Source organism: Mustela nigripes, chromosome 1 (assembly GCF_022355385.1).
Source record: "Mustela nigripes isolate SB6536 chromosome 1, MUSNIG.SB6536, whole genome shotgun sequence".
In the NCBI taxonomy this organism is placed as follows: domain Eukaryota; kingdom Metazoa; phylum Chordata; class Mammalia; order Carnivora; family Mustelidae; genus Mustela; species Mustela nigripes.
The window spans coordinates 174094648-174238826 of record NC_081557.1 but is presented as its reverse complement, the minus strand read 5'-3'; the positions used below and the strand labels follow the sequence as shown (position 1 = coordinate 174238826).

Genomic DNA, 144179 nt, shown 5'->3' with positions numbered 1-144179 from the left:
CCACCCAGGTGCCTTGGGGCATTTTTTGGTTTGTTTTGTTTTTTTAATAACAAGTGAGGTTGTCCATATATTCATGGGTGCCTTTGTTTGGGAGAGTACAGCAGAGATTTTCTCACTCATATATATGTATCTTGGTGATAATAACGATAGCTGGTTTTTGCTGAGCACATACTGTGTTTTAGGTACTATGCTAAGTAGTTCATAGACATATCTGATTTTTTGTTTCTTTTCAAATTTTTATTTAAGTTCTAGTTAGTTAACATATAGTGTAATTTTGGTTTCAGGAGAATTGAGTGACTCATCACTTATATATAACACCCAGGGCTTATCCTAACAAGTGCTCTCCTTAATACCCATCGCCCATATAGCCCTTCCCTCACCCACCTCCATCAACCCTTAGTTTGTTCTCTATGATTTAGTCTCTTATGGTTTGTTTCTCTCTTTCTCTCTTTTTCCCTGTTCCAATATATTCATCTGCTTTGTTTCTTAAATTCCACCTATAAATGAACTCATATGGTATTTGTCTTTCTCTGACTGCCTTATTTCACTTCGCAAAATACATTCTAGTTGCATACATGTTGTTGCAAATGGCAAGATTTCATACTTTTTGATGGCCGAGTAATATTCCATTGTATATCTACACCACATCTTCTTTATCAATTCATCAGTCAATGGGCACTCTGTCTCTTTCCATAGTTTGGTTATTGTTAATAATGATGCTATAAACATTGGGGTCATGTACCTCTTTGAAGCCTTTGAAGCTCATTTTTGTATCCTTTATGTAAATACTAGTAATGCAATTGTAGGTTATAAGGTAGTTCTATTTTTAATAGATACTATCTTATTTAATTTTAACAACAAGCCTACTAGTTACCTATTTATTTTTTTAAGTAAGCTTTAGACCCAACATAGGGCTTTATTTCATGACTCCAAAATCAAGAGTCACATGCTCCACTGAATGAGCCAGCCAGGTGCCCTTCAAAATATATTTTTTTAAGATTTTATTTATTTATTTGACAGAGAGAGCACAGCAGGGGGAGTGGCAGGCAGGAAAACAGAAGCAGGCTCCCCACATAGCAAGGGAAACCAGATGTGGGACTCGATCCCAGGACTCTGGGATCATGACCTAAGTAATGAAAGCAGTGGCTTAACCCACTGAGCCACCTAGGCGCCCCTCAAAATATTTCTTAAATGCAATCAATCAAATATTCCTGATTTGGGGGAGCGCCTGGGTGGCTCAGTGGGTTAAGCCTCTGCCTTCAGCTCAGGTCATGATCTCAGGGTCCTGGGATCAAGCCCTGCATGGAGCTCCCTGCTCAGCGGGAAGCCTAGCTTCCTCCTCTCCCTCTGCCTGCCTTTCTGCCTTCTTGTGATCTTTCTCTCTCTGACAAATAAACAAATAAAATCCTAAAAAAACTATATTCCTGATTTGGTATACAAGGTACATCAGCGTACCTATATACCAGATGTCTAGCAGCTCCCATTGTACAGCTCTGCTTAGCATATCTTATAGCACTGGGACATTTTGGAACTTTTTAGCTTTCAAAACTGAAGTTAAAGAAGACATGAACTTAAGGTACCCTTATTACTAATCTTTGAGATAATGCAGAGGGAAAAACTTAACCATTAATCTTTTGATGATTAGTACTTGTCTTTTAATTTTCAAAAAAATAATTATTTAATTAACTGGTTAATTAAATATTTAAAATTAATTATTTAATTAATTGGTTAATACCCAGTTAATTAAACTGGGTAGCTCAGTAGGTTGGGCATCTGCCCTTGGCTCGGGTCATGATCCTAGGGTCCTAAGGTCCTAGGCTCCAGTCCCTGGTTGGGCTTCCTGCTCAGTGAGGAGTCTACTTCTCCCTCTGCCCCTCCCTCCTATGCTCTCTCTCACTCTCTCTCTCAAAGAAATAAAACCTTTAAACAAAAATTAATTTTGTGTATAGCCGGGAAGAAAACAAAAAAATCCTGTGCTTTAATGGAGCTAACATTCTTACCAGGGAGATGGAACGGGAGAAAGATGTTGCAAATAGAAATTATTTCAGGTTAAAGGGGCTGTGAAGAAGAAAAGGAGGGCAAAGTCACAGAAAATGCCGGAAGACTAATGGATGGGAATAGTGCTATTTTTAATACAACAGTCTGGGAAGTCCCCTCTGACATGCTGACATTTGCACAGGACTTAAATGAAGTGATGGAACAAGACTTGCAGTTATTTTGGGAAAGAGCATTTCAGGCAGAGAGAGAGAAAAGCAGGTGCAAAGGACCTTGGGCAGGAGGAAAATAGCGAATGTAGCGAGAATGGAGTGAAAAGAGGTAGAAGATGAGTTCAGAGGGAAGTGGGGTGGGGCTGGGTGCAAAGGGCCGGATTGGCCCCTTTTGATTATTTTGATTGACATTGACTATCACTGGAGGTTTAGAGCCCAGGAGTTATGCATTCTGAGCCATAATCTTACTGCTCTATAAGGAATAGACTGTAGGCAACAGGAATGGAGCTAGGCAGGCCAGCTCAGAGGCGGTTGTACTTGTCCAGCTATGCAAGTATGGTAGTTTAGACTCGAATGGTATCAGCATAGGTGACAAAAAAGGTCAGATTTGGGTTGTTTATAGAGGTAAGGCTGCCAAAGTCTGAGAATGATTTGCATGTGAAATGTGGAGACAAGATAGCAGTTAAAGTGGCCTAAATACACAGGGCCTTGTCTTATTGCATTTACTCATGTGTTAATTCTTTTATAGATTTATTTATCCAGTATATCTGCAGGCCACCAGTATGTCTGACAGAATGCCAATAAATATGCTGGATGCTAGAAAGGCAAGGCAAGAAAACGTTTCCATCTAGCATATTATTTTATTTTATTTTATTTTATTTTATTTTATTTTTTAAAAGATTTTATTTATTTATTTGACAGAGAGAGAGGTGGCAAGAGAGGGAATGTAAGCACAAGGAGTGGGAGAGGGAGGAAGCAGGCTTCCCCCTGAACAGGCAGCCCGATGTAGGGCTTGATCCCAGGACCCTGGGATCATGACCTGAGCTGAAGGCATATGCTTAACTATTGAGCCACCCAGGCACCCCTTTACTGTTATTTCATATCAAAAGTAGTACAGTTATTTTAAAAATTTTAGAAATACAGAGAGAAAGAAGTAGGAAAAACAGCTTACTCATTGTCCCACTACCCAATCATCGCTGTGGATAGACGGTAGATTTCCTTCCAGTTACTTTTTTTTTTTTAAGAATTTATTTACTGGGGCTCCTGGGTGGCTCAGTGGGTTAAACCCTTTGCCTTCAGCTCAGGTCATGATCTCAGGGTCCTGGAATCGAGCCCTACGTCAGGCTCTCTGCTTGGCGGGGAGCCTGCTTCCCCCCACCCTCAACGTGCCTCTCTGCCTCCTTGTGATCTCTGTCAAATAAATAAATAATTAAATAAATAAATCTCTTTTAAAAAAGGAAATTGATTATTTTTTTTGGCAGAGAGAGAGCACAAGCAGCGGGAGTAGCAGAGAGAGAGGAGAAGCAGGGCTCCCTGCTGAGCAGAGAGCCTGATGTGGGGCTTGATTCCAGGACCCTGAGATCATGACCTGAGCCTAAGGCAGAGGCTTAACTCACTGAGCCACCCAGGCATTCCTCCAGTTGCTTTTTTAATGCTTAGATTACTTTAATTTAAAAAAAAAAAAAAAAAAAAAAAAAAAAAAACCTTCTTTGTACTACTATAAATAGATTTTTATATCCTGTCTTGTTCATTTGACATTTTTTCCAACCAATTTTCACAAAAATACTTAAAAAAAAATATTTCAATTTATTTGACAGAGGTAGACACAGCAAGAGAGAGAACACAAGCAGGGGGAGTGGGAAACAGAGAAGCAGGCTTCCCGCTGAGCAGGACCCTGGGAGCATGACCTGAGCGGAAGACATATACTGAGCAAGTGAGCCACCTTGGCCCCCCCAAAATACTTTTTTTAATGAAAATAATGTTCTGTGGAACTTATTTGGGTATCAATATTGTTTATATTTGACCATTGTTAACCATCAGGATATAACTAGGTTAATTTAGCAAGTTAAGTGATTGCTTTCGTCCTCCCTTAGCGCCCACATTCACTGAGCACACTTTCCCAAAGAGTGGACGTGTGTTTGCAGAAGTCTCCATGCTAGATTTTCCTGAACTATTCACCCATTACTTTGAGTTTCTTCAATTCTATCTTGGTGCGGCATTTGTTCCCATAGAGGCTTTCCAATTTCTTAGTTTTTCACTTTTAGTATGTTGGTAAGTCATCATACATGAATATGAACTGTAATCTTCATCTCCTTTATTAAAAAGGCAAAACCTAATTGCTTTTAAAAAAAATCTTATAAAATAGATGAGGAAAAGGAGATACAAACACTGTAGTCCAAGGAACAACGGTAACGCCTGGAATATACCATTCTGTATCTTTTTTAAATGTATATGTATAGTGTAAACACCCCTTGCATTCCATCTGCACTTATCTGTATTGTCATTAGCAGTGAGGAAAAACCAATTTTTCATCTTGGGAAAAAAATAAACGTTGCTTCCTTGGACTGAAGTTTCATATCCTTATGGCGTTTTTCTCAAAGGGATTTCAGCAGCCTTATCTATTCTGTTCAGGGAACAGAAAACACAAAGTGAGGGAAGGTTGATCCTGGATATAAAAGAAAATGGAAAAAGTAAGTCAAGGTCGAAGAAGAACAGGTTGAGAGGCCCTGATCCTCAGCTGCTGTTGCTTCTCATCTTGCAGCTGGCCTCACGCCGAACCCAAGTGCTTGCCCTTGACTTCCCTCCTCCACCCTGCCCTTGAGGAGACACGCATTAAGGTATAAGCTTAAACTTCCGCTCTCCTGTGCTAACCCTACGATGCACATGACCATGACATAGCAGCTGGTACCAAGTGATTTCTTAGGAGTTCCAGGGTTTGGCACTGCCTTACAAGACTTCCTTGTTTGGTAACATTGGTGCTTCAGTAAAAGATAGAAGAAATCCCTTGTCATAGGGATACGCAATTGAAACAGTTTAATGATGTTTAATGTTCCACAGAATAATGAATATATATATATGGCCTGTATGCTTGATATTTATTTATTCTATTTTATAAAATAGATATCCTATTTTTAACACAAGTCCCACTTGTGCTGATAAAACATGAACTTTAGGGCGCCTGGGTGGCTCAGTTGTTAAGTGTCTGCCCTGAGTCTTGGGATCAAGCTCTGCTATGGCCCCCCGCCCGGCAAGAAGCCTGCTTTTCCCTCTCCTACCCACCCTGCTTGTGTTCCCTCTCCAGCTACCTCCATCTCTCTGTGTGTGTCAAATAAATAAATAAAATCTTAAAAAACAAAAACAGGGGCACCTGGATAGTTCAGTGGGTTAGGCCTCTGCCTTTGGCTCGGGTCGTGATCCCTGAGCCCTCGTCTGGCTCCCTGCTAAGCAGGGAGCCTGCTTCTCTTCCCCCCCACCCCACCCCTGCCTCTGCCTGCCTCTCTGCCTACTTATGATATCTGTCTGTCAAATAAATAAATAAAATATTTAAAAACAAAAACAAAAACATCCATGAACTTTAACGGCAGATAAACTTGAAATTTCCTGACTTTGCCACTTACTAGTTGTAAGAACTTCACCAAGGATTTTTTTTTTTGTTAAGATTTTATTTATTTATTTGACAGACAGAGATCACAAGCAGGCAGAGAAGCAGGCAGAGAGAGAGGAAGAAGCAGTCTCCCTGACGAGCAGAGAGTCTAATGCAGGGCTCTATCCCACGACCCTGGGATCATGACCTGAGCTGAAGGCAGAAGCTTTAACCCACTGAGTCAACCTTCACCAAGGATTTTAATTCTCCAAGCTTCAATTTTCTTAGACAAAATGAGCTGATAATATCTAACTAAAAAGTTAAGTCTTGGGGTGCCTGGGTGGCTCAGTAGGTTAAGCCTCTGCCTTCAGCTTAGGTCATGATCCCAGGGTCCTGGGATAGAGCCCTGCATCAGACTCTCTGCTCGTCAGGGAGACTGCTTTGCCCTCTCTCTCTGCCTGCCTCTCTGCCTACTTGTGATCTCTGTCTGTCAAATAAATAAAATCTTAAAAAAAAGAAAAGTTATGTCTTAAATGCAAAAATATATTCAACAAGAGGAATATATGGCCAGACAGATAGTTTCTTAAACCTGTATTTCTTATCATAGCCAGAATGGTGTCTCATGTGTTTGCCGTAACTGAAGAAACCTTGCCACCTTAGGTATCTGAGAATTTTCGCAAGGGAGAGAGAAAGCTCCTTGGTCTTTTAATGCTGCAAAATGGTGTCCAACACTGCCAATTACTTATCCCACGTTAAGGAGTCTACTTGGGTGGATGTCAAAGAAAAGAAAAGGATTAAGAATTTGAAAGAGTGGCCAGTAGGACAACCAGGAATTTTCCAGCCTGCTGCCATAGGGCCTGCCCTACTGAATCGACAGCAAAGTTAATGGAACATCTCATTAGCCATCAACTTCAGAGAATCTTGATATGAATCTGAATTAAATAGAGAATTTAGAAAGAAAAGAGAAGAGTAATAATTGCTCTGCCAGGTCCTAGAAAGAATTTAGGACTCAAAAGGAGAGTCACGCATATAGCATTGAATGAATATGAAGACCTAAGTGTTGCTCAGCATTTCTTTTTATAATGAGTTAGCAAAGATGGGTTTTCGTTAATGATGGGTTTACAGTAAGAATAATATTTCTGAAACAAGGTAATCTGAAAGCTTTCTCTTTATTTCCTATTTTACATCTTCTCACTGAAAGAGTAGTTTCGTTCTCACACCACCAGCAAAATTCAGGGCACTGGATGGCTCGTCTTTTCTGTAGATAGGAAAGAGAAAAAATGAAGTGTTTTTATAAAGAAGAACAGCCCCCTGCCTAAAAAAATCTATTTCTGAAATTCTTTCAGAATCTCCTTATTAAATACTAATCAGGGCACCTGGGTGGCTCAGTCACTGAGTGTCTGCCTTCGGCTCAGGTCATGATCCCGGGGGCCTGGAGCCCCACATCAGGCTCCCTGCTCAGCTGGAGGCCTGCTTCTCCCTCTTCCACTCCCCCTCTCTCACTGTGTCTCTCTCTGTCAAATGATTAAATAAAAATCTTAAAAAAAAAAAGAAATACTTATCATAGTGCCTGTACATGTTAATTATTCAATATATGTTGACTATTTCTAATATCATTATAATACACATATTACATATTATTATTACTTTATCTCTACAATTTTGTAGTCCTGAAAGGGATAATATTTTAAGATGTTTTAGACATTATTCTTCTCAAAACCCTCCAGTGGCTTCTCATTTCCCTCAGAATAAAAAGAAATGTTTTTTGCTGTGATTGCCAAGGTTCTATAACACCTGCAGCCCGATGCTGGGTCTCATCTCCTGCTCCTCTCCCCCTTATTCATTCCACACTAGCCAGGCTGGCCTGCTCATCAGACCTTAATATCAGAGGTACACTCCCACCTCAGGGCCTTTGCATTTGCTCTTCCTGAGCTTGAAAGCTGATTTCTCCCTATCTCACACTTTTTATGTCTCTGCTCAGATGTCATTTTTTCGGTGAGACCAATCTTGAGTGCCCTATTTAAAATTGCAATGTCTAGGGGTGCCTGCGTGGCTCAGTGGGTTAAGCCGCTGCCTTTAGCTCAGGTCATGATCCCAGGGTCCTGGGATCGAGTCCCGCATCGGGCTCTCTGCTCAGCAGGGAGCCTGCTTCCCTCTCTCTCTCTCTGCCTGCCTCTCTGTCTACGTGTGATCTCTGTCAAATAAACAAATAAATTCTTTAAAAATAAATAAATAAATAAAATTGCAATGTCTGCATATATACCAGCCACTTGAATTCCCTATCTCCTTTCCTGGCTTTACTCTTCATAGTGAGTATCATAATCCAACATAGCACGCGCGCGCGCGTGTGTGTGTGTGTGTGTACATTTATATGTAAATCAATTTATGATCTATTTCTTGCTATTTCCCTCCACTAGAATATAAGCTCAATAAGGGCAGATATGTTATTTTATTGCTGATGCTTTAGCCCATAATAGCTGTACAATAAATATTTGTTAAATGAATAAATGAATCATATATGTCATGGAAGATCTAAGAAAATATTTTAACAAACGTACAGTCGTGAACGGAAGCATGAGAATCAGATGGACCGTACTCAAGGAGGTGAAGGACATGGAATGGACAGCCCTTCTTTTTTATTTTTTAAGATTTTATTTTTAAGTAATCTCTATACTCAGTGTGGGGCTCAAACCCACAACCCTGAGATCAAGAGTTGCTTGCTCCACTGACTGAGCCTGCCACAAGTCCTGAGAATGGGCAGTCTTGGAATCAGAAGATAAACTTGTCTACGTGATCATTTTGCAGAAGGTTAACCCTCTTTAGTGGGCCAGAAACAAGGCAGCATTAATCCAGGCAACTGAGGAAAACCCAACCCTCATTTCAGAAATTCCACTGCTATATGAAAACCTTGTTTTGTGGCCATTTCTCAATTATATTAATAGATCTCTCCTTTTCCTCTAAGGGTACTAAAACCAAAGGAAAGAAAAAAAAGAGTACTTCAAGGGCCTAGAAGGGAATGACTGACTAAATATAGCCACATTGTACTGTAAAAAATAAAGACTGCCAGAAGAAGTCTGCCAAAATAAAAGCCTGTCAAGAAAGCACACATTACGTTCCTGGTTTCAACTTTGAGATAGGAAAGTTTAAGAAACGAAGGTTAACAATTGCCTATTTTACATATAATAATCAGGGATTTTCAATGATCTGGTATTTGGCTCATCCTTTCAAAGCGTAACCTGGATATTTAAAGGCAGGGACTACGTGACTCCAGGCAAAAATATATTGTATCACACTGGAAGCTCTGTACGCCTTCCCAGCTGCCGCGAGAACATTTATCATGTAGTGACAGCATTCTCACTTCTGAGAGCACGAACAGCCTCCAACCAGTACCATGGCCTCTGCTACAGTTTCTGGGTCTTCGAGAAATCAATTTTCAATAACCTTTTCAGAGCAGAACCACATAAGGAAGGTCTTGAGTGCCCTCCTCCCTTTTCACACCATGCCAAAGAGAAGTATATAATCAGAAGAGATGACATTTCAGTGATAGGCAGTTTGGGGCCAGAGGTGTGGTGAAACCCAACACTTGTTCAGGCCTGGACGCAGTCTCACAAGTGTGGGATTAAACATCAGCTTTGGATGCCAACTAAAGCACAGTCATCAAAAACGTGTTCTGGGAACTTTTGATTATAGCTCTCCCTTGGCATGGGGGAGTTGGACAGGAAGCAGTGATGGAGGGAAATTCTATTATAGAGGATGGTGGTCTTTATTTCAGAGAGGCTTTGGGGAAGGAAAATTAAATATAAACAAAAAGGGGGTATGAAGGAGAAGCAGACACTAGGTTCACTCAGAAGGGAATACAATGTGGGCTTAAGCAAGCAGAAGCCAAATGATATGTGAAAATTTGGTGTATGAGGTAATAATACACTTCCATGTGGTTAGCGTCAGATAATCATGAAAACAGTGGTCCTCAAAGTGTTCCTGGACAAGCAGCATCAGTGTCACCTGGGAACTGGTTTCAGATGCAAATTCTCAGACCTTTCCCAGACCTACTGGATCAGAAACTTGGCTGGTACAGAGTTTTGTTTTTTTTAAAGATTTTATTCATTTATTTGACAGAAAGACATCACAAGTAGGCAGAGAGGCAGGCAGAGAGAGAGGAGGAAACAGGCTCCCCGCCGAGCAGAGAGCCCGATATGGGTCTCGATCCCAGGACCCTAGGATCATGACCTGGGCTGAAGGCAGAGGCTTAACCCATTGAGCCACCCAGGCACCCTGCTGGTTGAGAGTTTAACAAGCCCTCCAGGTGATGCCAATGGCACCCTGAAGTTTGAGCACCACGGAATCTCATGCCCTCGTGCACTCATTCTCCAACACTTAATGGGCGTCAGGAACCTGCTGGCCAGTCATAACTGCCAGTGTCCTGCACAGAACCGGTTCTTCATCTATTATGGTGGACTCGTGGAGGACAGGAAGGGAGGGAAGGGGGAGCATCATCACATAAATGGAAGAAGCAGAACTACTCAACTTCCATCACTCTCTCTTACTTTTTTTATTGTTTTATTATACTCAAATTTACAGAACAAAAACTAATCTCTAGGGACGCCGGGGTGGCTCAGTTGGTTAGGTGGCTGCCTTTGGCTCAGGTCATGATCCCAGGGTCCTGGGATCAAGTTCCCTGTTGGGCTCCTTGCTCAGCTGGGAGACCTCTTCTCTCCCTCTGCTGCCGCTCCCCCTGCTTGTGCTCTCTCTCTGTCAAATAAATAAAATAAAATCTTAAAAAAATACAAAAACAAAAACCTAATCTCTAACACCCTTCACACTGTAGGAAATAAATGTACATAACATTTTACTGAGTCGAAGTAATCTTAATTTTATTTTATTTTCTGTATATTTATGCTTTAGCTTTATTAAATTGTTCGAGGCTTTAAAAAAAAAAAAGATTTTATTTATTTATTTGTTGGAGAGAGAGAGAGAGCACAAGCAGATGGAGTGGGAGGCAGAGCAGGCGGAGGCAGAGCAGGCAGAGGGAGAAGCAGGCTCCTAGCCGAGCAAGCACCCCCATGCAAGTCTTATCCCAGGGCGCTGGGATCATAACCTGAGCGGAAGGCAGATGCTTAACCAACTGAGCCACCCAGGTGTCCCAAATTATTTGAGGCTGTTGTTTTCTTTTCTTTCTTTCTTTTTTTTTCCCCACTTGGTTTATGTGCCCAATTCCATGTATCAGTTTAACCCATATGCTTACTATATTTATGCCTTGCAATCTTTCTTTGAGCACAAAGCCTTTACAGTGGCTTACAAATATTAAACAATTAACTCTGACATGTATGACAAGTAGTGGCAATAGCATTTGAACTTCCCATAGAAGACAGCAGTTAGTGTACCGAGGGTTAAATTCAGCTCAAATAACAAAGAAACAAAGACTCAGCCCCAGTTCTGTGAAGACAACAATCACATGAAGTAATTTAAGGAAATTAACAAGGACCACAGTAAGAAGCACCTCAGAGCTTAACTGATTGGGAATATGCAGTAAATAAGTGATCAGAATGGGAAAGCTCCCTGGAGAAAACTTAAGTTTTGGATCGGCTCTGAGAGGAAGTGATGGATACAGATTGGCAGAGACTGGGAAAGCTATTCCAGGTTTAAAGAATGGCCTTTCCAGGGGCCCACAGAGAGGAGCTAGCAAGTCATGTGCTGGGTGCTATCTGCCAATTAACTTGGCTCAAGAAGAAGGTCATGTTAGGGAATAACAAAAGATGAGGTTGGGGAGTTGACAGTGAGCCCAGAATGCTAAGCTAAGAGATATGGTAACCAGTAAACAGGGAATCTTGATAGATTCACAAATGAGGCAGTGATGTGATAAAAGCAATTTTGAAAAAAGTTGACATCTAAAATGAGCATCGATATAGAAGTAAAATCCATGAGTTATACTGTTGGCAATATAAGCCATTTAAAGCAAGAATTACTGTGCATAAGATAATATAATAATAATTTGCACTGTTAGCCTTTCTCCTGTTGTTTGTATACTTAATGTGCTTTCACAGCTCCCTGTCCTATTTCCTCCAGCATCACCGCGTAAAATAGTTCTATTGTAAATGTGTGCCAGAAAGAATAGCCTTGGACTGATACCCTGAACTCGATCATGCAAAAGTAGTTCAAGTTTTCCCGAACCAATCTCAACACTGTATTTCTGAAATACATTTCTGAAGCCGCTCCACCTGCCCTGAGCTGCAAAACCTTCAATGGTCAGCCTCAGCCAAGCCAGGGCAGCCCTTGCTCCCCAGAAACTTTGTGTACGCTGTCGGCTTCATTGAACGCAATTGCATCTCTACTCAACATTTCACGGCCTTTAACTGGAGTAGAAACAAGGCTGAAAATAGCTCTTAAAAATCTTAATCTTTTAGATATGCCAAGTGTATTCAAGAAAAGGGAAAATGTGATGTTACACTGTCTGGTTCTAGCACGAACTTCTTTTTTTTTAAATTTTAATATTCTACATATATAAGAAGCTATCTGTAATTGAGCTGTAATTTTTCACTCGGGGGTCCACATAACTCCAGAATACTCTGGTGAATTTCAATCAAATGCAGAGCGGATGGATAAGAAGTCGGTGTGGGAATTTTGCCAAGGCTTGATAGCCTCAGGAGGGATGATTTCCAGGTAAAACTTTTTCAAACCCATTAAGGAGCTAGGCAGAGCAAAGTACTGAAAAGTGGAACCCATAGATTCAGTTCCAAATGTTTAAATAGCAGCACTAACTTTTTGGCCAAAATTATATTAAGTATTGAGAAATGAGGTCTGGGGTTTGGGAGAGCAAGTTATTGCAATGGTGAGAAAAAAAGGTTAATACTTCCTACCTGATGTAAACCGAAGAAAATCACCAGGCAGATTCTTTGATAGCAGATGCTTATCATTCTTACACTTCCTTCTCTGTTCTCATTGTTCCAGTACCCCTAGTATTCCTAAGGGCCTATCAGCCTTGGTGGGGTTGAGAAATATTTGCATTTGCCTTAAATAACAAACCTTCCAAACTGAGGAAGGAGAGAGGGAGAGAAAGGAGTGAAGCAAAGAAAAGGAAGAGAGGAACGGCAGTGTAATAATTTAATTGTATGAAGAAGTCTTTTTAAAAAAAATTTTATTTATTTATTTGACAGAGAGAGAGATCACAAGTAGGCAGAGGGGCAGGCAGAGAGAAGGGGATGTGGGCTCCCCACTGAGCAGAGAACCCGTCTCAGGGCTCGATCCCAGGACCCTGGGATCATGACCTGAGCTGAAGGCAGAGGCTTAATCCACTGAGCCACCCAGGTGCCCCTATGAAGAAGTCTTACTTGGGAAATAGGAATAAACTCTTCCCAGGCTTCATTTTCTAAATTCTTTTCAGAGTGTGAACATTGAGCTACACTTGTGTGTAATTCAGCATTTAAAGATTCAATTGTGGGGGCGCCTGGGTGGCTTAGTGGGTTAAAGCCTCTGCCTTTGGCTCAGGTCATGGTCCCAGGGTCTGGGATGGAGCCCCGCAATGGGCTCTGTGCTCAGCAGGGAGCCTGCTTCCTCCCCTCTCTCTCTCTCTCTCTCTCTGCCTGCCTCTCTGCCTGCTTGTGATCTCTGTCTAATAAATTAAATTCAAATAAATTAAATTATTTGAATAAATATAAAATAAATTAATTCAAATAAATTAAAAATACATAAATAAATAAAGGTTCACTTGGGGTACCTTGTCAGCTCAGTGGGTTGTGACTCTTGACCTCAGGGTTGTGAGTTCGAGCCCCACAACTGGGTGTAGACATAACTTTAAAAAAAAGATTCACTTGTCATAGGACACGAACTTCTCATACAACACTGTCCACCGGGAAGAATAGGGACTGCTTCTAGTAATGGGAAAGTTGGCTCTGTTGAACTTAAAAAATTAATTTTTCTAATGAGGCATATTATTCCTCGGGGATTCTTTTTCCCCTGGATAAATTTTACAAGTAGCGGTGTTTTCCTAGTGTTGGCTTTAGCACCTAACTCCAGCATCTGGGACAATTCCATTAGTCCTGTGACTTTGAATAAGTGATTCAATAACTCAGGGCTTCTGCTTCTCATCTGTAACAAGGAATATTTACCTGATGATGCTTGGAATGATTATTCCAAATGCAGCCCTCCTTTCTCAGACCTACCTATCCCTGCTTCAGAAAGAATCTAACTTTTAGAACCATTAATAAACGTTTAACCTGTTGAAACTATTCTACATTCAAAGGATTTTTAGTTCTTATATTACAGAAATTAAAGAAGTTTCTAAATTAATTACTTATATAGATTTGACTGTGAATTTTTCTTTTTTTTTAAGATTATATTTATTTATTTGAGAGACAGAGAGAAAAATTAGTGGGGAGAGAGCACCCCTCCTTTATTGATTCTTAATGGAAACTGTGTTTTGGGGTGCCTGGGTGGCTCAGTAGGTTAAGCATCGGCCTTCTGCTCCAGGCATGATCCTAGGGTCCTGAGATCAAGCCTAGCTGGCTCTCCCTGCTCAGTGAGGAGTCTGCTTCCCTTTCCCCTTTGCCCCTCCTCCTGCTTATGCTCCCGCTTCCTACCTCCTTCAAATAAACAAATAACATATTAAAAAAAAAAAAAGAACCTGTTTTATAAGGGAAAATAAAATAAAATAACAAAAATGAGGAATTTATACAAAGAACTAGAAAAGAAACTGAAGGCTGAAAACATAAGAATGAGAAAAGAAGAATGAATAGAAAAAATTAGGTCAAAGAAATGTGCAAAATTTGTCAAAAAAAGGGAAGATTATTTATGTTTGCTTATAGGTCAGTCAATAAGCATTTTTTTGTTGTTCTTTTCACTGTGCACGTCAAAATGATATTTATTACATTGAGACCTGAAAATTCTTTAAAAATTAAGAAATAGGGGCATCTGGGTAACTCAAGCAGTTGTGTCTGACCCCCTAATTTCAATTTAGGTCATGATTTCAGGGTCATGAGAAGGAGCCTTGCACAAGTTTCTGTACTGGGTGTGGAGCCTGCTTAAGATTCTCTCTCGGGGTGCCCGGGTGGCTCAGTGGGTTAAATCTCTGTTTTTGGCTCAGGTCATGATCTCAGGGTCCTAGGATCGGGCCTGCTGTGGGCTCTCTGCTCAGTGGGGAGCCTGCTTCCCCCCCACCCCTCTCTGCCTGCCTCTCTGCCTCCTTGTGATCTCTCTCTGTCAAATAAATAAATTTTCTTTTTAAAGATTTTATCCATTCAGTTGACAGAGAGAGAAACAGCAAGAGAGGAAAAACAAGCAGGGAGAGTGGGTAAGGGAGAAGCAGGCTTCTGGCTGAGCAGGGAGCCCAGTGTAGGGCTGGATCCCAGGATCCTGGGATCATGAACCGAGCCAAAGGCAGTCGCCCAAGGACTGAGCCACCCAGGTGCCCCATAAATAAAAACCTTTAAAAAAAAAAAGATTCTCTCTCTCTCCCTCTCCCATCGCCCCTCCCCCACCTAAAAAAATTCAAAAGTAAATTTCACAAGTACCATGGCATAGAAAGCTCACTTTTCTTGGGTGTCTAGGTGGCTCGGTTTGTTAAGCATCCGTCTTTAGCTCAGGTCATGATCCCAGACTCCAGGGATGGAGGCCAGAGTCAGGCTCCCTACCCTGCAGGGGGGTCTGTTTCTCCTTCTGCCCCTCCCCCCACTTGTCCTCTCAATCTCTTGTGCTCTCTCTCAGATAAATAAAATCTTAAAAAAAAAAAAAAGCTTATTTTTCTCATAGTCCTTCTTAAAAGATTATTCTATCATTTATGTAAACAATATTTAATATCTATTAACTTATTGGTAATTGCAATATAAAGTATATATCTTTAATATAGATAAAATGTCCTTGAAAAGAAAAGAATAGGGATTCAATTTTGATTCTTATAGTAATGACCAAGTGTAAAGCCCTTGCTAGATGCCAGAGTGCTCCATGCTAAGGCACAAAAAGGTAAAATAACTTAACAAAATTAATTAGCTAGTAAGTGGTAGGATAAGGTTTTGATTCCAGAGTCATAAAAATTATAAAATACTCCCTATATATCCTACCAAGGTTGCTGTCTATGATGGGCAATACTCAGTAGAACCCAGGTCTACAGTTAATATGCTTCCATATGATTTCATAGATGTTGGCCTCACAAATTAAACCAATGGAGAAAGATGTCTAAATTAGTTAAAATCTGATTTAAAGAATAAATGAAAAGAATTACATTCTCGGGGTGCCTGGGTGGCTCAGTAGGTTAAGGCCTCTGCCTTTGGCTCAGGTCATGTTCCCAGGGTCCTGGGATGGAGCCCTGCATTGGGCTTTCTGCTCAGCAGGGAGCCTGCTTCCTCCTCTCTCTCTGCCTGCTTCTCTGCTACTTGTGATCTTTGTCTGTCAAATAAATAAATAAATAAATAATCTAAAAGGAAAAAAAAGATTACATTCTCTATTTTGGCATATATTTCTTGGCAGTACTTCAAGATGGACTGGGTGCAAGAAAATGTCACTAATAGGAATAATTTGAAGTTCATATTATATGTAAATGAGTATTTCTTCAGCAATAAAAAATAGTTTATTCTTTTATAATTAAAATGAACTTAATCTATAATCTTTTATCTTTTTTAAGGGTGGATAACACAATGATTTATTTAATATATACATTGTGAAATGAAAGCCGCAAACAAGTTTTTGTGGTTTTTTTTTAAGATTTTATTTATTTATTTGAGAGAGAAAGAGCAGAGAGCATAAGCAGGGGGAAGGGAGCAAAGAGAGTGGGAGAAGTAGACCTCCCACTGAGCAGGGAGCCTGATACAGGATTGGATCCCAGGATGCCAAGAGATCATGACCCAGCCGAAGGCAGATGCTTCTGACTGAGCCACCCAGGCACCCCAACCATACTCAAGTTAGTTATTTTTAATTTTTCTTCCCTTTTTTGTGGTGAGAACACTGAAGATTTACTTTTATGTCACATTTCAAGTACACAATATAGTATTTTTTTTTTAAGATTTATTTTAGAGAGAAAGAAAATGCATGAGTGGGATAAAGGGGGAGGGGCAGAGGAAGAGGGAATCTCAAGCAGACTCTGCACTGAGTATATAGTGTAAGGATCTGATTTCATTCTTTTGTATGTATCTTTACAGTTTTCCCAACATCATTTGTTGAAATGATTATACTTTACCTATTGTGTATTATTGGTGCCCTTGTAAAAAATTAGTTGACTATGTGCATGGGTTTATTTCTGGACTGTCCATTCTGTTCCATTGGTCTGTGTGTTTGTTATTATGCCAGTAACATGCTTTTTAAATTTTTTTTAATACTATAGCTTTGTAATATAATTTGAAAAATCAGGGAGTATAATGCCTCTAGCATTGTTTTTTGTTTTTTGTTTTTTCTTTTTTTCCTAACTATGTTTTTTCTTAGGATTGTTCTGGCTTTGTGTTCCCATACAAATTTTAGACTTTTTTTTTTTCAATTTCTGTGAAAAATGCCACTGGAATTTTGATAGGGACTGCAATGAATTTATAGATTGTAGTAAGGACTTTTTTTTTTTTTTTAAGATTTTATTTATTTATTTGACAGGCAGAGATTACAAGTAGGCAGAGAGGCAGGCAGAGAGAGAGAGAGAGAGGAGGAAGCAGGCTCCCTGCCGATCAGAGAGCCTGATGCAAGGCTCGATCCCAGGACCCTGGGATCATGACCTGAGCCGAAGGCAGGGGCTTTAACCCACTGAGCCACCCAGGTGCCCCTAGTAAGGACATTTTAACAATTTTAATTCTTCCAATTCATAAACATAAGGCATCTTTCCACTTATTTGTGTCTTCTTGGTTTTCTTTCATCAATGTGTTACAGTTTTCAGTATATAAGTCTTTTAGCTCCTTAGTTAAATTTCTTCTGAAATATTTAATTTACTTTTTTTATAGTAAATTCTACTGCCAGTGGGGGACTTGAGCTCACAAACTTGAGATCAAGATTTGCATGCTCTACTGACTGAGCCAGCCAGGAACCCCATGTTTTATTCTTTTTGATGCTACTGTACATGGAAGTATGAATAGTTCATTGTTACTGAACGGAAACGCAATTGACTTTTGTGTGTTGATTTTTTATCCTTCAACTTTACTGAATTCATTTAAGGGTTTTAACAGTTTTCGGAGGAGTGTGGAGTGCTTTTTATACATAAGAGCATGGCACCTTCAAACAGATAATTTTTAAGATTTATTTATGTATTCGACAGAGAGGGAGGACAAGCAGGGGGAGCAGCAGGAAGAGGGAGAGGGAGAAGCAGACTCCCCACTAAGCAGATAGTCTGATGTGGGAAACGTGGGGTTTGATCCTAGGACCCTGGGACCCTGAACATGAGCTGAAGACAGATACTTGACTGAGCCACCCAGGTGCCCTGATAATTTTATTTCTTTCTTTTCTATTTGGATGCATTTTAGTTCTTTTTGTTGCCTGATTGCTTTCACTAGGACTCCCAGTATATATAGAAGTGGTAAGGATGGATACCTTTTTCTTGTTCCTCATCTTAAAGGAAAAGCTTTTAGCTTTTCACTGAGTATATTGTTAGCAATGGGCTTGTCATACAAAGTGTTTATTATGTCGATATATATTCCTTCTGTACCTAATTTGTTAAGAGTGTTATCATGAAAGATGTTGAATTGTCAAATACTTCTGCATTTCTTGAGATGACTAACATATTTTTTTTTAAGATTTTTAATTTTATTTATTTGACAGAGAGAGAGAGAGAGATCACAAGTAGGCAGAGAGGCAGGCAGAGGGGGAGGGGGAAGCAGGCTCCCTGCTGAGCAGAGAGCCTGATTTGGGGCTTGATTCCAGGACCCTGAGATCATGACCTGAGCAGAAAGCAGAGGCTTTAACCCACTGAGCCACTGAAACGCCCCAAACATATTCTTTTTTGATGGTTCCTATGTACCAGGCACTTATCGAGGCACTGGTGAGACCTGGTTTGAAATCCCAGTTCTGTGGCATCTGGAGGGCTCAGTTGGTTATTGGCTCAGGGCATGATCTTGGGGTCCTGGGATGGATCCCTGAGTCCGGTTTCCTGTTCAGTGGAGAGTCTGCTTCTCTCTCTTTATCTCCTCCTCCTGCCCCTCACCCACACCCATTCATATACTCTCGCTCTCTCAAATAAATAAGATCTTAAAAAAAAAATAAAAAAGAAATTCCAGTTTTGCCATTTACTAGCTGTGCGGTCTTAGACAAGTTTCTTAATCTCTCTGATCCTCAGTTTCTTCATCTATAAAATGTATCTATCTCATAGGATTGTTATAAGAAAGTATGACTTAGGGGCACCTAAGTGACTCAGTCAGTTGAGTGACTGCTTTTGGCTCAGGTCATGATCCTAGAGTACTGGGATTGAGTCTCACTTTGGGCTCCCTGCTCAGTGGGGAGTCTACTTCTTCCTTTGACTCTCCACCCTCTCATGCTATCTCTCATTCTCTCTCCCTAATAAATAAATAAAATCTTAAAAAAAAAAGAAAGTATGACTTGAGAAATTTATAGTGCTTGCTATAGTGTCTGGCACAGTAAACACCTGTATTACTTTTTAGTGTTAATTAATACAGAGAAGTACAAATTAAATGTGAAAATCTACACCTCAGCCCATTCTGCAGATATATCTAGTTAATATTTTGGTTTATATTTGTCCATTATTTTTTGTATGCATATACAAATTTTATATCTGTATGTATGTATACACTTGTTTTATAGAAGTCAAATCATTCTACTCTTCAACTTGTTTTTTCACCTAACTACATTTGTTTTACAGTCAGAAAGAAATGGTACCCACTATGTATTACATAGGATTAAATACACTATGGGGAGTGCCTGGCTGGCTCAGTCAATGGAACATGCAGCTCTTGATCTCAGGGTTGTGAGTTCAAGCCCCATATTGGTTGTAGAGATTGCTTAAAAGTAAAATCTTTAAAAATACACACTTGGGGCGCCTGGGTGGCTCAGTTGGTTAAGTGACTGTCTTCAGCTCAGGTCATGATCTTAGGGTCTTGGGCTTGAGGTCTGTGTCCGGATTCCTGTTCAGTGGAAACCTACTTCTCCCTCTCCATCTGCTCTACCCCCACCCCCTGCTCACATTCTCTTTCTCTCTCAAATAAAATAAACAAGATCTTTAAAGAATAAAATAAAATACATTATAGGTTAGGTCCATCCTCCCACACACTCAAAACCAAATATGGATAGGGAGATGAAATTCAGGCCACCTGGAAAATCAAAGTAGATAGTTTTTGGTTAGAGAGGATAAATATGTAATAGAGAATATGGTCCATTGTTAAACTGAAAAATCTATTTATTCATTGACACTGAGGTCAGCTTTTCTCCTTTAAAAATAATCTAAGAGAATTTGAAATATGTTATATTATATCATATAATGGGTTAAAGCCTCTGCCTTCGGCTCGGGTCGTGATCCCAGGGTCCTGGGATCAAGCCCTGCATCGGGCTCTCTGTTCGGCAGGGAGCCTGCTTCCTCCTCTCTCTCTGCCTGCCTCTCTGCCTACTTGTGATCTCTCTCTGTCAAATAAATAAATAAAAATCTTTAAAAAATAAAACAAAAAGTAAGCTCTATGCCCAATGTGGAACTTGAACTCTGAACCCTGAGAGCAAGAGGCACATGCTCCACTGACTGAGCCAGCCAGGGGCCCCAGGAGGCAGTGTTTCTTATCAGCCCACCAAAACACTAAACCCACAATTGGAAAGAAACAGCACATATAAGTATTTATTATGCTGGCATGGAAAGAGAGCAACAGTTCAGGTGGTGCTCAGAAGCATGACAGATGTATTCAGAACATGAAAAATGTATACTGCCTTAAAAATGTTTAATGTTTTCCTACCTTCCAGATTCTCCTATTTCATTCTGAAGATGGCAGATAAGGTTCTATAAAGTGGAAGGCGAGGGACATGCCCTGATTACTTCAGTGTGAGACACATATGTCAATCCCTCAGCTCTTCAGACAACCTTGTGATGAAAGCAATCCTCTTGGAGTACCACCACACAACTTCGGCTTGCTCCTGAGAGACCTACCACCTGAGAGAGAAGATGATCCGGTGTCCAGTGGCAAACCAACTGGATGGGATTTGATTATGAGACTCCGTAGAGACTTTTTTAGTTTTCTTTTCTTTTTTTTTTTTTTAAGATTTTATTTATTTATTTATTTGACAGAGAGAGATCTCAAGCAGGCAGAGAGGCAGGCAGAGAGAGAGGAGGAAGCAGGCTCCCTGCTGAGCAGAGAGCTGGATGTGGGGCTGGATCCCAGGACTCTGAGATCATGACCTGAGCGGAAGGCAGCGGCTCAGCCCACTGAGCCACCCAGGCGCCCCTCCCTAGAGACTTTTGACCTCTCTGAGGTCCTGCCCACACATTTGCCTTTGGCTCTGGTCTAGTCAGTCATGGTCGTGGTAGCAAGGTAGTTTCTTGTCATGCAGGCCAAAAACCATATCTTTACAGGAGAGGGGAAAAAAAGTGCTTTCAGAATGATTTAGCAGGCTCACAGGACATGTAGCTGATGCAGCTGGTTAAGCCTACAACCCCCGGCTTTAGGTCAGGTCATGATCTAGGGTCCTGAGATGGAGTCCACCTCAGGCTGTCCACTCAGCAGGGAGTCTGCTTGAGATTCTCTCCATCTACCCCTGCCCCTCTCCCCATTCCTGTTCTCTCTCAAATAAATAAACAAATCTTAAAAAAAAAAAGAACAGTATTTAGCAGGCTTTTAGGAATTCATGGACACCCTCCATTGTATTCCAACTCGTATCTATCATGAACACTTCTAGGAATTTTTTAAAAGATTTATTTATTTATTTTAGAGAGAGATTGAGAGCATGAGTGGGAGGGGCAGAGGGAGAAGGAGGGAGCACGGATCCTGATGAAGGCCCTCGCCCAGGACTCTGAGATGGTGACCTGAGCTGAATTCAAGAGTTGATTGCTCAATCGAGTGTGCCACCCTGGTGCCTCAACACTTCTAGGAGTTTAGCCTAAATACACACATAAAATAATAATAAATCAGAAAACCAAATGTCAAGCAAAAATGAGTTGACTAATAGGTTATAGCAGGGGGCTAACCTGGCTGGCTCATGTCAGTAGAATAGTGACTTTTTTTTTTTTTTTTTTTTTTTTTTGGTGACTCTTGATCTCAGGCCTGTAAGTTTGAGTCCCATGTTGTGTGTAGAGATTATTTAAAAATAAAATAAAATAAATATTAAGCTATAGTAGGTAACATAATGGTGTACCGCGTAGCTATTCAAAATAATGATACTATTATTGAAAGATTCACAACTGACCAACTACCATATACCATATACTACCATACACTACCATGTGCTAGATGGTACATACTACTACTATCCATATATTCAGATTAAAAACCTGCCTTGGATGGGCATCTGGCTGGCTTAGTCGGAAGAACATGTAACTCTTGATCTTGGGGTTGTAAGTTTGAGCCTCTTTTTGGGTATAGACATTACTTAAAATTAAAACTCTTAGAAAAAAAAATAAAAATTAAAAAAAAAATCAGGCAAGGGGCTCCTGCGTGGCTCAGTGGGTTAAGCCTCTGCCTTCGGCTCAGGTCATGATCTCAGGGTCCTGGGATCGAGCCCCGCATCGGGCTCTCTGTTCGGCAGGGAGCCTGCTTCCTCCTCTCTCTATGCCTGCCTCTCTGCCTAATTGTGATCTCTCTTTCTCTGTCAAATAAAACAAAAAAACAAAAAATATTAAAAAAAATTCAGTCAAGATAGTATCTATTAACAGAAAAATCTTTACAGTATATTCTTCAGTAAACATCTGAAGTTCTGAAACAGTGTAATAACATGTATAAAATTTTGGTCACGACTGGGTTCAGTCGGTTATGTGTCTGCCTTTGGCTCAGGTCATTGTCTCAGGGTCTTGTTATGGAGCCCCACATTGGGCTCCCCACTCAGCTTCTCCTTTTCCCCACCACCTCTCCCCTGTCCCCCACTTGTGCTCTCTCTCTCTCAAATAAGTAAATAAAAACTTAAAAAAAAACCTGATGTCTTCTTTTTTCTTTTTGTTCTCATATATATTTCTGTTTTTTTTCCTTAGTGAATTTGTGTTATTTGTGTAACTCAAAAATAGGGGAAGGGGCGCCTGGATGGCTCAGTGGGTTAAGCTGCTGCCTTCGGCTCGGGTCATGATTTCAGGGTCCTGGGATTGAGTCCCGCATTGGGTTCTCTGCTTAGCAGGGAATCTGCTTCCCTCTCTCTCTCTCTCTCTGCCTGCCTCTCTGTCTACCTGTGATCTCTGTCTGTTAAATAAACAAATAAATTCTTTAAAAAAAAAAATAGGGAAAGAATTTTTTTTCTTAAAAAATTTTTCTTTAAATTTCTTTAAGTAGGCCTAACACAGGGCTCAAACCCATGACCCTGAGATTAAGACCCAAGCCAAGACCAAAAGTCAGATGCCCAAGTGAGACATTCAGATGTCCCTCCATTTTTAATTAGGCTCCATACTCAACCGGGAGGCTTTAACCCACAACTTCAACGTAAGGCCTGGCTGGCTTTTAGTAGAGCATTTGACTGTTGATCTCAAGGTTGTGAGTTTGAACCCCACGTAGGGTATAGAGATTACTTAAATAAATTTTAGCTTTAAAAATATAAAAATTTAAAATTATTGGAGTTTCTGGCTGCCTTTATGGCTTTTTTTTTTTCTTTTTAAATCTAGTGACAGGGCAAATAGAGTTGGTTTCCTTAGTAATAGCTGCTAAAGCTCCCAAACATTCTTTTCTTTTTTCCATTACTTTCTTTTAAAACTGTTTGGATTTCCTGAGTAATAGATATGCATACTAATTACAGTCTGATTTTATTCTAGGGAGCTTGAAAATCATGACTGTGAAAATGGCCTGATTCAAAGTTAAAACCAACAATTTTAATAGTTTAAATCAACAATTTTAATTGGGTCACCACTTACTCCTAAAGTTTTCAGACCATTTTCAACACTGTAACTTAAGTTCAAGGGCCAATATCTTATTGCACAGTTGTCAACAAGGGTTCTCAAATAAATGTGAGGATTGTATTTGAAGGATTCTTCAACTTCTATTCATATTTTTAAAATTGAATAAAATTCATGTTTATTAAAATATGCAAACAAGGGTGCCTGGGTGGCTCAGTTGGTTAATAAGGCTAACTCTTGGTTTCCGCTGGGGTCATGATCTCAGGGTCCCAGAATGGGACCCCCAGAGTCAGGGCTTCATGCTCAGCACAGAGTCTGTTGGCCCTCTCCCTCTGCTGTGCCCAACCCCTTTCTTCCCTCACTGATCACAGGCACTGTCTCTCAAATAAATAAAATCTTAAAAAAAAAAAAGCAAACAGGACACAAAGACATAAAATTAGAAAGTCTGTCTTCAATTCTTCACCAAACGGATCAGTTATCAATTTCCTGCGTATTATTTAAACTGTGTTTAGGGGCGCCTGTGTGGCTCAGTCGGTTAAGCAGCCACCTTTGCCTTGGGTCATGATCCCAGAGCCCTGGGACTGAGGCCTGTGTTGGGCTCCATGCTCAGCAGAGAGCCGGCTTCTCCCTCTCTCTCTGCCTGTCTCTCTGCCTACTTGTGTTATCTCTCTGTCAAAGAAATAAAAACCTTAAAAACAAAATGTGTTTAATATATGTAACAGCACACATATGATACATGCTTCTGTAATGTGGACACATTAATGTATTTACCCAGATGGGCTCATAATTTATGAGTGACTTGTAACATCTTTCATCCACTTCAATCTTAACCTTCGCAGAGCACTCAATTGCATAAATGTATGCCAACCTAAATAACTAGTTTCTTTCTGATGATTTAGAATTTTTCCTGGAATGAGCAAACCAATGACACAAAAGAACATCTAAACATTTGATTCTATTTATGTAAAATACAGTATCAGGTGAAACTAATCTAGGCCTCCTCCCTTTCCAGAAGGAGTAAGAGCGACTAGAAGAGGGCCCCTAGGGTGCTTATGTTTCTGTTTATCTATGAGTTCCTTTTGTAAAATTTCATTGCTCTTTACTAAACTTCAAAGTACAGTTTGTTTTTTTAAAGAAATTTTCACCACTCCATTTAAAAATTTTTTTTATTTTAAAGATTATTGGCTTTTTTTAGAGAGAGACAGACGGAGGGACAGAGCATGAAAGTGAGAGCAAAGGGAGGGAAAGAGGGAGAGGGATAAGCAGACTCCTTGCTGAGTGGGGAGCCTGACATGGGGCTCAATTCCAGGACCCTGAGAACATGACCAGAGTTGAAGGCAGTCCCTTTTTTTTTTTTTTTTAATAAATTTATTTATTTATTTTCAGAAAAACAGTATTCATTATTTTTTCACCACACCCAGTGCTCCATGCTATCCGTGCCCTCCATAATACCCATCACCCGATACCCCCACCTTCTACCCCCCCCTGCCACTTCAAACCCCTCAGATTGTTTTTCGGAGTCCATAGTCTCTCATGGTTCACCTCCCTTTCCAATTTCTCCCAACTCCATTCTCCTTGAAGGCAGTCCCTTAATTGAATCACCTAGGCGCCCCCAAAGTTCAGTTTTCTATTCATGCTATACTATTTAAGAAGTTGACAAGGTAGTTGTTCGTGCAATTGCTATTTATAGGACATAAACACTGGTGCTTTATGCAACATAAAGTGATTAATTAGGTTACTTCTACTGAATTTTAGCTGTGATTTTGCATATTTAAATGACTAAATATAGAACTGTTGCAAATATATGACTAAGACATATAACCTTACACTCCCAGAGTATTTCTCCGGCAGCACAGCTACGGAGAGAAACCCAAGTCCTTCCTTGTATTTGGCCTCTTCCTAGTATCTGATTATAGTTTCTGTTTGTCCAAAAATTTGTTGGACATATTCATGAAGAACCCCACCACCAAATACATACTAAAAAGTTTACAATTACCATCCTCACCCCAGCAGCCCACCTCCTGAAAATTCAACTCTCATCCTAACCTTTTTTTTTTTTTTAATTAACTGCTGTGTTTGGTTACCTAGCCTAAAATATCATAAATCGCTTTTGCTCTTCCATTTCCACCAACATTTGTATCTGATCAGTCACCAGGGATTGTCAGCTCTTCCTCTGACCCTGGCCTTGCATTCACGGCATCTTTTTTAGTTTCACTGAACTCTGTTTCTTCATGACTGAAGTATTCTAGTCGTTTTTAACCTTGATTCACTGATATCTGTGTCTTCTTTTTTCCTTCCAATAGCTGACATATTGATGCTTTTATTATTTTTTTTCAAAGATTTTATTTATTTATTTGACAGACAGAGATCACAAGTAGTCAGAGAGGCAGGCAGAGAGAGAGGAGGAAGCAGGCTCCCTGCTGAGGAGAGAGCCCGATGTGGGGCTTAATCCCAGGATCCTGGGATCATGACCTGAGCCGAAGGCAGAGGCTTAACCCACTGAGCCACCCAGGCAACCCCCGACGCTTTTTTAAAAATTATTTTTTTTTTGTTTTGTTTTGTTTTTTAGATTGATACTTTCTGTTATCTTTCCCTTATTTAAAATCTACAGTTGCTACAGGGCAATCTGACACTCAAAAAATTTCTACAGATGGATCCTTATCAACCTATCCTATTCTTTATGTTCTCCCATTTTCTTTTTACCAATTTTCTTCAGCTGCTGAGATTTTTTTGCTGTGTCGCAAACACACCAGGCAAGTTCCTCCTTTAGTATTTTTATACTTGCTGTCTTCTTAACTCTACTGATATAAAAGAATTAGTAGGTTATATGTTAACAAAGGTCCGCTAACGACATTTGCCCTTTTTAAAAATAAACCCCAAACCTGTAGTCCTAGTGTAAGTATAATTGGTTGATGCAAGAATGCACTTGATTTAAGCTTGGTGATCAGAGTCTGTCTCCTCAGGAAAATGGGAATTTTAAACTGAGAGTCCATGAGCCTGAGGAACACAGTTGCTGAATCAACAGGAAACTGAAGTAGCCTCTCTAAAAAGTCCTGTCAAGAAACCCATAGCTGCCTGGGCTCCTGGACTTCATGAGGCTTATTATTCATACACTTCCTCAGATTTCACAAGTCTCTCACATATTTACAATAATTTTTTCCTTTGCTTAATCTAGTGGATTTAGTTTCTATTTCTTGCAACAACCAAGAATGGTAAATAAAAGGGGCAAGGGCGCCTGACTGGCTCAGTTAGTAGATACAGCATGCAACTCTTGATCTTGGGGTCATGAGCTCAAGTATCGTATTGGGCATAGAGTCTCCTTAAAAAGAAAAAAAAGTAAATAATACAACTTCTCACTTGGTCTTGAATACTCATTCTTTTCTCTGTTACTTTTTCCTGTCTTGCGTACTTCCATAAACATGTTGCTGGATCCCATACGGACCTATCCTTACCCGGACAGGTGAAGAACTGAACTGGCCCGAACTGGGCAAGTTATAGCACAGCACAAAAGCTCTGTCGTTTTGAGTCCTATGCATGCCTGAGAAGTAGCATGAGAACTGATGAGCTAAGTATGCAGGACCAGGGATACCTATAAATGAATGATTTGGAACTAACTCAGATAGTGGCCTTCTCAGATAATATGACTGGAGACAAATGGGTGCCCCCTCTCATCTGGTATTGCATAAGTACCTAGAATGCTGATTCAACTCTAAGAAAAAGAAAGAGAACCCTAAATTGGCTGAGGTTAAAAATCTTGTGGGATGTAGGGGCACCTGTGTGGCTCAGTCATTAAGCGGCTGCCTTAGGCCCGGGTTGTGATCCCGGGGTTCTGGGATCAAGCCCAGCATCAGGTTCTGTGCTCAGCAGGAAGCCTGTTTCTCCCTCTCATACTCCCCCTGCTTGTGTTCCCTCTCTCATTGTGTCTCTCTGTCAAATAAATAAATAAAAATCTTAAAAAAAAAAAAAGAATTTTGTGGGATGTGAGGCTTGAAATAGAGATTAAGAAAATAAAGTTGTATGGGGTGCCTGGGTGGCTCAGTGGGTTAAAGCCTCTGCCTTCAGCTCAGGTCATGGTGCCAGGGTCCTGGGATGGAGCCCTGCATCGGGCTCTCTGCTCAGCAGGGAGCCTGCTTTCCTTCCTCTAGCTCTGCCTGCCTCTCTGCCTACTTGTGATCTCTGTCTGTCAAATAAATAAATAAAATCTTTAAAAAAATAAAAATTAAATAAAATTAAAATTAAAAAAAAGAAAATAAAGTTGTATTTCTTGCACACCTTGGTTTGTGGATTATACTGTAACACAAATAATGGATTTTGTGTATACTTAAGTACTGTAAGATATTTATTATTATTACTTTGGGTTATACATTATTATTTGACCATATCCATTGGCAAAATCTAATTTATCAACCATATAATGAATTTGCTAGTTAACCCATAGAATATCAATTTTAATATATCCATCCAATTTTTGTATATATCACTTAATTTGAAATGAGGATTAAGCAGGTGTGTGTCTGAATGGTTATTTTGTAAGTAATTCCATGAAAAGTTCTTCAAAAATAGGGGGGAAAAATCCCTTAAATCCTGACATTTTTAAAGCTGTATGCCTAAATGGGACGTAAACTCACAATCCTGAGATCTAGAGTCACATGTTCTATGAGGTGCCCCTGACAATTTTTCTTTTAAAGATTTGAGAGAGATAGAGACAGAGCAGAAGTGGGAGTGGCGAGGGAAACTCGAGCAGACTCTTGACACCAACGCGGGGCTTGATTTCATGACCCTGGGATCCAGACCTGAGCCAAAATCAAGACTCAGGGCGCCTGTGTGGCTCAGTTGGTTGGGCGACTGCCTTTGGCTCAGGTCATGATCCTGGAGTCCTGGATCCAGTCCCCAGTTGGGCTCCCTGCTCAGCAGGGAGTCTGCTTCTCTGTCTGACCCTCCCCCTTCAAATAAATAAAATCTTTTAAAAAAAACAAAACAAAAACTTAAGAGTCAGTTGCTTAACTGAGTCACCCAAGTGCCCCTCTCCCCACCCCTTGACATTATTTATTTATTTAAAAGATTTTATTTATTTACTTGAGAGAGAGAGAGAAAGACGGAGCACACAAGCAAGGACGAGGGGCATAAGGAGAGGGAGAAGTAGGTACCCAGGAACCCCTGACAATTTTTATTGAGTTACCTCACTAGAGACTTAAGGAAATATAAATTTAGATCTATTCCAAACAAAAGATAACAAAGCTTATAAAATGCACTCAAGAAATAAAACAGCTTTTGCTTTCCTGGTATCAGCTATGTATTTTTGTAAAGCTATAAAAGTTTTGATATGGGGTGCCTCGCTGGCTCAATCATTAAGAGTCTGCCTTTGGCTCCCTGCTTTGGGCTCCCTGCTCCTCGGAAGCCTGCTTCTCCCTCTCCCACCGCCTGCCCCCACACCCCTACCCCCGGCCTTTAGTACCTCTCTCGCTCTTTCTCTGTCAAATAAATAAATAAAATCTTAAAAAAAAATAAAATAAAAGTTTTGATATTCTCAGTTGAGGGGGACCTGGATGGCTCAGTCAGTTAAGCATCTGCCTTTGGCTCAGGTCATGATCCCAAGGTCCCAGGATGGATCTGAGCCCTGCACTGGGCTCCCTGCTCAGTGTGGAGCCTACTTCTCCCTCTCCCTCTGCTGCTTCCCCTGCTTGTGCTCTCTTGTGTGCTAAAAAAAAAAAAAAAAAAAAAAAAAAATATATATATATATATATATATATTCTCAGTTGATTCTTTCAGTAACAGTGAGTCAGTGTTAGTTGTTACTGTAAATACCATTATACCATTGTTGATTTCGGTTGCACTGTGGTTCCTCTAAGTCAGTGCTATCCAACTGACTATGTGAGCCACACAAGTAATTTCAATTTTTCTATTAGCCACATTAAAGGTAAAATAAAAAAACGCAAGTGAAATTAATTTTAATACTATATTTTAACCCAATAAATAAAAAATATTATTTCAACATGCTATTCAGTATGAAAGCATTATCATTATTTTTCAGTAAGCTCTATGCCTGGGGCATCTGGCTGGCTCAGTGGTAGCACATGAGACTCTTGAGTCTCATGAGTTCAAGCCCCATGTTATATATAGAGCTTTTTTTTTTTTTTAAGATTTTATTTATTTTTTTTGTCGGAAAGAGAAAGGGCGAAAGCACACAAGGAGGCAGAGAGGTAGGCGGAGGTGGAGAGAGAGGCAGGCTCCCTGCTGAGCAAAGAGCCTGACGGACGCTGGATCCCAGGACCCTGGGATCATGACCTGAGCGGAAGGCAGCGGCTTAATCCACTGAGCCACCCAGGTGTCCCCGAGAACTTTTTTTTTTTTAAAGTAAACTCTACGCCCAATGTGGGGCTTCAGCTCATGACACCAAGATCAAGAGTCACATGTTCTACAGACAAAGCCAGCTAGGAGCTCCCAAAACACAACTGAAAAAAAAAAAAAATTTATTTTAGAGACAGTGTATGCATGCACACATGGGGGGGGGGCAGGGGCTGAGGGAGAGAGGAGAGAGAATCTCAAGCAGGCTGTCTGCTGAGTATGGAGCCCAACGCAGGGTTTGATCTCATGACCCCGATCATGACCTGAGCTGAAATCAAGAGCCAGATGCTCAACCAACTGAGCCACCAAGGTCCCCAAGACACTTTTAAGACCAAGCCCTGGTTAGGCAAGATAAAGCAATTCTAAAACCTTTCAGTAGTTAGAATATAGTTATGATTATAGCTTTAAGCATCGTTACAGAAGTTTTTCCTATAATGGTTGCAAAATCACAGGGTGACAGACAACATTTAGAAATCCCTGTTTTAATTCCTGTCCTCAAAGTACTTCTTTCAATGACAACCTAGTCTGTAAATACAAATCACGTCTCCAGGTTTGAATGATCTCAGACCTGGACTACTGTGGTAATCTACATGAATGTTAGCTTTTTGTTTTGTCATGCATGGTGTGCGGACTGTATGAATGACAAGCTTGATTGTGATATCTTTAAATAAGTCAATAGACACATGGGGAATAAGTAAAAATGATAATGTGGACTCTTTCCTAGTGTAACTCCTTCCTATTTTTTATCCTAATTGCTCGTTATATTTTAAACTTCCCAACGTATTTAAAAAATAAAATGTGTGATTTATTTTTTAAAGAAAGGTATTACTTTAATTCAGGTTGTATTTGGCTGCAAACAAACTCACTTGTGTTAATTCAAGATTGATTCCTATTAATATGTCAATCTTCTGGGCATCAGAGAATAAGAAATGAAGACAGGACTCATAGGCCCCAGACTGGGAAATAATTTTCTATTAAAAGCAAATTAAAAGATATGGCTCTGTAAAAATATAAATATTTACATAACGACTGTATTATAAACCAAGTTGAAAGGCAAGTGTTTGAATGGAAGAAAATATTCACAAGGATATGTTAACTTAAAAAGTTTGGCAGAGGGTGCCTGGGTGGCTCAGTGGGTTAAGCCACTGCCTTCGGCTCAGGTCATGATCTCAAGGTCCTGGGATCAAGTCCCGTATAGGGCTCTCTGCTCAGCAGGGAGCCTGCTTCCCTCTCTCTCTACCTGCCTCTCTGCCTACTTGTGATCTCTGTCAAATAAATAAAATCTTAAAAAAAAAAAAAAGTTTGGCGGTAAGTTATTAAGAAAAAATTATCCATCCTATAAAATCTATGAGAAGCAATTTGCTAAGTATATATATATATATATAATATATATTTATATTTAACATGCATGTGAAAATTATTCAGTCTCAGAGTGATCAGGGAAATGAATATGAAGGCAGCAATGAGATACATTTTTACCTCTCAGAACAGCAAAAAAGAAAGACTTAAAAAAAAAAAGACAGATTAGAACCTGTATTCTTCTCTTAAGTAAATTCTACACCCAACATGGGACTCCAGCTCCCGACCCTGAAGTCACGAGCTGCATGCCCTACTGATTGAATCAGCCTGGCATCCCACATTCTGTATTAATGAGTCTAGGGGCACCTGGCTGGCTCAGGCAGCTGAGTGTCTGCCTTAAGCTCAGGTCATGATCCCAGAGTCCTGGGATTAAGTCCCACATCAGGTAACTTTTTTTTTTTTTTTTTTAAATTTTAATTTTAAGTAGGCTCCATGCCCAATGTGGGGCTTGAACTCATGACTATGAAATTAAGAGTCATATGCTCTATGAACTGAGCCAGCCAGGTGCCTTAAAAAAGATACCTGCCCCAGCAATTCCTATTCCAGAAATCTATCCTACAGATACACTCACACACATTAACAAAGGAGGACATGATATTCACTGCAGCATTGCTCTTAGTAGTAAAAAAGAGGAGACAACTACAAGTTCACAGAAATCATGGTATGTAAACTACAGTCTATCACTACCATAAGATACAAAACATTGGCTGGAATGAATAAAATAAGGAATAAAGGAAGGCAGGCAGGAGGGCCAGGAAGAGAGGAGGTATAGTAGTTAAATGTGTGGTCTTTAGAGTAAGAGAAACTGAGCTTAAATCTCAGACTAGCTATGTATTACAACCTTTGATAAATGCTTTAGTTTCAACAACTAGTAACAACAGACAATGGCCAACAAGCTAGCGGTACTGATTTAATGCAAGGTGATTAAATAAAATTAAGTTTTGCAGTTAATAAAGCAAAAGAAGTTAAATGCACAAAGACAGGGACCTAAGCAGGCACTTAAAAAATGAAATGTGAATAGGAGAATCATCAAGTATAGAAAGAAAAGTATTCCTCATGCAAGGGAATCATAACATCCGCCCTTGGGGAACACCTGAAACATACATTCAGTTCAACTCAACTAAGAAGTATCTATTAAGCAATTAATATGTGCTATGTGTTAGATAAAAAGGAAATTAACTTACCCAAAAGAACAAAGGTTCACAAAAACCTTGGAAGGTCATTCAAAACTGTGACTTCCATTTCAAGAACTATCCCAGGTCATCTGGGGCTCCTTGTCAAATCATTTACATTGTATCCTAATTACCTTGGCTTGTCTGTCTTCCCCAACTGTATACTCCTCAAGGGCAGAGTACCCTACCTTTTCGTTTTCTCTCTAAAGTCTACAGTGTCAGTGTCTAATATGTAGTAGGGGCTACATAAATATTCCTTTAATTAAATGAATTAAAGAATAAACAAAAATAAACAAACAAATGGAGTGTCTCCTTCTTCACCTTTTCTGTTTGTCCTAAGGACTTACCTAACGAAGTATGTAACTTTACTTATTTTTGTTACTGTCTCTATCTACTGTTCGACTATAATGCCCATGCATGAAAATTTATCTGATTTGCTTCACTAGTATCTCCCAAGTGCTAAAACTGGCCAAAGATAGTTGCTGAATGACACACTTATATTGTTTTAAAAACTGCCATGGGGAAAATTTCTGAAATTTTGACAACCTTTCCAAAGTCATCTAAAGAGAGTCCTCACTGATCTCAACTTAATCCTTGAAACAGACATCTAACTTCTGATTATTCTGAAACATCTGAAGCATATTTGGTCATAATCCTCATAGTAAGCTTTAGCAACTATTTACAGATTTTTCTTTTCCTCCATTAGACTGTGTCGTTAGATTTCCTTCATGAAGAAAAAAAGGAGTCAGTGGCAACTTGCTAGAATCTTTACTTGTAATAAGCTATTGTCACCCTTACTTTTGAGGCAGTCAATCTTCTCAAATCCTTGGCCCATAGAAATAGTTTCCTGACTTTTTGTCTTCCACAATGCATAGAAAGGGCACCAAAATTAGGCCTACTTCTGGACAAAGCTGATGGAACTACAAACGGTTTATAGTCCAAGGAAATACACACATTGACTGTCTAGAGTATGTTTTTGATATTTTTTTTTTTAAGATTTTATTTATTTATTTGACAGACAGAGATCACAAGTAGGCAGAGAGGCAGGCAGAGAGAGAGAGGGAGGAAGCAGGCTCCCTGCTGAGCAGAGAGCCCCATGCGGGGCTCAATCCCAGCACCCTGAGACCATGACCTGAGCCTAAGGCAGAGGCTTTAACCCACTGAGCCACCCAGGTGCCCCTGTTTTTGATATTCTGATAAGGGATTAAGGTGCCAGTCATGAAAGACCCTGTAGGTTCAGTTCTAAGAAGGCCTTAAATATGCTAGGTCTGAGATTTTTCTGAATAAAATGATAGAGAGTTCCATTACGCTTAAGGCTGATTCTTAGAAGATTTCTTCCTCGCCGTGTTCACAGTATCTGGTATTTTGGTTAGAGAAAATCAAATGTTTAACTTCATTTATGAGAAACAAACTCTATACTTTTAAAGGTTAACATTTTAATTGGAAACAGTTGATATGGCCCATTCAGTGGAAGCTCAGATAAGGAAAGTACAATAAACAGAATGAAATATCACACATAAGTTTCTGTATAAATCAACATGAAAAAATATTTGAAAAGGAAAAAGCAAATTACAAAATAAGAAGTACAGTGCATCCACTGCCAAATATTTTTTTCTAAACTATGTAGTAATATTTTTGCAAATATTATTGTTTTTGTAATATAAAAACAAAATTAATATTAATGTTCAAAACATATTTACTGAATCACTTTGAGGTTGATTTGTATAAATAATTTCAGCAAATAAAATGTTTAATGAAAAACTGTGGTATACAATGTACTTGTCCAAAGAAAAAGTCTTGTAAGTTAAAGAACAAAGGTGTTTCTTCTAATTAACATAGGATTCAGAAAAACACTATTTATTACTACCAAAATAAAATGGATTTACTACGAAAAGTTCAAGTATCCAATGAAATCTCAAGAGGTGATCCAAAACTGTTTCTCAGTCATATTCAGAAAATCTAATATGTTTACTTGCTTGTTGAGTCTTCACAAGTCTAATCTTTTCAGCTTTGGTGATTAACTGTGGAGAAAGAAATTAGAAATTATAAGGTATTGGATACACAAAACAAAAAGATAATTATGAGTAAAAAAAGTTTCACAACTATCAGTTTGAATAAAATTGTTTTAAAAGAGAGAAAGGTAGACAAATGAGATAAATTAAGCTTAGCCCAAATCAATTACAGAGAGAACTGTTTAGGATTGTGGTTTATTAAGTATGATAGGCTTTAAATCTTAGAATTACTAAAACATTCCGACTTCCCTTCCACATCACTGAGAATTAAAGCCTCTGCCTTAGGCTCAGGTTATGGTCTCAGGGTACTGGGTTTGAGCCCTCCATCAGGCTCTCTGCTCGGCATGAAGCCTGCTTCCTCCTCTCTCTGCCTGCCTCTCTGCCAACTTGTGATCTCTGTCAAATAAATAAATAAATTCTTAAAAACAAACAAACAAAAAAACCCCAAACAAAACAAAACAAACAAACAAACAAAAACCCCCCCAAAACCCAGCCACTCCATGCTGGCAAATTTTAAGCTTTTAGGCCTGGAGGAAAAGAAGGCTCAGAGAAGCCTGTCTAAAGTTTGGTCAGAAAGAGAGTCTTTGGGGCACCTGGCTGGCTGGCTCTGTGGGTTAAAGCCTCTGCCTTTGGCTCAGGTTATGATCCCAGGGTCCTGGGATGGAGCTCCACATCTGGTTGCCTGCTCAGCAGGGAGCCTGCTCCCCACCCGCCCTGCCTCTCTGCCTACTTGTGAACTCTGTCAAATAAATAAAAATATTTTTTAAAAAGTACTTATTATTATACCCTTACATAATACTTTAATATTTTATTTTCATTTTTAAAATTTTTAAAGAATGTTTTATTATTTATTTATTTGAGAGAGTGCGCACGCACACATGCGCATGAGAGCATGAGAGAGGGGAGGTTCAGAGGGAGAAGCAGACTCCCTGCTGAGCAGGGAGCCCATGCGGGACTTGCGCAGGGACTCCAGGATCATGACCTGAGCTAAAGGCAGTCCCTTAACCAACTGAGTCACTGAGGCACCCAACAAAAGATTTTACTTTTAAGCAATTTCTCCAACCTTAAAAAAAAAATACAGATTCTAGTTAAGTACTCACTAGAGTTTCATTCAAGTGTTTGGTGACTGCGGCCACTGGCAGAGAGTCACTTTAATTTATTTAATTTTTTAGCTGATTAAACTAAGAGCCTATTCATCTGAGAAGTGAGTCAAAATATAAGTTATTTATAACTCTGCTCACAGATATAGTGAATTCTGTCTTTACCTGCTGAATATCTAACCACCAATAATTTGTACAGAAAAGAGCTTGGTGATAAAAACATTTCAAATATGCTTTACAAGATAAAGACAAATGAAAAAGATTCACTCTGTCTCCGGTAGCTGTTATCTAATTTTACTAATGTGCTCAGAGTGATAGGAAAGGCTACAAAGGCTTGGTTTAGCAAGAATGAGTGAGATCCTATCTGGCACATATTTCCTTCATCTTAGTGATCTTTTGTGAGAACCCACATTTGATTTTTACATGAAAAATACCATATGTAAAAACTAACTTCTTCCTTCACCTACTCCTGTTTTTGTCTTTTAATTTTGTATAAACTGATTGGGGCTTAGGAAACTGTCCCCAGTCTCCCCTGCATCATAAGCTGAAAATTAAGAAGCAAAATTTATTACCATTGCTGTTCTTTAATTCTATTTTGGACCAAGTAATGTAACATTACTGTATGCACAGTAATGTAAAGCTGTCATATGAGAAAAGTACTAATGTCATACTTTTGGTTGGCTGCTAAATTTTTTTCTAAATATTTAACTTCCTTTAATAAGGTGCTTACTCCCAGTATTCTTCCTTCTCTTCAAGGCTTCTGCAGTTTCTGCTGCCTGTGCATGGAAAGCTATGCCTTTGAAGTCTCCTGCTTGCTTGTTCTACTTTCCTAAGGTTTGTGTTCATGTCACTTTCAAGAACTTCCCAGACAACCTCACCTGATGGAAAGCTATCTCATGATACCCTTCGATTATTCTACACAGCACCTGTCATCATCTGACCTAAACTGGTCATATGCAAAGTTCATGAAACCAGGCATTTTGCTACTGTTGGCTCTATCTCCAGTTCCTAGAATAGTGGGCAAAAAAAATGAGCAATCAAAAAATATTAATTAAATGAATTATCAAAAAAGTCAACTGACATACTAATTGCTTCCTCTGAAAAGTCCTGTACAATACACACTTTGTGTAGTACCTTATTTTCAAGTTGTGATAGAAGCCAACTAGCTACTTTCATAGTTTCAACTAGGATCCTGTACTATTTATGAAACAAATCATGCTAAGAAAAAGCTTGGTGGTACAACAGATAAATGAGATCAGAAAACAACTTTCCAAATGAGTAACGGAGCTACACATTATGTTCCAACACAATTTATAAAACTCCCTAGTCAGTGCTTATTTCCTTGCCTTGAATTAAGTTTATGAAGGTCAGATCTCTCAAGGAAACCAAATGACTAATTACTACTTTTAAAAACATATACAACTTAAATGAAACTTCACACCAATTAGAAGGATAACTATTATTTAACAAAGTGATTTTATTTTAGTTGTGAGCTCTGGATCAATGATTTGAACATTTAAATAATTTCAAGCAGGCTTTGAAATTAACACCTCATAGACCTGAAAGAGTCTCTGGGGCTGGGTGTGGGGGGTGTGAGAGAGACAAGGCCTTCCCATCTCTCAGTAAATTCAGTCTGTATTCATGCAAACAGAATTAACAAAGACCATTAGGAAACCTCCCCCCTAATAATCTTATATTCCAGTGAATCCTAGGCAATGCAACGCTGATGAAAAAGGACTAGATTTTTATATACTAAAACAAACAGAATTAGAATCCCAAATCAACAAACCTAAAATACAGGAAGGATGATGGTAAGTGCTAATGATTCATAGAAGAATGTGAAACTTTTCATATTTTTATCTCATCATAGGCATTTTAAAATTTTGGTAATAGTTATTAGTTTTTATGTGTCCTAATTTGTCCTAAGTACTTACAGATGTACTAATCTTTACACATATAATAATTTCTTTATTTATTTGTTTTAAAAAATATTTTATTTCTTTATTTGTCAGAGAAAGAGCGAGAGAGCGAGAGTGTGTGCACACACGCATTCACAAGCAGGCAGAGGCAGAGAGAGAAGCAGGCTCCCCACTGAGCGAGAAGCCTTATGTAGGACTTGTAGCCTTATGATCCCAGGACCCTGGGATCATGACCTGAGCTGAAGGCAGCACCTTCACGGACTGAGCCACCCAGGCATTCGCTAATAATTTGTTTTAAAAGAATAAACCTTACAGCTCACAAGCAACAGTAGTATGAAAAATAACTGTCATTTAAAGCAAAATTACTGATAGTTTTGCTTCAAATTATTTAATGTATTTAAATTTGCTTCACTTCTTGAGTATTCTAGAGAAAAATGAATAAAGCTTATCATTGCTATAGCAAACCTTAGGCATAAAGTTTCCCAATATTATCTGTGGAGGATCATAACTTTAAAAACTACACTCTTGGGCCTCCTGTGCGGCTCAGTGGGTTAAAGCCTCTGCCTTCAGCTCAGGTCATGATCCGGGTCTTGGTATGGAGCCCCACATCAGGATCTCTGCTCAAAAGGAGCCTGCTTCCCCCTTCCCTCTCTCTGACTAGCTGTGATCTCTGTCTGTAAAATATATATATATATGAAATCTTTAATAACCCCCCCCCGCCAAAACCAAACACTCTCAAATACATCGTGTTTTACCATTAAGACAATCTTTAAATGGCAACCACTGTTAGAATAAAGAAAGGAAAACAAGAAGAATCTAAATTATGTACCCTTATGGGTAAAATAACTCTAATTTATGTATTTCAAAGTCCAGAAAAACAAGTATTCTCTCACAATCTAAAATGCAGTAAATATCATATAAATCATTATTGTGTCTAGCAAAACCAAAGTTATTTTAAGGCTACACTTTCAGAGAACATTCAACTGAATGTTGAAGTTAGGTTACCGAAAAATGACAATGACAACAAAAACCAAAAAATGAATTACCTTCTCAGTGCCTCTTTTCTTTTCACGAGGCTGATTAAGTTTTGCCTGCCTATCTACCAAAATCTTCTGCCAATACCTTTGCTCATGGTCACCTTAAAAACAAACAAACACAATTATCACTTATACATATGAAGAAACATATTCAAGTCATTAATCACATTTCAGTAAAAAAAAACTGTAGTTGTCGGATTATATTTAATACCACTTTATGCAAATTAGAATATGAAAATTAAACCAATTTTCCTAGGAAACTAAGAAAATAGAATACAATCACCCTTCAATAAGAATTACTTAAAAAGAAGAATCTATGAGTTTTTACCAGAAAGGATCTCGAGGTTCCAGCAGTGTTTCTTTTTAATTTCTGTATATGCGTTTATTACAGCTTGAGCATCCTCAGGAGTTTTAAATCTAGCATGGCACTCTGTATCCCCTTCTAGCAAATCAACATAAACAACTTCTGAGATTGCTGCCAATGTATCCTGCATTAAAATTTAGAAAGACTTTAAATAAATAATAAAAATGTTTCACAATAATCCTAAAATTATTCCCATGGTTGTGCCAGAATGTATGTAGTTTATAAGTCAGCCATATACAATTTAAAATGAGTAACTATCCTACATTAAACATTTCTTCTAAAATACATACAAATATTTTCTTTTAATGATTTTTTATTTTTAACGAATCTCTACTCCTCATATGGGGCTTGGACTCAAATTCCTAAGATCAACAGTCGTACACTCCACTGAATGAGCCAGCCAGGCACCGTAAAACACATGGATACTCTTAAAAAACTGATCTGAACAAAAGTGGGAACTCTAATCATAACTTTCTTTTAATTAACCACAATCCTAAAATATTAACTAGAATGGGAACACTTCATAAGGACAACATATTTCTAGAGCAGAGTATCAAGTAATTTCTGCCAATCCCCAAACAAAAAAAAAGGTTGCAAGTCTTGGTGTAGTTACAATAATGAATAGAATCAAAAACCAAAAAATCCACAATGGATTGGTGGACAAGGTGTTTACACTCATCTGTACAAAATCACTCATGACCTAAAATGTATGAAATAAACATTCAACTTTTTCGAATTCACGAAAAAAAACTTCCCTGGGAACCCACAAAAATCCTAGGTTCCGGAGCAGATCTATGGTAATATAGCTCAAAAGTTCATACTTTCTGATGAAATACCAAACAGGTCTCCTCTGAACTAGTAGTCAGGCAGCAAGGAATAGTTCTATCTATAATGCCTGCTGTGAGGGCAAATTAACAAGATTCCTGCATTTCTAATCATTTTTTCCCCAGCATGTTCTGAGGTGTAAACAATGCAATTATGCAGGAATGTTACATAAGTCTTCATTCATCAACTTCCATTCAGAAAGCTAACGAAATTACTGGAGGTTCTCAGCTTAAATAAAAGTGTTTTACCCATCTGGATTCCTTTCCTATTGACTCAAATTTCAAGCCACAAGGAATTTAGATTACTTTCATATATTGGTTTTTAAAGTCTGAATTACAGAAAAACTGGAGTAATATGTGAAAATATTATTTGATCATAAAATTAGAAAAGTTAGTTAATAATAAAGAATAAGCAGTAAAAACCTACAAAGCCAGGAACTAAGTCTTAACTCATCCCTACTATTAGCATACTGCCCATCAAAATAGGCACATAATAAATGATTGCTAATTTAATGAAAAAATAAGATAACCGGAGAGAAATATACTTGCCAATTCTTCCCATTTCTCTATATACTCTAGTACTCAATTTAAACAGAACACAAGACAAATAACTGGTATCAAGTTGATGAAATCTGAATGTGTTAAATGGTAATAATAAGTTTTGTAACTGATTTATCAGATAGATTACTATAATTCAAAAGGTATTTATGATATACACATTATAACTTTGGCTAATCTCTGGACTAAAAACCCTTCTTTAAAAGACAAATTAGACTGGTAATCACAAGGGCAAGTCAGACAGCAGTAACCACCATGTAACTCAGTTTTTGTTCCAGGAAAATAAAAGCAACTGCTAACCTGTTTTTATGATTTTGATGATAATAAATGAAGAATGTTTGATATACTTACTATTTAGATAATAGAAAGGTTTTTGATGAATATAAAGTCTATGACAATTATTCCAAATAGCAAACTGCCTAATTTTACTTTTAAATCTTTTGCAACTTAACTAGCCACAGCATCATTTACATCCTCAATTTTTAAGCCTTCTGACCTGAAATTCTATATTACTACCATACTCTGAAATTCAAGTTGGTAATACCAACTTGGGATTTGCCAAATACCTCATCAATATTGTAAACAGAAACTAAATTTATGTGTTAGTGATAAGGATGTTACAGGATAGAAACAGGATTCCAGATAAAGAGTGTTCTACAAGATAATTACAGTGAGCAACCTCATTTATGCAAGTTAAAAACTGTGACTAGTAAGAGTCTATGTAAAATGAAAACATACTACATGATGATGCATGTCAGTGTAACAATTTCAAATATATCTGCTATGCAAAAGGACATTTTACACAGAATTTGTCAATAAGAAAAAAATATTGTGTTGGTACAGAAAGGCTTTCAAAAATAAAATACAAGCTTTGCGCAGTGGCAGTATCACAGCCAATGAGGTTTATCCAAGGCGCGATTATTGCTCATTCAAAAATAAAATACAGAAGTAAAAAAAGATTGCAGAGCAGTAGATATAATAATTTGTAAATTACATAAAACATTGCATACGTATGCAAAATTTTTGTAGCTTTTCAATATATTTTAACTCTCCTGTAACTGTTTCACATTTTTAAAACAGCCCAGACTGAAAGTAGTAACAACATTAGAAAAAATAAAATTAACAAACGTTCTTTTCTCCAGAAAAATTCTGCATTTCTCCCCGGAAAAAATTTCAATTCCCAAGAAGACTAATAGACAAAAAGAGTTTATGTTAAGTTAAAAATAAGCATGTTTAACTCTTTTATATGAAAATATTTCTGACTTTTTTTAGATCACAAAATCTTTCAGAACCTACTGAAAGCTAAGAGCTCCAATGAAAACAAACTACAAACTCTCTAGTTTGCTTCAAAAATCAAATAATAGCAGGTGATTAAAAGTTAAAATAATTTCAGATGAACTGTAATGTTGAACAAATCTTTAAAAGGTTTGGCAGGAAGTATTTTCTAAAACCCCTTTTCTCTGAAAACAAACAATGTCCCCTAAAGAAATAATATTATGACAGCATCTTACTATTTTTATTCTTAAAAGAATATTAAGAACTTAAAAGTTATAATGTCTACAGTAAGGATTGCTCATTCAGCTATACAATAATCAACCATTAAGGGCACCAAGAAAAATAAGCACAAAGTGCAGTTCTATAGAAGGATGTTTCAACTTTACTCATTGCAAATCTAATCCACTGAAGAATTTCAATTTCAGACTTCAGATTTTGCTTCAAGTCAAACACAAGAGTTACTGTGGAATCAAATCCTCCAAGTATTATTCCACATAGGAATATATTTTATTTTGATTTGCTTTGTTTTCTATAATGCAAAACATTTTCACAGGGGTACATTTTAAAGAGGAAAGAACAACAACTACCCTTGACACACAAAAGCATTACCCTGACTTGTTTCCTGCCAGGTAGAGGCTCAGTGCTAACGATCTTCACAATCACGCCACTCACAAACTGTGGTCCTGCTGCATTAACCTTTTCCTGAGGACAACCCTCTTCACTGTTTGCTGTTGATTTGAAAAGGAAAGACCAGAAATAAGCCTCTTACACTTAATTTAATACTTAGTATGCCCACTTGAAAACAACAATGATTTCTTAGTCGGATTTAAATAATTTAAATTTACTTAATTTAAATTTAACTGTAAAGTAATTAGGGTAATTGCCATACTGCTTATTGCAGACTACCGTGAAATAAAATACCAAAACTTTTATCACTCTAATTGCAAAGTGCTTTTAGAGGAACACTTGTAAAACCTTAAACAAACAAAAAACCCCGCCCCCTTTCCCTTACCTGAATAAAGTACTTTACTTAATAAAGAAATAAAAAGAGAACACATAAAATAATCTATAAACATTATGATTAAAATGTGAAAATTTGTATTTTCAACTTATAAGAATTCAAACTATAAGATATCTTAATATATTAGGATAAAATTGCAGATGAGAAATTACAATTATTGCTGTTACAAACTAGCCCAATTCATAAACTAGTTACTCATTACTAAATCTGATTAAGAATGCAAATTTAAATCATTAAGAAAGATTTTTAGTCATCTCTACACCCAATGTAGGTCTCAAACACATGATCCTGAGATCAAGAGTGGCATGATCTTGTGGGCCAGCCAGGGGCCCCCAAAAAACAGATTTTATAACAACCACTTCAAATATTCTTATGAAAAGCTTAAACAGCACATTTGGACACGACAAATCAGTAATTGTTCTAATAATTACCATTGCATTTTTAGTTTTAAAAAATTAAGATTTAGCCTATAATAAATCAGAATTAGTATGTTAGTATATAAATACAATATAATGCTACAAAAACTATCATAGTGCTTGTTTACTTTTTTCATTTTTTATCTCAGATGTAGTAGGTACTCCGTTTGTTTCCATTTTTGACTCCAACTTTATCTGGGATATTGTTTTTTTTAAGGAAGCCATGCTGGCCTTTTGCAGTGCTAAATACTCTTTTTTCAAATCCATCCATTCGCTCCTGTAATGAAAAGAATGTACTTTTGAAGTAGTGAACAGAGATGAGCAAATAAAATATCTAAATATATATTCACAGTGTCTTGTAACCACTCCTAACTTTTCCTTCTTTAAAACACATAACATTCAAATTACTTCTTGAGTTCCAAGTGATCCAGGAAATATGAAAAGGGGAGTTTCCCCTGATCCAACATTCAGATTAAATGTTTTAAATTTGGCAATTTTAATTCTTGACTATGCTTCAAATGTTTTTATTTATGAAAATAAAAGCTTTGAATTAATTAAACAGCAACAATTTGTCATCTCTGAGGGAATAATGGCTGATTATAATTTAAAGATTACTTGTTAAACTGGTTTCAATTTGAGAGATAACAATCCTTAGTATTTACTTGAACCAAAAGGAATTTCTAAGAAGAAAAAAACACCCCATGGAAGCATTTTATTTATTTACATACATTTAACATGTAGATGTTTCTTCAAACAGCTAGAGCTCCTCCAGATAGAAACACAATGCCTCTCCAAGGCTCCACAGGAGCACTCATTGTTACTCTAATCTATGCCATCAAACAAGCAGATAGGGGATTTTTTTTTTTTTTTTTTTTAAAGAGGAGGATATCTGGTGGTAATGGTCTTAGCAGTTATTATTGACATCTGTATACTTCAAAAAAAAAAAAAAAAAGTATCCAGACCCACCCAGGATCATACATTCCCTGAGAGCTGATACATTAGAATAACAAAAACCTCTTGTAATGATTCTCGGAGATAAAAAGGCAAAAGGAATTCAGCAGTTAAGAATAGTATAAATACAAGTGCCTGAAGTCCTTGCCTTTTAACCTTCAAGAGGATAGTTGCGGCCAGAGTACAAGCCTGGAAAACTAGGAAACACTTTCCTCTCAAAGGTATAGTACTTTACATTTTTTTTTTTCTCTTGGCTTTCATTCCTTCATTGAATTGGACTCCCTTTAACTTTAACATGGAAATACTTTCTTTTATTTTTAAAATAGTAAGTGCTTCCATGTTTTAGTAGAAGTGAACCCAAATTATGCCTCCGAATGTAATACGGCAAACTGGTTAATTTATAGAGTCCAAGGGGATTCCCCTCTGCTTTAACATGGGGGTACGTGCTGTGTAAAACAAAAAGTAAGTGCTTCCATGTTTCAGTGGAGGTGTCTCCAAACGGACATGATTTTAAAACTTTATTTTACAGGTTCAGGATTCACATTTTTTTCAAGACCGGGCTCCCCACCACTTAAACGTGGATGTACTTGCTTTGAAACTAAAAAAGTAAGTGCTTCCATGTTTTAGTGATGGTAAGTCTTACTTTTGCATTTTTTGTATTTAGGGAAAACTTCATGGACTTGCCTATCTGTGGGTACATTTAAACTGTTTAAGTCTGTTAAGGAATGCCCTCTACTTTAACATGGAGGCACTTGCTGTGACATGGTAAAAATAAGTGCTTCCATGTTTTAGTGTGGTGGTTCCTTTTTAATCCTCAATTGCGTTGAATCTATAATCTGCAGATCTTGGCTACATGCCATGACTGTTGCTAATATGCAACTCTGTTAAATACAAATTGGAATTGCACTTTAGCAATGGTGATGGAGAGCGTCAATTTTCAACAGAACTGTAATCTCCTTACTTTGAAAGGACTCTTAATGGTATAACCTCTTCTCCCATTTTGTGCCTCTCTTTATGTTTCTTCTTATGCTTCCTTTTTGCTTTTAAAAGGGATCCATCTTTCACATCTCCGGTATCCTTCTCCTCTTCAGTAGAGACTTCCAAGTCTTAAAATATAAAAAAAACATAGACATAAGTAAGTTTAAGAAAACAACTTTTCCTTTTGGTCATTTACACCTTATGGCTTCTGGTACCTTTGTTCTCTTTGCAAGTTTCTGTATCTTTTTTAATGTTGTCTTTCTGATTTGTTTTCTTTACTTTTGGTTTGGGAGTTGGGTATTCTGCTTCAGAGTTACTTCTCTTCCTCTTCCCTGTTCTGACTACAGGTAAGCCGGAAACTTCCTGTCTTTCCCGTTTTTTCTTTTTTTTTGAGGGCGGCTTTTGAGGTTCAGTTGTCTCTACTTCTGATCCCTCAGACGTTGTCCTAGATCTTTTCATTTTACTGTCACTCTCCTTAGCTGTGTCCATATTTGACTCTTTGGTCTGCATATTGTCTTCCTTCTTCATTCGGCCTTTCTTCTTCTTCTTCTTTTTCTTTTCTTCTGTAATAATATTATCATTACTTAATTACTTAATAATATCATTACATTGACCTAAATATTAATGTTAAGTTTAATTACCTGATACACTAAGCCCAGGAATAGGCTTATTTTTTACTGTCTTAGGAAATATACCCGGTTTTCTTGGTGCTTCTTCTGGTGGGTTGTTAAGAAACTGAAAAAAATCAATACATTAAAGCCTTTTAATTTTGTTACTATTTAAAACAATTGCTAATTTTTTTGCCTTTCTTTTTTAGGTTCTGGACCTACCTCAATAGCTTTTGCTGCTTGTTCTTTTGTTTCAAATTCCACAAAGGCAAATCCCTTTGGATCTCCAGTAGATTTATAATGTGGTATGCTTATATAAACAACATTGCCACATTTCCCAAATACTCTTTCAATCCAGCTGTGATTAACATTTTTGGGAAGTAATTCCTGTAGTAAATTAGAAGCAATATTACATACAAATACTGTTCTCGAGGTCAATAAATTTTTTCACTCCTAATATAAAAATGTTTTTGTCATTTGTGATCTCTAGCTTTGAGCTTTTCTTACCACATACACTGTCCGTTCATCCTCGTCCTTTGGTCTTTCACCCAGTGGCTTTTTTCTCCTTATTCTGGTGCCTTCTAAGTCCAGCTTTGAAATTGAGTATATGAGGTTAATAAACTAATTTATTGGTAAAATAAGTTTAACAATTTTTAACTTACCTCTACAATAGATGAACAATTCTTACCTCTACAACAGATGAACTTTTTAGTGCTCTGGCTATTAACTTTCCATCTGTGGTCAATTTTTTCATTTTGTTGAAAGACACGAGGAGTGATATGTCAACATCTAACAAGTGAATTGTAAATATAAATAAATACTAAACTGGGGGTAAAATGTATTTATGTAGTCAAAACTGCCTTTATAATTAAGAATTTATATTTATATATATTTGTATTATAAGTTTTTTTGAATTGCTCTCCATAAAATGCCTTGTATGAATTAAACTTAGGGATGAATTAAACACCGAGTAACTTCTTAGCCCAGTGTTGGGCTCAAAACTTGACCTAGCAGTGTCAGGTGGTATACCTGAGCTTGCCAAAAGCTCCGTCACAAAAATTTAACTGAGCTTCTTTTCACGTGGAAATGTAAAACCATGTACAAAATATGAACTATGTCAATTAAATAGTACATAGTATGGTAGTACCACATATCATTTAGGGGTAGAGTACATAAAAACTGGTTCCATTGTATATAGTGAAGGCAAGTAAACTTACAACCATCTCTGGACTTCTCTATTTGCTCTCGAAGAAATCTATCCTTGTGAAGATTTGCATCTCCAAACCAGAAGTCTACTTGCTTAGCAATATCTGCAAGCACTTGCTTAACTCGTGACCTTTTCTTTTTTTCTACTTCTTTTTTCTTTTCAGTACTTTCTTCCATTGATTTCTCTTGATTTCCACTTTCAGTTTCCATTCCTGAAAATTGAAAAGAAAAAGGCCAATATTTAAATCTCAAGTGATAATTCCGGTTGGTATTTAAATTGCCTGAGGGCTCAACTAAGTTGGCTGGCTGAGGACAAAATCTGGGGTAACACAAAATTTTCATTGGCCTAGTGGTTTTAAAATTTTTGATGAAATTTAGTCTCTTGCCTATTTGCTTTTCATTGCCCTTTGTTTTTACTTTTAAAATTTTTAACCTCCTACATAAATCCTAGCTTTACTTTTCAATGCACTTTATCTCTGCAAACTCAAAAAAGGTGTCGTATTTTTTTTTTTTAAGATTTTATTTGACAGAGAAATCACTAGTACACTGAGAGGCAGGCAGAGAAAGAGAAGGAAGCAGGCTCCCTGCTGAGCAGAGAGCCCGACTCGGGACTTGATCCCAGGACCCTGAGATCATGACCTGAGCCGAAGGCAGCGGCTTAACCCACTGAGCCACCCAGGCGCCCGGTGTCGTATTTTTAAATACAGTATCCAGGGGCCCCTGGGTGGCTCAGTCCCTAAGCCCATGAGCAGTGGGAGGGGCGGAGGGAGAAGCTTGCTCCCTACTTAGCAAAAAGCCAGATGCATCAAGACCTAAAAGCCACCTACAAGCCCCAAGGTTTTATTTAAGTAAACTCAAAGTGCGCCTTGCATTTACAACAACCCCAAGATAAGTCCCACGCTCTACTGAGGCAGCCAGGTGCCCTTAACTTCATTTCTGTTAACTAGAAGCAGAATTCAAATGGTAAGCTACAGGACTGGCTTTTTCTTTTCCATGGGACCTTCCCTTTCCAATGTTTTGTTATTTCCTGGACAGCAATTCCCAAGCCTTTCCTTCCTTGAGTAACCTTGCATGCCTCTTTGTTCCCTCAGCTCCAGCGATAATGGTGTTTGGCTTTTCCTAAAATTTGGCTTGCCAATCTTCAACTGAGAGCCTTCTGGATTTGCTGTTTTCACTTACGCCTAAATAACATGGCTTAACTCCCCCACTGGCTGACGTCTTATTCAGGTGTCACCTCAGTGAAGTCTCCTACCATAGTCATATTTGAAACTGCAAATTTCCAGACAAATTTGCCTTATTTTTTTCCCATTGCACTTATCTTTTAACATTATTAGACAATTTTATTCTTTTTCCTTCCTAGAATTTAGTATTCATGAAATCAGGCTTCTGTTCTGTTTATGATGCATTGCCATTCCAGGGCACAGAATAGTCGCTCAAAAATTTATTGAATAATTGTGTCATCTTCATTGCATTGCTAGAGCAAAAATAAGCAAATGAGCAAAGCCTTAACATAGGGCGTGGGATGGTGCGAGCCTGTCTGAGAAAAACACCTAAACATGGTTTTCCCATACTATATTTCCCAGGCTCCCGTGATATGGTATTCTTGGACACAGGAGAGTTAAGATGTACAGGGAGAGTTTTTCTCCGACTCTTTTGTTGCACCCCGGTGGGAGCCACTCTTAGGTGGTATGAAGGCCTTGGACCTATGCAACAAGAATGACACTGGAGATAGGTGGGAAACAGGGGCTAAGGCTTTTACATATCTAGGTGACCTAAAATACTTGGGCCCTTATCACACATGCTGTGATAGGTAAGGGGGGAAAGTAGATGTAGATTAATTGCGGAGTTTGGTTAAGTGCTGGGTCTGGGACTCCAGATGACATGAAGATGCCATCCCTATTATCCCTTCTGCCTTGTATCCTCCTTCTGCCTTTTTTTTTTCTTTTTAAACATTTTATTTGTCACATTCATCAAGGAGAGAGAGTGTGCACACACAAAAGCAGGGAGAATGGGCAGGCAGAAGTAGAAGCAGCCTCTCAGCTGAGCAAGGAGCCTGATAGGGAACTTGACTTCAGGACTCTGGGATCATGACCGGAGCAGAAGGCCGTCCCTGGACCCACTGAACCACCCAGGGGTTCCTGCCTTATACCTTTCTTTAACACTCAATTCATATAATATCAAAGCCTATTTGTATCTGTTCACCCTGTCAGTCAGAATCAGTTACTCCAGCAGCAACCCTGCAGAGATTAACAGAAATAGAAAATGTTTCAAAGCGACATCCAGTTAAGAGAGTACAAAGCCATTAAGGCATTTTACTTCAAAACTTCAACTAAACATGCAGTGTCACCAAAACCAACCAAAGAGTATTTTGGCACTTTTAAAACAGGCTGCAGTAGATTAACTAAGTGCCAATTTTGAAAATATGCAAGTAAAGACACATTTATTGAGATGCATATAAAATGGAGCTACTCGTCTGAATTTATCACTCAAAAAAACAATTAGGTGTCATTTAGTGCTGAATAACCACATTCCTCACCCCATATTCTCCCTTTAACCCATCCTGTCAGGCTTTCCTTTCTAACATTTCTAGGGAAACTAAAAACAGTGATCTCCACTGACTACTGGACCTCTCAGCAGCAACTGCAGTTAAACTCTCTCCGGTGAAGACATTTTCATTTGGCTTCCAGGAGAGTTCCCCTCCTTCTCAATTTCCTTTTCTGGACCATTCTACGTTGCTCTACCCTTATAAGCTCCCCACAATTGCATTCAGTCCTGGGCTCCCTTCTTAACTCCACAAATATCTTTTCTGATAGTCTCCGGCTTTAAGCTTCTCAGCTACATGCTGATGTTTCATGAACCTGTATTTCCCAGTGCTGACTTCTCCCATTAGCTCCCCCCATTCCAATACTCAATTGTCCATTTGACATCTCCACTTATTTACCTTAAGTATTTTTTTTATAAGAAAATGACAAAATTGAACTCTCAAATTTAACAAACCTATTTTTCCCTTGTTGTCCCATCTCAGAACACACCAATCACAATATTGCTGAGCCCAAAGTTCTGAAATCCTTTTCCTCATACGCCACAACAAATCCAGGAGCACTTTTGTTAGCTCTACCTTTATAAAATCTATTCTGAATAAGAATATTTTTTATTTCTTTTATTACAACCTCTTGGTCCACACTATTTTTGTGTCTTGCCTGAACTACGGCAAGAACAGTGTAACTTGTGCTTGTGTCTACTCTTCTTCCATTATCATCAAACCTCCAGAAAGTAGTCAGAATAATCATTAAATATGTAAACCAGGGCATGTCAATCCCTGGGACAAAATCCTTCAAAGATTTCTTATCATACTCAAAATCCAAGTCCTTACTCTGGTCTATTCGGCACTATTCCATCTGGCCTTACAATTCTTCCCAACAGGCTCACTCTAACTATGATATACTATTCCTTAAACATGCTAAGGCCATTCCCATTTCAAGGCCTTCATTCTCGCAGTTCTCTTTACCCTCTCGGCTACATCTGTAGGGATTACTTCTCTGTTCATTCAGGTCTCCATAAATGTCATTTTCTCAAAGAGGCCTTTCTTTCACTCAATCTAAAACATTTCTTCCCTGACAATCTTAACTCTACCCATTCCTGTCACCACTTTGTATCCTCGTATCCTACCTGTAATTATAATTTTACTGTCTAACACACTAGAATGCAAAAACCACGAAGGCAAGTACTTTAGCTTGATCCACAACCAAAACATTTGTTAAATAATGTATTTAAAAGGATCTCATACAGCAAAGTGTTATGCATTTCAAGTTTTTTTTTTTTTTTTTTGAGATTTTATATCTTCATTTGGGAGAGAGAAAGAGTGCACAAGTAGGGGGGAGGGGCAGAGAGAGAAGCAGATTCCCTGCTGAGCCCTTGGCTCCACTTGGGGTTTGTTCCCAGATGGAGGTTCACGACCTGAGCAGAAGGCTGACCATCTGAGCCACCTAGGCACCCTAGCATTTCAAGTTCTTTCGAAAGACATAGGTTTATAAATAAAATAAAATGGAAGCTACAAATTATCAATACAGCAAGATCCAGTGCTAACTTTTCCTTTTGCAAAAACTCCAAATCATAAAGGACAGATTACCAGCTTTCCAATTCCTTTCCTTGTTAGAACTGCCATCTAAGGAAATAGAGGATGGAACTGCAGAAGTGCAGAAAGTAAAAATTTTCCTGAAATCAGTTTTTTCATCATTCTCATCTCAGAGACTTTCCTTCATACCCTCAGCTAAGGATTATTTTTGTGACTTGGAAAATTAAGTTCTAAAACTCTTGTCTCGTGTACCTAACATGTTTGCAATTTGTGATTTTAAGAAATATATTCTGTAGATAATCAAATATACCTCCATACATATATAAGAGGAAGATACTGATTAACACAAAGCAACAAGATATGGCACAATTTAACTTTCCAATGCAAAGGCTGTGGGGGGTGGGGAAGTCAGGAAGTTAACTTTTGTTAGTAAAGATTCTCTAAGTCTACTTTCTCACACACTTGATAAAATGTAACATTATTACCATTTTATCATTTATCAATCTGTCACTAAGTCCTACCAATTCAACTTCTGGAATGGCTTTTATCTCCTTCCAGTATTTTCCACAACTGTCACTGTAATATGGGAATAGTTTATAAACATTTCTAGAGGTCGTTTATCCTTCTCATAAGCTATGTAACTTGTCTAAAACACAGATCTAATTTTATGATTTTAATGTTAAAACTTTCAAGATTAAAAATTCCTCAGCGCCTATTTATAACATAATATGTAAGTCTAAAAAACAGATCAAGGACATCTAACTGGCTTTTAAACAGGGGCCTTATTTATTTTCTAAAGATCTTATTTATTTATTTGACAGAGAGCTCACAAGTAGGAAGAGCAGCAGGCGGTGGGGAGAAGCAGGCTCCCGGGCTCCTCGCTGAGCAGAGAGACCAAAGCCAGCCCTATCCTAGGACCTGAGCCACCCAGGCGCCCCTAAACAGGGGCTTTAAAGAAATAATAAAAGTACTGTGTAAAAATGCCAGTTACTAGTTACTTTACATATATTGTTTTAAATCCTCACAATTACAATTAGGTGGTGTCTTCTAACTTTTTTTTTTTTTTTAAACAGAGACTTAAAGATTAAGTGAACTGGACAAAACTAGCTGAGTTAAAAACAAGCTCAGGTAAGCAAATAAACTCTGGTAAGTTTGACTCCCTCATATTTGCCTACCTTTTAGTAGAACCTTTTACAGCCTGTCATGATGCATTCTATGTTCTGACTCAGATATTCTCAACCTAAAGTCCATGGAATTTTGGGTGAGTTTCAAACATTCCTGTGAATTCTGTGAAACTGTTAAAAGATAAATTTTAAACAAAGGCATTTAAATATAAATTGATTTAAAATGAATACATGTCAGATATTTTATTTAAGTAATTAATCATGGAACTAGTTTAAGTGTTGCAAACTGGTTTGGGGAGGGGGCACTTAGCTTGCTCAGTCAGTAGAACATGAGACTCAGTCCCAGGGCAGTGAGTTCAAGACCCAAAATGGGCGTGAGGCCTAGTTAAAATAAATAATTAATAATTTAAAAAACATTCCATTAAAAAACTATCAAGAACACTGAAAGAAATTCGTTAATAGGTGTAAAACTGGCTAGAGCAATAACTGCAAAATTAATTAATTTCAAGACTACTTTCCATTATAATCATTTCCCACAACTTACACAAATGTAAAGTAACTCAAAGACAATGAAAGAGATAAGCTGAAAGAGTGAGCTAGACAAGATATCCAGTATCTCGTGTTTTGGCCGTTTCAAGGTGTTTCACAATTTCCCAACAAAATTACATGTATAATGTCTTGACATGTGTATGCACTTTCCTGGGAAGCTCATCCACAGCCTTCATCATTTTTAGAGGAAATGATGTGTCAAAAACGTTAAGTCATTGTTCTAGTCATGGCTGACCATTCAACGGTACCAGAACATCCTTGCCTGTATGCCTTTGCTTTTTTGAATGTCTTGTCTTACTTGCCTTAAAAAAACCCCTATTCAATTTTCAAGGCCCACGTGAAGTGGCATCTTACATGGAGCTTTCCACCACGTCTCCCCTAATTTGTCTCCTTATCCATTTTCCCTCAGGCACATTTTTTGGGGCGCTCAGTACACTCCACTTGACACTTAAAATTTGTTAGCTCCCTTCCGTACCTGGATTTTCGATTCTCTGATGACAAAAACTAGAATCCTGAAAAAGAAAATGACTAACTGTAGAACAAGTCCTCACATTCGCTATCTTTTGGCCGCCAAGGCTCAGATCAACGAAGGCAATTTCACCCTGGCCTGCGGCCGACCTGGGCACCCATCCTTTCCCAAAGGGGCCGCCAAAAGCCGGGCGGGCCCCCAATCTCCCATCGCCGGACAATACGCGCCCCCAACCTCTGAAAACTGGAATTACAAGGGCTGCCAAAGGACTTCTGCGCGTGCGCAGAGAGAACTAGGCCAAGCAAACTGATGGGTTTGTGGGAGGGGACGAAGTAAAAGGGACGAAAGATGATAAAATGAACTGGGTTAGAAAGGACTCAGAGGAACTGAAACCTCAGTCAACCCTTGGGACACTATCTACGGTCTACCTGAAACTTACTCGGTTCAATTCCCAAAATACGGGGCCGGTGATTCCGTCCTTCACCTTTGTCGCCTCCAGATGCTTATAGTCCTGATTTCCGCGTCATAGGGTGAGCGACACCGTTCTCCGGCACGCCTAGGAAAAGACCAGCACGGAGACTGTGCGTCCGTCGTTTACGTCACAGGCGTGAGCTGGCGCAGAGGGCGGTGCGTCGGATTACCCGGCTGACCAAATAGGCTGGCAGACAGTGAAAAGTTTTGATTGGCGGTTTAAAAACGCCGGTTCTGGTGGGCGGGCTGAGAGGTGGGTCCTGATCTGGTGTGGTCCCCGCTTGATGACGTCACGGACTTTCGCCGGGGAAATTCGAAAGTGGATTTTATGGACAGGTGAAGTCAGTTGTTTCCCCCGGGTGAGGGTGGCTAGGGAAAGGGGTTTGAGCGAGAGGCGGCGTCGCAATTTAGGGCAAAAGGTTGAAAGAATCTATTCCGCCCGAAGCGGACCGTTGCTGGTGCTATATGGAACCAGGTTTGGATAGTGGCAGTCACAGCCTGCTTGGAATCTCTGTTAAATTGTGCCCTCGTCTTTACCGCTTTCCCCAGCCTCTGCTTTGCAGTTCCAGCGTAAGTGTAAAGACCAGAGAGGGTTTTGGTTTTTGCATTTAGGACTGACAGAGGATTAAGTCTCTGTGCCTTTTGGTTACATATTATCATGGTAATTATTTCGGCAAATGAAATGTGGGCTTGTCTTATTTTGGATGAATGGCTACTTAACAGGATCTTGGATTGGAGACTCTGGAACTTTTAAATCTATGAACCGTTTAGAGATGCTAAAGGTCCTGCTTGTTCCCAAACAAAAAGACCAAAAACATCTCATAGTTAAAAGGAGGAATGGCTCATATATTATTGAGAACACCGAATTTTATATATGAATGTATAAAGCAACGTAAGGACGTTTGGGAATATATATGTTGGGGGGGATATGTGTGCGTGTTTGTGGTTATATAATTACCAGAGCATCTGAGGTCTCCATACTGCCTTAAAAACTTTGTACATTAAACTTTCACATGTTGGAGGTGGGTCAGCAACACTTGATGTGGCTAGATGAAGACGTTCAGAAATTTTTTTTATATTTGCACTTCACTTAAATACGTCATTTGTTAGCTAATGCCGTATTTCCTAGTTGATGTAAAAAAAGGGGGGGGCTGTTGACTACTTCGAATGTAGGAATTAAGCCTCTTCTAAATATTTAAAAATGAAGTTAGCCTTTTTAAAAAAGCTTGTCTTTGTTTTGTTATAATCTAATTTACCACTTACGAGGGTATTGATCTTCACAGTACCCTTTAAAATTGTAAGTCCTGAAGTATTAACTCTAATTTAGGAAAACAATGGGGAATTTATCTTGCAGTTCCTAAATAGATTATAAGTAAACTTAAATTAGTAAACACTGGATTACTCATCTGTATTTTGTGGTGATAATATTTACTCTTCAGGATTCTGAGATTGACAAATATGTATATAATATAGTCCAATTTTTGCCTGACATGCTAGGTACTCAATAAATAGTCCTGTCATATTTGTGAGTTGGAGCACCAGAATTTAGACTACTTAGTTTAAAAAATTTCTCATTCATTTTCTTCTTTTTTTTTAAAAAGAAAACTCTATGCCCTCCATGGAGCTTGAACTCATGGCCTGGAAATCAAGAGTTGCATGCTCTGGCGACTGAGCCAGCCAGGGGCCTCTAGGCTACTTAGTTTGAATTCTGAATCTGCCATTTACTTATTTTGTGTTCTTGAGCAAATTACTTACTATTATGTACCTAAGTTTCCTTTCTTGTAAAATAAATGTAAAAAATAGTATCTATACCATAAAATTGTGAGCATTTAAAGCATGTTAAGTGTCCAGCATAAAGTTACATTGAATAAGTGATAACTCTTATTAAAGAGATCTCATATCAATAACTGCCACATGCCAAGCACTGTACACCTTGTAATCTCATACAGATGTAAAATGTCCAACACATTCAGTATTGGGAGCAAGTTGCTCTAAAAGCAGTAGTGAATGATGTATTTTGCTGGACCTCTGTTATTTTCTTGGCATTCATTAGGCATTTAGCAATTCCTTTGGGCTTGAGTAGAGGGATATGGGAGTTTTATCTCTGGAAGGCAGTGCCTCTCTCTGTAGGCCTGTCCCCTGTCCTGTGAACTATGTTATGGGTCAAGTATTCATCTCTCATTTGCCTAATCCTTTATCTCTCCTATCTCAGCAACCAGTGTAATCTTTGTAAAACACAAGTCATTATGTAATCTTATTCTTAAAACTGTACCCTTTGCACTTTTATAGAATAAAGTTTATACAGCTCAGCATAGCAGAAGTTCCTCTGACTCCGATTATTGCTCATTTTTTTCAGTCTTCTCTCTCACTGTTCACTGTCTTAAATAGACCCCTTAATTGTACTGAGTTCCTTGGTCATGCCTTGCTCTGTCTTTTACAGGCCCTTGTATATATTAATTCTTGTTTGGAAATACATTCCTGGCATCTTCTTTCAGTTATGGTTATTTCAGCTTATAGCTTAAATATTTATGTTCTTCCAGAAACCTTATTTGATGCCGTAGACCCAGTTGGGTGCCCCTCCTGTGCTTATTTCTGACATGTTTTATTGTAATTACTTTTTATCAACCTGCTGTCCTGGAAATTCCTTGGTTAGAAATAGTATTTGTTCATTTTAATACCTCAACCCAACAATGTCTGGCAAATACTAAAGCAAGTACTAAATAAATACATGTAATTTATAAATAATATGTGTGTGGTTTATCTTATATGTATGAAGAGGGAATTGAATCCAGAATTGCAAATAATAGTTTTATTTAATCATCCTAGGTCTTTAGCCCTCTGTTCTCAAACTTGAGCATATATCCCTATCACCTGCAGGCATGTTAAAGCGAAGCACTGGGTCCAACCTCAGACCTTCTGATTTAAAAGTTCAAGGATAAGACCCAGGAACTTGAATTTCTAACTACTTTCTAATTTCTAACCAACAGCTGATGCTGTTGGTTCAGGGATCGTACCTTTGGAACCACTCCTTTAGAAAAAAAGATTTTTTCTTTGACATCTCTATTTACTTCTTCAATTCACCATCAGTAATTTTAGATTTCCAAATTTGCCCACAGTAACAGTTTTATCCAGTAGCATAGGATAAATACAGTCCTTATTGTAGTGATAGTGAAAAGATTATTCCTTACAGAGGAAATTTGTGTATTAGGTCCTGGATACTGTGATTTCTTGACTTTAAGATATAAAATGTTTGTATTAGGTCCTGGATACTTTGATTTTCTTGACTTTAAGCTATAAAAGGGAACATTAAGAACACAAGGGGGCCATCTTGTGGTGGCCATAGCAATTCAGAAAATGGAAAGCTGAAGCTCTGTATAAGAAACTCAAATGTGGGGGAAGAGGGATCATTTTCTGATCCATGTTGTGGCACTTGGAAAAAAACTTAGCATACTACTAATTATTTTATACATTTTACTTGGCTGTCTTTTTACTTGGAAAATTCTTTTTCCACTAGGTGGGATCACTCTTTTATTATGTAATTGGTATCAGATGATTTGGTAATCACATAGTCTTAGAACTCTTAGATTTCTGTGTCAAGAGTTTGTGGGAAACAGTTGGATTTGATACTCTTTTCATCGGGGTTGAATATTCTTTGTCTATTTTCATTTTAGGTTGTATAAATAATTGAATAAGCACCATTATTTTTTGGACCTGACTGGTGTATAATTTCAGAAGAAATAATGGAAAACCAGGAATTTATTGTGAGTCTTACAGTTTTCACTATTTCCTTTTTTCTTTTTTTTTTAAGTCCCCTATTTTAAAAATTTTTTAAGATTTTATTTTCAAGTAATCTCTATACCCAGTGTGGCTTGAACTCACAACCCTGAGATTAAGAGTTGCATACTCCACTGACTGAGCCCCCCAGGCAGGCTCCCCACTATTTCCTTTTTTCTTTCTTCCTTCCACATTTCACAGATGTCTTGCTGGGGTTGACAGATTTAACAAAAAACAAAAACCCCAAAACCTAAAAGCAGGACACTTAGGTAAATTTGAATATCAGAAAAACAGTGAATAATTTTTTTGGTATAAGTATATATTTCTTAAATATAGCCCTCGATTTTTCTGGCAATTTTATCTCTTGCCTACGACTCACATTAGTTATATAAAAATTCTTGTAAGATCTTCGTTGTGATCAGGAAATAATTTCTTCTGAAGAAGTGCCATGCCTCTTCTATCTATATCAGTGATTCCTTTTTTTTTTTTTTAGAGATTTTTATTTATTTATTTGACAGACAGAGACCACAAGTAGGCAGAAAGGCAGGTAGAGAGAGGAGGAAGCAGGCTCCCTGCCAAGCAGAGCCCGATGGAATCATGACCTGAGCCGAAGGCAGAGGCTTTAACCCACTGAGCCACCCAGGCATCCCCTCAATAATTTTTTTTAAAGATTTTATTTATTTATTTGACAGAGATCACAAGTAGGCAGAGAAGCAGGCAGAGAGAGGAGTAGGGAAGCAGGCTCTCTGCTGAGCAGAGAGCCTGATGCGGTGCTCCATCCCAGGACCCTGGGGTCATGACCTGAGCCGAAGGCAGAGGCTTAACCCACTGAGCCACCCAGATGCCCCTAGATCAGTGATTCTTAAACTGTTTGGTCTTAGGATGCTATTAAACCTCTTAACAATTATTGAGGAGGGGCGTCTGGGTGGCTCAGTGCTTCCTCCTCTCTCTGCCTGCTTCTCTGCCTACTTGTGATCTCTGTCAAATAAATAAATAAAATCTTTAAAAAAAATTATTGAGGGGATGCCTGGGTGGCTCAGTTGGTTGGGCAGCTGCCTTCGACTCAGGTCATGATCCCAGCGTCCTGGGATTGAGTCCCACATTGGGCTCCTTGCTCGGCAGGGAGCCTGCTTCTCCCTCTGCCTCTGCCTTGCACTCTGCCTGTGATCGCACGCGCTCTCTCTCTCTCTCTCTCTCTCTAACAAATAAATAAATAAAGTCTTTAAAAAAAAAATTATGGAGGAGCCCAGAGAGTTTCTGATTATGGGGCTTATACCTATTGCTGTCTTTCATATGAGAACTTGTAACAGACATTTTATTTTATTTTATTTTTTAAAGATTTTATTTATTTATTTGACAGACAGAGATCACAAGTAGGCAGACAGGCAGGCAGAGAGAGAGAAGAGGAAGTAGGCTCCCTGGTGAGCAAAGAGCCCAATGTGGGGCTCGATCAAAGGACCCTCAGATCACGACCTGAGCCGAAGGTAGAGGCTTTAACTCACTGAGCCACTCAGGCGCCCCTGTAACAGACATTTTAAAAATATTTATTAATTCGTTAAAAAAACCCATTACATTTAATATAAATTACTTTTTAAAAATGGAAATAGGTATATTTTCCAAAACAACAACAGAAAAAAACACGTTGAAAAGAGTAGCATTGCTATACATTTTTTTTGCAAGTCCTCTTAGCATTTGATTTAATAGACCGCTAGATTCTCAGATCTGCCTCTGCATTTAGTCTGAAAATGAATTTCGCAACATTATACATACATAACCCTGGGAGACCACCATGCATGTCTGAAGAAATAAGAGTGAAAAGGCAAATAACATCACGGAAGCAGTTTTGATTTCAAGAACCTTGAAAAAGTCTTGGGAACCTCTAAGAATCTCTGGACTACATTTTGAGCACAGATCATGACTTCTGTGTAACCCAACAAATTTTTTCCTTGCCACTGACAACTGAAAAGCTCAAAATGATTTTTGTTGTTCAGTTAACTTTGCAGTTTTCTCTTTAGATTTTACTTCTTTCAACCCTGCCTTGCCTTTTACTACCTAGTTTTTTTAAGATTGATTTTTAAAAAAAAATTTAAAATAACCATAAACTCTATGCCCAGTATGGAGCTTGAACTCAAAACCCTAAGATCAGAGTCACATGCTTTACCAACTGATTGGGGCAGGATCCTTAATGTTTTGTTTTTATCGTTATGGTATCTTTTACTTCAATAAAGGATGTCTAAATATTTTTTATATGTAGGAAGGGTATAAGAATATGCAACATTAAATGCATGTAAGTAGAAACCATTTCTTTTGTCCTTTTGGAAATAAGGTACTGTATACTCATCAAAAGATGAAGAAGTCAAAAGTATGGCAAGATGGAATTCTGAAGATCACTCACTTAGGAAACAAAGTAAGTACAAAGCAGTTGACTCAAAAGCTAGATTCTTGCCTTTTGATTGAATATTAAGAAGACTCTGTAGATGGTAAAATGTTGGCTATGTCCATAAGCTGATATGGTATGAAAACAGAAGTTGTCCAGTAATTGCCACATTACAGTGATTAATTTGTTAAAATTAAAATTTGTAAAAGTTCAGTAAATAGTATTTACTTTGTTTTGATTTTTAAAATTTGAAATGGATTTTTTGTAAAGTTTTTAGGTATTTTGAAACATTTTTATCTTTGCAGAAAATAAGAGTTTAATGGTACAAAAAACCTTTTAAAATATATTTCAAACACTGTAACTGTTTTAGGAAAGCTGCCAATTTCCAAAAATTTTGTAGAGTTCTTCTATTTTCACATTTTCTTTGAATCTTACTTTGGTTATGATATGATCCTGTCAGTCTTGAGAGAATTATTTACCTGGGTGATCTTTCACTTTACTAGATATAGTGATCCTTTTTTATGTGCTTTTTTCTCATCCCAAGTATCTCCATCTGCCGAATTGTAATTTTCTCTTACTAGTTCTTATGACCTCATGCAACACTCTTGGCTGTTCCATTCGTCATAATAATTCTTTGTTTGACTTCTGTGACACCACATTTTCCTGAGGTTGCTTACTGATATCTAAGTATTTTTTGTGGGCTCATTCTCTTCTCCAACTTTGAAGTTTTCTTTAGAACTCAGCCATATATGTACTTACACAGAAATATATAAATAAATGTAAGTCTTTCTTTTTTAATCTTTTCTTTTTAAAGATTTTATTTTTTATTTTTTATTTTTTTTTGAGAGAGAGTGAGAGACAGCACGAGGTTGGGGAGTAGACAGAGAGGGAGAAGCAGACCCCCAACTGAGCAGGAGCCTGGTCTATCCCAGGACCCTCGGATCATGATCTGAGCCAAACACAAATGCTTAACTCACTGAGCCACTCGGATCCCCAAATCTGTGTGTGTGTGTGTGCATGAAGAGAAAGGGAAAAAAGAAATTTATTCTAGGGAATTGGGTTATGTGATTGTGGAGGCTAACAAGTGCCAAGATCTGTGGTTGGTAAGATGGAGACCCAACAAAGCCAATTGTGTAGTTTCAGTATAAATGATGGGAGGTTTGAGACCCAGGAAGAGGCAGTGTTTCTGATTGAATCAAAAGGCAGAATACTTATGTCCCAGCTTAGGGACAGTCAGGCAGGAGTTTTCTCTTACTCAGTCTTAGACTGATTGGATAAGGCCCACCCACTTAGGGAGAGCAATCTGCTCCATTTACTTATTTTTATTGAGGTATAATTGACATTTAACATAATATTAGTTTCAAGTATACAACATAATGACTTGATATTTGTATACATTGCAGAATGATCCCAGTAGGTGTAGTCACCATCTGTCACCATACATAGTTAACAATATTTTTTTCTTTTATTTTTTGTAATAAGGACTTTTAAGATGTACTCTTAGCAACTTTTAAATATGCAATGCAGTGGGGCACCTGGATGGCTCAGTCAGTTGAACAGCTCCCTTTGGCTTGGGTCATGATCCCAGGGTCCTGGGATTGAGTCCTGCGTTGGGCTCCCTGCTCAGTAGGGAGCCCACTTCTCCATCTTCCTCTGCCTGCTCCTCCCCCTAGTTGTGCATGCTGTCTTTCTGTCAAATAAATAAGTAAAATCTTTAAAAAAATATGCAATACAGTATTATTATGGTCATCAGGCTATACATTGTTTATTTTATAACTAGAGTTTTGTATCTTTTGACTCCCTTCATCTATTTAGCAATGCCCCCAGTGCCACTCTCCCCCAGATCGATTTTTTAAAAAAGCTTAAATTGTCATCTGCCAGACATGCTATAAATGTGTCAACTTAGTCTACATAACTCCACTTTTAGAGTACTATTTTTGTATATATTTTACTGAGGTTGAAACTGAGACACAGAAAGATAAAAGTAGTTTGTCCATAGATCTCACAGCTAGAGAGTGGAGGAGTCATAATTAACCCTAGCCTTTTTGACTCCAGAGCCCATATCCTAACCAGTCTGTTATAGTTTCTCTTAATACTACAGAATTGAAAGAACAACTTTATTAGCCCTACTCCTCAGCAGATACAGATCTCCATATTCTTGTTTATTTATTTATTTATTTTTATTTTATTTTATTTTATTTTATTTAGGGATTCCTGGGTGGCTTAGGTCATGATCCCAGTGTCCTGTGATCAAGCCTGGTGTTGGGCTTCTTGCTCATCAGGAAGCCTGCTTCTCCCTTTGCCTCTTTTACCACTGCCCTTACCCCTGCTCATGCTTGCACTCTCTCTCAGACAAATAAGTAAATAAAAATTTTTAAATAATTAAATTTTATTTAAATTCAATTAATTGACATAGTGTATTATTAGTTTCAGAGGTAGAGTAGAGTTCAGTGATTCGTCAGTTACATATAACACCCAGTGCTCATTACATCACGTGCCCTCCTTAATGCCCATCACCCAGTTACCCCATCCTCCCACCTGCCTCCCCTCCAGCAGCCCTCAGTTTTGTTTCCTATAGTCAGGAGTCTTTTGGGGTGCCTGGGTGGCTTAGTTGGTTAAACATCTGCCTTCAGCTCAGGTCATGATCCCAGAACCCTGGGATCAATCCCCATGTTGGGCTGTCAGCTCAGCAGAAAGTCTGCTTCTCCCTCTCCCTCTGCTGTTCCCCCTGCTTGTGCTCTCATTCTCTCTGTCAAATAAATAAACAAAATCTTTTTTTTTTAAGATTTTATTTATTTATTTGACAGAGAGAGAGAGATCACAAGTAGGCAGAGAGGCAGGTGGGGTTGGGGGGAAGCACACTCCTTGCTGAGCTGAATCCCAGGATCCTGAGATCATGACCTGAGCCGAAGGCAGAGGCTTAACCCACTGAGCCACCCAGGAGCCCCTAAATAAATAAAATCTTCAAAAAAAAAAAAAAAAGTCTCTTATAGTTTGCCTCTCTCTCTCTGATTTCATCTTATTTTATTTTTGCCTCCCTTCCCCTGTAATCCTGTGTTTTGTTTCTTAAATTCCACATGAGTGAAATCATATGATAATTGTCTTTCTCTGATGGACTTACTCCATATTCTGTTCTTACTCCATGTATTTATCTCTGTGAAGTTATCAATAGGAGCAGCTTTTCAATGTAGAAAGGCTACTTATTTGTGAATTAACAATTAAAACAGAAAAAGAAAAACTAGTTTTGCTTTAAGACTTCAAGTTCAGTTTATAAATCCGATTAACTTCAGTTTAACTTTCAGTGGGCTTAGTGTTCAGTCAACTTAAGTTGAACAAGCTAATACTCTTTTTAAAAAATATTTATTTGAGAGTGAGCTTGCAGAGGAAGAGAGAGAGCATGAGTTGGGGGTGGGTAGAGGGAGAGGGAGAAGTGGGCTCCCAGCTCAGCAGGGAGCCCAATGTGGCACTCAATCCCAAGACCCTGGGATCAGGACCTGAGCTGAAGGCAGACACATAGCCAACTGAACCACCCAGGTGCCCCACTAGATACTTTTTAAAAATTATTTATTATTATTATTATTTTATTTATATATTTTTTTGAGAGAGTGAAAGAGAGAGAGCGTTGTGAGCATGAGTGGATCAGAGGGAGAGGGAGAGGGAGTGAGAATCCCAAGCAGGCTGCACACCCAGTTCAGAGCTTGATGCAGGGCCCCATATCATGACCCTGAGATCACGAACCGAGCCAAAAGCAAAGTCAGGTGTTCAACTGACCGAGCCATCTGGTTGCCCCAAGCTAGATACTTTTAATAATCAAAATATCAACAAACATAACATTTTAAATATTTTAAATTTATAAATTTATTTGATTTTTTTTCAAAGATTTTATTTTTAAATAATCTTCATTCACAATATGGGGCTTGAACTGACAAACCTGAGATCAAGAGTCAAATGCTCCTACCAAACCAGCCAGTGCTACCCTGACCCCTCCTTTTATTTATTTATTTTTTAAGGTTTTATTTATTTGACAGAGAGACACAGCGAGAGAAGAAGCACAAGGCGGGGGAGTGGGAGAGGGAAAAGCAGGCTTCCCACCAAGCAGGGAGCCTGATGGGGAGCTCAGTCTCAGGACCCTAGGATCATGACCTGAGCCGAAAGCAGATGTTTAAAAACTGAGCCATTTAGATGCTCCTGTCCCCTCCTTTTAAAATAATCTCTACATCCAACTTGGAACTCGAACTCACAACTCCAAGATCAAGAGTTGCATGTTGTATTGACTGAGCCAGACAGCTGCCTCTAAGTTTCTTTCTTTAGCATTTTAGTTTCCCTAACAAACAAAACCTCCCAATTAAATCCTTCTAAGATTTTTTTTAAAGATTTGTTTATTATATATACATGTATATATATAGAGAATGCATGCACTCGTGCAAATGAGGCAAGGTGCAGGAGAGGGAAAATCTGAGGCAGGCCTTTCCCTGAGTGCAGAGTCCAACTCAGGACATGACCCCACGACCTTGAGATCATGACCTGAGCCAAAATGAGGAGTTGGATTCCTAGCCAAATGAGGTACCCAGGCACCCCAACATTAAGATTTTGAGTTCTATTTTTAACTTAATGAATTTACAGTGTAATAGGAACATCTAAGTAATTGGCTTCAGACACCTGGAACTCAGGAAGGTTCTGGGCTACTAATACTGATTGGGAGTATGTGGCATTTAGATGATATTTGAAGCTTCTGGAGTACAGAAATAAATGTACGAATCCTTTAACCTGTTAGGGGTTACACACTATTCTAGGGGATACAGAGGAAACAACATGTGAACCCCGATATTTCGACTTCGTAGAAATATCATGGAGGTTACAAACCAGTAAACTAAATGAATATGTTTGTCTTGTGGGTTAGGCAGACAACAAGGAATAGAGTGAGCAAGGATGAAAATGGAAATCAGGGGGATTATGTAGGCCTTATTGGTCATTGTAAGAGCTTTTGTTCTTATTCTTTGGGAGCTGTGGAGACATTGGGAGGATTTGAGCAGAAGAATGATATGGTCTGGTTTGTGTAGATGATATCACTCAAGAATGGAGTATAGAGGGGTGCCTGGGTGGCTCAGTCCATTAAGCATCCAACTCTTGATCCTACCTCACTCAGTTCTCACTCTCAGGTCTGTGAGTTTAAGTTCTGCTTTGGGCTCCACACATAGTGTGAAGCCTACTTAAAAGACAAAAATGGAGAATATAGAATATAAAGAATAGAGGGGAAAAGATAGAGCCTTTGTAAACACTGATCTTTTAAATAGCTATATTGAGATATAATTCACATGGTTTTCAGTTCACCCCTTTAAAGTATTCAGTTCATTGTTTCTTTGTATATTCACAGAATTTTGGAATCATTACTATAACATAATTTTAGAACATTTGTAACCCCCAAAAGAAATCCTATACCTGGTTATGGTTACTCCTTGGTACCCACCTCCCAGTCCTAAGTAACTACTAGTATACTTACTGTTTCAGTAGATTTGCCTGTTCTGGACTTCTCACATAAATGGAATTGTACAATATGTGGTCTTTCATTAGATGACTTCTTTCATTTAGCGTGTTTTCAAGGTTCATTCGTGTTGAAGCATGCTTCAATACTTTATTCCTTTTATTGCTCAGTAGTGGGATTATGACCTGAGCCAAAGGTAGATGCTTAACCAACTGAGCCATTCAGGCACCCCATTTACTCATCTTGCTTCCTGTTTTGCCCTCTCAGGCATTCCAATTCTGTTTTCTTCCAAGTTCCATTCTAGGAACCTCCTGGTAGAGATTAAGTTCATGAAATTCTGATGCATAACCTTTGCTGTCTTCCACTGACTGAAGAGTTGCTTAGGAAATATTTGAAATAGATGTACTTTCTAATGCAAAACAAAGAGGGTAATTCTTTCATTTTAAGATTTACTTATATAACCGTGTTTGATTTGCTATTGAAGATGTTTAAGAAAAGCAGAATTATATATTTTTTAACATTTATTTTGTTTTGATATAGGCAATTTTATATGATGACAAAGGAGGATGTTTGGAGAGTATATTTCTTAAGTGCCTTGAGGTATTTTAATGTTTCTATCTTATTTTTAAGTTACTTAAATCTCTGTATTTAACTTAAAAAAATCTCTTTACTTCCTTTATGAATATTGTTAAAGAGTATAGTCATGGTATTAATGGTATTAATTATAGCTAGTACTTTAACATTTATTATTAGCCACCTCTGTGGTAAAAACTTTTAGATATTGTTTCATTTAATCTTGAGACAATTCTTGTGATTTTTTTTTTTAGATTGGGAGTACAGTACTGAAAGATTCAGTTACTTGCCCATATTCATAGAATTGCAGTGGTAGGGCTGGGATCTGGACCCCAGAAACTGACTCTGTAACCTAATTGTATTACATGGTCTCAATAGGCTGAGAATTATAATGGGTAATATTTTCAGAAATTATTCCTATATATAATATTTTCTCAAATATTCTGTTTTTCCTTTTGGAGAAAGAAAAGGAACTAAAGGCATATTTTAGTGTAAAGAATAAGGATATTAAAGTTTGGTCATTCTGGGTTTTAGATGCTTCCTAGCTAACCTAGCTTCTTTTGTGTCTAAATTCTGTACTGTAGTACATAGACCATAGGATAGACTTTACTGTGTTGGTCTAAAAATTAGAAATAATTTATGTGAACTTCAGTTTAATATGGTCATTTAAAAGTGTTAGTGTATATTCTTATTGTGTTGATTTTGGCCATGGTGTTAAATTTTTTAAAAAATTTTTTGTGGAATTAATAGTGGTTGTGGTATTTCCATATTTACCAAAAGAGTCTATAAAAAGCACTATCTTAGTAGATGGTTAATTGGGTCTAACTACTGTTGTTATTATTTCATTTTAAATTATTTCATTAGGAAAGACTAAGCATATTATCTGTGATAATACACAGATTTCGGGTATTACCAACTAGGCTGATAATCTTATTTTTTTTTTTAAAGATTTTATTTATTTGAGAGAGAGAGAAAGAGTGAGCAGGAGAGAGAGAGACCATGAGCAGTGGGGAGAGGCACAGGGAGGTGCAGACTCCTCACTAAGCAAGGGAGCCTGATGTTGGGCTCCATTCTAGGACCCTGGGATCATGACCTGAGTCAAAGGCAGACACTCAACCGACTGAGCCACCCAGGATACCTGATAGCTCTAATTTTACTATATTATTATCCTTTTTTATGCTTATTGATAGTTAACTAGTCTATAATAATAAATGAAGATTTGAATATTGATTCATATGTTTAATAACTATTATCTTTTGTGCCTTGCTAGTGCTAATGACTTACTAGAACACATGAACAAATAATTAGATGTATGTGATTTTAAATTTATTCTTTTAAAATTTAGGTGAAGCCTGGAGATGACCTAGAAAGTGATCGATACTTAATCACAGTTGAGGAGGTTAAAGTTGCTGGAAACATAGCTGTTAAACAGGATGTCATTAAGGAAGCATCAGAGTTAAATCCAAGGAGATTAATATCCTCTGGCCGGTCCCTTGGATGTCAGCCTGCTGGTCTAAAAAGAAAGTTTACTGTAAGTTTCTCTGTTGAAAATAGTAAATCAGTATATATTTCTTTTTCTTTTTTTTTTTTTTAATATTTTATTTATTTATTTGAGAGAGAGACAGTGAGAGAGCGCATGATCGAGGAGAAGGTCAGAGAGCGAAGCAGACTCCCCATGGAGCTGGGAGCCCGATATGGGACTCGATCCCGGGACTCCGGGATCATGACCTGAGCCGAAGGCAGTCGTCCAACCAACTGAGCCACCCAGGCGTCCCTCAGTATATATTTCTAATACTATTTCAAGAAGTAGTGAATTTGAAACTATTGTACTCTATCATTAAAATGGTATTTCATAATAAATGTTTAGGTAGTGAGGAAGTAAATCCTAATTAGAAAACTCTTAATACAAATGAGTATTTACATTTTAATCTTGCAAATTTTATATATTTATTACTTTACCTTGCAAAATAGACACATTCCATTTTCTTTTCTTTCCCTTCTTTTTTTCCCTTTTTTAAAAAAGCCAGTCCATTTCAAAGTTTCTTTATAGATAACGGAACAGCTAATAATTGTTTTAATATTTTTAGGGTTTTCGAGGACCACGTCAAGTGCCAAAGAAAATGATTATTACAGAAAATGGTGAATCCACAGAGTCACTTGAGGCTAAGAAACCTGGCCCTATTTTTCTTTCTCCCTTCTATAGCGCACCTCCTTTGTTTTCTACTGCTGGCAAGAAAGATATAAATAATATGCCAAGAGACCCTGAGAACAGTGTCACTTACAAAGACAGAGAGACAAATGGCTTACATTTTTCTTCGGTTGTCTCTACTCCATCCTTCAAGAATAACTCAGAAATGAAATGTGAAGAAAATTATTTTTGCTCTCCTGTCTATTCTGTAAATAAGCATTCAGATTCTGGACTGACCAATGAGATCTTAAAAAAAGATGGTTTGACCTCTCACTGTTTAGGAGTTTCACAAAACATCAGAAGCAAAGCACAGATATTAGCTCTTCTGAAGTCCAAATCAACTGGTACATTTGAGGAACTAAATTCTGGGACTACAGAACATCTCCCTCAGATACAACTACAAGGAAGTGTAAACATTCCTATTAAACCAAAGTGCATAGTTGAACAAGAAAAGTGTGCCCAGACGAAAAGCACAGACAGTTCACACCACCAGCATCAATCAGAAAATACCATGAGAAATAAAAGTCGATGGGCCATGTATTTATCCTCCCAGAGCTCACCTGTACATTCTTCTACTGAAGATGGAAATAATATAGAAAGGAAACCAAAGGTCCAGGGAGACAATACAAATTTAGATTTGAAAGACCTTTTGGTACAAGAGAGGATACAGGTCTCTGAAACATGTGCTGAAAAAGGTAAAAAGTATAATGAAGTCAAGCCAGTAGATGATAGTGATCAGTCATTGGATCAGGAAGTAAAATTGGAAATTCCTTCATTCTGTAAAAGCAACAGCTTACTAGTTACTTGTAGCAGTGTGGAGTGTGATGGCTTATTATCAGAATATGACATTAAAAAGAATAAAAAGATACCTGTTAGTCAAAGTGACAAGATGTGTTTAAAAGGATCAACTCTCGGTAGAGAAAATGCTCAGGAGGTAAAGAAGTATGAACGGCCAATCTCATTCCTGCCAGAATCTGGACATCTGCAAACTGAGTCTTCTATAGCTAACAATTCTAGGATCTCTGATGACTTTACCAATGTGCTTTCTAAAAGTAATACTGATAATGGAAATCATAACAGTATTCCTGAACCTATGAGTAATGCAACACAGCCACTTGTGGAGGTGAGTTTTAATCTGAACAATTTTGAAACCAGCGACACTGAGGAGGAATCACAGGAAGACAACAAAATTTCCCAGGATTCAGAGGGTTGGGTAAAGGAAACTTTGGTTAATGACAGCAGTTCGAGTGTTCAGAAGAGATGTGAAGATACAAGCTGTAAGAAAGTTGGCAGTGAACATTTGTCTCTTTTAACATCTATTGGGGATAAACATACAGAGACATTTCCTATTAAAGAGACTCTGCTGTCAGAGTTTTGTGATAAAGCTTGTGTAGGTGTTGACAGAGAACCTTGGAAAACTGGAAACGTTAGAAAAGAAATAGAAGAGTGTAGTGATATATTAAGCAGTTTTGACTCATCTTTAGAGGGGACTGATGATGTATCTCTAGATAATAATGAAAATGCTAATAAATCTATTCAAAAAGTCAGAATTAACTATGATAATGCTTCACTACAGAATAAATCTAAAGATATAAGCTCAAATTTACATATTCCTTGTTTAAACATAGCCACTGATCAGACTCCTAAAAACAGCCCATTCTCAGAACAGGCTGAACCTCAGCCTTTTATTATGGGAAGTAACTTAGACAAAAATGATGAATGGCTTTTACTGTCAACGTCAAGCAACGACATAAGTATCCAAGAATTAAATATTAATCATAATCACTCTGAAGAATGTGTTGCTCTTGATAAATCAAGTACCCAAGTTTCTAATTCTTTGTTTTACCCTCTGGGAAAAAAGCATCCTATTTCCAAAGATATGGAAGCATATATTCCTGAATCTGAAGATTTGCGAAGGATTAGAAGTTTAGACCATGACCATGTTGAAGTAGAAACTGATGGAGAAAGCAAACAATATTCCAATAGTCCTAGAAATCCTTCAGAACTCTCTGGATTAGTAAATAACATTTCCATTTTAAAGTCATTGTCTGAACACAGTACGGCTTTAGAAGGCTTGGAAATATTGAAAAAGAGAAGTATTACCTTTAAACAACAAGGAACTCTGAGCCAGATGACTGATGAACCAGATAACAATCCTGAAGGTTAGATTGGCATGTTCGTTTTGGATTGTTTTCTGAATAGCTCAGAGGTTGGAAAGTATTTGCTTTGGAGGCTACATTAAAGAATTACATAGTAAATTTTTAAAAAAAATTTTTTTTTAAAGAGAAAAAGAGTGTGCCTGGGGAAGAGTGTGAGCAGGGGAAGGGGCAGAGGAAGAAGGAGAGAGAGAATCTTAAGCAGGTTACATGCCCAGCACAGAGCCTGACACAGGGCTTGATCTCATGACCCTGAGACCATGACTTGAACCAAAGATGTTTTGTCTACTGAGCCACCCAGGTGCCCAAGAATTAGATAGTATTTAAATAGGCAATATGTGTACTTGGTAAAATCAATTCTAATAGAGGATAAAATGGTGAAAAGTTAAATCACCTTTCTAGTATAGTCCCTCAGTGCACTCCTAAGAATTAGCTAGTTTCCTTCCAGGGTATCCTTCTGGAAATAAGCATATACAGGCACATATAAGCAAGTATGTATGTGAATATCCATTCCTATCATACATTTTTTAAAAAAGATTTTATTTATTTATTTGACAGAGATCACAAGTAGGCAGAGAGGCAGAGGGGAGGGAGGGAGGGGGGGAAGCAGGCTCCCTGCTGAGCAGAGAGCCCAATGTGGGGCTTGATCCCAGGCCCCTGGATCATGACCTGAGCCGAAGGCAGAGGGTTTAACCCACTGAGCCACCCAGGTGCCCCCAATCAGACATTTTTGAACATGTGTTAGGAGATACTTTAAAAAAAATAATCATTAGTTCATATTGATCTCTCTAATTCCAGTTCTTAAACACTGGGTTCTTCCTGTCTTCCTCAATTTCACAATTGTATTTCTTTACTACCACAATGAGAAAGGGCCCTGGTTCCCAACACCATTAGTACGTTTACTTACTCAATTCTATAATACGCATCAAATGGCTTCCAAATTTTTACACTAGTATTACTACTAACAAAAAACCTTTACAAATGTGTAAAGTTCACAAATTCTTTTTCTTTTTTTCAAGATTTTATTTAAGAGAGAGTAAGAAAGAGCCTGAATGGTGGGGAGGGGAGAGTGAGAAGCAGACTCCCAACTGAGCATGAAGCCCAGTGTGGGGCCCCATCCCAGGATCCCAAGATCATGACCTGAGCTGAAGGCAGATGCCTAACTGAGGTACCCAGGCACCCCTCTTTTGGTTTGTTTTTGCAATATATCTTACTGAAAATACATAGAGTATTAAGTTAAAAAGTTACTTGGGTGGGACATCTGGGTGGCTCAGTTGGTTGAGCGTCCAACTCTTGGTTTTGGCTCAGATCATGATCTGAGGTGGTGGAATTGAGCCTCACATGCAGTTCTGTGCTCGGTGGAGAGTCTGAGGTTCCTTCTCTGTCCCTCCCCTGCTCGTGTACATACACAGGTGCACTCTCTCTCTCTCTCTCAAATAAATATCTTTAAAAAGTTACTTGGGTTATTCTCTTTAGTGTGGTTATGTTATAATTTGATGTAAATATAGTTAAATTCACTGTTTATATTCAGTATGAGGACTTTTTTGCCTATCTTTGTTGATTTATTTTTATTTCTGATTATGTAAAATATTAATCTAGTTCAGGAAACAAAGCTGTATAAAAACAAACTCAGACGCCTTCCTTGTGCCTTTCATCCTGTTCTTACCTACCTGCTAGACAGAGCCAGTATGTCATACCTGTGTTTCTTTTTGCAAAAAGAAGTGCTCCGTATTTACATTCTTGTTCCCTCCCTATTCAACAAAAGATAGTATACTCTATATATTCTTTAGCATTTTTTCACTTAATATATTCTGAAGTTTGCTTCATATCAGTTCATAAGACACATCCTCATTTTTTGTTTATATCATTTTTTGTGTAATATTTCACTGTGTGTATGAGCCATCATTATGCAACCTGTCTCCAATACTTTGCTATTACAAATGATGTGATATTAATTAGCTCTCCGTGTGTGTGTGTGTGTGCATATTGTTTGAGGTGTGTCTTCAGGACAAATTCCTAGCCGCAGGGTTACCGGGTAAATGTGTGACTTTATTAGATACTTCAAAATTTTCTCCATGTCTTATCCCCACCAGTAATGTATGAGAGTGCTTGTTTCCCACAGTCTTGCCAATGTGTTGCCAAGCTTTGGAATTTTTGCTAATCTGATAAATGAGAAATGGCATTTCAGTGTTTTTGAATTTGTATTTCTCTTACTACAAGTGAAATTTAACATCTTTTCATATGTTTAAGCAACATTTGTACATCTTTTTTCATGAACTGTCTTACCTTTTTGTCCAGATGTTTAATGGCTGTTAGTATTTTTATTCTCATTGATTTTTAAGAGTTTTTTTTTCTTAATATATTGGGGATACTAACCCTTTATTGGTGATGTGTGTTGCAGATACTGTCTTTTATATGTCACTGGTCTTTTGACTTTGCTTATAGTATATTGCCAATAGCATTTTAAAAAAAAGAAAACCAATATAGAACATATTAGTAAATATCAATATTAGACACATATAAATGTGAGTGAACAGTGTACTTGGAGATTCTCAAAAGTTAAAACTGAATTCTTTTTTTAAAAAATTGAATTCGTATTTAAATATCTCAAGGGATTCCTGAGAAAGATAAGTTTAATGGCAATTGATGGTTTATTTTCCAAAAAATTAAAAAGGAAAAAAATTTTCATGAAAAATAAGTAGGGGCAGACGAAATTATATAATATATAAGGATATAGATTCCTATTATGAATATATAGGAATTATAGAATTTAGTTTTAGGAAATCTTTTTTCTCATCAAGTTGGAAAGAGGATTATGGTTGAGTCTCATTATTTGCAGTAGTTATGTTCTATTGAATCAGCACAAACACAGGGCACTTGGGTGGCTCAGCTGGTTAGGCAACTGCCTTTGGCTTAGGTCATGATTCCAGGGTTCTGGGATCAAGCCCCACATTGGGTTCCTTGCTCAGTGGGGAGCCTGATTCTTCTCCTTATGCCTGCTATTGCATCTGCTTGTGCTCCATCTCTCTGTCAAATAAATAAATAAAATATTGAATCAACAGAAACACTGAATTAGTGAAAAATGAGTCATTGTTTTTAGGGGTATTTTCCATCAAACCTCTGGTCAGAGCATTTTTATCAATTGATCAAAATCTTGTTTTTATGAGTGTTTCTATTTAAAGGCATTAATTAATGTTGATCGGTTAACATTGAACTCATGGTGAACTACACAATGAGTGATTCCTGGAAAAAACTTCCCTAAACACACGTTTTCTCCGTAAAGGACATCACAGCCTTCTTGCACTTAGGAACATTAGACAGTATGCTTAGGGAACATTTGAAATAGCAAAGTCACTTAGAAGAAGCCCCAAAGTGTAAAAAATGTACTAAATAGACCACAAAAAGGATATTTGTTCATAGTGTGAGAGCTCAAGGAGGCAGAGTATCACCTTGTTCTACCTCAGCTGGGAATGTATGTCAGGAAACTCATTTTTTGTAGCTCTGGATGTCAAAAAATAACCCCCAAAACACAGGGTACAGATTTCGGGGTTCCAAATAAATTTTAGTAAGTAGGTAGGACCTGTGAGTAATGAGGATTGACTATTTGTTTTCTGATATCATAGATTTCTCTAGAAAGGAATAAGTTGGTTTTCTTGTGACACTGAGAAACTTGAATCTATTTATTGGAATATAACAATTGACTTCATGGAGTAAGAATCAGTTTTACCATCAATTTAGGATATGTGAAAGTGTTACGATTTTTTTCCTGTAGATTGTAGATTTTTTTCCTGTAGATTTCCTGAAGTTTTTGTGGGATGATTGAATATATCTTAGAAATGTTCATTTAGGGGGGTGCCTGGTTGGCTCAGTGGGTTAAATCCTCTGCCTTCAGCTCAGGTCATGATCCCTGTGTCCTGGGATTGAGCCCCACATCGGGCTCTCTGCTCAGCAGGGAGCCTGCTTCCTCCTCTCTCTTTGCCTGCCTCTCTGCCTGCTTGTGATCTCTGTCAAATAAATAATAAATAAAATATTAAAAAAAAAGAAATGTTCATTTAGAGTTTTATTCTTGAGTGAATGCAATAAAGGAAAACACATCTATTTTCACCAAGTGCCTTTTTGTTTATTTATTTATTTATTTTAGGATTTTATTTATTTATTTGACAGAGACAGTGAGAGAAGGAATACAAGCAGGGGGAGTAGGAGCCGGAGAAGCAGGCCTCCCGCAGAGCAGGGAGCCCCATGTGCTTGGGGCTCAGTCCCAGGGCCCTGGGACCTTGACCTGAGCTGAAGGCTGATGCTTAATGACTGAGCCACCCAGACATCCCCAAATGCCTTTTTATTTATTTATTTTTATTTATTTATTATTTTTAAAAGATTTTATTTATTTATTTGACAGACAGAGATCACAAGCAGGCAGAGAGGCAGGCAGAGAGAGAGGAAGGGAAGCAGGCTCCCCATTGAGCAGAGAGCCCAATGTGGGTCCTGGGATCATGACCTGAGCCAAAGGCAGAGGCTTTAACCCACTGTGCCACCCAGCCCCCCCCCCCCCCCACAAATGCCTTTTTAAAGCCTGTTTTAGAAATAGCATCAGGTTCCAAAATCCAATTACTTTAATTTCATTTAATTCTGAATTTTAACAGGAAAATAATGAAACCAGAAATGACAATGAACTAAAAATGATGTTTACACTAGATTTAGCTATGATTTTTTTTACAGTAAAGTTTTTTTAATTTAAATAATCTACACCCAACAAGTAGCTTGAACTCATGACCCTGAGATTAAGAGTTGTATGCTCAGGGCACCTGGGTGGCTCAGCCTTTGGGCATCTGCCTTCTGCTCAGGTCTTGGTCCCAGGGTCCTGGGATCCAGCCCTGCATTGGGCTCCCTGCTCAGCAGGAAACCTGCTTCTCCCTCTCACAATCCCCTTGCTCATGTTCCCTCTCTCGCTGTGTTTCTCTCTGTCAAATAAATAAAATCTTAAAAAAAAAAAAAAAGGTGCATGCTCCCCCAAACTGAGCCAGCCAAGTGCCTCTGATTATCTTTTTTACAATTTTAATCAATCTTTCTTTCTAATAATCACTTTAAAATTATAGTCTTCTTGGTGACTTTAGGAGAAATTGAAATGATTGAATATGTACCTTTTTCTTTAAGGAAAAAAAATCCTATTTTTAAACAGATACTCAGGTGGTATGGCCTGGCCATTTTCTCCTCTTTTCTATTTTGCAGACTTGCCAACTCTCCTGTTGGCAGGAGACTCTTTTTATATGTGTTAGGACTTTTGTCTGAACATCTTTACCTCTGGCATAGCTGGTAGCTTTTTCGTGTATTCAGATCTCAATTTAGATGTCACTTCGTGTGAGAGAACTTTCCATTCATCCTATCTAACATTATTCTCTGTCATTGTTATGAAGCCCTTTTGTATCATAATCTGAATTTATCTTTTTTTTTTTTTTTTTTTTAATCTTCTGTGGCCTTCCTTTTTTAAGAAACTACTGTTTCCCCAGTGCCTGGCACAATGTACTTAGAAGATAATTGAAGGTTTTTTTCTCAAACCAAAGTCAAATGCATTTAAGATAGACTCAGAAATAGCATTAAGTGCTTTTTTCTCATCTGTGTTTGCACATAGCAGCAGTGTAATGTTCTTGGCTTTATTCTAACAGTTAATATTTCATTTTGAGCATTTTTTAGTACAGGTTATTGGCTATTGAGTTGGTATTTTTCAATTAGTTTGAATAAAGAAAAAAGGAAGCATTCCTACTATTAAAAGGTAACAAAAAAATTTTCTTTTTTGAATTAAAAAAAATAAACATTTTCATATTTCTTACTTTTTTTTTTTAAAGATTTTTTTTTTTTTTAAAGATTTTTTATTTATTTATTTGACAGACAGAGATCACAAGTAGGCAGAGAGGCAGGCAGAGAGAGAGGAGGAAGCAGGCTCCCTGCTGAGCAGAGAGCCCGATGCGGGACTTGATCCCAGGACTCTGAGATCATGACCTGAGCCGAAGGCAGCGGCTTAACCCACTGAGCCACCCAGGCGCCCCTTTTTTAAAGATTTTTAAAAAGATTTTGTTTATTTGACATAGAGAGAGCACAAGCAGGGGGAGGGGCAGAGGGAGACAGGGAAGCAGGCTCTCTGCTCAGCAGGGAGCCTGATGTGGGGCTCAACCCCAGGACCTGCAGTTATTACCTGAGTCAAAGGCGAATGCTTAACTGCTTGAGCCACGGAGGCAGCCCTTTTTCTTGAATTTTTATGTTGACAATGTTTGACTACACGTATACTACATAGATATACAGAGGGAATAGTCACTAAATCCTGAAATATCCAAAGACCAGATTCAACAATTATCAAGAATACCTCATCTTCAAGTTTAAGTTATATTCCTGCTTTCATTCAGTTTTATAAGTAAGGGTTGTTTTTTAAAAAAGATTTTATTTATTTATTTGCCAGAGACGCAGCGAAAGAGGGAACACAGGCAGGAGGACTTGGAAAGGAAAAGCAGGCTTCCTGCCGAGCAGGGAGCCTGATGTGGGGCTCGATCCCAGGACGCTGTGATCATGACCTCAGCCGAAGGCAGATGCCCAATGACTGAGCCACTGTTTTGTTTTGTTTTTTTTAAAATTTTATTATTTTTAAGTAACCTCTGTACCCAGTGTGGGGTTCAAACCTACAACCCTGAGATCAGTCACATGCTATACTGACTGAGCCAGCCAGGCTCCCCTAGAAATAAGTTTTTTTTTTTTTTTTTTTTTTAAAGATTTTATTTATTTATTTGACAGACAGAGATCACAAGCAGGCAGAGAGGCAGGCAGAGAGAGAGGGGAGGAAGCAGGCTCTCTGCGGAGCAGAGAGCCCGATGCGGGGCTCGATCCCAGGACCCTGGGATCATGGCCTGAGCCGAAGGCAGAGGCTTTAACCCACTGAGCCACCCAGGCGCCCCAGAAATAAGTTTTTAAAAAGTTTAAAACACTATATATGAGATGAATAAAATAATTTTATTTTATGTGTTATAGTTAGGAAACCATTGACTGCAGGAGTTTTACAAGCTTTACCAAAGTTGCCTCATCTGAACCAGGATTCTCAACAGGTACATTTTTTCCCCTATATTCTTCTATTGTGATATAGAATGTTCTGTACTGTTCTTTATGATGAGACTGCTGTTATATATAGGGTGCCAAGATATCTTATCTCATGCCCGCCCCCAACTTGTATCTCAGTAATTATTTTCATTATATCCTTGGGGGAAAAAGAGCCTAGCAGTTCCATTTATTAAGTAGTGAGTAGTATTAAGCAATTTAGTAAGTAAGTATTATGTCCTACTAATTTAGTAAGCTTTTTATTTTTATTTTTTCCCGTTTAATTGGTATTGTTGACATATAATGTATTGGTTTAAGGTGTACAAAATAATGATTTAACATATGTATATATTGTGAATATATATGATCACTGTGAGCCTTTTATCTTATCTTATTTTATTTTACTTTTTAAGTAGGCTCTTCACCCAGCTCAGAACCCAGTGTGGGGTTTGAGCTCATGACCCTGAGGTCAAGACCTGAGCTGAGGTCAAGAGCTGAGCTGAGATCAAGTGTTGGTACTTAACTGACTGAGCCACCGAGGGGCAGTCCCTCATTCCGCTTTTTTTTTTTTTAAGTGGGCTCCACCCTGCACAGAGCCCAACGTAAGCATTTTACTTTTAAATATACACAATTGCTAATGGAATGTTTGCACTTGTTGGGCATACATTAGAACCTTAGAATAGATTAGTTTTCTTGTTCACATTGATTTTTGCATGGTAATTGATTTTCATCATAGCAGTTTCTAAAAACTCAATTTTACAAAGATAAAATGCCATTGAAAGAGATGGCATAAGATCTGATGTTGAACTGAACTACCTTGAGTTAACAGTTCATTCACTGATCAACAGATGCCAAGTGATAACTGTATTTCCCTTTAAATTTAAATTTTAAAATTTTTATAATTTTTTAAAGACTTTATTTGAGAGACAGAGCTAGAGAGAGCTAGAGAAAGCATGAATGGTGTGGAGGGGCAGAGGATGAGGAAGAAGCATACTCCGTACTAAGCAGGGAGCCTGAAGCAGGGCATGATGCAAGACCCTGGGATCATGCCCTGAGCTGAAGGCAGACCTGTAACCACCTGAGCCACCAGGCACCCCAATTTTTATAATTTTTAAAAGATTTTATTTATTTATTTGAGAGACAGAGAGAGGGAGGGAGAGAGAGAGAGAGAGAGAGAGAGAAAATGCACACAACCCAGGGGAAGAACAGAGGGGTAAAGAGAGGGAGAGAGAGAATCTTTTAAGCAGACTCTATTGAGTGCAAAGCCCATTGAAGGGCTCAATCTCCCAACCTTGAGATCATGACCTGAGCCAAAACCAAGAGTTGGATGCTCAACCCACTGACCCATCCAGACACCCCGTCCCTTAAATTTAAAACATTTTGTGCAGCCCCTGTTGATTTCACTGTGGTACCCCAAAGTACCTTGTTGAGCAGTTTAGGAACCATGGTAATAATATAAAAATTATGGTACTTATTAGAATACATTGATATGCTAGAATAAATCCTCTAAATTAGTGTTTCTTCTTGGGGATGTTTAACATATTTGGAGGGATATTCATTATATGGCACTGCTCTTTCTAAAAGACGTGTTTGAAACAAAAGAAAGTGAAATGTTTCCTTTGCCCCCATTTTGTATCTTACTGTATTTTCCAACTGTTTTTTTTCCTCCTTTTTTAAATACAGAAAAAATGAAGAAAAATAAAACTCACCCTATCACTGATAGGTAATTATTATTAATGTTTACAACATTTTAGGCCCATTTTCAGAAATATGGTTAGATTGTTGTGTGTGTAAACAGTTTTCTGTCTTTTCCCCTTAATATTTTATGTTTCTTACCTTATTAAGATACCTCTTAAATATATCTTCTATTTATTTATTTAGTTAATTTTTTACCTGCTTGGTGAGTTAGCTTATTATTGTCTTTATCTGAAAAATCTTCACAGAAAATTATGATTTGGTGTATTAGCTCTTAGCAGGCTGCTCCTGAGCTCTAAGGAAGCTTGCCTTCCTCTGAGCTACCTAGTTTTTCTTCTTGGGCAAGGGACATTTGGGGATGGTTCCACCTCATCTTTTTAAATTAACTTCTTTCTTAGGCTTCTTCTGGACTGGATTATCTCATATAGCAGCATGAGCTTTCTTAACCGTATCTCCATCATGTCTGGAGTTACATTGTTGTTTTTGTATTGAGAGAGCTATTTATTGTAAGCATCTTCATCTTCTTCTATTAGTAATGCATATCATCTGCAATGTTCTGACCCATGATGAGCTTCTGATGTACTTCTGCATTGAATTCCTTGCTTTCTGAATCATAAGTAGGAAATCATTTGGTAATGTGAGAGATAGACAAGCCTCCATTCACAGCTCCCACGAGAACCCCAAAACTTTATTTTCGGGAGTAGTTCTGGCAAACTCTGCATTCAGATAGCAGGTGAAAGTACCAGGTTGACCATCAGTGTTTGTCTCCTCCACTTTGGCTTCTGAGATCTTGGCCACGTCAAATCTCTTGAGAAGCCTGTGGGTCAACAGCAGGCCGGTATAATATGCTGTGGTATAATTTGTCAGGCCAACCTTCACACCATACTCTGGAGTTCATGAGCTTGCGCTGCACAACTATCATATCTCCTTCTATGTGGGTGTGAGTAATCTGACAAATGAGATCCCTTTTTGGTTACACAGATTTTTATCCTGTAGTGAGGTGTGTTGTGTTTATTTTTATCCTGAATTACCAAGTGTTTCTGAGCATAGTAATCAGTTTTATCCTCTCGTCATCTTCGAAATTTCACTTGGTATCTCTTAAAGTAAGACTTATTCTTGACAACTTTAACAAATGCCATCCTGCAGAACAGAGACCACGTTAGCCACTTAATCACAGATCAGCAGTTTAATATCTTTTAGAGGTTACTTACCATCCTATCCTATGGATAATCTGTGCTTTGGATAAGCAGTGCCCTATTTTGAAGATTTAAATTATTTCTAGCATTTTGTAGGATAAATAAAACTTCAGCAAATGTTTTTGCACATAAATCGTTGTTTACATTTTGAGTTATTTCCTTAGATTTGAGTCCCACATGTGGAATTGATAATAACTTGAAAGGCTAAGAACAATTTTTTTTTTCTTTTAAGATTTATTTATTTGACAGACAGAGATCACAAGTAGGCAGAGAGGCAGGCACAGAGAGAATGGGGAAAAAGGCACCCTGCTGAGCAGAGAGCCTGATGCGGGACTCGATCCCAGGACCCTGAGATCATGACCTGAGCCGAAGGCAGAGGCTTAACCCACTGGGCCATCCAGGTGCCCCTAAGAACAATTTTCTTGATTTATATTGTCAAATCTAAATATCTTCCTCTTTTATAGTATGAATATTTATTTCACTTCATATTCGCCAGTACTAAGATATTTTCAATGCTGAGACATGTAGGTGGCTTGGTTGCTTGGACATCCAACTCTTGATTTCGGCTTAGGTTGTGATCTTGGGATCGTGGGGTCAAGTCCAGCATTGGGCTCTGCTCTGTGTGAGGGCTGTTTGAGATTCTGTCTCTTTTCCTCTTCCCTTCCCCTCAGTCTCGTACTCTCTCTTCCTCTCTAATAAATAAGTAAATCTTTTTTAAAATTTTATTTATTCATTTGAGAGAGAGAGAGAGAGCATGAGCGGGGGGAGAAGCAGAGGCAGAGGGAATGGGAGAAGCAGACTCCCTGCTGAGCCAGGAGCCCAACTTCGGGCTCCATCCCAGGACTCTGGGATCATGATCCCAGCCAAAGGCAGATGCTTCATCATTTGAGCCACCCAGGTGCCCTGATAAAACTTTAAAAAAAAAAAAGATATTTTCAATTCTTGCTAAGTCAGAATAATATTTAATTAATATATAGTTTTTGTTCCTTTGATTTGATTTGTGATAGTGTTCTTTTGTTTTTTTATTTTTATTTTTAAATTTTTATTTTTTTCTTCTATTTTTTATGTCTAATAGAAATTTATATTTTATTTTATAACTTACTAGTACCTTTTAGTTATTCTGTTTATATTCTTTTCCTAAGATCATAAAAGAAAATGAAGTTGAACCAAGTGAACCACTTCAGTCTTGGCAGGTGAGTTAATCTTTTTTAAAATATAAAGTAGCCAGAATTTATAGTTATAGTTATAGATATGGCATATAATTTTATATTGTCAGGTTTTTTTTTAAGATTTTATTTATTGACAGAGATCACAAGTAGGCAGAGAAGCAGGCAGAGAGAGAGGAGGGAAGCAGGCTCCCTGCTGAGCAGAGAGCCCGATGGGGGGCTTGATCCCAGGACCTTGGGATCATGACCTGACCTGAGCCGAAGGCAGAGGCTTTAACCCACTGAGCCACCCAGGCGCCCCTGTCAGTTTTCAATATCATTTGTAAACTTATTTAGATGAGCCTGCTGTCTTGTACAAATATCCTGGTGTGGTCAATAGGATTTGGTTAAGTAACAAATCTGTTATCACAAATAAGTTTTTTTCTTTTAAGATTTTATTTATTTATTTGACAGAGAGAGATCACAAGTAGGCAGAGAGGCAGGCGGTGTCGGGGAGAGGGGAAGCAGGCTCCTGAGCAGGTAGCCTGATGCGGGGCTCTGTCCCAGGACCTGGAGATCATGACCTGAGCCAAAGGGAGAGGCTTAATCCACTGAGCCACCCAGGCACCCCCACAAATAAGTTTGTAAACTTGTAATCATTACTTAATTCAAGAATTATAATTGATAATTATAGCTGTACCTGTAACTCTGTTGCCTTAAAGAAAACAAAACAAATAAAATTCATTTAGGGGTGGCTCAATCATTTTTTATCCTTATATAATAAAATCAAATGTATAAAATAATAATGAACAACCACATATTTAGCTTAGAAATGATCACATTCTTAATTCTTTTCTTCACTTGAAAAAATAGGGTTTAAACCTTTTCAAGGGCAGTTATCACAAAATATAAACTGCAAATAACACTGTCATTCTCCACAATGAGTTGCTATTTATTTTTATTTTTATTTTTTAAAGATGTTATTTATTTATTACAGAGGAAAAGAGTGGGAGCATGAGCAGGGGGAGCAGCAGGAGAAGCAGACTCCCCATTGAGCAGGGAGGCTGACTTGGGGATTGATCCCAGGACCCTGGGATCATGACCTCAGCTGAAGGCAAACACTTAGCCAACTGAGCCACCCCAGCATCCCTATGAGTTGCCATTTAAAATAAATATCATATATTTTAAAAAATCTGTTGTAATCTCATAGGAATGAAAAAGATCTTATAATATTTTGTAAAAAAATTTTATTTCAATCTTTTTAGCATTAATATAGGAGTATATTTGCCTTTTTGTAATACCCTTCATACTATAATTTTCTGAAGCAACCTCTTCATGTTCATTAGTGATAGAAAAACTTTCAGCGGGCATCTTAGTGGCTCAGTGGGTTAAGCCTTTGCCTTTGGCTCAGGTCATGATCCCAGAGTCCAGGGATCAAGCCCCGCATCGGGCTCTCTGCTCAGTAGTAAGCCTGCTTCCCCCATCTCTTTGCCTGCCTCTCTGCCTACTTGTGATCTCTCTCTCTGTCAAATAAATAAATAAAATCTTAAAAAAAAAAAAAAAAGGAAGAAGAAAAACTTTCAAAATTTAAAGTTAGGGTACTCTTTAAGGATATAGTTAATGGCACTGCTATTTTATTTCTGCTAATTTAATTTCTATAATTAGCTAAAATAGCAACAGAAGAGAGGGTGCTATGCTAATTGGTTTTTTAAACTCACTATATTTGAACATTCTAAGTCTAAAATATGAGTTGAATGTTTTCAAGAACTACTTGGTTGACAGATGTGCTAAATATATTGTTATTAATGGAAGGTAACTATTATTTGAAGAAATGCACTACCTCTTGTCTATTGAGGAATTGTTTTCTCTATACTTTTTAAACATAAAAATTATTTCTGTTAAATTCCTTTTCAAAATCTCATTCATAGTAGAAATTATGATTATATAGTTCTTGATGAACTAAAAATGACTAGTTGCTCTTGTCTATATCTTGTGTTTTTATGGTTGCTAGGAAATTGTTTATCTTTTTATCTTATTTTTAATGTAGGCTTCATGCCCAAAGTGGGCTAGAACTCATGACCCTGAGATTAAGAGTCACATGCTCTACTGGGGCATCTGGATGCCAGTCAGTTAAATGGCAGACTCTGGATTTTGGTTTAGGTTGTGATCCCAGGGTACTCGGATTAAACTCTGTGTCGGGCTCCATGCTCAATGGGGAGCCTGCTTAAGGATTCTCTCTCTCCTTCTCCTGCCCCTCCCCTCACTTTTGAGCTCTCTCTAAAATAAATAAATCTAAAAAAAAAAGAGAGTCACATGCTCTACTGGCTGAGCCAGCCAGGTGCTCAGATTTCATTCTTCTTCTTTTTTTTTTTTTAATTTAATTTATTTATTTGAGAAAGAGAGAGAGAGAACATGAGCGGGGTGAGGGATAGAGGGAGAAGCAGACTCCCTGCTGACTAGAGAGCCTGACGTGAGGCTCAATCCCAGGACCCTGGGATCATGACCTGAGCTGAAAGCAGACGCTTAACTAGTTGAGCCACCCAGGTGCCCCTGATTCATTCTTTAAATTGATAACGCTTTTTACAATTTTTCCTCTTTTGGTTTCAAACTAATTTTTGAATTAAATAATCTGTATTAACATTAAGTATTAGGTTAGATGGGTGATTATTAGGTATGCAATAATTTTTTCTAGTGTTAAAATATTCAACTATGGGCTCCTGGGTGGTTCAGTTGGTTAAGTGTCTGCCTTCAGCCAGGGTCATGATCCCAGGGTCCTGCGATCGAGCCCCACATTGGGCTCCCTGCTTGTCAGGGATCCTTCTTTTCCCTCTCCCTCTGCCTGCCACTCTGGCTGCTTGTGCTCTCTCTGTCTCTCTTTCAAATAAATAAAATACAATCTTAAAAAAAATCAGCTATAGTTTTAGAATTAGGATTGCTTGGGTGGCTTAGTTGGTTAAATGTCTGACTCTTGATTTCAGCTCTGGTCCTGATCTCAGGGCTATGAGACTGAGCCCTGAGGTCGAGGCTTGGTGGGGACTCCGCCCAAGATTTTCTCTCTCCTGAGGCACCTGGGTGGCTCAGTTGGTTAAGTGTCGGCCTTCAGCTCAGGTCACGATCTCAGGTCCCAGGGCACACTTCCTGTTCAGTGGGGTTCTGCCTGTTCCTCTCTCTCTGCCCCTCCCACCACTTATATGCACAAGTGCACTCTCTCTCTCTCTCAAATAAATAAAATCTTAAAAATGATTCTCTCTTTCCTTCTGCCCCTTCCTCTTGTGTGCACGTGTGTTCCCTCTCTCTCTCCAAATAAGTAAATTTAGAAAGATTTTATTTATTTGACGGAGGGAGAGAGGGAGAGAGAGCGCACAAGCAGGGGGAGCAGCAGGCTCCCCAGTGAGCAAAGAGCCGGACACGGGGCTTGTGACCTGAGCCGAAGATAGACGCTTAAATGACTGAGCCACCCAGGCTCCCCTCAAAATAAATAAATTAAAAAAAAATTAGGATTAGAATTTTTTATTGCTGAGTTTTAAAATTACTTAGCATGTACCTTACCTGCTGGAGAACTTGCTTGCCAGAGGTAGCTTGTTATATGTTTGTATGTACAGAAGTAAGATTGAAATGGCAAGTGTACTTTGAAATAGCAAGCTTTAAGTTTTGGGAGTATTTTCCAATAAAACTCATGAGTGGCCTATAAAACTCTACTAGCTAACACACTTACTGATATTTTATTCTAGATCTTTTCCTTGGGAGATGGAGAGACTGCTTTTCTAGATGTTATCCCTAAACAATTAGAGAGAAAAACCTGTGACCCTAAGGTAAAATTTGTGAATAACTTTGATTTTCTAATCCACTGCCTTTTCCTGCTGTTTTTATACCACTTTCAGAGTTTTCATAGGCAGAAAGTTAATGAGCATAGTGAATTAACCTGATTTTAGGAACAAGAAAAACTAATGACTGGTACCCTTTATTTTACTTGAGCCTTTTCTCTTCACTAGTGAACTAATAATGCGTCATGCATATATATGATGCATACCCTAGAAACTGTAAGATAAATAAGCTGTAAATAATGAATGCTTTGCAGAGAACAAAATGAAGATCTTTATAGCCTTCAACATATAGGCTACTTTACCACTCCTACTTCTGTAAAAGTATATATAACCCAAGTTCTATCTAGTGCCATCTACTCCATATCAAAAATTTGTAGACAATGTAGCATATAAATACTTGGACTTTATAAATACTGATTTTATTCCTAATACCCAACAGACCTTTAAAGGAGATCTACATAGAAGCATAGAGAATAAGGTGTCTGTTACTTGTGGAGAATGTGTATTCTCCATCAAACAAATTAGAAATATACAGAGTCTCAATAGGTGAGACTTTTTTAGTTGAACTGTGTATGTTTTAAAATTTAGAATATTTTCAACAAAAGTTCTTTATAAAGGATATTTAGATTTGATTTTCCTTTCAAATGTGTGATTTAGAATCTTCATTTTTAAATAAGTGAATATTCAGATTATTTACTATCATAATTTTGTTAATTTATCAATTAGAAAATTCTATTAGCAATCTTAATTTTTTCTTAAAGATTTTATTTATTTATTTGACAGAGAGATCACAAGTAGGCAGAGAAACAGGGAGACGCAGGCTCCCCATGGACTAGAGAGCCTGATGTGGGGCTTGATCCCAGGACCCTGGGATCATGACCCGAGCTGAAGGCAGAGACTCAACCCACTGAGCCACCCAGGTGCTCCAAGCAATCTTAATTTTCCACTTTCTGGGTAGATTTGTCACCCAGTGAGGAATAAAATTCCTAGAACCCCTCAAGGGGGCAGTAGAGAAAGCTGTTTGAAGACTGAGAGCAGATCATCAGGTCTCTGAGGACATGACAATACCTCTCTGAAGTACACGCCTGTATTGGCATCATATTCTTAGGACTTTGTTCTCAAAGCAATAGGATCAGATCTTCTGGGAGGCAGAGAGCCCACCATCCCTCTTCTGGGAAGCCTGATAGTTTACAAAATGCCTGAACAAAGGAAAATGCTTTTTGTATTTCTTTACTTACTTCCTATTACATGTTTATTGACGGCTTCCGATATGCCAAGCATGGTGTTAAATGCACATGGTACCCTGATGAAAGCAACAGGTTTCTCCCCTCAAGAAGTTTATAGTACAGTTAGGATATAGATGAAAAGAAACTTCATTATAGTATAATGTGGTAAGTCTATAATGGAAAGTTGTATAATGTACATGGCACGCATAGAGAAAGGACCAACTGTATTTTGTGGTTTAATTACTCCATTATAACTATAGCTTTTGTGCTCCTTATAAAAAATTCATATTTATTAATGTTGAACTTGAATTCAATTAAATCAATAACCAAATTGTGTTTTATAATTAGCATGTGTTAGGATAATAGGAGTTTTTCTGGTTTTCAGTATTATTCACCAAATAATTATTTACATTAATATTTAATAAGAAAGCTAAATTGTGATTTATTTCCTGTGTATATATATATACATTGTGACTATATATCAATATGTACTTATTGCAATACTCATTTTTAATAATTTATTTGTAGCCTGTTGAGTTTCAAGGGCACCAAGTGAAAGGATCAGCTACTAGTGCTCTGATGGTCAGAGGACACAGCTCACAGCTAGAATGCGGTCAGTTTCCAGATAGTATTGAGTATGAAAACTACAGGACAGACACTTGTTTATTGACACCAAAATTGACTAGTGCTTGTATGCAGATTGATTTCTTGCAGGTAAAAATATTTTTTATAGTTGCACCTTGCCAAATCATTGACTTTATATCAATACTAAATTTTATGAAGAAATATTTAAATCTTTGAACAAATAAAAATTATCCTTACCCCCACTCTGTAAAGTATGACACTATTCACCTCTCAATTGCTACCAAATAGAGTTCATAAGAGAATGATACGCATATATTCAAAACAGTGTCTGGTCAAGAGATTAACATTTTTTTTTTTCCCAAAGATTTTATCTATTTATTTGACAGAGAGAGAGCACAGCAGGCAGAGTGGCAGGCAGAGAGAGACAGGGAAGCAGGCTACCTACCTATCAAGCAGAGAGTCCAATGTGGGGCTCGATCCCAGGACCCTGAGACTATGTCCGAGCTGAAGGCAGAGGCTTAACCCACTGAGCCACCCAGGCGCCCCTATAAGATATATTTTAAGGCAAAATGACCAGGCCTACCTAAGTGTGGCAGATTGCACATAGTAGTCTCTAAACCTCAAAAAATATTCTGTATTTCATCAAATTCCCAGGTACTATCACTGATTAAAAGAAGCATCATTATGGGGTACCTGGGTGGCTCAGTCAGTCAAGCATCTGGCTTCAGCTCAGATCATAATCCCAGGATCCTGGGATCAAATCCCTCATCCATCTCCCTGCTCAGCGGGGAGCCTTCTTCTCCCTCTGCCTCTGCTGCTCCCCCTACTTGTGCTCTCTCACTCTCTCTGTCTCAAATAAATAAATAAATAAATAATTAAAAAAAAAAGATTTTACTTATTTATTTGACAGAGAATACAAGTAGACAGAGAGGCAGGCAGAGGGAGAGGGAGAAGCAGACTCCCCGCGGGGCAGGGAACCCGATGGGGGGCTTGATCCCAGGCCCGTGGGATCATAACCTGAGCTGAAGGCAGCCACTTAACCAACTGAGCCACCCAGGCACCCCAATAAATAAAATCTTAAAAATCTTAAAAAAAAATTAAAAATCTTTAAAAAAATGAAAAAATAAAAGCAGCATTATATAATACTAATAAAGAAGAGCAGTTAACATTATACTGTGCTTCATCACTTTGACTTTTTTATTAAAAACTTTTTTATTGTGGTGGGGTGCCTGGGTGGCTCAGTTGGTTAAGCATCTGACTCTTGATCTCAGCTCAGGTCTTGCTCTCAGGGTTGTGAGTTTGAGCTTCATGTTGGGCTGTGCGCTTGGTGTGGGGCCTACTTAAAAACAAAAAAACTTTTACTATGGTTAGAAAAATCATAAAATTTATAATCTTACCTATTTTTATGTGTACAGTTAAGTAATCTGAAATGTATTTACAATGTCGTGAAGCAGATCTCTAGAACTTTTTCACTTCCACTTAGATTTTTGATGTTTTGCTTGTTGTAAGAAGTCTTGGATTTATTTGGGTGTAGATATTTTAATGATATATCACACCGCTTTGCCTCCTTGCCCTCTCTGAATGCAATACTCTTTTGTTCAGTGGCAAATGATAATGTTATCCTTTTGATGATGTTTAAATGGCAAAATTACATAACAAGTAATGTTAATGCAAACTCATGCTTAAGTGATTATTGTATGAACAGTATGACTAACTTGCATATGGTTTCACTTGCATAGCAATGCCAGCAGTGTTATGACTATTGCCAGTGCTATAGGGATGTAACAAGGTCATCACTGTTAGGGTGCATCCTTTATCTCAGTGATGTTAAGATATAAGAAATGTGAATGTAAGCATTGATGATATATAATGTATTCTGCTTTCCCTGAATTGACTTCATAACGTACTGCTTCTGTTCTTCTGTGTCTCACATTATAACCACAAATTATATGTGTGTGTGTGAGTGTGAGTGTGAGCGCACATATAGGGAGGTAGATAAAGATATAGATATGCACACACACACACTTTATCTTTTTACTAAATAAACTGATGAATGGATCTCTGTTTTCTAGTTCCCAGATGAAGAAAACTTTCCAAAAGGAGGTATTGGCTTTCATATTGAAGATAATTTTCAAGTGAGAGCTGAGTCTAATAAGAACTCAATTGAAAATGACTGTAAGTAAATTCTAAGTAAAATATAACATTAAAAATTTATTTGACATTGAACAGACTGTTACATAAAAATCCATGCTTTTTTTTCTTCTCCACAGTTATTTTAGATTTCTCTCCTAAAAATTCAGAACGTTCATATCATTATTTGGATTATAATTTTAAATCAGCAGAGAAGACTTCATGGGAAGGAAATAAGGTATAATGTAAGGAGAATTTTAATGGTTGAGAGTAAAAAACCTTGGTAATCTTGGGAAGCCTGGGTGACTTAGTCACTGAAGTGGCTGACTCTTGATTTCGACTCAGGTCATGATCTCAGGGTCCGGGGATTGGTGCCGAGTCAGATGCCACACTTGGCTTGGCAGGGAGTCTGCTATAGAGATTCTCTCTCCTCTCCTACCACCTCTCTTCCTGCTCATGCATACTCACTCTCTCTCTCTCTCTCAAATAAATAAACAAATCTTGGTAATCTTAGAAGAAATGAATCCCGCAAAAACTAAAAAGATAAAAATCTTAGGAATTTTTTAAAGCATGATCAAGAAAGTTTACCAAAAATCAACATTATTTTAGTGTTAAAACATCAGTATAGTTTGTTAGAATAAATAAGAAGGGAGAGCATGCACATGCCATGCAGATATCTGGAGCATTCCAGGTACAAGGAATAGCAAGTGTAGAGATTTTGAGGCAGGGGAATGCTGGCCAATTTATAGAATAACAAGGAGATAGCCCTGGAATGAATGAATGAATGAATGAATGAATGAATGAAGGGGAGAGTGGTAGGAAGTTAGATCAGAGAGGAAGTAAGGGGCTGATCTTACAGGGGTGCTGCACAGGACATTTTCAGAACCTTCTTGTACTTTGAGAGAGTTTGGGAACCATTAGAGTTTTAATGAGAGGAAATGAGAATCTGACCCATTTCAAATAAATCCAATAGTTTTTATTATTTATTTATTTAAAAGATTTTATTTATTTATTTGACACAGAGAGAGAGAGAGAGAGAGAGCAGAAACAGGGTGAGGGGCAAAGAGAGAAGCAAGCTACCTGGGGAGCCTAATGTGGGACTTGATCCCAGGACCGTGGGATCGTGACCTGAGCCCAAGGTAGACACTTAACTGACTGAGCCTCCCACTGACTGAACAACATAAATCCAATAGTTCTTAATGTTCTATATTTTACTTTTTATGATTATTATTGACTTTAATGAGTTTATTCTATCCTGCCCCTTTGGGAAGAATCTTTGTCCTGCTATAACTCTACATAATGTGCTTGACAGCATTATTTTTATAATGTAGATTACTAGAATTCATTCAAACTATAGGGAAAAAAGTATAATAACATTTTGGTCAGTAGTCTTGTTTTTTCTTTCTGAATAGGCGATATCACCAGAACAAAAGATCTCTACATTATACCCTGTTTCTACTTTTACTTTGAACTCAAGAAATGAAGACTTTGTGCTGGAATTCTCTGAGGAGTCCCTGAAAGAAAGAACTTTACCTGGTGACCTTTACTTCCTCAGCTTAGTTACTATCAAAGTGCTCTAATCCCTCTCTGTGTAAAATGAAGTTTTTTATTTGTTCAATTGTTACTAAACTAAAAGTATCTTAGGACCAGATTCTATGTCGTATCCCTCAAGCCTTCCCTTTTTCTATGCCAGATGGCTCTTACTTCCAAATACGGTATTTCCTTCTAACTTGCAGCTAGCTTCTTTCTTCTGTCATTTTCTCATTATGGACCTCTGAAATTGTCTTCTGTCATTACGGTTCTTCTCACAGCTCTAACTCCAGAGCCAGGCCCCTCTATTGCCCATTCCCCTTCCAGGGGAACAGTTCATTGTCAATGTCTCATCTACACCATTGGTTGACTTTGTTCTAACCTCTTTCTTTCCTCTGATTTGCTTAGGGGTCTCTTCAGCTGCTGCTTCCACAGTTGCATTTTCAAGTCTCTATTTTTTAAACTCCTACCTATGAGTAAATTCCTACTTTGTGATAAGTAGATTCTTTCCCTTAACTTTTCTTTTTCTCTCTCTTTTCTTATAATTTCACCAGCGGATCTGCACCTGATTCCAAAGCTGTGTTGGGTAAGAGGTGAAGTTGTAGGTAATTTTTTTGGTCATGAGTGGATGATACAAAAAAAAAAACTTTGTAATGTGAATGAGTAGTTGTGATGGAAAAGGTTTAGGTGGGTATGGTTAGTAGAGGAAACAAGGTAAGGAAGAGTCAGTATGGGAGGAGTGGGTATCCAAACAGGTGAGGTGACAATGAAATAATAAATAATTTTCATAGTTAAGCCATAGGTCTTTCTTTATTTTTTAAAATTTTTATTTTTTGATTTTTTTATTCAAGTATAAACATGTAGTATTTAATTAGCTTCAGGTGTAGAATACAATGATGCAACAATTTTATACATTTCTCAATGCCTATTGAGATAAGTGTGCTCTTAATCTCCTTTATCTATTTCACTCCTTTCCCCACCCACCTCCCCTCTGTGTGTCTCTGTGTGTGTGTGTATGTGTACCGCATCTTCTTTATCCGTTCATCTGTGGATGGACGCTGTTTCCATATCTTGGCTATTGAAATTAATGCAGTAGACATGGGGATGTATATATCTTTTCAAATTAGTGTTTTCATTTTCTTTGGGTAAATATCCAGTAGTGGAATTACTGTATTACATGGTAATTCTATTTTTAATTTTTTGAGGAACCTCCATACTGTTTTCCATTGTGGCTGCAGCAACTTGCATTCTCACCAACAGTGCATTGGGTTCTTTTTCTCCACATTTTTGCCAACACTTGTTATTTCTTGTCTTTTCTTATTTTGGCCATTCTGACAGATGTAAAGTAATATCTCATTGTGGTTTTAATTTGTACTTCCCTGATGATGAGTGATGTTGAACATTTTTTCATGTGTCTGTTGGTCATCAGTATGTCTTCGGAAACATGTCTATTCAGGGATGTCTAGATGGCTGTTAATAAAGCAGTGGACTCTTGACTTTGCCTCAGGTGATAATCTCAAGGTCCTGATATCAAGCTGAATCAGGCTCCATGCTCAGCAGGGAGTCTGCTTAAGGATTCTATCTTCTCCCACTGCGCCCCTCCCCAGCTCGTGCTTGTACACATGCTCGTGCACACTCTCTTTCTCTCTCTAAGATAAATAAATTTAAAAGAAAAAAAGAAAAGTTATATTCAGATCCTTTGCCCACTTTAATGGAGTTACTTGTGGTTTTTTGGTGTTGTGTTGTAGAAGTTCTTTATATCTTTTGGATATTTACCCCTTGTCTGATAATAGCATTTGCAAATATCTTCTTCCATTCTATAGATTGCCTTTTTCTTTTGTTGATGATTTCCTCTGCTGTCCAAAAGCTTTTTATTATAGTGTTGTCCCAGTAGTTTTTAATTTTGTTTTTGTTTCTCTTACCAGAAGAGACATATGTAGAAACATATTTCTTGGCAAATGTCAAAGAAATTACTACCTATGTTGACTTCTTTAGGAGTTTTACGATTTTAGGTCTCACACATATGTCTTTTAATCCATTTTGAGTTAATTTTTTTTAATGGTGTAAGAAAGTGATCCAGCTTTATTCTTTTACATGTAGCTGTCTGGTTTTCCCAGCACCAGCTGTTGAAGAGATTTTCCCCATTGTATATTCTTGCCTCCTTTGTTGTAGATTAATTGACCATGTAAGCGTGGAATTATTTCTAAACTATTATTTGGCTTTCATTGATCTGTATGTCTATTTTTATGCCAATCTTTTACTCTTTAATGAAGTTTTAACTTTTCTGTCAATGTTGCTGATTGGCTTCTTAGAATTATAATCTAACATTATAGAAGAATATCATTGGCTCACCTATTGCTATACTACCTTTCCAAGTGATCACTATAGTTTATTTCCAATAAATAATAAGTCTGTCAGGAACGCACATTATCATAAAATAGGAAACCATAGGATTGTCAGATAAAAACTTTAAGCTTATATATTTCCTATGTAGTATTATTCATTCACTTATTTATTCTATAAATATTTATCATTGCTTTTTACATTTTCAGGAGTATGTCTATTACTAACACTGCTCACCGAAGGAATTCCAAAATTCAGCCAAAATCTGCCATTAAATGAGTTTACCAGAGTTGAACTCTTATCACATACCAACAGATCAGAATAAAGCTAAATATCTTTGTAACCCTGAAAGTGAACATATTAATTCATGAGTGTAGTAAATAAAAAGGAGGCTATAGTCGTATGGTCCGATAAATAAACCATGAACTTCAGTTTCTGGAGTAGGAATGTAAAGTTGAGAACAAACAATTAGTTCTGGGTTTTTGTCCTGACTCTGCCAATCAGTAGTCATGTTACCTCTAGGTCTTGGTAGTCTCATCTATAAAATGAGTACAATAAATCCCTTCTTGGCTATAAAATACTCTGAAAACTTAAGTGCTATGTAAATATAATCTAGTGACTGGTGGTGGAAGGGAAGCCTTAGCTAAGGGGGAAAAGAAAAAAGAGAAGAATTGCAAGTTCATCAACCTTAAGAAAGTTTGAGTCTCTTAACTTTGAAATCTAAAATCATTAAAATATTTATATTATGAAAGTGGAAATAAAATTAAGGATTTTTTTTCAAGGCAAGTTGGTACTTTTTCTTTTTTATACAGATAGCTACTGGTTTTTAGGGCCTAGGTGGTGACTGTAATACATTTTTTATTTAATCAACTTTTTTTTTTTTTTCCTCCAGTTATCAAAAAATCTAGTTCTCTGGAGAATAAGAACTTTCAAAAGCTTCCATTAGTAAGTAGAACCCGAGTTCCGCTTATTACCTTGCCACCTGCTGAAAGGTCACCTGATTTAGATTCTTGTTCATATGTGATCAACTGTGATAGGCAAGAATCTTCTGGTCCCCCCCCCATATTCAACTTGTGTGAAGAATCAGGAGTTCGTTCTTTTAGCTTTGCACTTGAGGACCAAAGTGAAACTTCCTTCTTTAAAGAATCTAGAGAAGTGACTCCAGGGGACATTTTACTTCTCAATAATATATCTACTCAAAGCAAGTGGCTGAAATATCAGAACATACCCCAGTGCAACTTGACTACTCCAAATGGAGTCGATATGAAAGTAACAGATGGCTTCTCTCCTGAGATTATTCCTGGGACGCATTTTAGTGACACAGGTGAAAGACAGAATGATACTGTGAATGAAATCTCTTTAGACTCTATGCATTTGCAAATGTTAAAAAGCATGCTCCATCAGCAGCAGCAGGATTTTAGCAGTCAAGATTTGGTTTCTAGAAAGAAAGCACTCTGTTTGAATATAAAGCAGACTTCCAAGATTGAAAATATTCAAAACATTTTAGGAGAGTCTGCCTGCTACATCTACAGTGTAACAGATTTACAGGTGAGAAAGTGTACCGATGTATCTTGGTGCATTTTTTCCAATAGTTATTGTCTGAATTTTATTTTATTTTATTTTATTTTTTTTAAAGATTATTTATTTGACAGAGATCACAAGTAGGCAGAGAGAGGAGGGAAGCAGATTCTCTGCTGAGCAGAGAGCCCAATGAGGGGCTCAATCCCAGGACCCTGGGATCATGACCTGAGGCAAAGGCAGAGGCTTTAACTCGCTGAGCCACCCAGGTGCCCCTGTGGTCTGAATTTTATCAAAAGAATTACCAAAATCATATTGAGCAATGATTTTACTCCTGGAGCTGATGGCTTTTTGTTTTTTCCTTTTTTGAGTTTTCCAGAACTCTAGGTATAATTATGTCTTCTTTGACTTAAAATCTTTCCTGGTAGTTGTGAACATTAAGTGAACTTAAATATTTGAAACTGTCTGGTGCAGTATCTGGCACATAATAACTAGTTAATAAATTATAGCTTCAACTATTTCCACTTCGATTACTGTTCTTACTGTGATTGTTCTGATTTTTCACTATGAGTTCAGTTTTGCCAATCAGACCATAGTTAATGTAAAGTTAGATCTTATTATGTATTGATTTTGCACAATTACTGTAGTTGTAACCGGAAATTGAAACATACAGTGTTGTTCTTATTAGCAAAGTTTTTCCTAGCAAAAACTAAAAACTTATTAAGGGACAGAAACATTTATTCTTATTTATATGATTAAAATTGCCATGCATAGCCATTCTTGCTATATTCCCTGTCTCATTTAGAATTAACAAATGATTTTCAAGAATTCTGAAAATTAAAAGAAAAATGTGTTTGTTATATATCTCTACAGAAAATAACTTTCTTATTAATAAACACTATTTTTCCGGAGTTGTTATAATAACTTGAATTATTCAATTTCAGGAGATAAATGGCTCTGAGCTATGCTTCCCAAGTGGACAGAAAATAAAATCTGCTTATCTTCCCCAAAGGCAAATTCAAATACCAGCTGTTTTTCAGTCTCCTGCTCATTATAAGCAGATTTTTACATCTTGTCTCATAGGTATGACTGTTATTTTTCTATTTTATTATGATTGATCACTGCTTAATATAAAAGTAGTATAGCTATAGAAAGCATAATATTTTATACTGTGAATTTTCATATTAAATTCTCTACTTGAGATTTGTTATTTTCCATATGTTTCCTCCAGTTTTCAACAGTAACTTATATGCTAGTTTAAGGTCAAATTGAGTTTCATTAAGAGAGAAATGACGGTATTATCTTTTTCAAGTTATAATTTTTCATGTTTTTTGAACTAGAGGTGTTACAAGTGATTTTGTTAAGAAATTTTAAACATGATGTATGATAAGTTTTTTTTTTCATTTTTAAGATTTTGTTTATTTATTTGACAGTGAGAGAGGAAGCACAAGCAGGGGGAGTGGGAAAAAGAGAAGCAGGTTTCTCGCTGAGCAGGGAGTCTGATGTGGGGCTTTATCCCAGGGTCCTCAGATGATGATCTGAGCCGAAGGCATACCTTTAACTGACTGAGCCATCCAGACACCCCAGCATGATTAGTTTCGATAGTTCTTTTGGTTGTACAAGGACAAAACTTACCTTTGAAAAAATGGATATTAGCATTAGATTATAGATTACTCTGTTAAAAGGCTTTTTTGAATTTAGCTAACAGTGGACATGATACAATTATTTTATATTTTATTTTCATTTGTACTTTTTTCTTTCTTTTTTTTTTTTTTTTGGTAGAACATCTAAATATATTGCTGTTTGGCTTGGCACAGAGGTTACACAAAGCTCTTTCAACAGTTGACATATCATTTTACACATCATTAAAGGGAGAGAAACTGAAAAATGTAGAAAGTAATGTGCCATTCTGCCATCATCATCAACCTGCAAAACTTGTAATGGTTAAAAAGGATGGTCCAAATAAGGTATTGTTGCCTCTTCTTGCCTATTGCCCCACCAAATACTTGTAAAAAGTTTAGGTACCTACTGCTTTATGACAAGATTAAAGAGCAAGTCTTGATTAGGAGCCACTTGAGGTGTTAGTAACATACAGTAAATTCCCAGGAAATTTTTATTGAAAGATTATCTGTGTTCTAGGATGTAAAAGTGTGAGTTAAGATCATCCTTCACATTGCTTAGGAACTTACTACATAGTGGTGGATGGAGAAAGAAATATAGAAGGAAATTTTGTATAATAGTGTAATTGATACAGTAGGAGGCATATGCCCAAATTACAGTTATAGCACTGAGAAAGGAATATGTCCCAACCTGAGATCTTCGAGAATGCAGAGATGAGCCTGAAAGAAGTGAAAGTTTAAGTAGTTTATTATGGGATCCCCAGTGCAAGTAACTGATAAGGCCTTAGGAATATAAAAGCATAGTGATTTTATTTGCATTGCTGATAATGTATTATAGTCGGAGAAATCAAGCTAATGTTTATGTATTGCATATATATATTTAGATGTAAATTCAGTTGTCAAAAGCAAGAACTCATAAATATAACTACAGAATAAAATATTATAGAACCATCAAAAGTCTTTTTTTCTTTTTAAGATAATTTGATGACGTTGTTGTCATGTGTCCAGTATGTTGTGTATAAAGGTTAAGTTATGGGTAGAAAATACATCATTATCCATCATTATCTGAGTTTTATTATTTTAAAAAACAGTATACTGTGTATATTTTTGTGTGCATATGCACACACTTATGTGAGTGACAAAAAAGGCCAAAAAGAGATGCTCAAGATATTTCTTGTAGTTCTTTCTGGTTTTCTATAGTGAACATTTTAAATTGGGAAAACAGTAAATTTTGTTTTTCAAATAAGCTTATATTCTCAGAATAATGTAATTTTTTGATGAGGAGAAAATAAATGGAAAAGTAGGTGGTTTTAAATTTTAGTGTGTTGTTTAAATTGATATTAATAAGAAGATTAACTTGTATAATAATTTATTAAAGTAAATTAATGCCAAACGTCTTATATAAGTCTTGACAAATACAGTACAAAAACAGTAAAATATAAAATGTTTTTTCCTAAATTATAATATCTTTTTCCTCTTAGGGCCGTCTCTTTTATACCTGTGATGGACCCAAAGCTGAACAATGTAAATTTTTCAAGTGGCTTGAAGAAGTGACCCCAGGATATTTAACACAAGAAGACTCTCTACCTACCGTGGTTTTAAGTGATATAAAGAGTATTGGCCTATACTTAAGAAGTCAAAAGATACCTCTCTTTGAGGAATGCCAACTTTTGGTGAGGTACGTTTCTTGGTACCAAATAATGCCTGTAATTATATCAGAAGATAATACCCTCACATGATTGTCATCAGTTTTTTTTGTTGTTGTTGTTGTTTTTTAAAGACTTATTTATTTATTTTAGAGAGAGAGTGAGACAGACAGCAAGTTGGGGGTATGGGAGAGGGAGAGGGAATCTCAAGCAGACTCCCTGCTGAGCGCAGAGTCCAATGTGGGGCTTATTCCCACAACCCTGAGATCAGGACCTGAGCTGAAATCAAGAGTTGGACGCTTAACCACTGAGCCACTGAGGGGCCCTTATTGTCATCAGTTTTAAAAGAGATTGAGATAGGAAAAATATTTAAAAGTATCTAAAACCTCAGTTTTTCTAACTGTAAAATGGGAATAATTTTCTAAAGCTATTTTTGGCCCCCTCTAAACATCAAGCAGTGTCAGCAATATGAAGGTGACTGGCAGGCATGCTATTTTTCCAAGCATTTTTGTATACGGACACAATCCTAAGGGAAACCCTGCTTAAAAAAACCACAAGAATAATTTTTATCAGAGCTGGATAATAGTGGTCATTCACAAGGCTGAACTAGGTAGTTTTGTAGGATAATAAAATGCTACGTTTTGGAAAAATGTCTTATAAAAGTAGCTATAATGAACATTTGCATGGTAATTTAATAACATCTCTGGGGGGGTTATACATGCTGTGCCCTCTTCTAAGTACTTTGCATATGTTATTTCATTTAATCATCACAATAACTTAGAAAATATGGAAATAAAGGGGATAATATATTATAGTTATCAAAACTGAGGTACTCTATCTTTTATATACTTCATGGATACTTTTCCTATCTCAGTCTCTTTTAAAACTGTTGATAATTCCATGATGGTTGCTGTTATCTTTCTTTGACACAATATTTTTTAATTTCGTGTACATGTATGAAAGTATATAAACATATACTCACCCTGGTTCTTTCCTTTTAATGTTGTATTTTAAAGATGAAAAGAAGGGGCACCTGGGTGGCTCTGTCGTTAAGCATCTGACTTCGGCTAAGGTCATGATCCCAGGGTCCTGGGATCAAGCCCCTGCTCAGTGGGGAGCCTGTTTTTCCCTCTCCTGCTCCCCCTAGCTTGTATTCCCTCTTATTGCCTCTCTTTCTCTGTCCAATAAATAAATAAAATCTTAAAAAAAAAAGTTAAAGATGAAAAGAAAAAGATCTGTAACTTTAAACTCCCACTTGTAAACTAAGTCCTGGGATTATAATGTACAGTATGGTAACTATATTACATACATAATACATAAATATGTATTACATATTTAAAAGTTGCTGAAAGAGTAGACCTTAAAAGTGCTCATCTTGGGCACCTGGGTGACTCAATCAGTTAAGCATCCAGCTCTTGATTTTGGCTCAGGTCCTGATCTCAGGGTTATGAGATCGAGCCCCACATTTGGCTCTGTGCTCAGCGGGGAGTCTGCTTGAGAGTCCCTCTCCTTCTGCCCCTTTTCATTGTCAAATACATAAATCTTTTTTAAAAAGTGCTCATCACAAGAACAATTTGTAAATCTGTGTGGTGATGGATGTTAACTAGCCTTATTGTGGTGATCGTTTCACAATATATGCATTTATTGAAACATTTTATTGTATACCTGAAACGACTATAATGTTATATGACAATTATATCTCAGTAAAAAATTTGTCCCTTAATACTTAAATTCACTTTTACTTTTTACTTATTTTTCAGAAAAGGATTTGATTTTCAAAGAAAACAGTATGGCAAACTAAAGAAGTTTACTACTGTAAATCCTGAATTTTATAGTGAACCTAAAAGCAAACTTTATCTTAAGCTGAGTCGGAAGGAGAATTCTTCAACTTATAGCAAAAGTGAGTTGATTGATCATGTTGGTGACTATGTCTAGCCTTGCATCTCCATTACATAACAGCTCTGTAAATTCTTTCTATTAAAGAGGTTTTATAAAATACTGCTTAATAGTAGCATGTATTGTGAATTATTATATAATAGATTGGACCATTTCCAAAAAGCATTTTTAAAAATTTTAGTTTTTTAAAAAAACCTTACTAAAGACTCCCCAAATCTATTTAATTTTGTTTAAAAATTATACTAGCTTCTTGGCATTATATAAGTATATATTCCTTCTGAATGAAGGAATGTTGATTTGTTGATTGCATTCTAGCAGAAACTTCATGTTGCTTACCAATAACAAAACTATTTAAGATAGGCTACTTTGAATAGCACTAATTTAAACCCATAAATTTTAGGTTAATATGGATTTATTTCCCATCCTTGAACATAACTACCTTTTAAAAAATGACTACAAACTTGTCCAAGGTAATTTAATTACATTTATTTCATGTTTCCCTTTTAGCATTTTCTGGATTTTTCTCTTATTAATATATATCATCAAAAACTGTTTTGAATGTAGGTCTTTGTATGGTAAGCCTGCTAAGCCTTGAATACTTGAGAATATTTTTATTACACATTCATATTTGAATGATAGTTTTGCTACATTTAGAATTCTAGGTTATAAGTTCTTTTCATTTAATATTTAGACCTATGGAAGCAGCAATTTTATATGTTAACCAAGTATTAATATACTTGGTTATGTTCTTGCTGTTGAAAATCTGATGCCATTATGATTCTTACTCCTTTATATGTTGTTTGCTCTTTTTGGTTGGAAGCTTTAGAATTTTAATTTTCTCTCTGACTTTTATAGTCTTATATTCCCCTATAATGTGTCTACATATGAATTTTTCCATTTTCTCCTCTTGGGCACACTGTTGGCCTTTTAAATATAAAGTATTCTATCTCTAAACTCGTCCAGTATATGCATTAAATATGTATAGATTTTTGTATGTCAGTCATCTCTCCATAGGGGGTGTGTGTGTGTGTGTGTGTGTGTGTGTGTGTGTGTGTGTTTGTTTTAAATACTGAAGTCAGGGCATCTGGGTGGCTCAGTCAGTTAAGTGTCCGCTTTCAGCTTAGGTCATGATCCTAGGGTCCTGGGATGGAGCCCCATGTGGGGCTCCCTGCTCAGTGGGGAATCTGCTTCTCCCTTTTGCCCTTGCTTGTGCTCTCTCTGCCCTCTCTCTCTTTCAAATGAAAAAATAAAAATCTTAAAAAAAATACTAAAGTCTTTTATCTTTTCTATTTTTTAAATTCTGGGAAATTGATTTCCATTATTTCTTCATATAATCATCACTTTATTTTTATTTCTTTTCTAGAACTTTTATTATTCCAATATTAGCATCTCTGACTCTCTAAACTTTTCTTTTATATTGTTTGGGCTTTTGTCCTTTCTTCTTTCTGGGAAATATACTCAATATGGTCTTCTAAATTGCTTTGTTATTCCTCAAAAGTATCTATTCTGCTATTTATCCCATCAGTTATAACTTTATTTTAACTACCATGTTTTCAGCCTAATATTTTGGTTTGTTTCTTTCTCATTATTTTCTTGGTCATAGTTTGCATTGTTACTATCATCTCTTTTTTCAGGATAAATTTAAATTCTTTGTCCATCTGTTCTGGTATTTCCTTTTCTGTAGGTCTCTGTAATCCAGTATGTTTTTTTTTGAAGTCTTTGTTCTCCTTAAATGTCTCATTATTTTGGCCTTTAAACTAATTTTCCCCTGGTGTATCAGCTGCTCTTTCTGGCATTGCCTATGGGTGAAGGCTGACCCCAGTATGGTCAGCTTCAATGAGGTTAGGGAGTTGGGTTTAGTCCCAGATCTGCCATTTACTGTCCTTGTATCTGTGGATAATATATTTAACTTTTTCGGGCCTCATTCTTCCTTCATCAATAAAATGGTGATAATAACATCTATTTGATATTTAAAATTTCTTTTGACCCAGAATATAATATGTATTACTGTGTGGGGTTTTTGTTATTGTTGTTTTTAAGATTTTATTTTTTTAAGTCCTCTCAACACCCAATGTGGGGTTCAAACATACAACCCTAAGATCAAGAGTCACATGCTTCACCAAACCAGCCAAGTGCCCCTGGCTTATTTTTATTTTATTCAAAAAAAAAAAAAAAAATTCCCCTAGGTACATGACCTGCCAATAGATTCTGGTCTATTTACCTATCCCTGGTGGCAGTAGTTAGTGGGTATGCTGCCCTGTTTCTCTATATTAAAGTCCTTCTGGCAGTCTTGCTTTTTTTTTTTTTTTTTAATTTTATTTTTATTTTTATTTTTTATAAACATATATTTTTATCCCCAGGGGTACAGGTCTGTGAATCACCAGGTTTACATACTTCACAGCACTCACCATAGCACATACCCTCCCCAATGTCCATAACCCCACCACCCTTCTCCCAACCCCCCTCCCCCCAGCTGGCAGTCTTGTTTTAGCCAAAGACTAAATTAGCCTCAGAACAAATGCTGGAGTCAACTGCTCTAAGAGTGACAGGATTATGCCATCATCCATTAATTAATGTCCCAGCTGACCTTCAAGACTCACAATTCCTCTTTGTCCCCTTGGTGGTGAGGTTGGGGTTATCCTGAGAATCGGCTGGGAAAATTCTTCCTCTTTCCCCAATCCCAGAATTCCTTTCTGTCACCTATAAAGAATCAGGAGTTTCCTGGCTTTGTAAGATTTTTTATCATCATCCTTTCTCATTCTCCTTGTGGCTTCTATAAGAATCTCAGGGCTCTGAAGTAGACATGCCATTCCCACTGGCTCTTTTCTAACATTGTATTGGATTTGTATTTCAAATTTTTCCTGTCATTTCAGTGGGATATGGAGAGAAAGGAAAGGCAAACAGTTTTTTTTTTTGTTTTTTTTTTTTTTGGTCAACTATCTTGAATTGGAGATCTTTTTAAGTTATGGTGATGGTTGGATTAAATAAATATTAGCAAATAAGGAATAAATTATTTCTATGTTACCTCAGTTGGCCATTTTTTTTTTTGTTTTGTTTTTTGAGAGAGAGAGAACAAGGGAAGGGCAGAGGGAGAGGAAGTGCTAGAATTTTAAGGAGGCTCCAGGCCCAGTGAAGAGCCCCAGGTGAGGCTCCATCTCACTACCCTGAGATCATGGCCTGAGCTGAAATCCAGAGTCAGATGCTTAACGGCCTGAGCCACCCAGGTGCCTGGCAAATATTTTTTTAAAAATTAGATATATAATACTACATATTATATATCTAATTTATGTATTTTTCTAAAGCATAAATATTTTCTAAAACAATAGTTCTGTGGGGATATTGATAAAAGTCAATGTAAAGAAAATGGATTCTGTGGCTAAATAAATTTTGAAAATGCTGCATTAAGCAAATAACCTTAATTAAGATTTTTCAGAACCTAAAATATGCTGATATGCATTGGACTTTCCAAGATGGGAATGTAGTCCAATCAATCATCTTTTCTGATGCGGTTGAGACTTGTGACTTGTCAGTTAATTTTCAAAGTTGGTTTAAGTTAGGGATTATAATAAATAATGCACATGAACATTAAACATTGAAACTTAAAATATTTGAATATATTTTTATTTAATGATCTTTTCATGAAGAATTAAGGCTTTTGTTTAGACTGGGTGTTTTGATTGGTGATCTTTTTTTATCTTGTATAAATCATACCCATAAATACACCACCCATAAAGAATTACCATTCAGAATTCTTTTTTTTTTTTTTTAAAGATTTTATTTGTTTATTTGACAGAGAGAGATCACAAGTAGTCAGAGAGGCAGGCAGAGAGAGAGAGAGGAGGAAGCAGGCTCCCTGCTGAGCAGAGAGCCCGATTCGGGGCTTGATCCCAGGTTCTGGGATCATGACCTGAGCCGAAGGCAGAGGCTTAACCCACTGAGCCACCCAGGCGCCCCCCATTCAGAATTCTTAAACATGAAGCAAGAACTTGTGAAGAAATCTAAGTGGAGAGTGATTCAAATTTTTTCAATTTCTTTTCTAAGCTTTTACATTTGTCTCAATATATTTGAGTCAAGAGCAGTTTTTCTTGTGTATTTTGTGACTTTTTAAAGTAAATCCTTAAGTCTTTCTGAATTATTTAATTTTCTTAAAGCAACAATTATTTTTCTTCATATTCGTAATGATTCAAATAATACCTGATTAAGTTATAATATTATAACTAATCCAACTGCTATAAATAAATTTTAGAAAAAATAAAATTGACTCTTTGTAAGTATCAGCTCAACTGGTGGTAGAAATGATGTACAGGTATCGTGGGAAATAGCCTACTAGGGGTACTCAATATGCTGTGGAGATGGCGTGTTATACAGAAAGAAGAACATTAATTAATCTAGAGCATCTGTTAAGTAGAAGCTGTCCAGAGAACTTGTCTTCTGTTCACAGATTGCCAACTTTATTTGAGCATGAAAACCATTACATGGCAGAACATCTTTTTAGACTCATGTTCTTTCTTGGGAAAGTCTGATATAGCTATAAAGTTGTTTTAATAAGAAAGATGAGTTAGATGTTTTGTTACTTTATTTACATTGTTTTTTAATATAATCATAAAATAACTTAAAAAAACATAAAAGTAATTGCATTAAAACATGAAAATAAAATGTCACTTATTCAGGTTTTAGTTTGGGTAGATTCTGGTAGATAATAGCCAGTTTTGTTTTTTGAGAAATAATATGACCAAGCATGTAAGAAATCCAAAGTACTTTTGAATTGAGTGTAGTTCTGAGTTCTTTAAAAAATGTTTATCTTTACAGATGATCTTTGGGTGGTATCAAAAACCCTGGACTTTGAATTGGATACTTTTATTGCATGTAGTGCTTTCTTTGGGCCATCATCTATCAATGAAGTGGAGCTTCTACCTTTGAAAGGTTATTTCCCTTCTAACTGGCCCACTAATGGTAAGTGTTATCATGCCCATATTAATTTATATTAAAAGAAGAGTGATAGACATAAGACACATTGTAAGCAAGGGTGCTAACTTTGTGTGGGGTTATTTGATTAAGGCGAACAAAAAGCCAGCCACCTCGGGGCACCTGGTGGCTCAGTTGGGTAAGTGTCTGACCTTTGATTTCAGCTCAGGCCATGTTCTCAGAGTTGTCAGCGTGGGGTTCTGCACTGGGCTTGGAGCCTGCTTAAGATTTTCTCTCTCCCTCTCCCTTTGTTCCTCCCCCAGCCCTCTCCCCAGCTCATGCACACTCTCTCCAAAAAAGGAAAAAGTATCCATTTCTATTTCCTACTATTGTATGCAGTGTGTTCCTGAAAATAGGTATGAAAGTTGAATATATATTTTTGCAGTTCAAGTGTCACAGAGCTAACAATATAATAAAATCTTGAACCCTCACTTAAGTATTTTGTTGAAAAAAATTTTTTTTTAAGATTAATCCATTTATTATTTGAGGAGAGAGAGAGAGGTGTGGGGGGCATTGGAAAAGGGAGAGAGAATCTCAAGCAGACTCCACACTGAGCACGGAGTCCAGTGCAGGGCTTGATCTCATGACCGGGAGACCAAGACCCTCCGCTAAAATCAAGAGTTGGATACTTAACTGACTGTGCCACCCAAGCTCCCCTTAAGTTGATTTTTATATAACTAATTTTTAAAAATATAAACATTAAAAAAAAATAAGAATTTTCTCAAATAATTTCTCATATCAAGTTCTGATTCTCTTGGTTTTTTAATTCTTTTGGCTTATTTTTCTAATAGGGTACATTTAGTAAACACATCATTTATTTTTACATTGAGAGGTCTTTTAGATTTTGTAGGGATTTTCCTAGCAGTGGAACAGGAAGGTATGATTTTTGAGAAATTTTTAATAAGATAGTGGGCTACTAGCCTCATTATTATTATTATTATTTTCATAAAGGAAGTTTTAGTGGGCTGAATCCCTGTCCAGTTCAAAGAATCTGTAGATTTCTCTGCAGAGATCAGATATATCCTGATCTCTGGAATAATTCCTGATGGTTCAATTTGGTCTATAATTAGAGACACAACATTTAATGATTCATTTCCAGTATTTTTTAAAAAGTTTTTTAGGAAAGATTTTATTTGTGAGATTTATTTATTTATGAGAGAGCACAAGCAGTGGGAGTGGCATGCAGAGGGAGAAGCAGGTTCCCCGCTGAGCAAGGAGCCCAATTTGGGACTACATGGGACTTAGTCCCAGGACCCTGGGATCATGACCTGAGCTCAAGGCAGATGCTTAATCAACTGAACCACCCAGCCGTCCCTATTTCAAGTATTTTTTTTTTTTTTAAGATTTTATTTATGTGACAGACAGAGAACACAAGTAGGCAGAGAGAGAGAGAGGAAGGGAAGCAGGTTTCCTGCTGAGCAGACAGCCTGATGTGGGGTTGATCCCAGGACCTGAGACCATGACCTTAGACCATGACCTGAGCTGAAGGCAGAGGCTTAACCCATTGAGCCACCCAGGCACCCCCCATTTTAAATATTTTGTATACATTTTTAACTTTTGATTTTTTTCAAGAACTGAAAAAGCTAGTCAACTAGCTTGAGTCCAGTAAAAGTCTAATTGTGTAAATATTTGTTACTTAATTTGTCACTTTTGTATGCATATTTTCATATTTGTTGCAGTTGTTCCCCCGTATCAGCCTTCTGACTTTCTGTATTTTCCTATAAAATAGTTGAAGAAATAAAAGAAAATGTTCAGAAATTACACAAATCCTACTATACAGCACAAGATGGTATGCTAGTTAGTTGGAACTGTTGAGCAGTGTTACCATGCACTAACTCAGAACAGTTGTTCTTGCTCATTAGCTAATGTATAGAAGGCTAAATTTGATTTGACTTACGCAATTTATGAATACCCATATAAAATGTATGTATAAGCAGTGTTATAATTTAATGGATGAAAGGACCTACTGAAGAGTTTATTTTATGTCATGTGATTAATTCAGTAGCTGAGCTCTGAGTTAAATGAACATTTGGGGAGAGGGGAGGGCAGAGGAAGAGGGAGAGAGCAAATCCTAAGCAAGCTTCACTCTCAGCACAGAGCCTGACACAGGGATCGAGCCTAGAATGTTGAGATCACAACCAGAGCTGAAATCAAGAGTCAGATGTGTTAACCAATTGAGCCACCCAACTGAACGTTTTGATAGTTTTTTTATGACCCATTTTTTAAAATATTAAATGTTTATTTTCTGCATTCTTTCTACAGTGGTGGTCCATGCATTGTTGGTTTGTAATGCTAGCACAGAGCTGACCACTTTGAAAAACATTCAGGACAACTTTAATCCAGCTACTCTACCTCTAACACAGTATTTGTTAACAATGTAAGTCATTATTTTACCTTTGGGTCATTGGTATTCCAAAGTGTGACTAAACGTGAATATGAAAATGCAGTCAAAGTCCAGTACATAAATTTTTGCCAGTACTATTTTTATTATCTTTCAGAGACCATGAGATTACTGCTTGTAAATAGTTAAAAATAACTGATAAAATAAAAACTAATAAAAATTTTTTCTGTTTGTCAAGGAATAATATATTAAGGATCTTTTGAATGTTGATTTTTTTATGCATTTGTATTTTTATGCCACAAATTATTAAATATCTGAAAGAATCCTTTTATAGTTTGAATTCAGTAATGTATATCGATACTAACTTTATTCTTGACATAACATATAACTTCTAATTTTTCAAGAACCATTCCCCCTTTTTAAGATATTGGAAGTGATAGTCTATTAAATTCACTAAAATGGGAGATAAAGTCTAGTTTCTAATTTGGAATTTTATGATCTCTCTTGTGGTGTTTCATTTTTTCTCACCATAATGAAGTTCTAGGTAAATAATTAAAATCTTTCTGTTCCATTATGTTATTAACTTTTTTCCTTTTTAAATATTTTTTATTTATTTATTTGACAGAGAGAGACAGTGAGAAAGGGAACACAAGCAGGGGAAGTAGGAGAGGGTGAAGCTGGCTTTCTGCTTAGCAGGGAGCCCGATGTGGGGCTCAGTCGCAGGACACCGGAATCATGACCTGAGCCACAGGCAGACACTTAATGACTGATCCACCCAAGCATCCTATCTTCATTATTTAATCCTTGAAATGAATTCATTCTTTATAGAAATAGAAATAAAACCGATTTATTTATTGTAGTATTACCTAAAATAGAGGCCATATTAATTATCTAAGTCAGCCTTATATAGTGGAACATTGGGTTTAAAATCAGTACACCACTTATTATCTGTGTGCGTTTTGGGGAAAAAAATTAATATTTCTCTATCTCTATTTGGGGTGGTTACTTCCTAATGTTGTTTTTAAGATTATGTCCAATAGGGCGCCTGGGTGGCTCAGTGGGTTGAGCCGCTGCCTACGGCTCAGGTCATGATCTCCGAGTCCTGGGATCGAGTCCCACATCAGGCTCTCTGCTCGGTGGGGAGCCTGCTTCCTCCTCTCTCTCTGCCTGCCTCTCTGCCTACTTGTGATCTCTCTCTCTGTCAAATAAATAAATAAATCTTTAAAAAAAAAAAAGATTATGTCCAATAATATGTAAAATGCTTAGCATAGTGCCTGCACATATTTGGTCATCAAACAAATGTTAGTTCTCTTCTCCCCACCCCCACCCCGCTTCAGATTGGGACATATATCCATTTGTACCTTTAAGAAAAGGTTCTTTGTGATGCATATGCAGTGAAGGTTAACCTATGAATAGGTTTATTTATTTCAAAAACCCCTTATTTTCCTTTTTAATCTTTTTCTCTTTTTTGCTGCCTTTTTACTAGGTCTTCATCAACTACAGTTAGCAACAAGAGAGTCAATAAGAGAAATTTTATCCCACCAGCCTTCTCAAACGTCAGCACAAAATTTGAACTTCTCAGCCTAGAAGCAACATTGAGGTTAGCTAGTGAATTAATTCAGGCACACAATTTAAATAAGGATCAAGCTACAGCTTTAATTCAGATAGCTCAAATGATGGCATCCCATGAAAATGTTGAAGAAGTGAAGGAACTGCAAATCCATACCCTCCCTATCACGATTATACATGGTAAGAAGCAAGAAAGATAATAGGTCTAGTAAATATACTGTTATATAAGCTTTTGTAACTTAGTCTGTTTGTAATTTCCTAGTCAGACAAGATTCCAGAAAAACTCTACATAGATTATTGTGAATCTGAACCTACTTTAGTAAACTATTAGATGAGAGTAGAAGTGACCACCCTGAAAGGGAAAATAGGCAGCATATCTAATGAATGAGTAGCATTATATATTCATTATTTATAGCATCCAGATGTGATCTAGGTATCCATGTGTTGTACTATCAGAGTGAACTTCAACTCTGAGCAGCAAAGCCTTTTCTTAATTCCTAGTCAGCTTACTCTTTCATCCTCCCCCAGCAGCTATTCCAAACCTTCATTCTTTTTTTTTAAAGATTTTATTTATTTATTTGACATTTTATTTATTTATTATTTTTTTAAAGATTTTATTTATTTATTTTACAGAGGTCACAAGTAGGCAGAGAGACAGGCAGAGAGAGAGGAGGGAAGCAGGCTCCCCACTGAGCAGCGAGCCCGATACGACACGAGGCTTGATCCCAGGACCCTGGGATCGTGACCTGAGCTGAAGGCAGAGGCTTTAACCCACTGAGCCACCCAGGCGCCCCCCAAACCTTCATTCTTATATGAAGAATATAAGGGGCATCCTCCTTGCCCTTGCTCCCACTCTCTTCTGAAACTGATCTTTCCTCTAAAACAGGAAACAGAGCTTATAACAGAAACTCCTGTCAATATCCTGCTCTTCTTCTCCAGTTTACCTAAATTTGAATCTATTTTTAACCTCGTTTGGTTCTGTCCCAGTAAGGGCGCTTTACTTTCCCCCTCTTAGAACTAATCATTCTATCCAGATTCTGTCACCCCTTTAGCTCATTTCCTCTCACAGACCTCCACTGAGCAGTTTTGTGCTCCTTTGAGGATTTGCATCACACCGCCCTGTTGACCAAGCTAGATATCTGGGAGTCATCTTTGATTACTCTTTCTCCCTAGATGAAGTGCCTCTCTTAATCCTCCTCCTACTCTTTGTTTATCTTCCCTCATCATATCAGTTACTGAGATGTTTCCCTTCTAGTGTCTACCTTTCTTTCATACCAGTTTTCTTCTCTCCAGATCACTTGCATCCCCTTAAGCCCAGCCTTCATCATACCTTCATATATACTGGTAAGAGAGTGGGCTCTTGAACTAGAATCTGGATTTATATCCTGGCTGTTTTATTTATTAGCTGTATGATCTTGGGTAGGTTACTTATCTTTTTAATTTCCTGCCTTGTAACATGGAGTTGATAATAGCATCTGTCTCTTTAGATTGGAAGATTAAATGACTTAACTGATTAGTAAAGGGCTTAGGCACTCAGGAAAGGGAGGCATTCAGGGAAGTTAGCATGTATTAAAGTATTGTAACAATATTGTAGCAATTATTGTCCTATAGTTTTCTAATTGATCTACCTTTAGTTTTACCTTTTGTAATTATTTTCACTCAAGTAGTTTTTACAAAATACAATTTGCCCAAGTCAGTTCTGTTGCTTGAAATCCTCCAGGGACTGTCCCTGGCCTACTAGACAAAATGAACTTTTTAGCCATACCACGCAGAACCCTTGTGATTTATCCTCCTGCCTATCTTGTCAGCCTCATCTCTTGCCTATTTGCAGTAGCCTGTATAGAAATAGGTAGCATCTACATACTTTGTCATGCTTTTGCCTAGAGTGGCCTTTCTTTAAGCAGTCTAGATATCTTATGCTGAAAGACTTAGTTCTGTACTTCTTATTTTTAGGAAACATTCCCATCTCCACCAAAGCAGAAAGAAATGTTTTTTTATACGTACCATAAATTTTTAAATGGCAAAAGAAGAAATGTTCTTTTTTACTTACCCTACTTTATCATTGTTCCTTTACTTTGTCTAGGGTCTCATTAAATATGGAGGTCTTTGGTTATCTATCTACTTATCCCCTCTGCTAAGCACATAGTGGTAACTCAATGAATGTTTTTTGAACAAATTAATTTAAACAAAGGAGAGAGGAAGGCAGATGGATGAAATGTTTCTTGTGCTTTCAGAAATTTATTTATAGTATTGCCTTTATTTTTTTCTCCTTCCTTCAAAATAATTAGGTGTTTTTGGAGCAGGAAAGAGTTATTTGCTGGCAGTGGTGATTTTGTTTCTTGTACAGCTGTTTGAAAAGAGTGAAGTTCCTACAGGTGGAAATGCAAGACCATGGAAACTTCTCATTTCTTCTTCCACTAATGTAGCTGTGGACAGAGTACTTCTTGGGTACGTATGACTAGTATATTTAAATAGTTAATTGGGGATGCCTGGGTGGCTCAGTGGGTTAAGGCCTCTGTCTTCAGCAGAGATCCCAGGGTCCTGGGATTGAGCCCCGAATCGGGCTCTCTGCTCACTGGGGAGCCTGCTTCCTTCTCTCTCTCTCTGCCTGCCTGTGATCTCTGTCAAATGAATAAATAAAATCTTTAAGAAAATAAAGTTAATATTTTATTATTTTATTCTATTTTAAATTTTTAAAAGTTTTATTTATTTAAGTAACTCTCCCTCTAGCGTGGGGCTTGAACTCAGGGCGCCAAGATCCAGTCACATGCTTCTCTGACTGAGCCAACCAGGAGGCCCTAAGTAGTTAATATTTTAGGTTATTGTTGAGAGAGACAATCCATCTTGGGCCCTGAGTGTCCATGCATATTTTTGCTGGGCATGTCAAAAATTCAAGGCCTTACTCTCTGACTGAGAGAGCATCAATGAAAGAGTAATAAACTAACTTACTAGGTTATAAATATGATAAAATCAAATACCAAACCTGACCATGTTGTCACAAGGACAGGATACTCACTAAAAATTAAGCTTGGTCATGTAGGGCTAAAGGGTATATTGTTGAGGGAGGCAATCTGCCCTAGGACCCTGAGCATTCCTCCTGGGATGTTAAGGATGCAAAGCCCTGACCACGATTACCCAAGACATTTCTCAGTGTTATGTTTGCAGCAAGCAGCCTTGATTGACAAGGTAGTGTCTCCCTCCAAGACAAAGAGCAGATTTGCTTACTGATTGTTATAAGAAGAGTGGCTCTCCGAGTTCAGTGTTTCTTTTCTGCAGTTCAACACAATGCATGTGCAAGAATCTATCTGGACCTTCTGTGTCTTTCCACTGGACTTGGGGACCAAGGGATACCAGTGCATATTTGTGGTTCCTTATGCTGTTACCAGTGCCATGAATAAAAGTCATTTGTTCCTGACTCAAGAACCTTGGAAGTGGGCTAAAATTGCTGAACCAACTTAGAGGTCGTCCTTAAATACCCATCTTTATGAACCTATAATTGTGAAATAGCTCATCAGTTTAGTCAAATTAATTTTTTATTTTAGTAATAGGGATCTAAGGAAGGCAATCATAATCTGTCTTGCAGGTATAAAATTTTTGTCATTGTGTAAAATTTTATTGAAAATGCAAAGACAGGAGTACTGTGTGGCTCAGTCAATTAAGCAGTTAAGTATCTGATTCTTAATTTTGGCTCAGGTCATGATCTCAGGGTCATGAGATCAAGCCCTGTCTTGGGCCCTGCCCTAAATGTAGAATCTGCTTGTTCTTCTCCCTCCTTCTGCCCCTCTCCCTAGTCACACATCCTCTCTCTCACTTTCTCTCTCTCTCTAAAATAAATATAATACTTAAAACAATTTTTTTAAATGCAAAGAAAATATTACTTATTTTACCAATATCCCAATAACATATTGACATAATTTTGACATAAATGACAAAGTTTGATTAGAAGAAAGAACTCATTTTAAAATGTGTAGGCTTTTTAAAAATTAACTTTTATAATTATATAAGTGAATGCTTAAAGTGGAAAATATGCAGACTATACAGATAATATATTTCTTTACAGATTTTTAAGGTATACACAAATACTCATTTATTTTCCATACTTAGCATTCAACATAATGTAGTATTTTGTGTCCTGTTTTTTTCACATAAAGATAAAGTATTGGGGCGCCTGGGTAGCCCAGTTTGTTAAATGTCTGTCCCTTGGTTTCAGCTCAGTGTTGTGGGATCCAACCCCACATGGGACTTTGTGCTCAGTGCAGAGTCTGCTTCAGATTTTTTCTCCCTCTCCCTCTGTCCCTCCTCTGCTCTCACACGCTCTTGCTCACTCTCTAAAATGAATAAATAAAGTCTTTTTAAGAAGATTATTTATGTTATTGCATCTTTTTAGAAAAAACAATTTTTCTCAACTTTGTCATATGCAATGCAATAATATGCTTACACTTTAATTAAGCAATTTTTTAAAGTTTTATTTAAGTAATCTCTACATCTAACATGGGGCTTGAACTCAGGACCCCGAGATCAAGAGTCCCACATTTCTCCAACTAAGCCAGCCAGGAACTCCTAATCAAGCAATTTTTGATCGGTAAACTTTTTTTTAGAGTTTTGCCATTTTAAATAATATCGCAGTAAAGATCCTTAAATATTAATCTGTCTTCATTTCTGATTCTTTCCTTAAAGAAAAGTCTCAGGCCTAGAATAAAAGATGTAAACTTTATTTTTTTAAGATTTATTGATTTATTTGAGAGAGTGAGAGAGAGCACACACATTTTGCATACAGGGGGGTGAGGGAGCTGCAGAGAAAGAGGGAGAGAATGAATTTTAAGCAGGCTCCACACTGAGCAAGGATTGAGGAGCCTGATGTGGGGCTCAGTCCCATGACCCTGATATCATAACCTGAGCTGAAATCAACAGTCAGCACTTAACTGAGTCACCCAAGTGCCCCTAATTTTTTTTTCTTTTTTTTAATTTCACAACCCTGAGATCAAGAATTGCTTGCTTACTGACTGAGCCAGCCAGGCACCACAAGATGTAAATATTTTCTAAGCTTCCTAATTTATTTTTCAAAATTGTCCTTCAGAAAGGATCTGCCAGTGTACAGTCTTCTAGTAATCTGAAACAGAGACTGAATACATTTCTTTTCTTTCTTTTTTTTTTTTTTTTAAGATTTTATTTATTTATTTGAGAGAGAGAGAACATGAGAGTAGAGAGGTCAGCAGGAGAAGCAGACTCCCTGCCGAGCAGGGAGCCTGATGTGGAACTCGATCCTGGGACTCCAGGATCATGACCTGAGACGAAGGCAGTTGCTCAACCAACTGAGCCACTCAGGCGCCCTGAATACATTTCTTGATTCAAGAAAATGAGGAGTTACTTGGGGGCTTTAGACTGCTCAGCTTGAGATGAAAATTTAACTGTAGTCTGTTAGAAAAGTTAGAAAAATCATAAAGTTAGAATGAAGAAGGAAGGTAAGTACTGAATACTAAAACATTTAGGAGAAATTCTCCAATGTTTAAGCCTCTGATAAGGACCTGAGAAATATGGATCTATAATTAGGATATACACCTCAACTGCATATAGGCTAGACTCACACATTAAAATAACATTTAGCAATACATTTGGACAATGTACTCTGACAGTAATGGACAGGATGGGACAAAGAGTTTCTTGAGAAGAAATAAAATGTACTTTTTCTTTTTTTTAAAGATTTTATGTATTTTAGAGAGAAAGAGAATGTGTGAGGTAGGGGGAGGAGCAGAGAGAGAGGGACAGACAGATTTCAGCTAAGTGCAGAGCCCGAGGTAAGGCTCATCTCATAACCTTGAGATCACCTGAGCCCAAAGCAAGAGGATGCTTAACTGACAGAGTGAACGAGGTGCCCTCAAAAAACATACTTTTTACCCTATTTTAGTGGTATGATGAGGATACTGCATACTTTGTTATCACAGAATTAACATAAAATTGCATTGAAAAAATGTAATCTGTGTTTTGAGACTGACTGTCAAGATGAGGACTATGAAATATGCAGAAGTTGCAATTTATCCATGTATTGACATTAAACAAACTGCTTCCAAATTATTTAGGAAAACTATGTGTGGAAAGCTATAGTTTATTTAGCTTTCTAGCACTTTAAATTCCCATTTGAGGTGACAGAAGATGTTGTAGAGAACTGGATATTCATTGAGATCCCTACTCTGTTTCTAGCCTAGAGCCAGAGCTCTAAGATAAATGAGACGGAAAGGTAGGTGAGAGTGGCTTCTTCACAAAGCCCTAATTGGGGATGATGTATGTAGAAGAATGATCATAGCTTTCGAAGGTAGACAGACTTGCCTAGGCTGAATCATGGCTGACTCTACTTATTAGCTCTGTGGCCTCAGCAAAGTACCTCATTTTTGGAGTCCTCATCTATAGAATGAGTACTATCATGCAGAGCTGTAATGAGTATTAAATGAGATAATGTATGTAAAAGTAGGGCACGCATTCCTAATAAATGCTAAGTATATGGTAGCTATTTTCCATATTATTATGTCAGAGACAGTTTTATTTGTGATAAATACTAACATCAGTATTTTATTTTATTTTTTTTAAAAGATTTTATTTATTTATTTGACAGAGAGAGATCACAAGTAGGCAGAGAGGCAGGCAGAGAGAGAGGAAGGAAAGCAGGCTCCCTGCTGAGCAGAGAGCCCGATGCGGGACTCGATCCCAGGACCCTGGGATCATGACCTGAGTCAAAGGCAGAGGCTCTAACCCACTGAGCCACCCAGGTGCCATATTTTTTTTTTTTTTTAATTTTATTTACTTATTTGACAGAGATCACAAGTAGGCAGAGAGGCAGACAGAGAGAGAGGAAGGGAAGCAGGCTTCCCGCCGAACAGGGAGCTCAATGTGGGGCTCGATCCCAGGACCCTGAGATCATGACCTGAGCCAAAGGCAGAGGCTTAACCCACTGAGCCACCCAGGCGCCCCAACATCAGTATTTTAGAAACATTTAATGAACCTTCAGTATAATTTAAAAATTCTTTATAAAATGCATTATATTAAAAAGCTTTTAGCTACATTGCATTTTCTCATTTAGGCACATCAGGTTGAATTCTATAACTATAAAATATACTGTTACACAAAAATAATTTTAATAACAAAAATATTAGGTGAAACTTTGCTTTATAAATTCTTCTAAATAGAATCTATTTGATCTTGTTTTCTTTCAAGGCTTCTCAGTCTTGGCTTTGAAAAGTTTGTCAGAGTTGGGAGTGTCAGGAAGATTGCCAAGCCAGTTTTACCTTATAGGTAAGAACACTGATTTTCAAAAGTCAGAGTGCTCAAAGAAGTATAATAATTTTGTATAATTTTAAGTTTGGTTTTTGAAAAAGAGTGGAGAAAGCTTTATCTTTTTGTTGTTGTTGTTAACTTAGAATATCTCTATTTTACTTTTTTCTAATGTGAAAATGGGATAAAGAGGGATATTCCTAACCCCTGAAACAAATAATACATTATATGTTAATTTAAAAAAAAGAGAGGGGTATTCTTTTATGTAATTCTTTTTTTAGTTTGCATGCTGGCTCAGAAAGTGAAAATGAACAACTGAAAGAACTACATGCACTAATGAAAGAAGACTTGACTCCTCTGGAAAGGGTCTATGTCAGAAAAAGTATTGAACAGCATAAACTGGGGACCAATAAAACCCTGCTGAAGCAGGTAAGTTTGTTTCTTAATTTGTATATACTACTCAGAATTCTTTTATTCCTTTTAATGAAGAATATTTCATTTAAATAAAACCGCGATAGCTTAGAGTCAAATAAAAAGTATGTGTATGTCTATCCAGTGCATGTTTTATCTTATTGAAAAACATTCTTCAAATTTGTGAACAGATCCAACCATGAATGAGTTATCCTTTCTCCTTTTCTGTATTTGTATATCTTTTTATAAGCTCAAAGAGGAAAGAGAAGAAATGGGAATAGATTTCCTGGCAAGTTAAACGAAATTTGGGTTTTTTCTAGGTGAAATGGGGAAGGAAAAGAAGGTCTGACCCTGTGCAAAATTTGTCTTTAATGCCTTCCTAGAAAGCCAAGCCTTTCAGGGTTTGTCTATATCTGAGAATCTAGGAGGTTCATATACTTTCTTGTAAGTTTTAGAAGCCAAGACTGGACACACAGGATCTCAAGCTGTAACAAGTAGCCACACCCCTTTATCACCTTTTGATGTGGGCAGCTTCATTCAGCTGGTAGCTGAGAGAAAGAAGTCAGTCAGTAGCCTCCTCCAGTGAAAGGAGAGCATGAGGAAAAGAAAGAGAAAGGGAAGAAAAGAGGGTTGTGGACTTCTTGGACCATGTAGACATTGGTTACTTTATGCAAGAGATTCAGAAAAATCAGCATACTTGGGTCCCCATATTGTGTAGCTATTTCAGTAGTAATGCTGCTTAACAAACAAAATCTCAATACTTTAAGATAACAAAATTATGACTCTAAAGGTCAGTTGGCAAGGCCCAGCTTGAAGCTTTGGTTCAGATCTCTTATTCTGAGAAAAACTGCCGATGGTATGATGGTCTTCTTCTGACAGATGGCAGAAGTTCAAGAAGGAAGCCTAGATCACACAAATACATTTAAAACTTTTGTTCATGTCATGTCTGCTAATATTCCATTTGCTGCAACAAGTCATATGGCCAAGTCTAACATTTAGTGGGACAGGGAAATATACTCCCCCTATCTCTCTCTCTCTGTAAAGTCACATGGTAAAGGGTATGGATATGTAATACTCTCACAGGGAGGGAGGGAGAAATTGCAAATAATAACCAATTTACAAGTTTTGGCTATAGAAGTCCTCAGAAGACTTCAGACTAGCTTTCTGTTATTTTGAGTTATAGAGTTAACTACTTCCTTTTCCCCCAGCTAAATCCAGAAGGGCTTATTTTGACTGGGTTCAATCCATGCAAATTAGTCATTTATGTAAATTATCATTTTACTTGCTTATCCAACATAATATTGATATGTAAGAATAATCGTTAATGATTTCTTTGATAATTTTCTGTGTGAAAGCCCAGATAGCATAGTATATTGCTCATTGGTATTATCTGTTTACAAATGAAAACTCTTTTATTTATTTATTTTTAAAGATTTATGTATTTTACTTTTTTTTTTTTTTTAAGATTTTATTTATTTATTTGACAGACAGAGTTCACAAGTAGGCAGAGAGGCAGGCAGAGAGGGAGAGGCAGAGAGTAGAGAGCCCGAGGCGGGGCTCGATCCCAGGACCCTAAGATCATGACCTGAGCCAAAGGCAGAGGCTTTTTTTCTTTTTTTTTTAAAGATTTTATTTATTTATTTGACAGATCACAAATAGGCAGAGAGAGAGAGAGAGGAAGAAGCAGGCTTCCCGCTCAGCAGAGAGCCCGATGCGGGGCTCGATCCCAGGACCCGGGGTTCCTGACCTGAACCAAAGGCAGAGGCTTTAATGCACTGAGCCACCCAGGTGTCCCTGTTAGACAAAACTTTTAAAAAAAATGTTTCCTTTAAAAGAGTTTTCACGGGGGCACCTGGGTGGCTCAGTCAGTTGTACATCTGACTCTTGGTTTCAGCTCAGGTCATGATCTCATGGGTCATGAGATCGAGCCCTGTATCAAGCTCCAAACTCTGCAGGGAGTCTGCTTAAAGACTCTCTCCCTCTGCCCCTCCCCTCACACGCATGTGCATGCAGACATGTATGCACTCTCTCTTTAAAATACATAACTCTTGGGGCACCTGGGTGGCTCAGTGGGTTCAAGCCTCTGCCTTTGGTTCAGGTCAGGAACCCCGGGTCCTGGGATCGAGCCCCGCATTGGGCTCTCTGCTCAGCAGGGAGCCTGCTCCCCCCCCATCTGCCTACCTTTGTGCCTACTTGTGATTTCTGCCTGTCAAATAAATAAATAAAATCTTAAAAAAAAGAAATTTTGTCTAGCAAATTTCCAACCTCCAATTAGGCATTCAGAGCTAGTATATTTCTAAAGTGACGTGTCTTTACAATAAAATTAAATTTTAAAAATGCTTCATAGTTTAATTGCTATTTTCTAGATCAGTAATAAGATTTCTTCTGTGATTAGAATCTTAGCAATATAACAAATTAAAGATACAAATCATATAATATTTTAAAGAAACCTTAGTTCTTTAGGTTTTTGTACTAGATATTTCTTTAAAAAAAAATGCTTCCTGGTTCACAACTTTCAGGTTCTTAGTCTAAGGTTGTCTTTATCAGGTATAGTTTCCAGAAATTAAATAATGAATGATATTTGAAAGTGATAACATGAGCAGTGTATACTGCTACAGTGGTGTCTTCTGCTGGATCATATTAAAAGAGCTGACTATTTAAAAAGTATGGAGTTTCTAACATAAATGTGGCTTCATGATTTTGTTCTTGTTTTTAACAAAACGAAAATAACTGACAGGGCTATTATATGTGATAAATGTTATTATTAATGTATATAATATTTCTTGTTTTATGGGATCTATGGAGGTAGTATTTAATTTGTAAAGCATATTTTTGTCAGTCACGTTTGTTGACAAAAAATATGGTCCATTTTTGTGGACTGCCCTTGCTACTAAGAAGTGGAATTATAGAGGCGCCTGGGTGGCTCAGTCCTTAAGTGTCTGCCTTCCGCTCAGGTCATGATCCCAGGATCCTGGGATCGATCCCTGTGTCGTCCGGCTCCCTGCTCAGTGGGAAGCCTGCTTCTCCCTTTTCCCACTCCCCCTGCTTGTGTTCCCTCTCTCACTATCTCTCTTCCTGTCAAATAAATAAATAAAATCTTAAAAAAAAAAAAAAAGGAAATGGAATTATTCTCCAGATTGTTAAGAGGGAAAAAAATTATATATGCATGTGTGTATGTGTGTATGAGTGAGAGAGTGTGTGTGTGTGTGTGTGTGTGTGTGTGTGTGTAGCTATTAGACTACAGGGGCAATTGATCACATCTAATCAGAAAATTCAGTGATTTTCCTTTTGTTTATATTTAGTTTCAGAGATTAAATGTTAGCTTTTTTTAATGAGGCTTTTTGCTTGAGAATAATGGTATTCTGCTATAATATTTGAGAATTATAAGATTCAAATATGCTTATAGACCACAAGTACACTTTAGTTTACTGTTGTTTAGAAATAGTTAGACATTTTTACTTTCTAAAATAAGTCAAAATCCTAACATGCTTGAAGGTAAAGCAAAGTACAGTTCATTAGCGTGTTCAGTGCTCTTTGCGGAGAACTTTGGCCTGTGTTGATAATAGTAATGGATGATGTGTTTATCCAGCTTCATCTAGAAGGATGACATTTGTATGTCATCCTTAATATTTTTAAAATCCTTGATAATATAATACCTTCCTAGTAAATATCAAAGTGTGCCTTTTATTTGATCTTGTTAAGGGACTTGTGGCTTAAGTAGCCTTTGTTCTGTGATTTCCATTTCCTATGTGGAAATAATAAAAATGTGGAGGTAAAGTGACTTGTGATTCTTGATTGCCAGTAATTAAATTAGGACAGCTCATTTCTGATTTTAACTTTACAAGTTCTTTGGTAAATTCATTATCTTATTTTCTCGAAAAGTTGTTAATTAATAATATTCTTGTTGTAATAAAGGTACGAGTAGTTGGAATTACCTGTGCAGCCTGCCCATTCCCATGCATGAATGATCTTAAATTTCCTGTAGTTGTGCTGGATGAGTGTAGTCAAATAACTGAACCGGCCTCTCTCCTTCCTATTGCAAGGTAACCTAAACATTTCTGAAAAACACAGATTTCACAATTATTTCAAATAATTTCTCACTTCAAACTCTTACTAAACTTGTGTGAAAATTCTTAGTAATTTAGGTACTAAACTCATTTAAAAGAATGCAGAAGATAATTTGGGGGGATTTGGTTAATGTGTCAAGATTTTGTTAGATCACAGTTGAGACATTTGGATCATGTAATTCTTTTTTTGAAGTTTTAACTTTAACTCCAGTTAGTTAACATACAGTGTAATATTAGTTTCAGGTGTAAAATATAGTGATTCAGCACTTCCATGTAACACCCTGTGCTCATCGCAAGTGCCTCCTTAATCCCCATCACCTGTTTAGCCCTCTCCCCGCAGCCCACCCGCAACCGGCCTCCCCTCTGGTAACCACTGGTTTGTGCTCTATAATGAAAAGTCTGTTTCTTGATTTGTCTCTTTCTTATTTTTTCCCTTTGTTTGTTTTATTTCTTCAATTCCACATATGAATGAAATCATATGGTATTCCTCTTTCTCTGATTGACTTACTTTTCTTAGCATTGTACCCTCTAGTCCATCTATATTGTTGCAAATGGCAAGATTGCATTCTTTTTTTTATGGCTGAATGATATTTTATTGTATATGTAGATACCACTTATTTATCCATTCATCAGTTGATGGACATTTGGGCAGCTTCCATATCTTGGCTATTATAAATAATGCTGCTATAAACATAAGGGTGTATTATCCCTTTGAATTAGTGTTTTTGTATTCTTTGAGCAAATACCCAGTAGTGCAATTGCTAGATCATAGGGTAGTTCTGCTTTTAATTTTTTGAGGAACCTCCACAGTTTTCCATTGGCTGTACTAGTTTGCATTCCCACCCACAGTGCAAGAAGGTTCTTCTTTCTCCACATTCTCACCAGTCCCACTGTTTCTTACGTTGATTTTAACCATTCTAACAGGTATGAGGTGGTATCTCATTATAGTTTTGATTTGTATCTCCCTGGTGATCACATAATTTTTTTTTGAAGATTTATTTATTTGAGGGGTGGGGTGCCTGGGTGGCTCAGTCGTTAAGCATATGCCTTGGGCTCAGGTCCTGGGATGGAGCCCTGCATGGTACTCCCTGCTCAGTGGGAAGCCTGCTTCTCCCTCTCCCACTCACCCTGCTTGTGTTCCTGCTCTCATTGCGTCTCTCTCTGTCAAACAAACAAATAAATAAAATCAATCTTAAAAAAAAGAGAAAGAGAGAACATAGTGGGGCTAGGGGAAAGAGAGGAAGAGAGCAGATTCTCCATTAAGCACAGAGCCTGACACAGGGCTTGATCTCAGGACCCCAGGATGAGGCCTGAGCCGAAATCAAGAGTGAGACACTTTTCCAACTGAGTTACCCAGGTACCCCCAGATTACATAATTTTCAAAGCCTTGATAGCTCTCGTGCTAGGATTCTACTAGGACTTTACAGATTTCCCAGCTAGATTAAAGGTTCCATTTTAGTCCTACTTTGAGAACCTAAGCTATTGAAGAATTGTTCTTCAGTAACTTACTTTGTTAAAATTCCAGTGTTTAGGTTCTGAAAATTATATTATGAAAGGATATAAAGTATATAAAGAAAAATAAGTTAAAAATTCGTGTACTAAAATTTAGAAGACTATGACATCTTCTAAGCTGTATCAGCTAATTGAAACATTATGCTTTTAAAACATTTCTAATTGAGGGATCCTAAAGGTGATAGAGAAAGTGCTAAACTTGGACCCAGTAGACCTGAGTTCTAGTCCTTGCTCTATCCCTGGTTAATGAGGGAGCAGGGTACCAATTAGTATGTTTTCCCTGGGACTTGGAGGTCCTTAATTGTAGGAATTTTAGTTTAAACTGGGACAGTCCTGGGCAAACCAGGGTGAGTTGGTCACCCTACTCAGGAGCGAGAAATGGAGGAACAGTAAGGCATTGCATGGAGGATAGAGGAGTAATACTTTGGAGCACCTACTGTACATTAAACACATTATATACTTCACTAAGTCCTTAAAACAGTTTTGCAAGGTATTAATACATCCAGTTACCAGTCAGAATACTGAAGCTTGGAGAAGTTGAATAACTTATGTCCATAGAATATAATAGAGCTGAGATTTGGATATAGACTCTTCTATGAAAACCAGACATTTTCCCATGATATCCTACCTCTATTTAGAAAGACATTTAGCCCCAGGAGCCCAATTTACTTCATCTCTAAAACAAGAGTTTAAGCCAAATGACTTTTAAGAAAGCCTCTGAGTTTACAGAATTTAAAAGTCATTGTTTCTCAAAATGTGTTCTGCAAAATGGTAATTCTAAGCAGAGGCAGGCAGACATTTAACGAGTTTTTTTCTTTTAAGATTTATTTATTTATTTATTTGTCAGACAGAGGTCACAAGTAGGCAGAGGCAGGCAGAGAGAGAGAGAGGAGGAAGCAGGCTTCCCGCTGAGTAGAGAGCCCGATGTGGGGCTCCATCCCAGAACCCTGGGATCATGACCTGAGCCGAAGGCAGAGGCTTAAACCCATTGAGCCACCCAGGTGCCCCATTTATAAAGGGAGTTTTATGTGGAAAAAGTTGTAAAGGATTTTTAACTCAGTAACTTCAAATCCTTTTAATACATTTATTAGCATTATCAAGCCTTGTTGGTTACCAGAACTTCTTTTTTTTTTTTTAAGATTTTTTTATTTTTGAGTAATCTCTATACCCAGTATGGGGCTCGAACTCAAAACCCCGAGATCAAGAGTCACATATTCTACTGACTGAGCAAGCTAGGTACCCCAGTTCTTAGAACTCTTTGTGATATTCCAGTTCTTTGAAATACATGTTAGGAAATTGTGCAATAAGGGGCATGTAGGCGGCACAGTTGGTTAAGCCTCTGACTCTTGGTTTGGGCCTAAAGTCATTATCTCAGGGTCATGAGTTGGAGCCCCATTGAGCCTCACTGGGCTCTGGGCTCAGTGAGGAGTCTGCTTAAGTTTCTCCCACTCTCCTCCTCCGCCTCTGCTCCCCCACCCCTGCCCTTTCTCTCTCTCTCCCTCAGATGAATTAATCTTAAAAAAAAAAAAATAGTGCAATAAGTGATATCAGTGCATCCTTTTTTGTTGTTGCTTAGATTAACTTTTGGAATTCTGTTTTTAGGTTTGAGTGTGAAAAGCTGATTCTTGTTGGAGATCCCAAACAGCTTCCTCCTACTATTCAGGGTTCTGATGCAGCTCATGAAAAAGGATTGGAACAAACTCTTTTTGATCGGCTTTGCTTAATGGTACTACTGCTGAATTCATACAAAATTATAATTTATTGATTTATATACTGTGTAGATTGATAGATAATGAAAATATTAGAACTACCCCCATGCCTTAAAATAATTTTAACTGTAATTGTTTAGAAAGTACCCCTCTTAAAGATAAGTAGAACCCTGTAATTTGAATGGCCTTTTATAAAATTAATCTTTTCCCCATGTACTTTAGTAGTGGGTAGTAAATGCATTGCTCTTGCTCTAAAATTTAAAAAACTCTATAATGTCTCTATTGTCCCTGTCCCCTATTGTAGAGCTGTTGCAGAGTGCTGCTTCACATTTAGAAGAATTTTAAAAATTAATTATTAATATATTTTTAAATTGAGGTAACATTCACATAACATAAAATTAACCATTTTAAACTAAATGAGTCAGTGATATTTAGTACATTCACAATACTGTGTAATGACCTCTCTCTAGTTTCAACATATTTTTATCACCCCAAGATAAAATCCCATACTCCTTGAACAGTTACTGTCCATTTCCTCCTTCTTCCAGCCCTGGCAACCACCAGTCCATTTTTAGTCTACATAGATTTATCTCTTCAGGGGATTTTATATCATACAGTCTTACAACTTTCGTATCATACAATTTGGAATTTATACAATATGTGACCTTTTGTGCCTGGCTTCTGTCACTTAGCAGTGTTGTTGAGGTTCATCCACACTGTAGCATATGTCCGTACTATATTACATTTTTTAAAAGTATATTCATAACGTAGTACAGCCATTGCCCTGCTCATTTCTAGAACTTTTTCATTATCCCAACAGAAACTTTGTACCCATTATTTAATATGCTTCTTTCCTGAGCTGATAACCTCTATTCTACTTTCTTTCTCTATGAATTTGCCTACTCTGGGTGTTTTATATAAGTAGAATCATACAATATTTATCCATTTGTGTTTGGCTTATGTACTTAGCATAATACTTTCAAGGTTCATCCATGTAGTGGTATGTGTCAGAATTTCATTCTTTGTAAAGGCCAAATAACATTCCATTGTGTGTAATACCATATCTTATTTATTCACTCATCTATGGATGGATATGTGGGTTGTTTCTATCTTTCAGCTACTGTGAATAATGGTGTTATAAACATTGGTATATAAATACCTATTCAAGTCTTTGCTTTCAGTTCTTTTGATTATGTACCCAGAAGTGTTACTACTGGGCCATACAATAATTTTATGGTTTTTTAAAATCCATTTTCTTTTTTATTTTTAAGTTTATATTCAAATCCAGTTAGTTAAAATGCACATGTACTGTATAGTAATTCCCCACTTCCATACAACACCAAGTACTTCTCACAAGTGCCCTCCTTACTCCCCACCACCTATTTAGCACATCCCACTATCCACCTCCCCTCTAATAGCCATCAGTTTGTTCTCTGTAGTTAAGTCTATTTCTTGGTTTGCCTCTCTTTCTTTCCCCTTTGCTTGTTTTGTTACTTAAATTCCAGAGATGAGTGAAATCAAATGGTATTTGTCTTTCTCTGACTTATTTTGCTTAGCATTATACTCTCTAGCTCCATCCCTGTCATTGTAAATGGGAAGATTCCATTCTTTTTTGTGTGTGTGTGACTGAGTAATAATATTCCATTGTGTGTGTGTGTGTGTATCTATATACCTATATATATCTATATATATCTATATCACATTTTCTTTTTCCATTCATCAGTCAGTCGACACTTGTGCTATTTCCATAGTTTGGTTATTGTAGATAATGCTGCTGTAAACATCAGGGTGCATGTATGCCTTTGAATTCGTGTTTTTATATTTTTATATTTTGCATTTGTATTTTATTTGTATTATATTTGTATTTTGTATTTGTATTTTATTGTATTACATTTGTATTTTGTATTGTATTGAAGTGCAAATACCCTGGATTACATAGTAGTTCTATTTTTAACTTTTTGAGGAATGTCCATACAGTTTTTCAGGGTGGCTGCATTGGTTTGCATTCCCAGTGTAAGAAGTTTCTCCATTCTTCACATCCTCGATAATTTTGTGTTTAACTTTTTGAGGAACTGCCAGACTGTTTTCCATATCAGCTATACCATTTACATTCCCTACAGGAATTTCTCAACAAATGTTCCAGTTTCTCCACATCTTCACCAATATTTGTTTTTTTTTTGTTTTATATTTTTGGGGCTTTTTAAATAATAGCTCTCCTAATAGATGTGAAGAAGCTCTCTCATTGTGGTTTCCCTAATGAATAAGGACATTAAGCATTTTTGCATGTGCTTATCTTTGGAAAAATGTTTATTGAAATATTTTGCCCAATTTTTAATTGGGATGTTTGGTTTTTTTTGATGTTGAGTTGTGTATGTTCTTTGTATTTTCTGGATATTAAACCCTTATTTGCAAATGCTTTCTTCCATTCTTAGGTAGTCTTTGTTTTCTTGACAATATTTTTTATTTTTTATTTTTTATTTTTTTTTTGGAGAGAGAGAACCTGTATGAGCAAGTCAGTTGAGGGGTAGGCAGAGGGACAGAGAATCTTAAGTAGGCTCCAGGCCACTGTGGAGTTTGACATGGGGTGCAATCTCATGACCCTGAGATCATATCCTGACCCAAAATCAAGAGGTGGGTGCTTAACCAACTGAGCCATCCAAGTGCCCCTTGACAGTATCCTTAGATGCACAAAAGTTTGTAATTTTGATGAAGTCCAATTTGTCTATTTTTTCCTTATGTCACTTATGATTTTGGTGTCATAGCCATGAAATTGTTGTCCAGTCCAGTGTCATACTGACTTCCCCCAGTGTTTTCTTCTAAGAATGTTACAGTTTTGGCTCTTACATGTAATTCTTTGATCCCTTTTGAGTTAATTTTTGTAGATGGTATATAAGGTACAGATCAGCTTTTTTCTTTTCCTTGCAGATATCCTGTTTTCCCAGCACCATTTGTTGAAAAAACAGTCCTTTCCCCATTGAATGGTTTTGGCACCCTTGTTAAAAATCAGTTGACTTTGTGTGGGTTTATTTCTAAATCCTCCATTCTATTTGATTGGTGCATATGATTTAATTACTTTTTATGGCTGAATAATGTTTCATTGTATGTATATACCATAATTTTTGTACCTACTCATTATTACTATTGTTTTGATGCAATAATCTAAATCGAGCTATTTTAAAAGCAGAAGATTAAAATATTACCCAAAAGAGTTATAGAAAATCTGTTGTCAAAAGAAAAATGTTATCATTGTTGCTAGTTTATTGTTAATTAATTTTCATTGTTGCTAGCTTATTCTTTTTCAAAGATTTTATTTATTTATTTGAGAGAGTGAGAGAGAGAGTGTGTGCACAAGCTGGGGGAGGGTCAGGGGAAGAGGGAGAAGCAGACCCCCTGATGTGGGACACTATCCCAGAACCCCAGGATTATGACCTGAGCTGGAGGCAGACACTTCAACAACTGAGCCTCCCAGGCACTCCTATTCTTGCTAGTTTAAATTGCATTTAGGGGGTTATTTTGCTGTTTGAACTTCCAATAATCTGTACTTTCTTAGCAGAGGAGAAAAACTGAAATGAAACTAGAAATAATTAAATCTCAAATAAATATTTCTTTACCCATAAGAGAGAGTTTTTCTAAAAGATCCTCTAACAGATTTTATACGGATGGATTAATTTCTTTGCTCTAGACAATAGAGATACTAGTGCTCTCATGCTTTACCCCCCTTTTTTTATCCCTTCCCATGTTCCTATCTTTGTTAGTTATTACATCATTATTCTTTTTGTTTTACAATCATAATTTGTACAGTTATTTAGAATCAGTTTTATATTTAAAAAATTCAGTACCTTTTCATTCATCTGGGTGCCTTGGACTGCATCATCATTTTTTTTTCCATAATGGCTCATAGATGCCTACTTTCCTGAGTTCTTTTTGTTTCAAATGTCTATTTCCTTTAAATGTAAATGGCACCTTGGCTTATTGAATTGTTGCTATTACTGTGAATTTTGGGGCCAAACTGATTATTTTCCCCTTGTAATGATTTATATTTTCTACTTGGATGCAAGAACTATTTTTATAACCTTAAAGTTGATAAACTTACTACAGTATATCTTAGTGTGGAGCTTTCTGTAACTAATCACTCTGTAATATAAGGTATCTCAAAGTGGAAATTCTTTTCGTTCTTTGTTTCAGGAAAGGTTTTTGTTCCACCTGTTGAATTCTCTGTCAGTAGCTTGTCTGTGCAGCCTGCTATAACAAAATACCATATACTGGGTCTTAACCAACAGATTTATTTCTCACAATTCTGGAGTTTGGGAAGGCCAAGGTCAAGGTACCTTCATTTGGTTCCTGATAAGAGCTCTGTTCTTGGCTGTATCCTCACATGGTGGAAAGAAAGAAAACTCTGGCCTCTTCCTCTTATAAGGAGACTAATCTTATCATGAGGACCTCATCCTTATGCTTATCTAAACCTAATTACCTTCCAAAGGCCCCACCTCCAAATTCCATAACTTTGGGGTTCAACGCTGCAACATAGGAATTGGGGTGGGGAACACATTCAGTCTAAAACAGAGGTTCCCCAGTTATTCTGATATTGGGTATCTTTATCTGTCTTCCATTTATGTTACCTTAATTTCTTTTTTTTTTCCTTCAGATTTTATTTATTTATTTGACAGAGAGAGACCCAGCAAGAGAGGGAACCCGTTCTTTAATGTTACCATTTAGAAATTAGTTTTTTTCTTTATGATTGAAATTTCCCTTTTAATCTTATCTTTTCATCATCTCACCTTTGAGATTTTGTTTCACTCAATTATATTCTGATTATATTCTAAAGCTTTTATACTTGAGGAAAATTTTCTTCTGTTGGTTGTATTTTGTCTAGGCTGGGCTCTATGCATATTGTTTGCATTGTCTTCCTTTATTTTGTTAATTTTCGGGGAGAAGCCATCATATGTTTGCATAGTTGCCATTCCTACTTGATTTCTTGATGTTCATCTTTAAGTAGCTCTCTCAGATTTGTATTCTCTACTTTTGTAGTATCCTGAAAATATGGTGGTAGGGAAGTGGAATAGGAGTGAGACTGGAATAGAAATAAATAAGAATGTGTAATGTCTTTTTTAGCTTACATGTGCTCTCTCAATTCTAAGGTTTTGTTAAATATCCTGTCCCAGTATTCGCTCCACATGGTTGGAGGTATTGTCCTTTCCCAGAGGAGGACTATTCTTGGATTTCACGTGTCCTCTCAGTTTGATGTTTAGTCCTCAGAGCCTTCACTTCCGCTAAAAACTGCCCATTTCACTTTCTCTGTTTCATTATTATTCTTAGAAGCCATTTCTATTTTATAGCTTCTAGAGGAGTTAGGAATCTCACTACACAGATGGTTCCTGACTTACAATGTTTTGACCTACCAATTTCAACTTTATGATGGTGTGAAAGTGATAAATTTAGTAGAGACTATACTTTGAATCTTGAATTTTGATCTTTACCCAGGCTAGCATATGTGTCAAGATCCTTTCTCATGTTGCTGGGCCTCAGCTCCCAATCAGGATCATAAAAATAAACAACTGATACATGTAAGAACCATTCTGCACCCATACAACCATTCTGTTTTCACTTTCAGTACAGTATTAAATTACAAGAAATATCCGACACTTCTTTATAAATCAGACTTTGAGATAGGTGATTTAGCCCAACTGTATGCTAATGTAAGTATTCTAAGCATGTTTAAGGTAGGCTAGGCTAAGCTATGATGTTCCACAGGGTAGATGTATTAAACGCATCTTGACTTATGATATTTTCAACTTATGATGGGTTTATCAGGATGTTACTGCATCATAAGTCAAGGAAGATCTGTATTGCATTTCTCCCTTCCACTGAAATTTTGTTTCTTTCTTGGTGACAGGAACCTTTTAACGTTTATGACATTGGGATGGCTATAAACGTTTGTTGCCTGGCTACTGTATTTTTTCTTTGCTGTTGTTTTTAGTTATTTTGTTATTTTAGTGTTTTTGTTGTCCCTTTATATATCAGAGAATGGATTCTGCAAGGCAGTTTTATTCTACTTTCTTCAGAAGTTTCCCCATACACTGAGTTTCAAGTTGATTTAAGTTTTGAGTTGAGTTGTACTTAATTTGTGAATACTCAAGCTTTCAATGGTCTTGAGCTTTTAATTGTAACTGAATTGAATTGCATAACTTTCTACCGCTTCCATAATGTCAGTGTCCAGATTCTTTTGAATCAGACCTTTCCAGTGGCTTCTTAATAATCTTAATTAAAAATTATTTAGATTCTTTTTTTTTTTTAAGATTTTATTTATTTATTTGACAGAGATCACAAGTAGGCTGAGAAGCGGGCAGAGAGAGAGAGAGAGGAGGAAGCAGGCTCCCTGCTGAGCAGAAAGCCTGATGCGGGGCTCAATCCCAGGACCCTGGGATCATGACCTGAGCTGAAGGCAAAGGCTTTAACCCACTGAGCCACCCAGGCACCTCCAGAAATTATTTAGATTCTTAAACCATTTTTGAATAGGTAACATTATCACATGATTTGGGATTTGAATTTAAGAGGAACCAGAAAGTACAGTGAAGACTTCTACTCCTGTCCCCCAGCCACTCAGTTTCTCTCCCACAAAGCAACTGTCACCTTTGCTTGTACCCTTCTAGTCATAATTTATGTCAGTATAAGCAAATACATAAAGTATTTTCCCTCTGTTTTAACAAATGCTAGCATAGTATGCATGCTGTTATGCTCTTTGCTCTTTCGCTTATTTGTTGTCGATGACTTTTAAAATATGAAGTAGATTTTTAGAGGGGATTTTAAAAGGGTAAATAAAGGACTTAAAAGTGATTTATTTACAGAATAAAATGGAATAGAATTTACAAAATGGAACATATAAAACAGTTAAGGTGAATTAACTTGATCCATATAGATAGTGCTCATAAACGTAGTGGATATTGAGAGAAACAAGGTGCAAAGTGTACATAGTGTAGAACACAATTTATGTGAATTTCAAAAGCATAACAAATAATATGTATTAATCATAGGTATATGCCTATGTAGTAAACATATAGAACTTCCATGGGAATGCCATAAGATATTGATTCAGAAAAAAGATAGATACCACATATTAATGTATACATAATGTTAGTTTGAAGCTATTTCTGGAGAAGCTGGTAGAGGAAATGAGGTGGGAGCTTTAGCTATATATGTCACATTTTATGTCTTAACAAAAGAGAGATCTGAGGCAACAAGGACTAAATACTAATGTCACATCTGTGTAGTACATACATGAGTATTATATTGCTTTGCTTTTCTGTGTATTTGAACTACCTCAGAATTAATTAAAAGAAATAAAAATAATATCTACTAATCATGATAAAAAGTATAGAAACTACAGAAAACTAAAGGGTTAAAAACAACAACAACAACAAAACGGTAATAACCTTACTGCCCCCAAGAGAAAATCCTTTGTAATATTTTAGTAGTGTTCCTTCCAGCCTTTATCTTCGGGGTATATGCTTATATCAGATAAATGTATATATATAAACTCTAAAAATACATATATTTGATATGTGCAAACACACATTGGAATATCATGCAGCCATAAAAAAGGAAATCCTGCCATTTATAACAACATGGATGTACCTTGAGAACATTATGGTAAGTGAAATAAATCTGAGAGAGACCAGTAATATATATCATTTATTTGTAGAATCTAAAAAAGCTGGGGCACCTGGGTGGCTCAGTGGGTTAAAGCCTCTGCCTTCAGCTCAGGTCATGATCCCAGGGTCCTGGGATCGAGTCCCGCATCTGGCTCTCTGCTCTGCGGAGAGCCTGCTTCCTCCTCTCTCTCTGCCTGCCTCTCTGCCTACTTGTGATCTCTGTCAGATAAATAAATAAAAATCTTTAAAAAAACATAAAAATAAAAAAGCTGACCTTGTACAGAGTAGAATGATGGTTACCAGGAACTGGAAGGTAGAGAGGTAGGAAACAGGTCATGTTGGTCAAAGGGTACAAATTTCTAGTTATAGGGTATGAATAAGTTCCAGGGATCTAATTAACAGCATGTTGATTATAGTTAATAATACTATATTACATACTTGAAAGTTGCCAAGAGAATATATGTTAAATATTCTCACCATAAAAAAAGAAATGGTATCTATGTGCTGTGATGGAGCTGTTAGCTAACACTGTGGTGGTAATCAGTTTGTAATATATGTGTATCAAGTCAGCTCCTGGTACACCTTCAACGTACCCAATGTTATATGTCAATTATATCACAATAAAGCTGGAAAAAAATATTTTCTAACATAGTTGAGACCATACTATATAGTTTCTATCCTAACTTTTTTAAACTTTGCATTATAATAAATCATTTCCCTGTGTTTCTAACTAGCTTTGTAATCATCACTGTTGTCATAAATATGTTTAATCACCAAATAGGTAATGTGGATATACCATAATTTAGTCATTTCTCTAACATTGTTTCTAGTTCTAAAGCATGGTCCTTTGAGCATTTTTTTTTTAAAGTGGGCTTCATGACCACCCTCAGGCTTGAAATCACAACCCCAAGATTAAGAGTAGCATGCTACACCCACGTGCCCACTGATTCGGACTCATCCACAAATTTAGGCCCTAAATAGTACTGAGGATTGGATTTTTACTTACTATTTTTCTCCCATAAAACATACCTTCTTGGGTGCCTGTATGGCTCAGTCAGTTAAGGATTTGCCTTCCATTCAGGTCATGATCCCAGGGTCCTGAGATCAAGCCCCACATCAGGTTCCCAACTCTGCTTCTCCCTCTGCCTCTGCCTCCCTCTCTCTCTGTCTCTCATGAATAAATAAAATCTTAAAAAAAAAAAAAAAACTTGTCTATGTGACCATTAATCCTACCTTTTACTATGTGTTTTTATTACTGGAGTACCTTGTATTATTTAAAATGTTCAAACAGTATTACAGAACATTTTGCTCCAGAGACCCCTAAAGTACATGAAATGTGTATTTTATGATACATTAACAAAATTGAAAACTTATTTGAAGATTCAAAATGAAAGATGGCTTGTACCCAAGGAGGAAAATTCATAAATGAGTTATCAACAACACTTCCTAATTTTTTTTGAAGATTCTCTTTTAATTTAGTGTCCACCCTACTCTGCATAGATTATAAAAGCATAATGTTAGGTGCCATACTATTAGGTAATGATTTGAAGATTTGACATGTTTTATATTTTATAATTTTGTGGTATAATAATAGTTTGCCGTGAAAATATCTTTAGTAATTAAGAAAACTGTATTTGTAGTCTGTTTCATCATGGTTGTAATTCACTTGCTAAGAGCACAATATGGTGATACTTTTCAATTTTAAAATATTATTTTTTTCCTTAAGGAAAAAAAATGCTTCAATTTTCTATTTTTCTGCATTTAAATTTCTTAGGGGCATAAGCCAGTTCTGTTGAGAACCCAATACCGTTGTCACCCTGTGATCAGTGCTATCTCTAATGATCTGTTTTATGAAGGAAACCTCATGAATGGCATTTCAGAAACAGAGAGGAGCCCTTTATTGGAATGGCTTCCAACCCTGTGTTTCTATAACGTTAAAGGACTGGAACAGGTAAATGACATTAATGTTAATGAGAGTCAACATGGTTTAGTTTCCTGCTTTAATTTTATTGTTGTTGTTTATATGGTTTTCTTAGTCTTTCCATAGGCTTTCTGGGAAATATAATTTAGGATCTGTTTCTTATTCCAGATTGAAAGAGATAACAGCTTTCATAATGTGGCAGAAGCTGCTTTTACACTCAAACTGATTCAATCACTGATTGCAAGTGGAATAGTGGGCTCTATGATTGGGGTGATAACATTATACAAATCCCAGATGTACAAGGTTTGTATTACATATTATGATACTTAAATATTATAATTTTATGTTATAATATTTGGTATTACATTTGTAGTGGTTTGTTTTGGTTAAAAACAATTTTGGGACTGTAGTTAACATATTAAAAAAATTCTGATTTTTATCTGGTCTGGCTTTTTTTCTGTATAATTAAATGTAAATCTAACAAGGCTTAATTAAATTCAGTTTACAGCTGTTGGGGCAAAAATGCAAATAAACAAATTAGAGGGAAGAAAATACAGTGTATGCTTTGTGTTTTGGGACAGATGGGATTCAATCTTTGTTTTCCAAAATGTTCTTTCATTATCATTTCATTTTATTAATCAAAGATAGATACCAGATATTAATGTACGCATAAGCTAATTACTTCTAACTAGTTTTTGCTTTTTTAAAAAAATATTTTTCATCTGTTTCATTATTTATCAACTCTGAATTAGCATATCCAGATGAATTCCCCAGCAACAGATAAATCAACACTTTTGATTTTGTTGCCTAACTTATATTGTCCTCTCGTTATTTATGTATCATTTTAGAAACTACTAAATCTTTGTGAGTCATAAAAAAGAAAATGAAAATTATCCACTACCAGTTAAATAAAAAGGGCTGCTGTCAATAGGTTCAGGTCTTAAGTTCTTCATAGTCCCTGCCCTGAATGATCTCTTTCTTCTTTCCTCCATAGCTTTGTCATTTACTCAGTGCTACAGACTTTGACCATCCTGATATTAAAGCTGTGCAGGTATCCACAGTAGATGCTTTTCAGGGAGCTGAAAAGGAGATCATTATTCTGTCCTGTGTAAGGACAAGACAAGTAGGATTTATTGATTCAGAAAAAAGAATGAATGTTGCATTGACCAGAGGAAGGAGGCATTTATTGATCGTGGGAAATTTAGCCTGTTTACGGAAAAATCGACTCTGGGGACGTGTTATCCAACACTGTGAAGGTAAAATAAAAATATGTTTAATTCAAGCATTTTGAATTGAAATTGACTTTTGAGTTAGCGCTTAGAGTGGTTCAGATAGGAAAGCTCTGGATTTGCCACTGTAGGAGATAAATAAAGGAATAGGGTACCACTATGAAATACTGTTGTCTCATGTTTTGTATCATCTTTTTAAGGAAGGGAAGATGGATTACAACATGCAAGCCAGTATGAATCACAGCTGAACCATCTTCTTAAAGATTATTTTGAAAAGCAAGCAGAAGAAAAACAGAAGAAAAAGAATGAAAAAGATAAATCTAAAGATAAATCTCATTCACAAAAAGACATGGTATAGATAATTTGTATTTATATGAATTCCAAATTCATTTTACACTATATAGTTTTTATATTTTTTAATTATCCTAAAACCTTGTTATCAAAAACTATTTAAAGTATTTAAATAACATTAAATAACCACATGTAAAAAAATACATATATTTAGATAGGCAGATGTTGAAGGTAATATAAAATCTTACTAATAAAAAGACATTTCTTTCTAAAATTATGGCTTCTGTCTGCTAAAGGAATAGATTTTATAGAGGACATAGAAAAGGCTTCCTGGGGAATACCAGTATTACTTCAAAAATAAGTAAATATCTCAACACCTGATATTAGCCAAAAGGCCGAGAAGCGATTAAAAAAATAAATATCTCAAAAACTCATCTATTAGAACATGGCTACACACTTATATCAAAACACTCCTTTCTGAACCATAGATCAGAATTTTTTTTTTAAGATTTTATTTATTTATTTGACAAAGGGAGAGAGATCACAAGTAGGCAGAGCAGCAGGCAGAAAGGGGTAAGCAGGCTCCCCGCTGAGCAAAGAGCCCGACATGGGGCTCAATTCTAGGACCCTGGGATCATGACCTGGGCCGAAGGCAGAGGCTTAACCCACTGAGCCATCCAGGCGCCCCCAGAATATTTTTTTAAATTTATTTTTCTTAATTTTTTTACTGTTTTTAAAAATATACAATGTATTGTTTTTTTCAGGTGTACAGGTCTGTGATTCATCAGTCTTATATAATACCCATTCCCCTCCAGCAACCCTGTTTGTTTCCTATGATTAAGAGTCTCTTATGTTTTATCTCCTTCTCTGGTTTCATCTTGTTTCATTTTTTTCTCTCTTCCCCTATGATCCTTTGCCTTGTTTCTTAAATTCTACATGTCAGTGAGATCATATAATTGTCTTTCTCTGACTGACTTATTTCGCTTAGTATAATACCCTCCAGTTCCATCCACATCATTGCAAATGGCAAGATTTTATTTTATTTTATTTTAAAGATTTTATTTATTCATTTGAGAGAGAGAGCACAGCAGGGTAAGAGGCAGAGGGAGAGGGAGAATCAGACTCTCTCTGAGTAGGGAGCCCAATGAAGAACTTGATCCTGGGACCCTGGAATTATAACCTGAGCCCAAGGCAGATACCTAACCATCTGAGGCACCCAGGCATCCCAAGATTTTTTTAAAATTTTTTGATGGCTACATAATATTCCATTGTGTATATATACCACATCTTCTTTATCCATTTATCTGTTGATGGACATCTGGGCTCTTTCCATAGTTTGGCTATTGTAGACACTGCTGCTATAATCATTGGGAGACAGGTGCCCCTTTGGTCACTACATTTCTATCTTTGGGATAAATACCCAGTAGTGCAATTGCTGGGTCATATTTTCAACTTTTTAAGGAACCTCTGTTTTCCAGAGAGGCTGCACCAGCTTGCATTCCCACAAAGTGTAGGAGGGTTCCTCTTTCTTCACAACCTCACCAACATCTGTTGTTTCCTGACTTGTTAATTTTAGCCATTCTTGGACTGGTATAAGGTGGTATCTCTGTGGTTTTGTTTGTATTTCTCTGATGCTTAGTGATGTTGAACACTTTTTCATGTGTCTGTTAGCCATGTGGATGTCTTCTTTGGAGAAATGTCTGTTCATGTTTTCTGCCCATTTCTTGACTGGATTATTTGTTCTTTGGGTGTTGAGTTTGATAAGTTCTTTATAGATTTTGGATACTAGCCCTTTATCTAATATGATATTTGCAAATATCTTCTCTCATTCTGTCGGTTGTCTTTTGGTTTTGTTGACTCTTTCCTTTGCTGTACAAAAGCTGCTGCCTGTGTTCTCCTCTAGGATTTTGATGGATTCCTGTCTCACATTGAGGTCTTTCATCCATTTTGAGTCTATATTTCGTGTATGGTATAAGAAAATGATCCAGTTTCATTCTTCTGCATATGGCTGTCCAATTTTCCCAATACCATTTGTTGAAGAGACTGTCTTTTTTCCATGGAATATTCTTTCCTGCTTTGTTGAAGATTAATTGACCATAGAGCGAGGGTCTATTTCTGGGCTGTCTATTCTGTTCCTTTGATCTATGTGTCTGTTTTTGTGCCATATCATACTGTCTTGATGATTAAAGCTTTGTGATGGAGCTTGAACTCTAGAATTGTGATGACACAAGTTTTGGTTTTCTTTTTGAACATTCTTTTGGCTATTCAGGGCTTTTTCTGGTTCCATACAAATTTTAGGATTATTTGTTCCAGTTCTGTGGAAAAAAGCTGATGATATTTTGATAGGAATTGCATTGGATGTGTAGATTGCTCTAGATTGCATAGACATTTTCACATTATTTGTTCTTCCAATTCATGAGCATGGAATGTTTTTCCATTTCTTTGTGTGTTCCTCAGTTTATTTCGTGAGTACTCTATAGTTTTCTGAGTATAGATTCTTTACCTCTTTGGTTAGATTTATTTTTAGGTATTTTATGATTTTTGGTGCAATTGTAAATGGGATTAACTCCTTAATTTCTTTCTTCTGTCTTGTTGGTGTATAGAAATGCAATGATTTCTGTGCATTGATTTTATATCCTGCCATTTACTGAATTCCTGTATGAGTTCTAGCAGTTTTGGGGCAGGGGCTTTTGAGTTTTTCACATGGAATATCATATCATCTGCAAAGCGTGAGAGTGACTTTTTTGCTAATTTGGATGCCTTTTATTTCTTTTTGTTGTCTGATTGCTAAAGCTAGGACTTCCAGTACTATGTTGAATAGCAGTGGTGACATCCCTGTCATGTTCCTGATGTTAGGGGAAAACCTCTCAGTTTTTCCCCATAGAGAATGATAATTGCTGTGGGTTTTTCATAGATGGCTTTTACGATATTAAGGTATGTACCCTCTATCCCTGCACTGTGAAGAGTTTTAATCAAGAAAGGCTGCTGTATTTTGTCAAATGCTTTTTCTGTATCTATTGAGAGGAACATGCGGTTCTTGTCCTTCTATCAGAATCTTTTAAAAATAAATATATATGATGCCCTGTTATTTTGTAAGTAAATATATATTCACAGTAAAACTTTTTAGAAGTACAAAAAGAAGAAGACAAACACTAGAAATTCACTCCTGAAGTTAGCAGTGCCCGGTACCAGGCCATGGCCAATACCCAGCACCGTACCTGGTATAGCAGGTACTCAATAAGTATCTGTTGGATGAGTGAACAAATGAAAGAGAGAATACTTTTGGCTCATGCCCTTCTAGTCTCTTTCCTGTGCATTTATTTACATGGTAGCTATTGGCATATAGACTGTAATGGATAGATTATATAATGGATTTTAATTTTTAAAAAATTTGAAGTATTTTTTTAATACACACATATATAGAAAAGTGCATAAATTACAAGTATACAGTTAATTGAATTTTCACAAAGTGAATACATCTTTGTAACCAGCATTTGGGTCATAGAACATAATCAACATCAAGGAAGCCCCTTTGTGTACCCTTACTGCTACTACACTGTCATCCTCAGGATATCCGAACTTATGAAAACATAGAAAATTGTAATGTGTGTTATCATGTGCAGACTTTTCAACTTTATAGAAATGGAATCACATTATGCTTTTATACCTGATTTATTAAATATTCTCATGAGATGCCTGCCCATGTTTGAATATTGATAGTTTTAAATATTCTCATTCCTTTTGATATTCCATTCTAAAAATAATTATAGTTCTACAGTTCACTTATCTTTTTTTTTAAGTTATTTTTTTTTATTTTTATGAGAGAAAGAGAGAGAGGAAAGGGGGAGAGAGCTCATCAGCCAGAGAAGGAAGTGGCAGAGGGAATAGCAGGTTCCCCACTGAGCAGGGAGCCAACTGCAGGACTTAATCCCAGGACCCCTGAATTATGATTTGAGCTGAAGGCAGATGCTTAACTGCCTGAGCCACACAGGTGCCCTAAAGGGCACTTATCTATACTACTCTCCCCCCGCCCAGTTTTATTGAGAAATAATTGACATACATCACTGTGTAAGTTTAAGACATAGCTTGTTGCTTTGATTTACATATATTGTGAAATGAATTGCCACAGGTTCAATTAGTGTCCATGTTCTCATATAGATACAATAAAAAGAAAGGAAAAAAAGAAAAACATTTTCCTTGTGATGAGAACTGTTAAGATTTATTATCTTAGCAACTTTCCTATATATCTTATAGCAGTGTTAGCTAAAGTCATCATGTTGTACATTATACTTATTTATGATATCACTGGAACTCTGTACCTTTTAATCACCTTCCTTCACTTCCTCCTCCCTCTACCCTCCACTTCTAGTAATCACAAGTCCAATCTCTTTTTCTAGGAGATTGGTTTTTTGATATTTAATATGCCATGAATAGGAGTGCCTGGGTGGCTCAGCTGGTTAAGGATCTGCCTTCAGCTCAGGTCATGATCCCAGGGTCCTGGAATCAAGCCTTATGAGGGGCTCCCTGCTCAGCAGGGAGTCTGCTTCTCCCTCTCCCTCTGGCCCTCCCCCTGCCCAAGCCCTCACTCTGTCTCTCAGATTAAAAAAAAAAAAAAAAAAAAAAACAACTTTAAAAAAATGTGCAACATTTAAGTGAGCTTATAAAGTATTTGTCTTTCTCTGACTTATTTTACTTAGCATTATGCCTTCAGGGTCCATCCATGTTGTCATGAATGATAGGGTTTCTCATTTTTTATGGCTGAATCCATTCTGAATTAATTTTTGTAAGTCATGTAAGATATGTTTCCAGTTTTCTTCTTTTATATGTGAACATCCAGTTATTCCAGCACCATTTATTGAAGAGATTGTCTCTCCCTTATTGGTATTCTTTGCTCCCTTGTCAGTTATTTTCTGTATATGCTAGGGTTTATTTCTGGGCTCTTGATTCTGTTCCATTGGTCTAATTGTCTGTTTTTATGCCAGTACCATACTGTTTTGATGACTACAACTTTATAGTATAGCTTGAAATTAGGAAGTGTCATGCCTCTTGCTTGGTTCTTTCTCAGGAATTCTTTGGCTATTTGGGGTCTTTTGTAGTTCCATATTAGTTGTAGGAGTGTTTTTTCTACTTTGATTAAAAAAAAATACCATTGGAATCTTGATAGGGATTGCATTGGATCTATGGATGGCTTTAAGTAAGTTTTGACATTTTGACAGTATTAATTTTTCCAACCTATGAACGCCTTTCCATTTATTTGTTCTTTGATTTCTTTGATTAGTGTCTTGTACTTTTCAGAGTAGAGATCTTTTACCTCCTTAGTTAATTTTGTTCCTAAGTATTTCATTGTTTTTGATGCTATAATAAGTGAAATAAATTTCTTTGTTTCCTTTTCCAGGAAATTTAGTATTAGTGTATAGAAACACTACTGATTTTTGTATCTTAATTTTGTATTCTGCAGATTTACTGAATTTATTGATTAGATTGAAGGGTTTTTTTTTTTGAGTCTTTAGAATTTCTGTATATCATGTATATTTTATGATATACATGATTAATATACAATTTCATGTATATCATGTTGTTACATGCAACACAGACAGATTTGCTTCTTTCTTTCCAACTCCAATATCTTTTCTTGCCTGACTCTGCTCGCTGGACTTCAGTACCATGTTGAATAGGAGTGATAATAGGAGACACCCTTGTCTTTTTCCTGATCTTAGAGGAAAAGTTTTCTACTTTCATCTTAGAGTATGACATTAGCTGTGGGCTTGTCATATATAGCCTTTATTATGTTGAAATATGTTCCTCTGTGCCTAATTTGTTAAGAGTTTATTGTGAATGGATATTGAATTTTGCCATATGCTTTTTCTGCATTTATTGAGATTATCATATGATTCTTTTCTTTCATTCTATTATTGTAGTGTATCACATTGGTTTGTATATGTTGGATCCTCTTTGCATTATAAGAATAAATCCCACTTGATCATGGTAAATGATCCATTTAGTGTGCATTTAAATTAGGAAAACAATGCATGAATAAAACAAGAAGTTCAACAAATAAATAGGCACCCTCTGAAACAAAAACAAAGCAGAAGTCTAGGGTTAAAAAATAGAACTGAAGAATTTAGTAGAGAGTTTCAAAAGTAGACTTAGCCAAGCCAAAGAAAGAATTCGTGACATAGAGGACACTGAAAGGCATATTGAAAATTATCCATTCAGAGGAGCAAAAACTAAAAAAGAATGAAAAAGAGTGAAGAAAGCCTATGGGAATTATGAGACACAATGAAAAGAAAAAATATTCGCATTATGGGAATTCCAGAAGGAGAAGAGAAAGAGAAAAGGACAGAAACTACATCAGAGACCCTGAGGAGAGAAATGGACATTCAGATCCATGAGACACAAAGGATCCCAAATAGGTTGAACCCAAATGAGCTACACTGAGACACATTGTAATTAAGTTGTCAAACATCAAAGACAATTTTAAATGCAGCAAGAGAAAAGAGAGGTTACATACCAGGGAACATCTGGTATAAGACTTTTGACAAATTTCTGAACAGGAACTTTACTGGCCATGAGAAAATGAGATGACATGTTCAAAATATGTAAAGAAAAGACCTGGCAATCAAGAATTTTATACCCAACAAAGTCTTTCAGAAACAAAAGGGTAAAGGGATGCCTAGGAGGCTCAATCACTTAAGCATCCAACTCATGATCTTGGTTCATGTCATGATCTCAGGTCATGGGATCGAGCCCCATATTGGGCTCCATGCTCAGCATGGAGTCTGCTTTGGGTTCTCTCTCTCCCTCTTTCTCTACCCCTTCTGCTCCTCTGCTCTCTCTCTCAAATAGATAAATAAATCATTAAAAAAAAAAAAAAAAGGAAATGAAGGAATAGTTTCCTGAACAAACAAAAGCTCAGAGGCTTTATTAGCACCAGACCTGTTACAAGAAATCCTAAAGGGAGTTCTTTGAGCAAAAATAAAAGAATGCTAATTAACACCATAATAACAGGTAATATAAATCTCACCAATAATGGTGAATATATAGTTATAGTTAGATTCTACAATATAGTAATAATGGTGCATAATTCACTTAACAATCCTCATTTAGAAGTTTAAAAAATTACAGGTAGTCTTTATTTATTGGATGGTTATTGCTATTTCCTTGTCAAACCTCTTGTTTTTTTAATGCATTGTTTTCCTAATTCTGTTTAGTTGTCTGTGTTTTCTTGTAGTTCACTGAACTTTCTTAAGAAGATTATTTGAATTCTTTGACAATTTATACACTTCCATTTCTTTAGGGTTAATTATTGGAACTTTATTAATTTTCTTTTTTTGGGGAACTTTATTAATTTTCTTTAGTGCTGTCATATTTACCTGATTTTTCAAGATTTTTTTTTTCATGATCCTTGATTCCTTATGTTGGCACCTGTATATTTAGTAATCAGGCTCCTCTTTTAGTCTTTACAGATCTGCTTTGGCAGAAATAATTCTTCACCAGTCAGCCCTGTTTGGATTTCTTAATATTATCCTTGAGCAAGTGGGGCATACTCTTGTCTACTTTTGGGTGAAGTAAGTGTTTGAGCACTGAGGATTTGGTGGGGCTTGTGCCACTGGCTGAGAACAATTGAATAAAATGGCTGGCTTGGCTCCCTACCTAAGTAAGACTGTAGGATGGTCTCTGCAGTTGCCTGGATTTTCAGGTTAGGATTACTACATGTTTGAGACTCAGTGTTACAGCGCTGTGAGTTAGCTTCCTCGCTCTAGCAGGGCAACAGGACAGGGTCCAGGTCCTCTACTGCTCATTGTTTAGCGACCCAAATCGGGCCAGTCTGCACACTGAATTCCCTGGTCAGGTGAGGCCACTGGTTTTTCTCTGCAGATGGGGGGAAGCCTGGGCTGTGCTTTCTGTTCCAGTTCTAGAGTAAGTAGTGCTGTTGAATGGACTATATAGTTTCCTATATTTTAGGTTCTTTGGTCAGATGGGCTGAAGGCTGTACTTAGCAATGGATGTGGCTATGAATTAGATGCCCACATGCTGTGGGAGAAGCAGCTTTAAAGCTGTTTGTTGTCTTAAGCCAACCTACATTCAGAGTTCCCTGACTGAACAGGCCACTGGCTTTGCTTGTCAAACTGTTGGCTCTGCTACATACCTCTTGGTTTGAGTGTTGCTGGGCCACACAGTTACCAGGAGTTTCCAGGAGTTGTCACCAACCCTGCTAGTGAGATGGGGTCGAAACACACAGTTCACAGGGATGAGGCTTTCTTGAAGCTCCTTTGTCTGGGTGGGAAGGGGAGGGGCTTCTTCAGGTTACTCTGAATTTCCTGAGCAGGTTCTCTCTTTGAGAGGTGCCAGGAGTTACCTTCAATATTGGCTATGAATTAATCCCTCTCCTTATGTGTAGTGTGAGGACACTTCACTCCCAGTACTGGCTTTGTTCTGGGAGCAGTCAGCTCTGCCCGCCCACTTCTTTGCTCTATGGCTGTTGGACCATACAGATTCTAGGAGTTGTTGCCACTGCTTCTGGTAAGATGGTGCCAGAAGACATTCCACCAGTGGGCTGTGATTCAGCTCCTTGGCCAGGGCTTGGGGGGAAGCCCAGCTTTAGGGCTGGCAGAACTCATGTGAGGGGCAACTCATGTGATGTGGCTCAGTTGGTTAAGCAACTGCCTTCAGCTCAGGTCTTGATCCCAGGATCCTGGGATGGAGCCCCATGTTGGGCTCTCTGCTCTTTGGGAAGCCTGCCTCTCCCTCTCTCACTCCTCCCCCTGCTTGTGTTCCCTCTTTTGCTGTGTCTCTTTCTCTGTCAAATAAATAAATAAATAAAATCTTGAAGGGGAAGGGGAAAGGGAAGGAGAAGGAGAACTTGTGTGAGGAACCAAATCAGGCAATCTATAAACTGCAGATTTCCCTGGTCAGAGTGTGGTCTGATCTTGGTTCTACAAATGAGCAAAACTCCTGGTTGGGATGACGACTTGGCACTGTAGGTATGGACTCAGTTTGCCTGTGCTGGTTGTTGTAAGCCCCTCTCCCCTTTGTCAGATTCCCAGTGGCTGGGCCCTGCAAATTCCCCTGCAATCCCCATGGTGTGAGATCAAAGCGGAGACTCCCTTAAAATGACCCACAATACTGGGGATGATGGGTTGTCCCACGGGTCTCTTTTCCTCCCTGGAAGCTTCAGAGGCCCAGGGAAGACCTCTTCATGTGGTACAAGGCATGCTTTCAGCCTTACCTTTATGTTCTAGGACTCTTAGTGGTGTCTTATTCTTGAACAGTTGTTCTTTTTGTGAGGGGGGGCAAAGTCAGGACCAACCTCTATCACCAACTTGTTGATGTCACCCCTAAGAATTTTTGTATTATGAAAAGAATACATTCTCTTTGTAGAAAGTTTGGAAAATACAAAGAATATACAATAGAAAACTAAAAGCACCTAGGGATCCACTACCCAGAGATCACAATCTTTGCTAACATGTATATAATGTTAGGATGTTACCCATATAGTTAGGATGTTAACACACTTGTCGTATGATTTTGACATTAACAAAATACCATTTATTTATTCTCTATGGAAAAATGGCAAAGGCTTGATTATAATTAACAGCAATGAAGTGTTTGTTTTTGCCAACTCAAAAAATATGTCAGTGACCCAAGTCACTAAATACTCATTTTAAAGATGAAGAAAATTGCTTACTTGAATTATTTTACAATAAAAAATGACCAACCCACTTCTATGAACTATTCTTTTATGTTTGGGAGGAAAAAGAGCCAGCGAACAAATAAAATGTTTTATAACTCGCCCAGTCTTGTCCCAAATGTGGTATTGATTGTGACAGCAATTGCACTTTTAAGCATTCATCCAAACTCTGAAGAAATGAGATTGCTGATTTCTCTTTGAAGGTCTCTGAAGGTCTACATTGCTACTAGAGGATCCAGTTTGCTACTTAATGCAAGAAAGTGATTATC

At 37.2% G+C, this 144179-nt stretch overlaps 2 protein-coding genes and 2 pseudogenes across 3 annotated transcripts; 2 read left to right on the top strand and 2 right to left on the bottom strand.

Annotated features, from left to right (window-relative positions):
- Positions 1–33774: 33774 nt before the first annotated feature.
- Positions 33775–53463, bottom strand: LARP7 (La ribonucleoprotein 7, transcriptional regulator). 2 transcript variants are annotated; one of them, XM_059377412.1, is made up of 13 exons: positions 53284–53463; positions 46639–46839; positions 46110–46210; positions 45929–46012; positions 45644–45808; positions 45455–45548; positions 45029–45373; positions 44797–44941; positions 43013–43161; positions 42057–42175; positions 38755–38914; positions 38436–38527; positions 33775–34379 (listed from the first exon to the last, which is right to left on the bottom strand). In XM_059377412.1, the coding sequence occupies exons 2-13, from the start codon at positions 46835–46837 to the stop codon at positions 34299–34301; spliced, it is 1734 nt and encodes a 577-aa protein (XP_059233395.1). In that variant the 5' UTR covers positions 46838–46839; positions 53284–53463; the 3' UTR covers positions 33775–34298. The 2 variants fall into 2 exon arrangements, with proteins under 2 accessions (XP_059233395.1, XP_059233394.1); XM_059377411.1 differs by having other exon boundaries at positions 45029–45376; positions 53284–53462.
- On the top strand, positions 41040–41214 carry LOC132008997 (U4 spliceosomal RNA; annotated as a pseudogene).
- Positions 53464–53664: 201 nt separating the features above from the next.
- ZGRF1 (zinc finger GRF-type containing 1) lies at positions 53665–134444 on the top strand. Its single transcript, XM_059377410.1, is given in 29 exon segments — positions 53665–53885; positions 56987–57076; positions 59416–59496; positions 65489–65548; positions 66867–67052; positions 67609–69871; positions 76877–76950; positions 80973–81050; positions 84731–84787; positions 86554–86739; positions 90153–90299; positions 93058–93061; positions 93506–94161; positions 95076–95214; positions 95914–96098; positions 97232–97428; positions 99157–99296; positions 104102–104245; positions 106520–106634; positions 108085–108347; positions 110456–110615; positions 115374–115451; positions 115712–115859; positions 119757–119884; positions 123023–123146; positions 132553–132729; positions 132868–133002; positions 133694–133955; positions 134129–134444. Coding segments are annotated over 28 exon segments (6366 nt in total). The 5' UTR covers positions 53665–53885; positions 56987–57055; the 3' UTR covers positions 134287–134444.
- On the bottom strand, positions 78902–79773 carry LOC132002311 (large ribosomal subunit protein uL18-like; annotated as a pseudogene).
- Positions 134445–144179: the final 9735 nt, after the last annotated feature.

Excerpts from the sequence above, each read along its gene's own strand:
- LARP7 (XM_059377411.1), bottom strand. The coding sequence starts at position 46,837 with ATGGAAACTGAAAGTGGAAATCAAGAGAAATCAATGGAAGAAAGTACT. Across the intron at positions 45,809-45,928 it reads ATGAACGGACAGTGTATGTG|GAATTACTTCCCAAAAATGT; the intron begins GTAAGAAAAGCT and ends AATTTACTACAG. Across the intron at positions 45,549-45,643 it reads AAGCAGCAAAAGCTATTGAG|TTTCTTAACAACCCACCAGA; the intron begins GTAGGTCCAGAA and ends GATTTTTTTCAG.